At 40.9% G+C, this 144,179-nt stretch overlaps 1 protein-coding gene across 1 annotated transcript; it reads left to right on the forward strand.

Annotated features, from left to right (window-relative positions):
• On the forward strand, positions 5,083 to 103,826 carry SHQ1 (SHQ1, H/ACA ribonucleoprotein assembly factor). The gene is made up of 11 exons (XM_005695727.2): positions 5,083 to 5,339; positions 9,749 to 9,813; positions 12,803 to 12,925; positions 13,901 to 14,061; positions 20,654 to 20,766; positions 27,737 to 27,864; positions 38,423 to 38,577; positions 40,943 to 40,996; positions 43,425 to 43,548; positions 61,482 to 61,602; positions 102,915 to 103,826. Exons 1-11 carry the CDS (start codon positions 5,197 to 5,199, stop codon positions 103,465 to 103,467), a joined length of 1,740 nt encoding a protein of 579 aa, XP_005695784.2. The 5' UTR covers positions 5,083 to 5,196; the 3' UTR covers positions 103,468 to 103,826.

Below are 144,179 nucleotides of genomic sequence, written 5' to 3' on the forward strand. Positions count from 1 at the left end.
TCATTACTTTGTTCACTTCTTAAGAATTAACAATAACAGTGATAAATAAGGAAGGTACAGTTTTGGTAAAATATTCTTGCAAAAAAAAAAAAATTAAATACTAGATATAATGCCATGTTGGGTGGAAATAATGAAAAAATAAGATATGATACCATCTTTGTTTAAATTCTTTCTGTACTTTTTATGAATAGGAAGATACTTTTAATGAATTTTATGAATACACTGAAAGTCATAAAGATGTATGCCAAAATAATAACAGTGGTTAAAGTGTAGTTTGCAAGTTCTGTATAAGATCCCACCATTTCCCAAAAATGGCTCAGAGAATGAACTAGAGTTATAAACAGCTTACACAGGAAGCTATTTCCAACATAGATTAAAACTCTGTTCTTCATTAACATTGTCTTACTTGCCTAAGCGCCTGCCACCTTCTGGAAGCAACGGGGACTTCATCATTAAAAGATTTCTAATAGTAGAATTTTGTAATATAGCTGGAACTGGGATTGTTTTTAGAAAATATTTTTAAATTAACATTTAATTTTGAATCATGTGGATCACAATCAAGTTATTAGACTAGAAGAGGTGATAATTTAATTCAATCAGAGATGGCAGGTTATATGCATGCTTGTGCATGCTAGGTTGCTTAGGTCTTGTCCAACTCTTTGTGACCCTATGGATTGTAGCTGGCAAGGTTCCTCTGTTCAAGGGATTCTTCAGGCAAGAATACTGGAGTGGGTTGCCATGCCCTCCTCTAAGGGATCTTCCCGACCCAGGGGGTCAAACCCAGGTCTCCTGCATTGCAGGCAGATTCTTTACCATCTGAGCCATCAGGGAAGCCCAAGAATAGTGGAATGGGTAGCCTATCCATTCTCCAGGGGAACTTCCTGACCCAGGAATCAAACTAGCATCTCCTGCATTACAGGCAGATTCTTTACCAGCTGAGCTACCTGGGAAACCCACCAAACTGATCACAGGAAAAAGCTATTTTTAAAATAGTGAAAGGCCATCCAAAAATAAGGCTTAAAATAATGGAAAAACAAACCAACCCCTGGCAACTTTGAATGCTCAAAAGAGACGAAAATTTTCATTCTTGTTTTTTTCCCTCCAAAGCAGAGTTAACATGAAATGTTGAAATGATGTCTTTATTTTCAAGCATTGTTAGAAATAAGAATTCAACTGGATCTTTGAACCAATATTGATATGCCTAAAAAAGTACCCAAGAAAAACAATAAACTAGTGTTGCAGATATTCATTTATAGTGTGATAATGCTCCCCAAGCATTAGACACATAATGTAACAGGGTACTTAGAAATATATATAGAAATATAAAAATCTCTGCAAGAGTGGCTAGAGGGGTTACTCTTGATGAAGCAGAAGAAATAACCAAAGTTAGACAGCAGTCAAGGGAATTTTTCTGTAATATTCCGTTTTTTTTGAAAAGAGAATGAACTTTTCACTTGTGTAATTAACCATTAATTAGAAATCCAAATAGAGTGAACTATAACTTGCAAATAAAGTCATAAATCCCTGTTTTATTATATGTATCAATCAGTATTTTGTGATATAGCAAATGCAATATATATTTTGAATATATATATAACAGCAGCAATGTACCTTATGGTCTGTTTATCTGTATTGCAACAATTTGTCTGTGTGTGTTGCCAAACAAAGAGTAAAATATCCAAGAAGTGCATAGCTCTACTGTGTAAAGTGCTTTCAAATAGACTTTCCTCAGGTGTAGCTTCAGCCTCAGTTAATTCTTTGGCATTAATAATTTAAAAACATTAATGCCTGTGACCTCTAGGAATGAGGTGCTATGGCAGATGTAAAGATTCTTTTTAGAAAAGCTAATTTGGAATGAGCCAGCCAAAGGCCAATCTCAAGGGATTTTTTGGAGGGCTACACTAATTCCATGTTGGCATCAGTTCATTTCTGTTCAGTTCAGTTCAGTCGCTCAGTCGTGTCCGACTCTCTGCGACTCCATGAATCGCAGCACACCAGGCCTCCCTGTCCACCACTTCCCCCCAGAGTTCACTCAGACTCACGTCCATTGAGTCCGTGATGCCATCCAGCCATCTTATCCTCTGTTGTCCCCTTCTCCTCCTGCCCCCATTCCCTCCCAGCATCACAGTTTTTTCCAATGAGTCAACTCTTCACATGAGGTGGCCAAAGTACTGGAGCTTCAGCTTTAGCATCATTCCTTCCAAAGGAATCCCAAGGTTGATCTCCTTCAGAATGGACAGGTTGGATCTCCTTGCAGTCCAATGGACTCTCAAGAGTCTTCTCCAACACCACAGTTCAAAAGCATTAATTCTTCGGCACTCAGCCTTCTTCACAGTCCAACTCTCACATCCACACATGACCACAGGAAAAACCATAGCCTTGACTAGATGGACCTTAGTCGGCAAAGTAATGTCTCTGCTTTTGAATATACTATGTAGGTTGGTCATAACTTTTCTTCCAAGGAGTAAGCGTCTTTTAATTTCATGGCTGCAGTCACCATCTGCAGTGATTTTGGAGCCCCCCAAAATAAAGTCTGACACTGTTTCCACTGTTTCCCCATCTATTTCCCATGAAGTGATGGGACCAGATCCCATGATCTTCATTTTCTGAATGTTGAGCTTTAAGCCAACTTTTTCGCTCTCCTCTTTCACTTTCATCAAGAGGCTTTTTAGCTCCTCTACATAGAGCACCTGTTATTTGTAGGGCTAAATATGGTCTAAAGCAGGAAGACTTGTGCTCACAATGCGAAACAAGCTGGGTAGGAGGTAGTATATTGGGAGCCAACTCTATAGCATTTTAGAGCTTGAGCTCAGGAATCAGACTCACTTGGGTTTCAATTCTCATTGCACCAATCACTAACTGTAATCTTGTGCACACTATGGGGATATGTAATCTCCAGTTCACAGAGCTGTCAGAATGGAAAAATGAGATCATTATAAAGGATATGGTGCAGTGCTGGCACATAGTGAGTATTCAATCAATTCAATTAATCCCTCTGCTCCCCAAGGAACGGATGAATGGGCAGAGTACTTTTTAAATTGTTTAACATAAACCTCTTGTCTTTATTAAAACTCTCAGATTTAAGAACGCATTTGAGTCAGTTCTAATGAAGTGGATGAAACTGGAGCCTATTATACAGAGTGAGGTAAGCCAGAAACAGAAACACCAATACAGTATATGAACACCTATATATATGGAATTTAGAAAGACGGTAACAGTGACCCTATATGCGAGACAGCAAAAGAGACACAGATGTAAAGAACAGACTTTTGGACTATGTGGGAGAAGGTGAGGGTGAGATGATGGCATTGAATAGTATTGAAACATGTATACTACCATATGTAAAGTAGATGACCAGTGCAAATTGGATGTATGAAGCTGGGCACCCAAAGCTGGTGCTCTGGGACAACCCAGAGGGATGGGGTGGGGAGGGAAGAGGGAGGGGGGTTCAGGATGGTGGGACACATGTACACTCAGGGCTGATTCATGTCAGTGTATGGCAAAACCCACCACAACACTGTAAAGTAATTAGCCTCCAATTAAAACAAACAAACGAAAAAACTCCCAGATTTAAGCAGATTGACTTTTATTTTGAATTTTAAATTTTATATATTCCTATTGATATGCTGAGTCCTAATTCATTTTCAAGACTCATAAAAAGTTGGAGGTTGAAAAGGTTTTTAGGTTATCTGATCCACTGTCTCCGGAGATGACTTTCACTTGTCTTTCACTGATATTTAAAATCAGGAAATGAAAACATTTCTTGGACTATTCTAGTAACTGGTGGAATAACCGGAAATAAAATGAGAGAGAAGGAAGGCCAAGGGAATATGCAGGGGAGGAGAGAGCCTAGTGGGAGAGGCATTGGGAGAGTATGGCCAGAATAAAAAGGAGAAATAAAAGGAAGAGAAATAAAAAAGACAGAAAAGAGGACCTCGAATAAGTGTAAGGAGAAAAGTGAGAAAAGGAAAGAGAAGAAAGTACAGAGGCATTGCTATTCGTCATTGTAGACACTAATATGATTTAAGTCAGATGTTATGGATTTTGGTAACTGTAAAATGCATGATTGTAAGACATATTGCTTAACATTTGTGAGTCGTGTTCTTCGGCGTTCCTGGTGTAGATTAAACGAGATGAGTGGAATGGACGTTCACTAAACGAGCAAATTCTGTTCAATTAATGAGTTAGGAAGAGGAGAGAAAGTGGCAGAAACGGACAGAGGGAGAGAGGCATGGAGGGAAAGAGGAGATAGAAATCGGTAGAAAATGAAGGAGGAGAGGGAGAAAGGGGTTATTGACAAAGCAAGTGAGAACTAAGGAAAACCACAGTAACGGTGTTTCTGTGGTTTCTGCGGTGACTGCTCCAACACACTCAGCCTCGACAACTTGCCGGGAACCTTGTCAGAGCTTCACAAGCACAAATGCATGCTATCTTCACACCGTCTCTACAAGGCTAGGGTTCTAACCTTATTTTATGGACGAGATATCTGAAGCATAGAGAGGTTCTGTAGCTTTCTCAAAGTCCTACTTCTGGGTATTGGAAAGAAAGAATTTAAACGCAGGTTTCACTGCTTGCAAAGCCAATGCTGTTAAAATCATCTCTGCTGCTGCTGCTGCTAAGTCGCTTCAGTCGTGTCCGACTCTGCGACCCCAGAGACGGCAGCCCACCAGGCTCCCCCGTCCCTGGGATTCTCCAGGCAAGAACACTGGCATGGGTTGCCATTTCCTTCTCCAATGCATGAAGATGAAAAGTGAAAGTAAAGTCACTCAGTCCTGTCCGACTCTGAGCGACCCCACGGACTGCAGCCTACCAGGCTCCTCCGTCCATGGGATTTTCCAGGCAAGAGTACTGGAGTGGGGTGCCATTGCCTTCTCCTAATAACCTTCAAAGAAGCTTAGTGGCTCTAAGGTGGATTCTTGCCCGAGTTCTTGCAAGTTATGCCCTGGGTTCAATTTCTGCGCACAAAGCCTCACTCCTCTGGTCCCTTCTCGATCTCCTAGCGCACAGCGTCTCGTCTCCATGGAAACCGGCGCGAGGCGGGATTTCCTCTTGCACGCACGCGCACTTCCGCCTAGAGCCGGAAGCACCGTGTCTAACAGCGGGTACCAGCGCGTGGGGACTTCTTGGAGAGTTTCAGTGGCAGGCCCGCGGCGGCTGCGAGAGTGGTCGACTTGGGTGCGCGATTTCGGCGTGGTGATGCTGACCCCGGCGTTCGATCTTAGCCAGGACCCCGACTTCCTGACTGTTGCCATCCGCGTGCCTTACGCCCGGGTCTCTGAGTTCGATGTCTATTTCGAGGGGGTCGATTTCAAATTCTACGCCAAGCCTTACTTTCTCAGGCGAGTTCTGGGTGTTTGGCTCTGAGAAGAGCATGTTTTGGGGATTCATTTATTCATTCATTAGATAACTGCTTATTCGAGGGAGGATGAAAGAACGGAGGAGGACTTTTCGGCATCTCGACTGCCTTTTCCCGAGGTACCAGCAGCAGGTGCCGAGGAAGTGAACTCTTTCAGGCGTGCGCTCTGAATGCTGCAGCTTATTGTTCCTTATATTTTCTTACATCCCCGCCTGGAGGAGATTCCGGAGCCACTTTGGAACGCAGTTTGGGACCATAATCGCCTTTCCTGGTTTTGTCCTGTCGCCCTAGTTCTTGTCCCTTTTCCTGTTTTGCTTTCCCTCTGCGTTAGTTCTCCTTGTCCCGAGACAGCTCGCGCTGCCTTCCCTACTGACCTGTCGATTTGACTTTTTCAGTCCACGTCCTTTTCCTCTACCTCCTGGCTGACGCTTTCTGTTCCCTGAAATTTTCGCCTTTCTTGGTCCGGCTGATGCCAAAGTCTCCTTCACCTCTTCGTTGTTTGGTTCTTCTCTGTTTGATTTTACCCCTTCATTGTCGTCGTCATCCCGCCAGCCTCAGGGAGGGACCTTCAGCTCTTGTTTGTTTGCATTTTCCTCCCTGCAGAACCGTTACATCGGTGGTAACAGCTGACCTCTTCTCCCTCTCTGTGTGGTGGGCAAGCAGTGCGTTTAAGTGAAGGATTAAGTGCTTGTGTGCAATATCTCATTTAACCTGGATAGCGATCCTTGGAGATCAGTTCAGTTCAGTTCAGTCACTCAGCTGTGTCCGACTCTTTGCGACCCCATGAATCCTAGCACTCCAGGCTTCTGTCCATCACCAACTCCCGGAGTTCACTCAAACTCATGTCCATCCAGTCGGTGATGCCATCCAGCCATCTCATCTGCTGTCGTCCCCTTGTCCTCCTGCCCCCAATCCCTCCCAGCATCAGAGTCTTTTCCAATGAGTCAACTCTTCGCATGAGGTGGCCAAAGTATTGGAGTTTCAGCTTTAGCATCAGTCCTTCTAATAAACCACCCAGGACTGATTTCCTTTAGAATGGACTCATTGGATCTTGCAGTCCAAGGGACTCTCAAGAGTCTTCTCCAACACCACAGTTCAAAAGCATCAATTCTTCGGCGCTCACCTTTCTTCACCGTCCAACTCTCACATCCATCCATGACCATAGGAAAAACCATACCCTTGACTAGACGGACCTCTGTTGGCAAAGTAATGTCTCTGCTTTTGAATATGCTATCTAGATTGGTCATAACTTTCCTTCCAAGGAGTAAGCATCTTTTAATTTCATGGCTGCAGTCACCATCTGCAGTGATTTTGGAGCCCCCCAAAATAAAGTCTGACACTGTTTCCACTGTTTCCCCATCTATTTCCCATGAAGTGATGGGGCCAATTGCCGTGATCTTAGTTTTTGACTTCCCTGGTGGTCCAGTGGTTAAGAATCCTTGGAGATAGGCATTATTTAGAAGACACTGCCATATTATTCTTTCTCAACATTGTCAATACATTCTTTTCTCCTTTCTACCGAGTGAAAATCCAGTCTCCTCATCTTTCTCCTTCAAGTGTAGTTCCAGCCTACCCTTCCTGCCCAAGTACATTTCCAGCGCAGACATTCTTCTTGAGTTAAGCTATTAAGTACTTGGCCTGAACTTGTTCTGCTCAGGTATCCCTTTGGCCTTAACTTAATCCACCTACTTGAATATGTTGTATAAAGAGTGTCTGAATTTATACAAAGCGACCAGGGAAAGCCTGTTTGAAGAGGTGATATTAAAGCCAAAACATGAAGAATGGGAAGATGATGTTAGCAAACAATTATTGACATGTTACTCCTAGTTAGTGCTTTATGTGGGTTTCCCTGGTGCCTCAGAGGTTAAAGCGTCTGCCTGGAATGCAGGAGACCTGGGTTCGATCCCTGGGTTGGGGAAGATCCCCTGGAGAAGGAAATGGCTACTCACTCCAGTACTTTTGCCTGGAGAATCCCATGGAGGGAGGAGCTTGGTAGGCTACAGTCCATGGGGTCCCAAAGAGTTGGACACGACTGAGCGACTTCACTTCACTTAGTGCTTCATGTGACTCACTTGATTTTAGGACAGTCTTACAAAGTAGGTTTTGGTATATACTCATGTTGCAGATAAGGGCTCAGAGGCTCAGAGAAAAGATCTTAAATGAGATAGGATGATAAAATTAAGTAATTACAATGAAAGAAATATTTCAAAATAAAAGTCACTTGCTTAATTAAGTTTGGGAGGTTTGGTGAAGACCCAGTTAGCAGCTACATGTGAAGCAGTTTATAGAGTACTTTTTATACAAATGTATCCATTCCTTGAGTAGCAGAGGCTTGGGGGTTGGGCGCATGTGAGTGTCAGCACACTTATAGTTCTGTGACTTTGGCAAGTTATTCAGTCTCCGTAAGTTTCCTAGTCTGTTAAGTGGGACTAATATTAGTGGTTTTAAAGAGTTGATGTGAGGTTTGAGATAATGCATGTATAATCCTTATTACTGTGCCTGATAATTAACTACGCATTCAATAAATGGTAGGTATTATTATTTATTAAGGGATCATATTGTTGCAATTATCTGCTGCCAATAACCAATCAAACCTGTGTAAAATAACAATTCTTTAACTCCCTCTGTTGGTTTTTGTGCCTTGGTTTGGTAAGAGCTTGGCTGAACTGTTCTGGCTTAAGGTCTTTAGTTTAGTCATGTGTGGCTGGACCTGGGACAGGAAGGGCTAATGCAGCTGGAGACTTACAGGGCAGGTGAAGAAGGGAATCTCTTTTCATGTGGTCTCAGGACCTCCCTGTGTGGTCTCACATGTGATTCCTGCAGGGAGCTGCATCCCTACCATGACAGCTGAAATTTATAAGAGTAAATATTTCCGGGAGCAAGACAGAATCCATATCATCTTTTATAACCTAACCTCAGAAATCACAGTGTCACTTCTGCTGTATTGTTTTGGGTAAACAATTCTAGAAGCCCACTCAGTTTTAAGGGGAGGGGACATAGATTGCATTATTGGGAGGAATGATATGAGATAGGTCATCTTTGGAAATGCAGTTTGCTACAGTATACCAGAGATGAATAAAACCTTACCCCTCTCCTTGAGGAACTGAGTGTCTAGCAGGGAAGACAGATCTGTTTGCAGATACTGTTTCGCCATCATGCATTAAGAATTTAACTCTGTACTTATAAAGAGTTTAGGAGAAGGGAGATGATAACAATGGTTTACATTTTCCGAATGGTTGCCTATTGTACTAGCCACTAAGCTTATTGTATTATCCTTTCTTTCTCACAGTAACCCTCAGATAGATTCTATTATTTTTTACTTTTTATAAATGAGGAATATGAACTTTGAAGTTAATTAACTTGTGGTACAAAGAAAGTTACAGAGCTAGTAAATGGCACAACTTGGACTTAATTTAGACTCTGAAGGTAAAGTTCATATTTGTATCCATTGCATAACAAATTTATTCATAACTGAATTTTTATACTAGGTTTAGAAGGGATTTTTGTTTCGAAAATGTGTTATAGCTTCAGGAAACATTAAGATCAAAGGTAAGTAGGGATAAAGCCCTGTACCTTTTGGGGTCTGCCAAGATGGATGATGATGATAATGGTGATGGTGTTAGAATAGGGAATAAGGAGGAGGGGGGTTTGGGAGGAAAGTAGGTTCATATTTTAAGTCTGGAGTGGAATGGATCTGGCCTCATATATAGTACAGGTGAATTTAAATTGTCTGGCCAGTATCAAGCAGCCATGGAAGCTTTTGTAATAGAAAAGTGACAGATTTCTATTTTAGAAAAATTCTTTTGGGGACTCAGTTAGAGCATTGATTGACCCAGAGTAAAACTGGGAACAGGGAAATCAGTTCATATTCTTTAGCAGGAAAGAGGGGGAAATCCCTATACAGTAATAATGAGATTTACAAAAACACTTTTGCTTTCTGCCTTTTTTTTTTTTTTAAAGTAGTAACTTACCCAATATAAACAATTGGTTTTGTTGGTTCTTTATTCTTTCTCATATTTTTGTTTCTTTTCTTTTTGGAAGCCAATTAGTATACTTTTATTGAGCCCATCCTGTGTCAGTCATCAGGTATATAAATAACTCATATTAGGAAGGGAAAGTACTATAACAGTAGTGATAGCTAGTATTTATTGTGGCTTTTCTTTTTTAAGTGTTTTATCAGTGACTAGTGCCTATTCAAACAGAAAAATGAGTCATCTCTGATTCCTATTTTCTTCGCTAGAGAAGAAATATAAGTTATTTAGTTTATAAAATTCAAGTGCCGAGGAATATCTTTTTAAATGGTTGATAGATTTCAGTGCTTGATGCTTACTATCATGCTTTATGATGCTGTGTAATTTAAGGACTTCATGAGACCTTTTATTACATCTGCAGGTTAACCCTTCCTGGAAGAATTGTAGAAAATGGAAATGAGCAGGGGTCCTATGATGCAGATAAAGGTATTGCCCTTGGAATTTTCTGTTCGTTTTTTTTCTTTGAATTCTTCATGTTGGTGTAGCTCCATAATAATCTCAGGTTATGGCGCCCTTTAGGTGAATGGCGAGTGCAGTCTGTCCCTGCCACTCTTTATTCTTTCTTAATGTCCAGTGCCTGTTATTCATGGAGTTCTTAACAGTTACACTTTTCCCAGCCCTTTAAATTATACTTCACATTGTTCTTTAAAGTTTAATTAGTTAAATACTCTGGCTCTGTTTTCTGAAGGTTTTATTTCCTACTTATCCCTACATTCTGTAAGTGTTTAAAAGTTAAAGTTAGGTTGTGGGAGGTGACTGATAAGAAAAGAAGTGGATGATTTTTGTAAGCTGTGAGTCAAATGTTTCTAAGACAGTGTTTTTTAGAATTTTAAAAATTTATTTTTTGTTTAAGTATAATTGATTTACAGTGTTGTTAGTTTCAGATATACGGCAAAGTGATTCAGAGGTATATGTATTCTTTTTTTCCATTACTATTTTCAGTCTTAAAATATAATTATGTGTAGGTGAGAGAGAAACTGTCCATACAGGACTTTAAAAGACCGATTGAATTTTCTTCTCTTAATTGATAAGCCCTTCATTTCAGCTCATCTTGAAACCATTTATTTTCCTTCTGTAAAAGTCACTGGATTTTCCTTTGTCAGTGAATCTGGAATAAGAATACCTTGTGTACTGTTATGTGATTTATTCAGTGAATATTGACCTCAATGAACTAGGGTAATGGAGGAAAGGTGGAATGAAAGAGTTAAATGACAAAGTTCTAACCCATAACACAGTATAACTGATGCGATGAAGTACAATGAAACTGCCTTTCTAGGTAGTAAATCTGCTTTTAATTGCAGATAAGCTGCATACTGAAGCATAGTTATTAAACCTTGAAAGTAAATGGGGTTTTAGGAACGTTAAATATGTGGAAATATTTGGATTTAGTTGTGTTTGATATATTAGAATATGGCTAAGTACACTGAAAGAGGTAAACTGTTTTAAAATGTAAGAGTAGTGAATAATGTTGGAGAAGGCAATGGCAGCCCACTCCAGTACTCTTGCCTGGAAAATCCCATGGACAGAGGAGCCTGGTGGGCTGCAGTCCATGGGGTCACGAAGAGTTGGACATGGCTGAGTGACTTTATTTTCACTTTTCACTTTTATGCATTGGAGAAGGAAATGGCAACCCACTCCAGTGTTCTTGCCTGGAGAATCCCAGGGACGGGGGAGCCTGGTGGGCTGCCGTCTGTGGGGTTGCACAGAGTCGGACACGACTGAAGTGACTTAGCAGCAGCAGCAGCAGCAGCAGCAGTAGTGAATAATGTAATCTGTTTATAGGGGAACCTAGATGAAAGTGATAAACACTGTTAAGGGAAAAAAAGAAGTACATAGATGGAATTTGGGTTTGCATTAGACAGGCTTTAGGGATATAGCTCTTACGATATCAAAGAACTTTATCAAGCCATCATTGCCTTATTTAAGATTTTGTGTATATTTGAAATGGCTGCTATTCTTCATTGGATTCGATTCAGTTCAGTTGCTCAGTCGTGTCTGACTCTTTGTGACTCCATGGACTACAGCACACCAGGCCTCCCTGTCCATCACCAACTCCCAGAGTTTACCCAAACTCATGTCCATTGAGTCAGTGATGCCATCCAACCATCTCATCCTCTGTCCCCTTCTCCTCCCACCTTCAATCTTTCCTAGCATCAGGGTCTTATCAGATGAGTCATTTCTTCGCATCAAGTGGCCGAAGTATTGGAGTTTCAGCTTCAGCATCAGTCCTTCCAATGAATATTCAGAACCGATTTCCTTTAGGATGGACTGGTTGGATCTCCTTGCAGTCCAAGGGACTCTCAAGAATCTTCTCCAACACCATAGTTCAAAAGCATCAATACTTCAGTACTCAGCTTTCTTTATAGTCCAACTCTCACATCCATATAGGACTACTGGAAAAACCATAGCTTTGACTAGATGGACCTTTGTTGGCAAAGTAATGTCTCTGCTTTCATATGCTATCTAGGTTGGTCATAACTTTTCTTCCAAGGAGTAAGCATCTTTTAATTTCATGGCTGCAGTCACCATCTGCAGTGATTTTGCAGCCCCCCAAAATAAAGTCTGTCACTGTTTCCACTGTTTCCCCATCTATTTCCCATGAAGTGATGGGATCAGATGCCATGGTCTTAGTTTTCTGAATGTTGAGCTTTAAGCCAACTTTTTCACTCTCCTCTTTCACTTTCATCAAGAGGCTCTTTAGTTCTTCTTTGCTTTCTGCCATATCGGTGGTGTCATCTGCATATCTGAGGTTATTGATATTTCTCCTGGCAATCCTGATTCCAGCTTGTGTTCCTTCCAGCCCAGCATTTCTCATGATGTACTCTGCATAGAAGTTAAATAAGCAAGGTGACAATATACCTTGACGTACTCCTTTTCCTATTTGGAACCAGTCTGTTGTTACATGTCCAGTTCTAACTGTTGCTTCCTGACCTGCATATAGGGTTGTTAGGAGGCAGGTCAGGTGGTCTGGTATTCCTGTCTCTTTAAGAATTTTTCAGTTTGTTGTTCTTCACTGGACTAGATATCTTGATTTCACCTCCTCCCCACCGAGGCTAGAAATAAATCTTATGAGGAGCTATAGTTGACTCTAAGCTATTGCCTTCTCAGGCCATTGTGTTTTTGACCTGAACTTTTAATGTTATCAGTAGGTGAATATGATATTGGGTTAGATTTAAGCATTGTGCAGCTTCAACAGATTAATTCTCATAGAGGGGACAGCTGAATCAGTGATTCTGAAAAACCTTGTTTGAGCCTTTCCCTATCTTGATTTTTATTTACTAACTATGTAATAAGGGCATAATTTTGGAGCTCTATGAAATAAAATTATAATTCTGAGATGTCTATTTCTTAGGTATGTTTATGAAGTGTTTGAGTATTTTAATTTAGCTAAGCATAGAACCCATTTATCTTTAAGGAATTTTTACCATTCGGTTGCCCAAAGAAACTCCTGGCCAACATTTTGAAGGGCTGAACATGTTAACTGCTCTGCTGGCACCAAGAAAATCCAGGACTGCAAAACCACTTGTGGAAGAGATAGGTATGTTTATTGCAGTTGGGAGAAAATGCAGGTAAATGAATATTTGGAATGCTGTGTGTTTCTCAGGGAAAAGGGATTAGCACATAGGAATTAGGAGAAAATACTTCAGATGACAAGATGAGGAGATCAGGCAACACCATATGAAAATAGTTCATTTGTTGACATTTAATTTAAGACATAAAGAACTCTGTTAAACCAGTAGGTCAGTCATTTTTTGGGACCAATTGAGGCCGCGTCTCTGTGTTTGGCAAAATATTGGCCTCTTGAGCTAAAATCAGAAGCCTGCAATTCAGTGTAAGCAGAAAGCAAACACCACCCAGGTCAAAGAGTGGATCATCTCCCACGCCCTGGAATCTTACCCTGGTTACTTCTCGCTCCTGACTCTCCGAGGTAACCACTACCTTCAGTGTTACCTGTTTTTGAATTAGATCAATATATATATATAATCCATTACAGTAATGATCTTTGTTGTCTAGCTTCTTTCACTTAACATTTTTGAGATTTATCCATGTATAGCTGGGGTCTGTTTGTTTTTATTGTGTTATTATTTATATATCCTAGATTGATGGAACTTTGGCTTGGTTCCTTTTTTTTTTTTGTCTAATAAGAATAGTGAGGTGAAGGCTGGGCAAAATAGGTGAATGGGATTAAGACATACAGACTTCCAATTTTATAATAAGGAAACCACAGGGATGTAATATACAGCATAAGGAATCAGGTCAATAGTACTGTAATTACTTTATATGGGGACAGATGGTGATCAATTTGTAATGTTTGCCAATATCAAATTATTATGTAGTACACCCAGATTGGACCTAGTATGATACATTAACATATTTCAAAAAAAAAAAAAAGAGAATAGCAGGAGTATTCTTTTGGGGTACGTGGACAGACACTTTTTCCCTGTACTTTTTCTTCCCCAAGTTGTACCTAGGAAATCTGGTGCTTTAATGAACTAGTACTTTACATATTTAGGCGCTTCTGAGGTTTCTGAGGAAGGAGTGGAAGATGACGATGATGAGTTTGATTGGGAAATTGAACAGTCCCCCTATGAAGAGGTACCAGAAAGTGCCTTGAATCCGAACTGCCGCTACGGGTTTGGAAACTTGCGCTCAGGAGTGTTTCAGCGGCTGCAGGTATGTTTTTCTAAAAGACCTTGGTATATACCAAGGGTTTGACTATTTGAATAGTTTAATTTCAGTTCTGCTCATACCTGGAGGTTTTTTTATGAAGACAGTAGGAGATGTTGTATTTAGAGCGCAAACCACAACTCCTTGAGTGTGATCGTTACACAGATAGTCACTCTCTTCCGTGTCACTGTCTGTGTGGCCCAGTCTCATTGTGCTTACACATGAAAGATGTCCTGGTACTTTCTTTTTTCTCCACTTCAGTTGTTATTTTAGACATGAAGTTTCCAAAATACAGAACAGAACCCCTCTCTCCTCATACTTCCTGAAAAGCTGCATGTTTTATGCTTCTAAGAAATGGAAATTGTTTACTTGTGGCATGATGTCTCTTCTGTTTGATATGTAAATGAAGCAGAATATTCTTGATGAGAAGAGGTTTCTGTCTTTGGATCAAATTGTTTAGTGTTTAGTGTACTGTAGGCACTTTCTGTATTTACTCTTCGTGGGGTTTGAGTGGAATCTTTTGTTAAAATCTGCTCTTTGGTAAGTTAGGCTGAAAAAGGAATGACATCACTCTCTTCCTCAGACAATGTAGGAAATTCTATTTCATGAATGAAATGGAAATTTTGGATTATTTTCTACTTTAGTTGTATTATAGAAAGCAATATAGTTGATGTCTCACTTAAAAATTTATTTTTTTATTTACTTATTGAACTTTTTGGTCTAGTTTTACTTTTTTTTTTTAATAGAATGTCACATGATTGGAACCATGCAACATGTAAACATGTAGCCTTTTCAGACTGGCTTCTTTTTTAGTAATATGTGTTTAAGTTTCCTTCATGTCTTTTCATGACTTGATAGCTCATTTCTTTCTTTTTTTTTTTTTCCTCTGACTGGAATAGAGCCTCAGCCCTTAGCAGTAAAAGTGCAGAGCCCTAACCACTGGACTGCCAGGGAGTCCCCTTAATTTTTTTTAATGAAAGAAACATGTGATGAACAGTTTTTTATTTTAATCTCATTCCTTCTGGGTAGCGGATGTTAGACCTGCTTAGCATGTGGTTTATTACAGTGAGACATATTTGAGTATGCTAAGGAAAGGTAAAGGATCTATGTGTTGGTCCTACTTGTACCTCTGTTTAAATTTGGAATTCAGGCCAGTTATTTGACCACAAATAAATTCTGTCTCCTCTTTGTAAAACGGCAATAAATTTGCTCAGCTACTTTATAAGGCTGTTTAGAAAATTTACGGAGATGCTACATTTGAAAACTCTTGAAAAAAAGATAAGATTAGCATGCTTGAAAGAATTCTGCCCTTAAGAAATTTAAAATGCTCTCAAAACTTCTTAAAGGGAACAAAATTGGGATTTACTTAAGAGCAAAAAATACTAATGAGATATTTCATTCAAACGCCTTATATGTTTTTCTGCTGAGTTATGGTTTCTCCATATTCTTTCTCCCTAACCAAATTTCCTGGTTATCTCTCAGGTAGTAAGAATAGAGTCAAGTTTTTTCTACAGCAGAAACTACAGTAAATGGACCTCAGTTGTTTGGCAGAGAGTCGTCTGTGGTTAATCTTTTGGAGATTACCTGTCTAAATCTATAAATGAATGAGAGAAGACTCCTGCAGGCTAAGGACAGATTGTACATTCAGTCTGAAAGTGCTTGTTGATGCCAAGGAACGTGGTTTCTTCATTACTGCCGCTGTAGAGGGAAGAGCCTCTCAAGGGGTTTCTGCCGCATTGCTGAGAAGATGCAGGACTGCCATGATGTGAGCCCAGGCCAAGTCCCTGGGAGGTCAGAAATTCTTGTATCTGTTGAAAATATTCACTAAGTTAGTAATTTAGGTTGAGTTAAGGGAAAAGTTATTAAACAATATTCTTTTTATCTTTGAATGTCTTGTCTAATGCCCTGAATCTCTATAGATTCCTGTCTCCCAGCTTAAAAAAAACATAAGTGCATCATCCTCACATTTTTGAAGCCTTCCTGTAGCTCTTCCTGACTGCATCCCTCTGAACCTTGCTATTATAAACAATTTGAATGCCTCTTGTCTTCAACAGAGGGAAAAACAAAATGCATTTGAGAAAATTCTAAAGGATAATGTAAATAGCAATACTATTAACAGTGCAGGTGTGTTACCCCACATGTACAATGTAGGGATCACAAAAAGTTCTGAAACTAAAAGTTCTTTGTATTGAGTTTGATGACATGACCTGATCAGAGCTGATGAGTTTTTCATTAATTAAAAGAAAAAATCCTGCTTAGCGTGCTTATTCAAAGATTTTGCAGTAGAAATAGCAATGAATTTAAATACGGTGTGCTGCCCCAGACTTCTTAGAGGGGATTAAGTAACACATGGATTGTAGGTACACCATTACTTTTCTAAACTCTTTTAAGAGTGAATCCTGAAGCTCACCCTCTCTGGGGAACTTGGGTAGACTGTGGACCTCAGTGACAGCTAATGGACAGTATCTGGACCTCCAGTGACAGCTAGCAGCTGCTATGTGTGTCCCTGAGAGGCACTGGGCTGGGCTCCACGTCACCATTCTGTTGTGGCCTCATCACTATCGTACGTGCATATTCTACCACTGGACAAACCAATGTGTAGTTTTTAAATATTGTGTTTTCTCATATGAATTAAATGTGAGGTTTGCGGTGTCCTTCATGACAGTTTGGAAATGTCAGAACTTTTGAAAATCATGTGTGAATCAAGATGCCAGTAATTAAAGGATGCTGTCTTCGGGGTATTAAGGTACATGTGTTTTATGTGATTGTGCCACAAAAATCTTCCATAACTTGTATTACTTGCAGAGTTCAATTGCATTTATAAGTGTTCTGTTTGTGAGATTCATGTCATGCGATGAAAAACTGAGCAATCATGTAAGATTAACGTGTAAGACCTTTTTTATGGATTGTAAATAAATTCTTTTTATTTTTAGAAATATTATTTAAAAAATTTTTTAAATTGCAGTATAGTTGATTTATGATATTGTGTTAGTTTCAGGTGTACAGCAAAGTGATTCAATTATACATGCATACATACATATATGGGTGTATATGTATGTATATTTCAGATACTTTCCCGTTATAGGTTATTAGAAAATGTTGACTATAATTCCCTATGCTATACAGTAGGTCTTTGTTGATTATCTATATTTTACATGTGGTAGTGTGTATATGTCAGTACCAAACTCTTACTTAGTTTATGTCCACCCCACGTGATCCCCAAGACCTTTTTCTACTAGTAAACGAGCTGGAGGAAACTGAGACCATTATTGCATAAAAAAAAACCTTTGAGAACATATTTTCTATTTTAAATGATGTGCTTAAGAAACCACCATTTACAGTTCCTCTGGTTCTGCCTTTGGATGAGAAAATATCCATAAAATTTTGTTGACTCATATTTTATTAACATTTTTACAGTCTCTTTCCACCCACCCTCCATTAAATGAAATACAGCTTAATTTTTCTCTGATGATAAAAGCAATATATATTCATTATAAAGATACAATATAAGAAAGAAAGTAAAACATCATCCATAATTCCAGTACCCAGGTATCTTCTCGGAATTGAATTATTTAACCCTTTATTGGGGGATAGTGTAAGTCTTTCATGTTTATTTCCCACCAGCCATTTACACAGGGTTTGCTTGTGACTTCTGTATTTTATACTAATACTAAGAAGGAAATAAAATTATTTTTGCTGAAACAAATTCTCTGTCACCACCCTGCCCCCATACACACGTGTGCACGCTCACCCACACCGCGCCACCCCCCCACCGCCAGCCCCAGCCCGCCAACACACACACTCTTTCCTTTTTGAAATTTCTGCCAGCCACAGGGCGCCTTTGGAAAACTGCCCTGGCAGTTCCAAGTCAGGGCTTCTAACGAGGCTTCTGGCGTCAGTGGCTGCCAGCAGCAACAATCCTCGAGTCTCTGGACTCCCACCCAGAGGCTCCCGGGACCACTGCTGCCAGCAGCCGCAGGATGCTGGCCTGCCAGCCCTTTCCTTCTCTCAGCTACACTGGGGACCTGAAGCTGTTGTTTCCAGGAGACCTACTGGCCTGATGGGCACACAGTTCTTCATTTTCTCTCTGGAGAGTCTCTGCCTTCACTCTGCTGAAACTCACATTAGCCTTGTTTAGATCCCACATGACCTTTTCTAGGCGCTGCCCATCTTTAAATAGTTTTCCCAGTGCTGACCTTAGCAGTACTTTCAAAATGAAAGAAAAACAAGAATCATTTTCGCCTTGTTGTAGTGTGTCATTTCTCGTCCTCTTCTCTTCCTTTCTCTTGTTTGACAGATGCCTTAGATTTCACTGCTCCAAGCTAACTTCACTTTTTAGTTTGTTCCAGTTTCACACTCCCCGCCCCCCACCATGCTGCCCAAGGCCTGCCTCACTGCCCCTCCTGTCTCTGTGTTTGAGGAGGTGATGTCAGGCAGGTGAGGAAGCAGAGGAGAGAGAAAGAGTCCAGGTTGTCCTGCTCAGGGAAGAGATATTTCTGAAAAATTAAACTAGAACTCTGAAAGTGTTTTCCCCTGGAAGCCTTGCTGCACGCTTGTAAACTCCGTATTGCGAGTGCTCTATTTCCAGTTTATTTTGAATTGAGTAAATTTGTGGGCTGCCCAGAGAATCTAACTATGATTTATAATCATGTATCTTTAGGAAAATTCACTCTGAGCCTCCCAAAAGTAAATTGTGAAAGAACTCTTGGAATGTAGATTTTTCCAAGTTTGGGGATCTGTTTTTTCCCCAGAAGGTTTGTGCTCTGAAGTATTCAGATATTCTGGATGTGGCTTCCAAAAATGAAAGAGCCCCTGGGCCCCTTCATTTTACTAGGATATGCTTACATTAAGTGTTGGTGATGTTTTGTTGTTCAGTTGCTAAGCTGTGTCTGACTCTTTGCAACCCCGTGGACTGCAGCAGGCCAGACTTCCCTGTCCTTTACCGTCTTCCGGAGTGTGCTCAGATTTCATGTCGGTTGAGTCAGTGATACTATCTAACCATCTCATCCTCTGCCACCCTTTTTTCCTTTTGCCTTCAGTCTTGGCCAACATCAGGGGCTTTCCCAATGAGTTGACTCTTCACATCAGGTGGCCAGGCGCTCAGCCTTCTTTATGGTCCAGCTCTCACATCTGTACATGACTACTGGAAAAACCATAGCTGATGTTGCTTTAGCTCAATGGATTGTGGTAGGGCTGAGAGGTGTTTTTTTTTTTTTTTTTTTTTTTTAATTGTAGGAATTCTGATGGTGTGGAGAGTTCTGTATCTTAGTCTCTCCCTGGCAGATTCCATATGCTGCTGCTGCTAAGTCGCTTCTGTCGTGTCTGACTCTGTGCGACCCCAAAGACGGCTGCCCACCAGGCTCCGCTGTCCCTGGGATTCTCCAGGCAAGAATGCTGGAGTGGGTTGCCATTTCCTTCTCCAATGCATGAAAGTGAAAAGTGAAAGGGAAGTCGCTCAGTCATGTCCGACTCTTCGAGACCCCATGGACTGCAGCCCACCAGGCTCCTTCGTCCATGGGATTTTCCAGGCAAGAGTACTGGAGTGGGGTGCCATTGCCTTCTCCGGGCAGATTCTGTATAGCTGATTTCATTGTAGTGATTTTGCTGTGCCACAGCTGTTGGCTTTAAGCCTGGGCATCAGTCACCAACCAATCATTCTATTTACAAGTCTTTTAACAGTTTGCCTTCACAAACCTCTACCAAGTTATTTCCCTTGATTTCTTTTCAACTAATAGTCTTCAAGCTGCTTCCAGTTTGCTTACTTACCCCTTGCAGTTGGTGGTGAGAATGGGGAGATTGAAGAAAGAAAAAAGAGCTTTAGAAATATTTTGTATTGTATGAGGTTTTTTCCCTTCATAATTCTAGTCAAAAGGAAAAAGACCATATGGAATGTAGGTGGTTTTACTAATACAGGTGTTTTTTGTAGAGCTGGACTTAGGAAACATGCGGTAATGTTGAATATTACTTTGGATTAGATTTTTAAATTTTCAAGTGGAAATTATGTCTATTAAAATTGTCCTTAAAAATTCTTGTTAGGGATGAAAAGGGGCAAGGAAATAAGGACAGAGCCCAGAGTTGGCTTGGCCTTGGGGGCCTGACTAAAAAGACTGCATTTCTCTTCAAGGGGAGTATCTACAGGGACATGAAAATTGTCTAAGTTTTGGTTTGCTGATGTGGAACCCCTGGCAGCAGCAGCTCCATCTTGGGTCTAGAAATTTATTTCAACTTGCCCTTTCATAATTTTTAAATCTCTGGGAGTAAATGGGGGAATAAATGGAGAATTAAATGTTCCTGTTTGCTTGCAGAGGTTTATTCTGTTCTGGTTTTCATGTTAAATTTTATAGCTTTAATCCATGTTAGTCAGTTTGTTTGTTGTAAGGATTAAATGAAATAATTGATGTGAAAGCTTCTAACAGGGCCTGGCAAATAGTAGATGTTTAACAAACATTTGCTGGATTTGAATTTAAATGTCACAGGTGGTGTAATGACTTACCGATCAATTAGATTGTTCTTGTGTTTGGGCATTTTGTACAAAATTAGATATCTCATGGCTCAAATAGGAGACAGCAATTATTCTTTCTTTCCTGGGTGTTCTTAGGATGAATTGAGTGATGTTATCGATATTAAGGATCCAGATTTCACCTCTGCTGCTGAACGAAGGCAGAAACGCCTGGCTGCTGAGCTGGCCAAGTTTGATCCTGATCACTATCTGTAAGTATTGAGTTTTATTTTTTAAGGTTTAAATAATTTACTTGAGATTGAGTATTAAAAAAAAATTTGAGTGCCTTTTTGACCATGTTGGGCATGTGCTTTTTGGACTCCAGAAATGAGTGATAGCTCACAACCTTAATTGACATTTAAATTAACCTACAGCTGTAGGTTACCTCGGTGATCTTTGTAAGGTGCTACTTTTCATTACCTTATTTCAGCACACCACAGAATTCTTTTAATGTACTTCTTTGAGTTTTTTGCTCTCCAGGCTTTAAAATAGAACACTGCATTCCTGAGAATACATACCATTCTTTTCAGAAGACTCTGTTGTGATTAATGGTATATATGAATAAAAACACATTTCAGTTTCTTTAAGAATTTGAATCTACATGTACTGCATTTCTTGGCTGATCTAGGGGTGGGTTTTCCCAACACTTTTATCCACTAGCACCTGTAATCGAGGATCCATTTCAAATGAACAAATAACTGTTTATTGGGATAGGATATAAATACAGTCTAACTTTACGTTTTGCTTTATTTCCCACCTGCATCAGTTGTGTCTTGAGCTATCATGTGTCTCTGTCAGGCTTATATTTGTTGAAGGAACAAAACTAAGGGGTGGGTAAATAATCACATGCCTTGGAAAGACTGTGATGTGTTTCATTGATCATGAATAGCAGCACTTCTTGCAAGAAGTGATTGTCCCCAGGCCTCTGTGAATACTTGACAGCTTTCTTAGGATGTCAGTAGTGTTTTGATATAGACCTCAGGTAATATTCTTCCCGTACTCTGGGCCGGCAGTTTCTAAACTGTTACGTATGCAGCTATTCCCTTGTATAGTGCTCTCAGCTTATCGAGTTCTCTTGTGTGATTATTTCAGTTTTCACAGCAGTAAGGAAGAGGGGGTTAAGGGACTCACCCAAGGTCACACCACTGCTAAGTGACTCATCTGGGACTTGAAAAGAGTCTTTCCATTTGTCATTTTGTATTTCCTTTTCATGTACACTACTTCAGTTTAACTGCTATTGCTCTTGTGATTAACATTCTATCTCCTGTGACTCAGTGGGAGACTAATTGGAATGGCAGAAATATATCTTGTGATGTGCAAATGGGTTGAGTGATATGTGATGATGAATGGTGGAACTCTTCGACATCCTCGGGGAAGCTGTGTAAGAGTAGGGTGGGTTATATTTTGGAGGACATCTGAGAGATTCAACTCCGTTTACATTGCCATTTCTAATTACCTTTATCTCTCCAATTGTGATTTTAAATGTCCACTGAAGAATAATTTGAAGAAACCCATTTAAAATCATGCTGAATATTTAAATTGGAAATTTCATTGTCAGCGAATTTTCCTGGGCAGCATGAAAACAGATTGAGCTTTACAAGACAGAAATTTTGAGTGGGAGGGAGCTTAATTAGCAGAACTGCCTATCTCTTCTCTTCTAAAACTTCAAGAATAGTGATATGGCCTGAGAGAGTTAGGAAATTGGAATTTATAGTTAGCGGTGTGATATTAGAAGCAGCCCTTATTTTTCTCTATCTTCTGTGTTTTTATCCAGAAGCACATTTTCTTGAATAGTATGCATGAAATGTTTTTTGCATTACTCCAGGAAGGGTTCTTTTTACATGAGCGGTTTAAATTCAGTTTCGGGCAACTTGGAGGGCGAGAGTCAGGAGGTAAAGATTCTTTGTGACTTTTCTGGTAGGAGTGGTGGTGGCGGTATAGTCACTAAGTCGTGTCCAACTCTTTGTGACCCCTTGGACTATAGCCAGCCAGGCTCCTCTGTCCATGAGATTCTCCAGGCAAGAATACTGGAGTGGGTTGCTATTTCCTTCTCCAGGGGATCTTCCTGACAGAGGAATCAAACCCACATCTCTTACATTACAGGCAGACTCTTCACCAACTGAGCTATAACGGAAGCTGGTAGGAATAAGACCAGTTACTTGTCATTTTTGTTTTACTCTTTATTTATATTAGCTGACTGACTCGCCCAAATGTGTTGAATTAAGTGAAGTGCAAGTAAAATTCTTTTAAATTTTCAGTTAAAAATCACTGCTTATTTTGTCATTCTTAATGGTTAATACAGTGGAAGGAAAGGTTTATTTTACATCCTTACCTACTATGAAGACAATACACGACATGTATTGTATTAAAATTTATGTGTATATAATGTGATATACATGCATAATACATAGTAGATTTTACATTAGCATAATGCATGGTGTTTTCAAGCTGTTTGACTTGCTCTCACAAGTCATGATGTCTCTTCATGTTGTCAGGTTTTTCAGTAGCTTGCTGCTGCTATTGCTGCTGCTAAGTCGCTTCAGTCCTGTCTGACTCTGTGCAACCCCATAGACGGCAGCCCACTGGGCTCCCCTGTCCCTGGGATTCTCCAGGCAAGAAGACTGGAGTGGGTTGCCATTTCCTTCTCCCATGCGTGAACATGAAAAGTGAAAGTGAAGTCACTCAGTCGTGTCTGACTCTTAGCGACCCCATGAACTGTAGCCCACCAGGCTCCTCCGTCCATGGGATTTTCCAGGAAAGAGTACTGGAGTGGGGTGCCATTGCCTTCTCCATTGCAGTAGCTTAAGGAAAAGTAATTTAAATTTCACCCTAAGGCAGAACACAGTGAGGTAAATTGACTATATACAAAATTTTATACATTCCAAAGGCGCATGTAAATGACTTCAGGTTATTATTGTTTTAAAAATCCTTTCTTGTAAAATCTGGGTGCCAGTGTGTGATATTTTCCCCCATAAGTTTTGCATCCCAGCAGAATGCTGAGCATGTAAAGTTGATCCATTATACTTTTTGATTATCCATTTCTTGCCATTTTAAATTTCTTTTGGTATTATTTTTACAGTAAAGTATGTTGAAGGAATTTTGAAACATTCATTAATAGTCCTTCCTTTTTTGCTTATTATAATTTCCATATTTCTCTAGTGAGCCTGGTTTTTGTTTTTTTTTTTCCTTCCCAGGCAAGGTTTTTTTTTAATTGTTGGCATATATTTTACTTTAACCAGTTCATAAAGTCTCGCTTATTTCCTTATTGGAGAAAATAAAAGGATTTTTAGTTAACATTCAAAATAACTACTAGATAAGAAAAGGGACAACAATGATTGTATAGCATTTGAAGTACCTTTTTTGGGACCAAGAGAAGACCTTTTATTTATTTATTTATTTTTAAAAATTGAGGTGTGGTTGATTTATAATATTATATTAGTTTCAAGTGTACAACATAGTGATTCACAATTTTTATAGATTATACTTGGTTTAAAGTTATTATAAAATGTTGACTCTATCCCCTGTACTGTACAATATGTCCTTATAGCTTGTTTATTTTATATATGGTAGTTTATAACTCTTAATCTGGGGAGTCATGTAAAATTGTAATGTTCAGCACTATACATTTGGTAAAGAAGACGATAGAATGATCAAACTCCTGGATTTATTGAGGAGATCTCAAAATGACAAGTAGTAATTAGAAGCCTGAAAAGAAAGGTTCACCTCCTTCCCAGTGTGGTTCTTTATTCAAAATAGCAACTTTTGGAAAAAACACTGGAATAAAATGTCACTTATTCATTCTTTCATGTATATACTTACTTGTTCTACCAATATTTGTTTGAGTGACTTCCATGTCAGGCAGTGTTGCAGACAGCAAGCAGAGAGTGGTGCATACATGGTAGCTGCACTCATGGGGCTTACACTCCAGTGGAGAGATGAAAAGTATTTTTATTGTGATAAGTGCTATGAAGAAAAGCCAGGTGAAGGGTTTAGAGAGCGACTGGGCTATTTCCACATGTTTAAAATCGAACGCATCATTTTACCAGTAAAATATTCCTGAGTTTTCTGCTTGATAGGATGCCCTTTATTTCATCCCAGTCACCCAGGCTGAGGGACTGCCCTGGTGGCTCAGATGGTAAAGCGTCTGCCCGCAATGCGGGAGACTTGGGTTCGATCCCTGGGTCGGGAAGATCCCCTGGAGAAGGAAATGGCAACCCACTCCAGTACTCTTGCCTGGAAAATTCCATGGACAGAGGAACCTTGTAGGCTACAGTCCATGGGGTTGCAAAGAGTCGGACACGACTGAGCGACTTCACTCACTCACTCACCCAGGTTGAAAACCTGGGATTCACGTTGGACTTTGTTCTTTATTCTACACTTCCAGTCAATCCTGAAATTGTACCATTTATCTCTTTCTGCTTTGCTTCACTCCATCTCTTCCTGACCCTCATCTGTGTCTGGCTTGTTGCAGCTGTCCCCTAACTGCCCAGCTGGCATTTCTCATTCCAGCCCTGCTCTTCTGCAGATCCATCAACCATAAAACCATCAGTGCAGTGTCTACTGAGGGTGAAAATATGCTTAAGGCCTTACTGGGCTCTCCTTTGCCTAAAGCATAAACTCGTAACTCCTTAGCGTGTATAGAAAGTTTTCTGTTATCTGGATGCCACCTGCCTCTGTGGCATCCATTTTGCCACCCCCTGCCCACATTTCATATGATGACAGTAATGAATGTTTGCATCTCCCCACCTGTACCACACTGCTTCTCACACATTTTTCACCCCTAATTTCCCTTTGCCAGCTGATGTTTCCTCTTTTCCTGCTTTCCCTGCATAACTTTGACTTATCCTGTAAGGCTGGGCTCAATTGTCACCCCCTGGCAGCCTCGCATCCAGCTTGGCATAGGAAGTGCTCATGTTTTATAGCTCATCTTGTTTTTACTGCATTGTTTTGTAACATTCTGTGTTTTTGTCTGTTGTTCCCATTGAATTGTGGTGCCCTGAAGGACAGGGCAAGAATCTTACTGGTCTTCTCTCTTATGCCACACAGAGAGGGCACTCAGTGAATGCCCATTGAACTCATGGCATTTTAAAACTTGAAAATACTTTATTCTGGAACATAGAGCATCAGTCGACCTTAGATATTGGGCATCACAAGGAATGAACCATCACTGTTTAGATGAGAGACTGTACTAGTGAGATTTTACTCAAAACATTTTTGAATTTTTTGAGGGGTGTGCATGAAGGTGGCAGAGATACTCTTTTACAAGAGGGTTTTCCCCTATTATTTTTCTTCCTAGGGGAAAAAACAGCATCTTTTCAGATGGGCTCTTCTATCCTTGACTTAAACGTCCTTGGTGCTCCAGCTTTCAACACCCTTTCCTCTCACGTGGCCACTTCACCCTGGGTGTTCTGTCCTTTTCTTTCGCCTCAGTAATTGTGTGAATGCTCAGGACTTCTGTGTGTCTCTCTTGAGCACAGGTTTGCATACGTGACTGCCTGGGGGACAAGGATACCTTAAATAACTCGTCCCAAAGCAGAAGCCGTTCCCTCTCCAGTCGAGTCTGTTAGCATCCTGTGTTGCTGTCTCTGCGGAGGGCACTGTGGTCCACCTAACTGTCCAGGCCAGAATCCTGGGCAACAGCCTGATCCTGAGAGGAGCTGGCACTGCGAATTGCTCCTTCAAGATAATTGCTGTTCAGTTTTGTCCAATATGTGCTTTATTTCCTCACTCATAAAAATGGAATGTTTATATTGGTTAATAGCTTGGATTTCAGACTGAGACTTAAAGGGGTCCAAATCCTGGCCCCACTTCTCACTGGTTCTTTGACCTTAACCCTGAAACACAACTTTTCCAGCCCTCAGTTTCCACTCGTGTAAAAGGGGAGTATTGATAGCACCTGTTGCCTGTTGAAGTGGTGTGGGTATTCAAGGAAATAATGAATGAAAAGCACTTAGTGCAGTGCTTGCCACATCCAAAGAACTCAGTAAGTTATCTGTGATCTTTCTAATTTTAAAAAGATTTCAGTAACTCAATTGAAAGTCTTTAAAGTCTATTAAAATCTTTAAAGTATTGAAACTATGAGCTAGAAAATCCAGTGTATCAAAACCACCAGTGTCTTGAGGTTCTAGTTACCTGAAATATCAATGAATTTTCCACCATAAGTTGTACTTTTTGTCATTCTTTTCCAATTTCCAACTTTGAATATAAGACAGTATTTGTGCTGTGTGTGCTATGGTGAGTTGCGTCCGTTGTGTCCAGTGCTTTGGGACCTATGGACTGTAGCCCCCCAGGCTCCTCTGTCCATGGGATTCTCCAGGCAAGAATACTGGAGTGGGGTGCCATGCCCTCCTCCAGGGGATCTTCCCAACCCAGGGATCAAACCAGCATTTCTTCTGTTTCTTGCATTTGCAGGTGGTTCTTTACCACTAGTGCCGCCTGGGAAGCTGTAAGACAGCATCGTTTCTGAATAAGTGTCTTCAAAGAGTTTACTTTGAATGTAGCAGTTATTTTTCTAGTTAAAACTGAGAAAATAAAGTACAGGAAAAGTAATTTTCTGTTCTCTATGAAAGTTCCTTTTATCTTTTGCAATAGTTTTGACTTAGGGTCTATAAATATTAGCATAGCTAAATGAAATAGATTGCGTCTTGGAAGGAAACATGAGTGCACATAATAAAAAATGAGATGTGTGTGTGTATGTGAGAGAGAGACCTCTGTGATTATATGGTATCCCAAATATTCTCATGTGTTTATTTTTGTTGTTGTTGGTGGAGTTAAAATACAATTTATTATAACCTTATGAAAATTTGTAATATTTGCCAACTTTGCACAAGGCCTAGTCTTCATGAGTATTGTGTGTTCAGATTAGCTTCATCCCATATAACTGCGGTATAGGACAGAACTTTAGAGGGGACTGGTCTTCTCTGTACTTTCTTGTTAAAAAGATCACAAATGTCAAATATCCCTTTAGTCTGAGGCTTTCTTTTCATTTTTGATGATTAGTAACCACAGTGAAAGTAATAGCAGCGCTCAGGCTTGCCTTGAAATGTGCTTTGAATTAGTCTGTATTTCTAGTACAAATATGATGAATTAAGGTAAAATTTTAAACAGTGAAAACCAGCCCGATTATTTGTAACAAGCCCCTTCATATATATATATTTTTTTTTTTAATTTTTTTTTTTCCAGAGCTGACTTTATGGAAGATGAGGCAGTTAAACAGGTTTTGGAATATAATCCTTGGTGGACTGATTTATATTCAGAAATGATGACCTCTTTGGAAAAGGGTCAGGAGGAAGAAAATTTTGCTGCGTTAGGTAAGAAACTCAAAATAAGACTCATTTATGCACTGCCTTTCTTAAATACACAATTGTAATTGTCACATGGAGTGAAGGTATTATTTTGATTTGCTAATTTTGGAAATAGGAGCTTCACCCGTGACTGGGAAGTGCCACACAGTAGTTATACATATTTGTCTCAGAAAATTCTTTCTGGAATATGTTTTACTTTTGAATCATTGGGGTTCTAAAATTTCTTAATTGTTAAAATATTTTTATCAAATTTAGGGACATAAACATACAGGACATGTGTAGTTGTTGAATAATCTGCTTGTGGGATCTGAATGTTCCTCTGTGGTAAATGCGTTTGAGTATTAGTAAGATGATGCTGTGAAAGTGCTGCACTCAATATGCCAGCAAATTTGGAAAACCCAGCAGTGGCCACATGACTGGAAAAGGTCAGTTTTCATACCAATCCCAAAGAAAGGCAATGCCAAAGCATGCTCAAACTACCGCACAATTGCACTCATCTCACATGCTAGTAAAGTAATGCTCAAAATTCTCCAAGCCAGGCTTCAGCAATGCGTGAACCGTGGACTTCCTGATGTTCAAGCTGGTTTTCGAAAAGGCAGAGGAACCAGAGATCAAATTGCTAACATCCACTGGATCATGGAAAAAGCAAGAGAGTTCCAGAAAAACATCTATTTCTGCTTTATTGACTATGCCAAAGCCTTTGACTGTGTGGATCACAATAAACTGGAAAATTCTGAAAGATATGGGAATACCAGAGCACCTGACCTGCCTCTTGAGAAATCTGTATGCAGGTCAGGAAGCAATAGTTAGAACTGGACATGGAACAACAGACTGGTTCCAAATAGGAAAAGGAGTACGTCAAGGCTGTATATTGTCACCCTGCTTATTTAACTTATATGAAGAGTACATCATGAGACACGCTGGACTGGAAGAAACACAAGCTGGAATCAAGATTGCCGGGAGAAATATCAATAACCTCAGATATGCAGATGACACCACCCTTATGGCAGAAAGTGAAGAGGAACTAAAAAGCCTCTTGATGAAAGTGAAAGTGGAGAGTGAAAAAGTTGGCCTAAAGCTCAACATTCAGAAAACGAAGATCATGGCATCCGGTCCCATCACTTCATGGGAAATAGATGGGGAAACAGTGGAAACAGTGTCAGACTTTATTTTGGGGGGCTCCAAAATCACTGCAGATGGTGACTGCAACCATGAAATTAAAAGATGCTTACTCCTGGGAAGAAAAGTTATGACCAACCTAGATAGCATATTCAAAAGCAGAGACATTACTTTGCCGACTAAGGTCTGTCTAGTCAAGGCTATGGTTTTTCCAGTAGTCATGTATGGATGTGAGAGTTGGACTGTGAAGAAAGCTGAGCACCGAAGAATTGATGCTTTTGAACTGTGGTGTTAGAGAAGACTCTTGAGAGTCCCTTGGACTGCAAGGAGATCCAACCAGTCCATTCTGAAGGAGATCAACCCTGGGATTTCTTTGGAAGGAATGATGCTAAAGCTGAAGCTCCAGTACTTTGGCCACCTCATGCGAAGAGTTGACTCATTGGAAAAGACTTTGATGCTGGGAGGGATTGTGGGCAGGAGGAGAAGGGGACAACAGAGGATGAGATGGCTGGATGGCATTACTGACTCGATGGACGTGAGTCTGAGTGAACTCCGGGAGTTTGTGATGGACAGGGAGGCCTGGCATGCTGCGATTCATGGGGTTGCAAAGAGTCAGACACGACTGAGCAACTGAACTAAACTGAACTGAACTGAACGGTGAGAAAAGACCAAGTTTTCCACCCCTTTGTCTGTTGGATGAATTTGATAAGTTCTCCCCAGTTTTTTCACAAGTGGTTTCATGTGGAAGCAGGGCTAGTTATCTTCCTTTCTCTATCTTACAGAGAGCAATTTTTACCAAATAAGGCTGAGCTAGGGGGTTTTATGAGCCACAAGAGACGATTGTGCCATGCTTAACATTAAGCCAAATATTATACGCAGAGTTGTAGTTTTAGACAGGCATTTTATTAATGGGCTTCCCAAGTGATGCAGTGGTAAAAAATCTGTCTGCTGGTGCAGGAGACACAAGAAATATGGGCTCAGTCCCTGGGTTGGGTAGATTCCCTGGAGTAAGAAATGGCAACCCACTCTGGTAGTCTTGCCTGGAGAATGCCATGGACAGAGGATCCTGGAGGCCTATGGTCCACGGGGTCACAAAACAGTTTGACATGACTGAGCACTCACTCACACACACACACACATTTTATTAACACCTTTTCTAAGTGGGAGGTTGGTGTGTTAAGTCTGTGAATTAGAATTATAACAGTTTCACATAGATCAAGAATAGTGGGCTAGTGTTTTCTGTTATACTGATTTGGCTTTTAATTACATATTAAAAATACCATGCCTAGACTTGTGTTGCGATGATCACTTTGCAGTATATGCAGATGTTGAATTTTAGTGCTGTATACTTGAAAATTATATAATAAAAATACATGTATTAAAAAATCCATCCTATGCATTATTTGAGAGTGAACAATCTTACTTCCAAAAAAAAAAAAATTCAGTGTTTAAATGAAAGGAACACACACACACTTGCATGAAATGGAATATAGAATCTCCTCACTCCAAATTCCTTTTCCTGAAAATAATCACTGTTAACAGTTTGGGGTATTTTAAGCACATATACCCACATCTAAGCATTTGCTTTTAGAAGTTTACACACATAGATTCATATACACTCTCTTCTCACTTTGCTTTCTTTATAATATATGTTGTACATCTTCCATCAATGCTTACAGTTCTACCTGAAGCTTTTAATACCTGCCTAGTGTTCCGTGTGTTTTTGTGTCATAACTGATGACTGTTTGGGTGGTTGACTACTTGTGGACATTTGGGGTGTTTACATGTCTGCAGTGACCTTCTTTGACCACTGATTCTGAAGAAACTGTTGCTTCACAGTGTTTTGATCCTCTGCATAGAAATGCAGTAGCTTGCTATTTGTTCTATTTCTAGAGCCTCGAAAGAACCTATCATATAATGGATACTCAACAAATATTTGTAGAATCAAATAAATATTGCAGTAAATATTTTTGTAGTTAGGTTTCATTAAATTTAGGTGGTCTCTAACAGATTGAAAAATTGTCACTATAATTTTTTGGAGTTGAGTCTCCCGTGCAATGGAAACTTATTTGTAAATAATGATTCTTGTTCCACTGTTTTCAGCAAATCCTTGGTTTTATATTTGAGTTTAAGAATCGTTCAGAGACTTCCCGTATCATGTAGGGGAATTTTCAGGCATGGGATTGCTAACACGATTTATACATCATATGGACCTGCTCAGAAAGTTTGTTCAGGCTTAAATCATCAGTGCTTTCTATTGGTTTGAGTCAGCTCCCCAGTTTTGGTGTGGTTTCTTACTGAAGCAGTCTGGGAAGGAATTGGTGGTTGTGTAGTTTTCTGTCCACAAGGGTGAGCTAGCTGCCTTAAAAATCGAGATGGTATTTACCTTTAATTTAAATTTTAACTTGCTCTGCTTTAATCAGTTGTAGTGTATTCTAGGTCCTATTTTCTGTCTCAGCTGTTCTCTATGTATAATTTTAACAGAAGGGTAAGCCAGTTGGTGCCTTTAACCACTGTCCCTTCTGAGTCTCTGTGGTGTGTAATCCAGACTGGTGCTTCAGACACGTTCCCAGCCCATTAAACTGTTACAGTGATTTATGCTCAGAATCACTTTTGAAAACAACAAGGGCATGTGATAAAGGTAGAGGAACTTGAATTCTGTGTTGTACAGATGGTACCTCTTGTAAATGTGCTAAGTAATGGTTATGTCTATGAAAGTCGCTCAGTCGTGTCCAACTTTTTGCCACCCCGTGGACTATACAGTCCATGGAATTCTCCAGGCCAGAATACTAGAGTGGGTAGCCTTTCCTTTCTCCAGGGGATCTTCCCGACCCAGGAATTGAACTGGGGTCTCCTGCATTGCAGGTGGATTCTTTACCAACTGAGCTATCAGGGAAGCTTGGTTATGCCTAGGATATAAGGTAAATAGGGGTTCAGGGTTTAATGCCCTGCTCCTCCACAGGCTGGCTTTGTGACTTTGCAACTACTCTCAGATGCTGTGCAAATCCTGTATCTGCCTCACAGAATTGTCGTGAGGATTGAACTAGACCATTTACTTAAAATCTTAGCATATTATGTGTTAGAAATTATCAGTACAGAGTAAGTCAATGGCAGGAGAGCCAGGAATTGACTGGCTTCCTTTTGAAATGACAGTTTTTGTACATTTACATGGCTTAAAGGGCAAGTTCTTTGTTAACATGATTCTTCTTTCAGTTTTTTTTTTCTTGTTCAATTTTTTGAGACACTCAGGATTGGAGGCACACATTGAAATGTGTCGAACCAGGCTCAAATACGAGAGAAAAGAAATAAACCAAAAAATGAACTCTGAAGTTCTCAGCTCATTCAGGCAACATGCTGCTGCTGTAATTTCCCCCTTTCTCCTCTTCCTCTTATCTCCTCTTTGCTCCCAGGCCTTCTTCCTCTCTGTCATTGCAGGGGGACATTTCCAGCAGACACAACAGTGCAGGTGAGGGGTGCGTCTTGGATTCCTCCTCCTCTTATAGCATTAAGGATTGTCTTGATTTCCAGATAAGCCTTAGGTGATAAACTTTGTCCCCTGTCTTTGCCTCGGTTATGACTTTTGTCATATTCATCGTCACTCTGAGTTATAACACGGAGACTTTCCCTGCCGTCTTCAATTCTATAATGATCCAGATCTTCCTCCCCAAAGGCTTGTAAATGGAAGTGTTAAATGCAGTGCTCCCACTGAGCTCTGGTTTCACGAGGATGAACTTACCACATTTCCCATGTTGTGTCTCAGCGGTTAATCTCAGCCCAAGAATCTTGGCACGTGATTGCTTGTTATGACACCATGTAACACTCATAGTCGGTGAACTTCCTAGCAGGGACATCCTGTTTGGCACCAGTGTTTGCGGAGCTAAACTGTCAGCATCAGCCCTGAAAGCTGCAACACTGTGGGGCTGCCCATTTGAGCCAAGGGTTTGAGTGCAGTACATTTTCTTCTGATTCCCTTGATCTGTTTCCAGAAAGTATACAATGGAATAGGTTTGCATTTCTCTCAGAGGAGCCAGATCATGTATGATTTGTTGACCCACAGAGGACAAGGATGTTTGGGAAGAGAATTAGGCAGCAAAGAAGATTTAAAAGTAATAAAAATAGATGATGTTTGAAGTGAAATAACAAAGTTACTTTCCACGTTGGTGGGAGCCACTTGGCGGTCTTCAAATGTATTGATGGAGTTTCTTATCTTGGGAGGTGACCTTCGGCCATTTGCTTCCATGTTAAGGCACCAGTTTCTTCCCTGAATAGAGCCCGAAATAGGCTTTTGTTTGACTGTCGATTATTTGTTGTTGTGTGCTCAGTTGCTGAGTCTTATCTGACTCTTCGCGATCCCCTGAACTGTAGCCCAGCAGGTTCCGCTGTCCACAGGATTTCCCAGGCAAGAATACTTGAGCGGGTTGCAATTTCCTCCTCCAGGGGTTCTGCCCAATCCAGGGTTTGAGCCTGCATCCCCTGAATCTCCTGCATTGGCAGGCAGATTCTTTACCATTGAGCCACCTAGGAAACCCTGTAGATTGTTTACAGAAGTATAATTAACCAAAATGGTATGAGCTGGATAGCAAAGCTGCTATGTTGTGTAGCTAAAGTCGCATGAATGCTTGACAAATGTTAACTGTGGTGGCAAGCATCCAGGTATTATTGGTACTGTGTCTGTAGTTACTTGTGGTGCTTCTCCTTGGCTAGACCTGACTGTGTGCAAATCTCCCCAAGTTTCTCTTTGGGTGATATGATTTATAGCTCTAATGTGAAAGGCCTGGGGGAGCTCAGACTTTTGGTTTCTCTACTGATTTCCCGGTTTGTTGTTATTGTAATTTATTGTCTCTGGTTTCTTTGCTTGAAGTTCAGAATTTAAATATTTCTGTGTATTATTAATGAACTACTTAGGCCGAACTGGAACTCAAACCACCCAGGCAAAGGTGGTTGTGTTGTAAGGGAAGGTTAGGGGCACCCAGCATTCAGGAATTTGAAAGAGTACAGTCAAGTCAGCCTTGTGTATACAGTCACAGAAAATTATCTGTGATGTATGGAAAGACTCATCTGTGGGCCATGTAACATCAGAGCGCACAGTTCCCAACTCAGCCTGTACAAATCATTGAATACATACAGGTGTGATGACTTAGGAGTAAGGAATAAATGTGTGTGTGAATGATCTGATATGTTGTTCACTGGTTCTGGGCACGCTTACCTTGTGATTCAGAATTCCATGGAAGCAGAAGTCTTTCTTAGCCAGCTAGGGTCTAAAGGCTTTTCTCTAGTGAGATACTATTGTCATGATCACCTGGCACTTTCCTATTAGCTAAACTAATGAATGTCTCCAAAACTGGAATATCTTCTCAGGTGTTCTTGCTGAGTAATAGGGGTCTTCAAATGCTTTGTCAGATATGTGTTCTTCATGCAGTGAAGAAATGTTCCTTTTTATAGTTTCCTCACATCAGACCGCTTTAAGTGAATGGAGAGCTTCTCTTTAATTGAAAAATCTTCATATGAGCCCTGTAATGGGACAGTCAACCCCCAGTTGATCTGTCACATGAATTCCTTTTTTAGAAGTCAATCTTTTTTGTTTTTTTAGAAGTCAGTCTTTAAAGAGTGCTTCTCCTAACTGTGTTATACTCACCTGTATTATTAAACTTTAAAATATACACATGTCTTTTTATTGCTGGCCAGCAAATTAAATATGTTCATATAGTTACTTGTTTATATAAACAATGCTTGTACAAACACATTAAAATTTTTTTAAAACATAGACTGTTTAACATGGCTGAAAAAAATAGTGTATGTCATATCCTGTCCTTTTTTTTTTAGTACTAACGGTATTTTAGTAAGTAAAGGAATATTGCTTCTAGTAATTTCATGTAAGGGTATTTAAGACTTTTTTTTCCCAAGAGAACAGACTGCAAAAACTGCTGGAAGGTAACCTTACAGCAAAAAGAAGCCATGTTAAACTTAAGGCTCCTAAGATTATAGACATGAAAATGATATGTGAAAAGGGACCATTATGAGGGAGTAATCATATTCTTTTCCTTCGGGCTTTTGCCCAGTTGTAATGAACAGAAGGGCAGTCTTTTGTTGAGCAGAGACAGAAAGGCTGGGACTTAACTAGCTATCAAGAGAGTGACTTGGGAATATTAAAAAGGTGGTTTAATAATTTTTGGTTTCTGAGAAGGTGTCAAAAACACGTGGCTTTTATTAACTCTCCACTAAGAAGAGGCTTCCTGAGTTAAAACTGAGCTTATACCCTCCCAGCTAGTGGCCAAGTTTCCTGCCTTTCTTTGCCCCGGATGTGTTTGTAAGTCCTCGATGATAGTAAGTGAGTGAAAGTGCTGTGTGCACTTTCTGGATCAATTCCTTAGAACTTTGACATTGGTTGGAAAATTTTAACCTGAAACAGCATCTTATACCATAGATGAAAGTGGAGATGCTGATACTCAGCCGTTCTGGACTGTTCACTCCAAGTAGTAGTGTGAGAGAGAAACTTCTGTTTTACTGAAGCCACTGTATTTTGGGTCTATCTGTATGTACATTTTATATGCATATATGCGCATGTGTGCTAAGTTGCTTCCGCCCTGTCCAGCTCTTTGTGAGCCTATGACCATGGGATTCTCCAGGCAAGAATACTGGAGTGGGTTGCTATGCCCTCCTCCAGGGGATCTTACGACCAGGAATCAGATCCACGTCTCTTGTGTCTCCTGCATTGGTAGGGGGTTCTTTACCACTAGCACCACCTGAGAAGTCCTTGGTAAGGTAACTGATATATAAAAAGAGATAGTGTCTCTCTCTTCTGTTGATAATTTATTGGGAATGGGAAAAATATTGTATTTGCAGGTGACAAAAACCTAAAGTGCTTGGAAGTAGTATTTAGCAAGAAAAGCAGCAGATCTATTTGATAAAGTTGGTAGTTCAATACAGTAGAAAAGATGGCTTACTGAGCAGACTGTGCTGGCACAATTAACTCCTCATCTGTAATTAACCAAAATCAGAAAATACAAAAAAGTAATTTTCAGATAGATTATAGAGACTCCATGGACAATTCAGGAGTTGGAGAAACCTTATTGAAGGCTATAAATTCACAATCTGGTAAAAAAAAAAAAAAGACATATTGGACTACACACAGACATAAATAATTCAATGACCTAAGATCCTCTAAACAGAGTCAGTACAGAGGCAGTAGATTTGGAGAGATGACTAGGGTTTGAATCCATAATAGAGAAGTTCTTAAATATTTGACAAGCCATCCAGAAAAACACTGGGCAAAACTTATGGGTAATTTATAGGAGAGCAAATCTAAGTTGCCAAACAAATCTATGAAATAATGTTCAGAGTTTAGCAGCTAGAGAAATACTAACTGAAGTAACAGTGACATGTCACTGTATTAGTTTCCTCTTATTGAATTCCAAGTTATCACAGATCAGGAACAGAGTTCTGATTTGGCTGTTTTCATGGGTCAGGAGACAGGTATGGAGACCCTGATACTCACCTGTCCCGGACTGTTCACTCCGAGTAGTAGTGTGAAAGAGAAACTTGTCTTACTGAAGCCAGTGTATTTTGGGTCGGTCTGTTACAGCAGTTTAGTCTGTCCTGACCTGCATATAATGGACAATTCTGAAACCTGGGAAAAAGGCTTCAAAGTTATTTTGGCGTTACTTTGATATTCACTGGCTCTGGAAGCTAAATGTTCCTCATGACTGAGTTGAACAACTTTTAAAATGAATTTGAAAGTGGTCTTCTTATGGGGCATGGAAGGAAAATGAAGAATTAATTTGTAAGGGAAGAGACTGATGACACTGACTTAGAGGTAATAATATATCTAGATATTTAACGGTATATCTAGATGCTTAGAAGCTGAGGCGGGGTCCTCTGCTCAGGGTCTTGGAAGGCTGGAGACAAATATGGCCATCTTTTCATTTTCAAAAAATAGGTGTTTACAGCTGTATTCCTTTCTGAAGCTCAGAGTTCTTTTCTAAGCTCACATGATGGTTGGCAGAACTTGATTCCTGCGACTATAGAACTGAGACCCCCATGTTCTTGCTGGCTTTCAGCCGGGGCATCACTCTCAGATATTAGAGGATCCCACAGGTCTGTGCCACGTGGCCCCCTCATGACATGACGTCTTATTTCTTCACGATTGGCGATTGGTGGGAGAGTCTCTGCCAATATCAGAACATAGTCATAATAATCGTAGCAGTAACTGTCCTATTGCTGTTGCCATATTCTTTTGAATAGAAGCAAGTCACAATTCCTGCCCACACTCAAGTGATGTCTTATTGGGGGTCATTTTAGAATTTTTCATACCACAGTCCTTTCATATCCATATCCGAAAATGGTTTTTGAAAAAGCATTTATGACTGGGAACAAGCAAGAGATATGCTTAAGCAAGGGAACTTCTGTCCATGACCATTACAAAGGAGAGATGTAGCCCTTAAATAAAGTATCTCTTAAAAAGAGATAAATTTTTTGACCCAGTAAGTCTACTGCTGGGGATCTGTTTTATGGAAATAAGGCCTCCAGTATCCAGTGACATCTGATATGACATTTACTGCAGCAGAAGCAGAGTGAATGCCCATCAGTAGGGGGAGTGGTTGGACAGAGCATACTACACCATGGAATATTCTACTCCTTCACAAAATTAGCTAAGTACCAAGTGACTTGGGGAGATTTCCTGGAGGTGTCATTGAGTTAGACTGGCTAGATGGAAAAAAAATAATCTGATTCTCTCGGGAGGAAAATGTATCAACTCCCTTGTATGCATGTTTGTGTGTCCTTATGGTTGTAAAGAAAAATATGAAGTGATATATACTAGATTTTTTTTAACATGGAAAAAGTTATTGATGAGGATAAAGGGTGCCAAGCAGAAGAAGAAAAGGAAATATCCTCTTCCAACCAGTCTAGTATGTGTGGTATAATCATATTTGCATATTTATGTAAAACTTTGTATAAATGATATTTGAAAAATACTATATGCCCTTAAAATTGACTAATACATGGGAATACTTCCATTTCTTTGTATAGAACTTTCAAAGTGAATAATATTTACAGAGTGTTCCACATGTTTTCTGTTATCAAAACATAATTATCTTATTTTTAAAGTCAATAACTCTGTCATTTAACTGTCTTGAGTACAGAACTGTGTAGCAAAAAAAAGAAAAAACAAAACAAAACAACAGAGCCAGTGTGTGGGAGGGGTCTGGAAATAAGAAATAGATATTGTTTAGACATTTTTTCTTTTTTTTTTTTTAGCCCTACTAGAATTTGAACAAATACATAGCTGTTAAAAAAATTGTGAAGTCTAATTAAAAAGTTGTTTCCATGTCCAGAGTATAATTTTTCAGTTTCTATAATTAAAGTTCTAATTTTGACAAATCGGTCTGCAGTGGGGGTTTTACCAAACAGAATGGAACATCTAAGTTTTAAATGCATTTTCTTCTAGTGTCTTTTTCTGAAGAAGAGAAATATCAGCTGCGAAAATTTGTTAATAAATCTTACCTGCTGGACAAGAGAGCCCATCGTCAGGTGTACTACAGTTTGATTGATATCCTTCTGGCATATTGCTATGAGACCCGTGTCACAGAAGGAGAGAGGAATGTAAGTGCATGTGTGTCTGTGGATGTTGGCATAGACTGTCGTACAGAGTAAACTGTATTAAGGTCATGAGTGAGACCAGTCGTGTTTATTTAGGGACACTCCAAACTGAGGTGCACAGGAGTGTTGGTGATGGGTGCCAGCATAAAAGCATAATGCTTTTTAAAGATTTATTCATTTATTTATTTTTGATTGTGCTGGGTCTTCATTGCTGCGCAAGCTTTTCTCTAGTTGTGGCAAGCAGGGGCTACGCTCTAGTTGAGGTATGCAGCCTTTTCATTGGAGTGACCTCTTGTTTCGAAGCACGGGTTCCAAGGTGCATGGGCTCAGTAGTTGCGCCGTGCGGGCTCTAGAGCACAGGCTCAGTAGTTGTGGCACATGGGCTGACTTGCTCAAGGCATGTGGGATCTTCCCAGACCAGGGATCAAACCTGTGTCCCCTGCATTGGCAGGTGGATTCTTACGTGCTAAGCCACCATGGAAGCCCCAGCATAATGCTTTTATTTGGTCTTTTTTTCCTTCTCTCTTGGCATTAGTTTCACTCAGTAGCAGAGTGGGGAAGTAAAGCTGAAGGTAGGGAAGAAGGATATCCTAGGCTCTCATCTCTTTTAGGAGATGAAGTGACCAAATGAGACAGCTGTTGCCACATGGCACCTGACATTGGAAAGCGGTAAACTTTACCATTTTTAGTCTTTCTCTGAGCTGTCTATTAACAGATGTAAGGTATAGTATTTTGTACAAAAAGGAATGTGAGCGTTTATCTGCAGGTGTCCCTCAATTTAAATAGTATTTGTACTTCTGAAAAATTGTATGTAAATCACATTTTAAAAACCTGAATTTTATCTTTTTGCTATTCAGTGAAATCCTATTGCAAAAGTAAATCTTTTTGTAAAGTAAGGATGATCTTACTTTTTAAAATGATCTTTAAAAAAATATATACAATTATATTGTATCTCTTCTTATACCGCATTCAATTCTGTAAATAAAGAGCTGAATTTCTTTCTCACCTATATCACTGATCGTATATATATGTTTTTAAAAAAGGCTGGAAAGCCAGAAAAAAAATCTTTCCAGTTAATGTGTCCCTGTATCTATTGATAATAATTATTGCTCAAGGGGTAATACTTGAGGTGTGCATATGCTTCCCTGTTATTTATTTATTTATTAAATTAAAAAATTCTTTAAATTGGCATAAAGTTGATTTACAATATTTCAGGTTTACAATGTAGTGATTCAGTATTTTTATATATTTTACTCCTTTCAAAGTTATTATAAAATATTGGCTATATTTCCTTGTGCTGTACACTGTATTCTTGTATCTTAATTATTTTGTACATAGTAGTTCATCTCCTACCCCTATCATATCCCTCCCCCCTCCTTCTTTTTAAATTACACAAATAATTCATATTATTGTAAAGGAATATACAGGAAGAAAATAATTAAAATTTCCTGTCATCTCAGCTATCAAAGGTAGCCATTGTTACAAGGAAATATTTCTCTTTTTGGCCTCTTTCATTGCACACATGTATTTATATTGGGTTGTAATGTATATACTATTATTTAACCTGCTTTTCTCACCTACTTAACATCATAGCATTAGCATTATATTGGGATAAGGATTTGATATATGTCAAGTTTTTTTGCTGTTGGGATTCTGAAAATTCAAAGGTGACTTTGAGATTTGTATTTGACTCCAAAATGAATATTAATTAGTGTATTAAGTGCATACTATAACTGAAAATGGATTTTGTTCCACTAATCTTTTTAGAATACCATAGTCAGAGAAAATGTTTTCTTTGACAGAAAAAATAGCTCCATATTGCTTGAGAAAGATGAGTGAGAGTGTTTAGTTATGCTCATAAAATTTTGCGTTTTTCATTCTTAGATTCACATATTTGAAATCACGAAGTCTTGTAACTTCAAGGTCTTCTCTAGAATGTACTTATTCTTGCAGACCTTCTCTGAAAAGCTAGCTTCTTCAGCAGCTTTTTAAATGGTGCAGAGAGTACTTCAACATTATCTTTGAGTCTTTTGGTAGATTATTTATGAAATATTTGGGAGGTAAGTAACCTAGTTGAGAAGGACAGAAATTGAGCATGCGTTGCTTTTCTTTAGTTTCAAAGCCCTTGCGTACGTGCTCTTGTGTTCTGGTACTCTTATCAGTGCAAAAGCTTTACTTTATAAAATTCTGAAGAAAGTGGAGACTTGGCCTTTGATCACCTTGGCATCAGTACAGCCATAGACACTTCTTAGGTTTTACACGTGTCAATACTATTCATATACTAGTTGAATAAGTGGATATAATTGTTTTCTTTCTAAATGACTTTACCTCTCATATGACACTATCCTTTTCTTCATAACGAATAAAGGTTGAATCTGCATGGAATATCAGAAAATTGAGTCCAACACTGTGCTGGTTTGAGGTACGATTTTCAGTTGCAGTTGTTTAGATTTTGTTTCTTCAGAGTTATATTTTGTTGTTATTAGTTTATTTGTGGTAATTTAAGCAATTCTTTGACTTTTTTGCAAATTAATTAATTTTAATTGGAGGCTAATTACTTTACAATATTGTAGCGGTTTTTGCCATACATTGACATTAATCAGCCACGGGTGTACATTTGTCCCCCATCCTGAACCTCCCTCCCCATCCCATCCCTTAGGGCCATCCCAGTGGACCGGCCCTGAGTGCCCCCTCTCATGCATCGAACCTGGACTGAAAAGTGGTAACTTTATTGTACTAGTTTTTTTTTCCCCATATTTTAAAATAAAATTCTGGTTTTATCTGTTACTCTTACTCTAATCATAGTACATAAATAAGGCCAGGTGTAGGGTATCTTTGAAGTTTGAAGGAGTGATGGGGACATTGTCTGTTGTGGGAAGATGCTGGGTCAAGTTTGAGGCCTGTATATAAATTGGCATGTATTGGGGCTCAGAGCTCAAAGACAGGCAGCAAACTTAGGTGATAATACTGTTAACTGTCACTTACCACCAGAGACTGTGCTAAGCCTTATATATATATTACTTCACCTATTCCTTGCAGTAAGTCTGTGAGATAAGTATTACTGGTGTTTTATAGATGAAGAAATATATGTCATATAGCTTAAATAATTTATCCTAGGTTCTACAATTAGTATGTTTAGATCTCATAACTCTTCTAATATAGTCATAATTGTTTTTGTGTCTGTTTTCTAAAAAGCACTTGTGCGTATTTCACCAAAAATGGCAAAGGATAGTGTCTTTAAATTTACTAGTTTCGAACATGCTGTTGTCCATCAAAACAGAAGCTTTAAAAAAGTGTTTATTTAAAACAATTGATAACTGCATCGTCTATTAAGGCAACTAGTTTTGTTTCTGTTTTTTTTTTTTTTTTTCTTCCCCAGTTTAAATCCTAAATAGTGTACATTTTCCATTGGAAAATCAAAGTTGTTTCATGGCATCATTTTGTTCAAATAATAGATGAGGCCTATATGTAAGTTGGCATGTATTGGCATACATCTTCCCATAACAGACATTGTCCCCAAACTTCCAAAATACCCTACATCTGTTCAGATGATAGCTAAGATAAAAACAGGGACTGAAACACTTCACTTTAGCAGAGAATCTTGCTACTCCAAGAATGTCCATGAACCAACTGCCTGACCAGTATCCTCTGCTGGGAGCTTGTTGAAAAGACAGAATCCCAGAGCAGACCCTCTGAGTCAGACTCTGTAGCAAGATCTCCAGGAATTCATATGCATATTTAAGATGGAAAAGTGCTTTTCTCTGGACTCCTCTTGGGTTCTGTGTATTTCCACAATCAGCATGTAATGGATAAATTGGCTTTTGTAATACTCACAGTAATTATTCCAATATTGAAAAGAAAGTAGTTGGTGACTAGATCATTTCATAGTTTAGTTATTAAAATCTGCATGAAAAAATTCATCTATTTATGATTTTCTTTTGACATTTTTTATTGTTTTTTAAATAACTTACTATTGCCATACATGTAACCAGCTCTGTCAAACTTTTATAACTATTTAGTTTTCACCAGAAGTTTTTAGAAGTTCACCATTGTTTTTATATTATATCAACTATTCTTTGTTGAGTACTTAGTATTCTTAATCAGATCACTCATTTATTAAAGGTGAATATACATGGAAATGTTGTATACTCCTTTAATTTTATATGTTAAGTTTTATTTGCAGGTTAACATTTTTATACATTTTAAATCAAAACCCAATTAAAAAACAATTTTGTAGAAAATGTGTTTTCAGTAAGTTTTACGTTGCTGATGGCACCAGTTTGATACCGTTCAAGATAAAGCCTTTTTACAGAAATGGGTAGTTTTCTCTTTGATAAGTGAAAGTAAATTACTGAAGTAAATGCCGTGTATTACTCATGCCCAAAGCAGAAAAACAAAGAGAGAGAGGAAAGAGGGGAACTGTGAACACATTGCACTAAAGAGTTCTGTATTTTTCATCTGTATTATCTCGAATGGTCCTAAAGGACAAAAACATGAAGCTTGCATCATTTAGAAATGCATTCTATGTGCGTCTGTATTTTGTTAGTACCATGTGTTTTACATTCATAGTGGTAATTCTTAAAAGACTTTAAAAACTTTCCTGCTATGAATGTGGTTTTTAAGGAGCACTTGTGATATGTTGATAAAGTATGAGGAATTACAAAGACCGAGATAAAAATTTTATTGTAAGTTTACAGAAAGAGTCTCACTGCATGGCACTGTGTTTATCTTCCACTTGGCTTCATGTTGACTCAGACTTGGTTTTTAATTGAGAATAGTTTTACATTTTGTTGTGTGCTTTTGTTTTGTGTAATACGGAAATGATTATTCATGTAAATGATACTTCACAGACTTGGACTAATGTTCATGAAATCCTGGTGTCTTTTGGAAGAAGAGTTTTGTGTTATCCACTGTACCGCCATTTTAAGCTGGTGATGAAAGCCTACAGAGACACTATAAAGATATTGCAGCTAGGTAAGATGTTATTATGCTTGCAAATTTGAGAGTGTAAAGTTAAATGTTTTTAGTCTGTGAGGATGTAGTCATTGATTTTTGCTTTTCTTCCTTTACAAAAATAAGTAATGAAAATCATCCAATCCAAACACTCTTCCTCTCAGGTGTTATATAAAGTAATTGTCTCTCTATATAGGTATATAATCATACAGACAGGTATGGTGCTCTTTTCAGAGAGGAGTGGGGAGGGTAAATACAGACAGTGTTCCAAAACATCTTGTATTTAGTAGATTGTATCATTCAGTATTTCTGTATCATACAGATGCCTGTAATTTTCTAGGCATTATTTTAGGGTTGTGAGTAAAATAATAAATAAGTTCCCTGCTCGTGTGAAGTTTACAGTTTTGCCAAGGTGACTGATGGTAAATAAGTAAGCAGTTCCAGCGCTGAGTGAAAAGTTCTCTGTTGGAGGCAGGACAGTCCTAGGAGGGGCACAGAACCTGGATTTGGCAGATCAGGAAAGGTTTTCTAGAGAAAGTTCAGCTACTCTGGTTAGTTGATTATTGCTAAATGAAACCCCACAAGACAAATGTTTGCTATTTTTAAGGATGTGGAAAATTCTAAGCTCTGAAACAAATTCCGAAGTGCCTATAACAGCATCACTGGATAAGTATATAATTTCCAAGGTAATTACTTTTTTAAGGAGACAACATCCATTTGTATGTATTAGTTCTGGCACATTTTTATTAAAACTCACTTGGTATACTTTATGGTCATTTCTTATAATTTTTTTTAGGGAATCTCATCATTTCTTTGTCTTTAGATAACAGTGCTTCTGGAGGTTTAGTTTTCAGACTTGAGGTTAAGAAGGAGAAAGGAAGAAATTGTGTTCTTTTATATCATTAGGCTTAATGGGAATAATCACATCTGTAATGTTTTCTCCCTCTTAGGATTTATCTCGGTTTTTCTTTGACTTCTGTGTGACCCATAGTTTTCCCGCCCTGGGGGGAAAAGTCATGTTTGAAGTAGATTCTTTTAAAATAGATAATAATCGTAAAAACGAATCACAGTTAAATGACAGATCTCTTTTAGTTCATCCTATTGGTTTAGGCTAGCAGTATTTTATTTTAAAGGATTGTTGATTATAGAACAGAAGAGCTATTGCCTTTGAGGAATCTGTCTTCTTTAACAAGGGGAAACAGACTGCTTTTTTTGAGGGGGGGGATATTCTTTCTTTTTACCTTCTAAGATACTTTTTTAAAGATATTTTTGGTGTGGACTGTTTGTAAAGTCTTTGTGAAAATTGTTACAATATTGCTTTTGTTTTATGTTTTGGTCTTTTGGCCCTGAGGCATGTGGGATCCTAGCTCCCTGCCCAGGGATCAAATCCATACTCCCTTCATTGGAAGGCGAGTGTTAACCACTGGACCTCCAGGCAAGTCCCCAAGATATTTTTTTTGAACTGCAAAAATTATCTGGAAAAGTCAATCTACTATAAATGACTGATTGTTGAATTTGAGTACATGTCACAGTTAATTTCTTGTTTAAGTCATGCTAGATTATCTACACATTATTCATAGATTTAAACAGTGAGAATGCAGTTGTGATTTTCTTGTTATATCATGGCTTTGAGATGGAAGACTTGCAAAACCCCCATGTGCGTGTGCACTTGCACGGATGAGCATGCATGAGCATGCGCGTGCACACACACACACACACACACACACACACACACACACACCCTCTTGCTATTTTATTCTGCTAAATAATCTAGTTCTCTGGGTTTTTATTTGAAAAGTAATCAGTTGTGTGATTCATAACCAAAAATAAATTTGATTGCCTTGACTTACACTGTAGTCAGTTCCTCAGTTTTAGTAGGTTGGAATTGAACATTTAGACTTAAGTTTAGACTATAAGTTTCTATTATAGACAATAGATTATTATCTATCTACAAAAAAAGGCTTATCAGCTGTGTTGTGATAGCAACAGAAAACCTGAGGTAGCCTGCTGAAAATGATCCCAACCCTGTATGATCCGTGCACAGTATGTTCTGTGGCTTGTTTGGGTTGTGGCTAGTTAGTGCTGAAACAGAGAGCTAGGTTGTCTAGAGTTCATGCCCTAAACCATGGGGATGGCAAGCTCTGGATGAGGGTTGACACCTTTGTTCATACAGGTGGGTGACACCAGGATGCCATTAATACCATTGAAAAGTCTCAGTTGTTCAGACACCTTATAGTTTAAGTGCAGGTATCGCTGGTTTGGCATTTAACGTTTTCCAAGAATGAATTCATGCCTACTTATAAGCAAAAAAGCCATCACACTTTTATTCTGAAGGTCAGTGTTGTGCTTTCATAGTTGAAAGTAATAAATAACTCTTTCCCCAGGAGAAATGCAAATCTTATGTGAAGGCTGGTATCAGAATCTACAGATTGACTGAGAGCTAAGTTTTTAAAGAGCCATGAATTTGCTTTACCTGACTTCACAGAGGCCTTACAAAATTCTTTTCTGGGCCTTTGGCTGTTTTCAATTTTACATTCTCTCTGCTATACCTTCCCCACCCCTGGAAGACTCACTGTTGCTGTACGTATAACTCAAATTCTTGTAAGAGAAGAAAACCTACTTTGTCCTTTCAAGTGTTATTTTAGTGCTTAACGTCGGGCCTTGCATGTGGAATTCCTCTGTCTGAATCTATAATCTTGGGGCACATGATCATCCCATGTTTTCCCCCTCTGTTCCTGTATCTTTAGCAATTTTTACTTCTTCCTCCATTCTTTTGAGAAGAGTAGGAAGAATCCTTCATTGAAGTTTCACTTAGCTGCTATTAGTCACTGAAAATCAATGATAAAAATGAATTAAAAGAGAGTGATTTTCTAGTATGTCTTAAGAAGTTTTATTGTTTTTATAAATGACCTAGTTGAGTACTTGATTATATACATTGTTTATACAACTTACTGTTTATTCTACTATCTGTGTTTCATTCATCTTTCTAAAGGCATTCTTTATTCTTCTTCCACATTCTTGTATGGTTATTGAGCATATAATGTAACTGTTAGATTGAAAGCACTAAACATCAAGGGGTAAAAGGGAAAAAACTTAATTTTTTCTCCCTGTTCCCACTTCAAGCCCTTTCTGTGAAGTGTTTCTTTTATTGCTTATGGATGGAATATATATCCTATAAATATCACATCACACACATATATCCTATATGATAAATATTCTATAACTTTTTATATTGCTTTAGATTATAAGAGAAGTCTCATTTCAGTACTTAAAATGTTCCCTTTGAACTTGATTAAAAATATAAATCTTGCCTTCCCCGGCTTGGGCCTGCCTCAGGTTGGGAAGCCAGCAGTGGGGAGGGGCCCCTTCCCCTGCTGCGGGAGCCTTGCTTGCTTCCAGAGCTACTCTCTACTCAGCCACAGGCTGCTCCTTCCTGCTTCTCCATGGGGCCTTTTATCAGTTTTGGGTCAGACAATAGTCTTTGTGCCCCACAATTTCCAGGACAGGTATCTTATGCTCTCCAAGGTGCCCCCTTAGAAATCCCCTTTCAGGAGAGCACCTTTTTCCCTTCCTCATGAATGATGGTAGAAATCCCATAGCACCCCAACCGTCTTATCCGAAGAGATTTTCTGGACCATGATACCCTTAAATTCCTGGAGGTGAATATTGGTCCAGAGGTGACATACCAAGTTTTTGGCTAGTGTCTTACGAGTTGAGCACAGAGGGTTAAGCGTCCCTTCTTAAAATATGAAATACTTGATATCTATTTTGTCCTTTGTGAGCCACACTGGAAATGAGTCACAGAGAGTCCTAGCTAGCACAGTAATTGTTCTAGCCACAGCACCTTGGTGACTCCTTTCTGTGTGCCAGTGCGAGGCTCAGTTCTTCATTACATCCACACTGTCTTCCTGAGAAGTTGGGTGTCAGTCTCCATCTCACAGATAGAAGACAGTCTCAGGGAAGTTCAGTTCAGTTTCCCAGGCTCACTCAGCTAGGAGTTGGTGGAGCCTAGATTGGATGCTGGGTCTGCCTGACCCTTAAGTCTGTGCCCTTTGAAGTGTTGAAATAGTTAATAGTAAAGGAAATTTTATGAAACTGGGATTGACTTTACAATAATCCACAGTGGGTTGGCGGAAAGTGGGAGGGTATAGAGGAGACAAGGCTGGCCATAAGTTGGTCCTTGCTGAAGCTGGGTAATGAGTACTTGGGGGTTCTCCACCCTGGTTTTTCTCTTTGTACATGTTGTGATCTTCCTTTATAAAAAGTTATTTTTTAAAAAGAATCTGGAGTCTTAACCCCTATATGTCTGTGTTTTCAATTTAAATTTATTCACCATTTTTTAGAAAACATAGTACTCTTTGTTCAGACCATTATATAAAATTTTTGACTAGTGAAAATGCATGTTTGAAGTTATTATTTCAGGTTCTGTTTTGTTTTTAGGTCTAACAAGAAACCTACCCTTCTGTGAACATTTGAGATCTGATGTCTGGTAGTTCTGTGGGCAGACTATAACCTAAGAAATAGCCTTCTGGCGATTAGTTATTGTTACCAAGTAAAAGCTGGCATTATTTCATGTAATTAATAGCCCTTACATATTAGTCTTACTGGGCTAATCACTTTTTCAGAAATGACTGAAATGACAGCTTTACTAACCTCTTCTGTGAATAGATATAATAGCACAATCCATGTGAAAGAAAAGAGCCCTAGTAAATGGCTTAGGGCTGATCTTCTCCTTTAAGGCAAATGGTTGTTTAAGAAACAGAACTATGGCAAGTGTATTATGTGAGCTCTGAGACCTCATGCAACCTGGAAGATGAGTTTGTTTTTAGCATTTCATTTCTCTTTAGTCCAGTATCCAAATGCTTCTTTTTTAAAATAATTAATTAATTAATTAGACTGTGCAGCATTGTAGTATGTGGGATCTTGTTCCCCAAGCAGGACTTGAACCCAGGTCCCCTACATTGGGAGCTCGAGGTCTTAGCCACTGGGCTACCAGAGAGATCCCAGCTTCTTTTTATTGAATTTTAAAAATTATCCTAACTTGGAAACTAGAAGATGAAATCACTAGTTTTCAATGTTTACAGTTATCTGTACTTAATTTTTGTGGCTTCTCAATTATGGACATTTAAAAGAACTATTAGACCTTTTAATTGTTCTTTCTTATGGGCCTTATATGAAATGATTTTGAGGGTTATTCAAAAAGTATTTGTTGAGCACTTGCTATGCGAAGGTGCTGAGCTGGGTCTGGAGATCTTGGAGTAAGCAGGTGGGACATGACTTGCACTGGGAGAACTTAAAATTCTATTGGGGTCCTAGAATAACACAGCTATCAGGTTTTTAAAAAATTACATTTTGTAATAAGTAGTTCAAAGGAGAAATACAGTGGATGATAATATAAAGCCAGGAAAACTGGCTGAGCTTTAAGTCACGTATAACATGTCATTTCCTGCAGAAGAGCTTCTGCCTTGTTTGACTTCTGATTCTCGGCTCCTCCTCAGTTTCCTGTTGCTCTAAAGTACTTGTTCATTGGTTAGTGTGTTCATCTGTTAAGTTATTCATTCAGTAGGTATTTTGTCAGTACCTACTATACAGCTATTTATTATGTACAAAGTGCCCATATGAAGCACAGCAGAAAGCTGAATTAGGTTCACGGACTGTATTTGGGGAACATCTGCATGAATAAGGGAGCTGAGATGTCCATCACAAACATTAAAGACAGAGTAGACAGTGGTAAGCACCTTACAGGAAATGCTGACTGAGTGGTTTCAAAACAGGGAGAGGTGATGTTTCGTTAGGGATCAGAGAAAGCTTCATTCAGGACTAGAGATTTGAATTGGGACTTGAAGGACCGGTAGTATTGCATAGCAGGGTGGAGGGAAGTATTCTAAATATTGTGAGTGAGGGGCATGAGACAGTTTATAGATGAGCATCCGTTTCATCAGTGCAACTTGGGAATTGATAGGCTCTCTGACCCTGTGATTTGCCCTTGTTGTTCCATTGCTAAGTCGTGTCCGACTGTTTGCGACCCCATGGACTTTAGCACACCAGGTTTCTCTGTTCTTCAGTTACCCTACAGCCTCTAAAATTAGTTGACAGTTTTGCTTGAGTCAACTGGTCTTCAGAATTGATTTCTCTGCTTCCCTAATATGATCACTTAATCTCCTGCTCTCCAGTCAGGAGACGATATTTCTTTCTGTTTCTCTCTTCATTCTAAATTGTTCTTGAACTTTTCCTTTCTTAGTCAATTCCCTGTCACAGTTAAAACATTTTGAAGAATGGAACAACTGTAGCGCTTTCAGTCAATTTCAGTAGCATGGAATTCAGACCAGATATTTGAAGCTGTGTTGGTATCTGCTTTTGCTGACTGCTGCCTTACATGCCAACCAGCCTAAGAAAGGAGGGACTCTGGAGCCCTGGAGAGTGTGACCTGCAGCTGAAATGCGTGAAGGAGAGTGTAGGATTCCGCTGGGAAGTCCCCGTGTGCCGATCTTCTGCCTTGCTCTCCTGGGATTCTTCAACAAGGCAGAGCAGACTTCTTTTACTTCCATCGCTTCCTCAGAGCCTAAATCTGTGTTCCCAATCTTAAATTGGCACATTCTTACTGCCTATCTATATTATTTATCCTCACAGCATTTTGGGGTTTATACATACACTTTTGTATGGAAGGGTATTGTATATGAGCATGAACATTAAAGGGAAGAAAATAAAATTCTGATCAACTCCACGGACACATATTTCCTCTAAGTATCTTATTAATCATTAAACATTGTTAATCACTGAAATTTTTTTAGATTGCTTGCCTGGAAATTGCTAGATTACGTTTGTGTAAAGCATTCTTTGTTCTCTTAAAATATTCTCTGCTAAGTCGCTTCAGTTGTGTCTGACTCTGTGTGACCCCATAGATGGCAGCCACCAGGCTCCTCTGTCCCTGGGATTCTCCAGGCAAGAATACTGGAGTGGGTTGCCATTTCCTAATCCGAGAATATTCTTTAGGGGGCAGCATTTCCTGTATGGTTTACAAATAACAAATTGCTTTTAATTGCCATAACTGATTAAGATCTTATGGTTATTCTGCTCCCTCCAAGAAATCACTTAAAGTATCTTATGGGTGGGTAATAGCTCAAGATACACTGCTGATCTTTTAAGTATTTAAATTTAAATCTACATGGTATTTACATTTAAATCTACATGGTATTTCCTATACTATTTATATAAGATTTTTTGTTAATTTCTACAGTTTCTGATCTGATAAAGGTAGAAAAATGTATATATTTAAGACAAATTTGGGAGAACAAAGAGAAAATATTTTATTTACCCTGAAGAGTGAAAGTCCTGTGGCATGGTAATATTGAGACCTAGATGAAGTATGTGCTGTGCTGTGCTTAGTCATTCAGTTTTGTCTGACACTTTGTGACCTCATGGACTATAGTCCCCCAGGCTCCTCTGTCCATCGGATTCTCCAGGAGAAAATACTGGAGTGGGTTGCCATGTCCTCCTCCAGGGTATCTTCCCAACTCAGGCATCAAACCCAGGTCTCCCTCATTGCAGGCGGATTCTTTACTGTCTGAGCCACCAGGGAAGCCCAGATGAAGTATACTGAATAATAAATACTTGTATGTTATCTGGAAATCATGGAAGAATTATATTTTTGCAATTAGGGTTCCTTTAAATAGAAATTAATACTGAAAAATAACAAGCAAGCAGATATTTATTCAACAGACACAAATCAAGTCCCTTCTCTGTGCAAGACATTAAAAGAGAATCAGGAAAGAATTATGAGGATATATATGACTTGGCTTTGGCTCTTGAGTTTATCGTGTAACAGGAATGATAAGACAAAAATACAAAATATAAGTATTTACAATATACAAAGGAGAAAAAGTCCCTTAAGATAATATCTTAACATCTTCAACTGTTGAAAAAATTCAAAACAAAAATAGCATTTCATGACACACATAAATTATATGAACTTCAAATTTTAGTGCCCATAAATGAAGCTTTATTGGAACATAGTCGTCCTCTTTCACTGGGGTGTTGTTTATGGCTGCTTTTGTGATATAATGGCAGAGTTGAGTAGCTGCAACAGATCATGTGGCCTGCAAAGCAAAATATTTACTCTCTGGCTCTTTAGAGAAAAAATTTGCCTCCCCTTGCTATAAGTACATATGAAGTTGACCCTTGAACAAACTTGACTTTGAATATGGGCAGGTCCTTTTATGGGCTTCCTTGGTGGCTCAGACAGTAAAGAATCTGTCTGCAGTGTGGAAGACCCAGGTTTGAACCCTGGGTTGGAAAGATCCCCTGAAGAAGGGAATGGCTACCCACTCCAGTTTTCTTTCCTGGAGAAGTCCATGGACGGAGGAGCTTGGTGGGCTACAGTCCTTGGGGTTGCAAACAGTCAGACGCGACTGAGCAACTGATGCTTTCAGGTCCTCTTACAGGTGAATTTTTTTCTTCAGTAGAAAATACTGTAGCGCCCCACTGTCCATGGTTGGTTGAATCTGTGGATGGGCGAAACTGTAGATACGAAGGCCAGATTAACCCTGTCATTGTTCAAAGATCAGCTGTATTTGGGGTTGGAGGAGAGCCCTTTCCAAGTGAGCCAAGGTCTTTGGCTGCCTTCCATCCTAAATAGTGGCCAGTGTTGATGGGCATCCTGTCATGTTTCTCTCCCCCTATAGGATGAGATGGACACATTCTTCCTGCAATGCAGGAACAGCAGGAGACACAGGTTCGATTCCTGGGTTGGGAAGACGCCCTGGAGGACAACATGGCAACCCACTCCAGTATTCTTGCTTGGAAATCTCATGGACAGAGAACCCTGGCAGGCTATGTCCATGGGATCTCAAAGAGTCAGACACGACTGAAGCAACTTAGCAAGCTCATGTTCAGCTGCAGTGACGCCTTGTACCAGGTGTCTGTTCCTTCCATCACACTTTAGGTTCAGTCTCATCCCAGTGTAGGTTCCAAGATGAGGTGTAGGGAGGAGGTAGAGGTCCTGTATTCTCTAAATGACTATGACCAGAAACCTTAGAAAATCCAAACACAACAAAACCCAGATGCCTTACCTCTCTTTCTGCTTAATTTTCTAATGTCACCAAAAGGGACTTGTAAATCTGGTCAGACCGGGTTTGTTCTTCCCATTTACACGCCATTTGAGAAATCCGGTTGTCTTTCTTCCTGTGTGTTTCTTCTCCCTGACTGCATGTCCAGTCCCAGTTTTCCCAATTTGAAACTAAGCTAATTACACACACAAAAAAAAGTCAGAACTTTTCATACTAATATCTACTGGGAAAAATGAAGTATAATATTAATTAAAGTAGCAATACAAAGAGTTTATTTTAAATTGAGCTACCAGGCATTGAGATCCATGCCATATTCATGACAGAATAGTTGAAATGCAATTTTATCTGCATAATTAAGAAGTTTTAGATGCTTATGGATTTTTTAAAAAATTCAGATCTAGATTGCAGCTGTTCTTTTTTTTTTTTTTTTAATTTTAAAATCTTTAATTCTTACATGCGTTCCCAAACATGAACCCCCCTCCCACCTCCCTCCCCATAACATCTCTCTGGGTCATCCGTTCTAAGAGCTTTTTTTCCAAGCATGTTCAGCTTCTTGACCTGTCTACTTTTATACTTACTGTGTGGATTTTTTTTTTTAATGTTTTACCTTGAACTTGGATGCCTCACTCTTAACTGTCTAAAGAAATGGAAATTAGTCATGCTGCCATTATGTAATTTTGATGACATCCGGCCATGTATTTCTACATTGACACAACTGCTGGCTTTGACAGGTGACTTAAAGAGGAGGATAGAGTGAATGTCAAGGCTGTCCTTTCAAACCAGTGAATCTAGAAGAGATTGTTAGAGCAGAAAAGGCAAAAAGCAGCCTTGGGTTAAATTCTTTATTTGAACTTCAGATGGTGTGGTGGTACAAGAAAGTTGGCACAGCTACATCCTTTTCTTGTTGGGAATAGAAATGAAAAGGGAAGGTAAACATGTTGTGTACCACACATCTGTCAGGACACCTTGACTTTTGGGTACAGATCACAAAGGTGTTATAATTAGTACAAGTTAACTGAGCAATCTGACCAAGTGGTTTTAAACTTAAATTTTGTGTACTCTGGGTTACATTAGTAAGCTGCCTTTACTGAACAGGATCCTACCATTTGCCAGACATTGTTTTAGACCCTGGAAGACAAATGGAAAGCTGTGTTCTTTCCCATCAAGAGGTTTGCCACAGAAGGTGATAAATAGTGACACTATGTGTTATGTAGTGGCTGGGACGCAGACATACCTATGCTCATCATGGCTGTTGTTTCCTAGCTGTGTTCTTGGCTAACACCTTCAGCTGAGCCTCAGTTTCCTCTTTTATGAAATGAGCAAGAAAGCACCAAACTAGTAGGGTTAAATGATGCAGTATATAGAGAGTACTTGGTGGGTAGCTATTAATTAACAGACAGTGTGACAGGCATTTTGAAAGAACCCAAACTAGCTTGGGTGGAGGAGGGTAGGGTTGGGCAGTTAGTTGGCAGCCAGTTCCTAAGGAAGCATGGCCCATGTTGAGACTTGATGGAAAATTAGATTTGGGTTGAGGTTTGTGCTTTCTAGGCAAAGGGAACATTTACAAAGTATATGTTTGCTTTGTGCTGATTTCATTTGTGGCTATACAGATAATATGTGTAATTTTAATAACAAAAAGGCATCTAAAAATTGATCTAAGGCTATCAATTTGTACTTGAAATAACAACTGTCATTGCTTCCAATATGTGTTTCTTTATTGCAACTCAAAAGTGTAAGAGCTTAAACGGCATCTGAAGAAGTTAAGGATAAAATACTAAATAGACTGAGAAGCTTTCATAAAGTTAAACTAACTCATGTTTGTGTTGTTAGGGACTTTATGCTACTTTCTAACAGGCCTGCTATTGAAGCAAATTCCCACACTTTGATTCTCTTCATTTTGATTACTTTGATATAGTTCTTCTGTCATCCCTTTTTATGGCCCAGTGATCTCTGAAAATCAATGTTAAAGATAATTCATAAATTATCCCTCCTCATAATATGGTCTCATCAAAATCCCAGAATTCTAGCCAGGCATCTACTGAGTTACTCATTTTAAGATGATAGCCATGCTGGGTTTTATTTTGAGATGCTCTTACAAATGAAGGCCAACCAGTGCTTTCCTTCAGATGTTTTGAATCACCATTTCTTTCTCCTTTACTCTTTTTGGCTTCTTGTTATGTATGGTTCAAAACTTTAAAGGACAGAACTATACCCAGAAAATCACAGTCATATCATAGCTATAATGTGCCAAGAGTTGAAAAGAAATTCTGCTCTTACTGTATAGAGTTAGCAATTTATATTATTTTTTCTATGCTGGCTTTTAGCCAGTAACAATATCCACTATTCTTCTAATCTCCTAGAGATGGGAGCCATTTCTTAAGAGCCTTCAACCATGAGCTGGCCTGTCACTGAATGATTATGGTCAAACCTGGTCAGCTAATAGGAGGATCTCAGATAGCCAATGGATTCTAATTTAGAACAGTTCAATCTTGTCTCTGGTTTAAGATGTGTTAACCTGAGATGCCACATCTGTCCAGAACAGGAAAGCATATTGTTCTTAGTTTACATTCCCGTTAAAGGAAAGCTGGAGAATGCATAGCCAGAGACTGTGTTAAATACTGTTTCCTGCCCACCTGATTGTTACCATCATGCGTTTGTTGATGGTGGTGTTGTGTTTCTCTGTCGTCATTAGATAGTCCTTTTCCCAGAAGTGAAACGTGCATGGAACTTGTCCATTTATGTGCCATATTTCTAGTTTTGAAGTCCCTTCACTGATTTAAAACTCTTAGAGAAATCTTGGTGTCAAAAGTCTTTCCTCCATGGAAAGAGTTGGCTTCACTGAGGACCAGGCGAGCATAGAGAATCCCTGCTCTTCGGAGAGGTCTGTTAGTGTATCACTGCAATGAAATTAGTTACTGTGGTTACTATGCAAGGTACCTGCTTTTTCGTGCTCCAGGCCAGGCAGTGAACTGGTGGAAAATGGTCACTCATCTGCAGTGCCTTGCAGCAGAAATGATTCTTTTGGATTTAGGTCTGAACAATTTTTTAGCTCCATGTGTTGTATAACTAGCCCATGACTAGCTACAGCCCCACAGAAGGCAGGTACATTGAGTCCCCTTCTAGCCACTGGTCGTGTGACAGTCTGAAGATGGACCAGCTTTTTCCTTTGCTCATAGCTCTTGGATAAGTGTTTGGCAACTTGAGAGAAAAAGCAGTCAGTGTAAGAGATGTGAAAAAGAGAAGAAAAAAAAGTGCATGCTTCCCAAGCTTCTTGGCTATGATGCTGCAGTCACCTATGGCGATTTAGTAGGAATACATGGGATCAAATATGTCCTTGGAGTAACAGTATACATTGTTGGGGGCAGGATGGTTTTAATGTACTTTTGGTTCTAGAGTGGCAGCTGCCAGTAGCCTAGTTGGCTTTTAGCTTATTTGTCACATAGCACACTGCAAAAATAGTTTGAATAAGACTTACAATGAAAACATAAACTTTGAAAGAATGCCTAAAACTGCCTCACATGTGATTTTCTAGAATCACCTGATCTAAATGTTGCTTGTCTATTGTTCAAAAATACAAGGTAAAGAAGACTGAAATAGGAATTAAAAAATTTTAACATTCTTTGTCAATATTTCAAAGGGTAGCTCTGTAGTCAGGAATATCTGAATTTTGGTAAATTACTAAATGTTTATTGTGGAGAATTTTGAAAATAGGGGAAAGTTATTTCTGTGTCCATGGAGATGCCATGATAGCCTTGAGCAGTGGGAGAAGTTCAAGTTGTCACGGTGTCCCTCAGTGGGTTCTGCTTCAAGAGAATATCCAGGGCTCTGTTGCCTTTAAGAATACTGCTGCATGTAAAACAGCAAATAATCTTAAGCTGTAAAAAAAACTCAAACTTACAAGATCAGTGAAGTTGCATCCATATATGAGGTACATCGATATATGAGGTAGTTTTTTAATGTCCTAGTAATGCCTAATGTGATTGGCCTGCGAATCTCTGTAGAATTTGCTCTTATTGCAATAAGATTGTACATAGTTATGAACTATAAAATTAAAGTAAGTATGAACTATATTTTTAAAAAAATAGGGGAAAGTTTAAAGAAAAATAAACAACTGTAATCCCATGTGTGAAACAATGCCCGACACACATCAGACTCCCACATATTTGTTCAATGACTATAGAAATATGAGTGTGTTCATGCTTAAGATTTTTTCCCATGTATATTTGTCTTTTTTTTTTTAAAAAAAAAGAAAGAAAATAGAGATCAGAACATAAGTACAGTGTAACTTCACTTTAAATTTTAAAAGTTAATTTCTTTGGTCATTGCTATCATTATTGTTATTATTTTGTGATAACTGGAAGATTTGAACTTGCCTGTGACCCCTAGCAAGGGGCAACCTCACTTTAGGCATGTCTGTTAAATGAAACTAGGAAATTTCTTTTAAAAAAATTATTTAATTTGCTTTATCCAGTGATTCGTGAATCAGCATCCCATCTAGTAAGTGGAAGAGAGCTCCTATAATTTCATTAGGTAATGGTTGCAATGAATTCCCATTAAACATGTGACCTTAATTCCACACTCTTTTTCAGAAAAATCTCTGGTGTGTAGGGTCTTTTATCACTACTGCCCACAGTTACCTTTAGGTCTTGTCCCCACAGTCCTGCCTGATCACCTTCATATTCTCTTCCTTTTCACAGTCTCACTTCTGCCAGACTCATCTGTTTACTCCCCGTTTCCCTGCTAGAACTATCGCTCCATCTAAATGGTCTCTTTCTGTTGTTCCCCTAACCCACCCCATTTTAAGTCTCTGCTCCTTTATATGCCACCCTGCAAGCTGGCATACCTACCCCTTTTCTTCACTCACTGAATTATTTTCTATGAGAAAGAAGAAAGTGTTAGTTGCTCAGTTGTGTCTGACTGCGATCCTGTGGACTGTAGCCCGTCAGGCTCCTCTGTCCATGGAATTCTCCAGGCAAGAATACTGGAGTGCGTTACCATTCCCTTCTCCAGGGGATCTTCCTGTCCCAGGGATTAAACCTGGGTCTCCTGCACTGCAGGCAGATTCTTTACCATCTGAGGCAACCTAGCTCCAAATCCTGCATTTTCTATTAACTCTCTTGTATTAGTAGGGCATATCATATTGAGAGGCAGTATTCTGGGGCATCATGCCGTAGAGGAGCTTATGTAAGCTTCAAGTGAATGTTTTTTTGGTTGACTTTGAAACCTTTAAGTTAGTAGTTGTCATAAAACTCCGTGTCCCCATCCCGACCCCCCGAACAAGAGAGGGAGGGAAAGTAAGAACTTGGCATATGCTTGCCCTGACAATTTTTTTCTCTGTTGCAATTTAAACTGTTTCCCAAAATTCTCATAGTTTCATTAGTTATCCCTTGATTTTTTCCTGTTTGAATAACATGGCTAACTTGGTTTCATCAGTTCTGTGAGTTATGATTTGGCTCCTTCCTCCTGTATTCAAACTTAGCCTTCAAGGTTACCTACTTTGTAATTAAAATAGGTCTGTGGTGGTGGGGAGATGGAGATCCACACTCCTTATTAGATACAGTAACCCTGGGCCACTTTGATAAGACACAAAGACCTTGGCTTAACCAAATGTAGTTTTAGGCCTTCTAAGTATTTATTTCTCTTAACCCATTGAGCAGTGAAGTGTTTGTTGACATTCTTTCCCTTTGCATATAAGGAAGCCACATAAATCATGAACACTTTTGAAAAAGACGTGGTCTCTGTTTTGAATTTAGTACCCCCTTAACTATTGAATAATAAAAATGTGATATAACCAAATGGGCCAAGAACGCATGGGTAGCAGAGCACAGTGGGTAGCTTCTGGAGTCAGTATGATCAGAATTTAGATCCTCCACTCAAGGGCACTGTATCTTACGGTCCTTGAGCCTCAGTTTCTCTTTCTTTGAAATGAGCAAGGGAGGTTATGGGGAGAATCAACTGTGTTTTCTTTCCACTTCTCTCCTTTGCAGGGTTGAGTCAATAACTTGATACCTGGGGAAGTCAGTCCAGGCCTCCTGAAGGAGGAAGACTTGAACTGAGCTGTGAAGGCAGGCTAGGATTCTACTAGGTGGAGTGAAAAAGTAAAGGCTTTCCAGATGTGGGGAATCAATCAAGCCACAGACTGGTCCATAGAGCCTTGCAAGCAAGTGCAGGGAACCACTTGAAAACAGTGCATCAAAATGTATGAGAGGGCTTGACAGGAGAGAGTCTGCAACCTGAGGGATGCAGAAGAATTTATAATCTAGGATGAGTGAGGATGGGTTGTTGGGAAGTAGTGGAGGAAGGGTAGCTCTGAAAGGCACTTCCAGAGAAAAATCATCCGGGCTTGGTGTGTGAGGCTAGGTGATTGGCGAAATTGCAAGGGTTTAAGCAGGTGATTGGTGGCTGGTGGTAAAGAACCTGCCTGCCAATGCAGGAGATGCAGGTTTAATCCCTGGGGGAAGATCCCTTGGAGAAGGAATGGTAACCCACGCCAGTATTCTTCCCTGGGAAATCCCATGGTCAGAGGAGCCTGGTGGGCTACAGTCCATGGGGTCACAAAAGAGTTGGATATGACTTAGCAACTAAACAACAACAAAGCAGGCGATTACTGTGTCATTCATTCATCATTAAAACACTTAAATAAAAAATCTGCTGCTATGGGGTTCTGTTCTAGGTACTGAGGATTAACCACTGAAAAAAATAGAAGTCCCTGCTGTCTCGAAGCTTAGTTTCTAGGGTTAATTGTGCTAAAAATTTAGTGGCTGCAATTTTGGCATCTTGAAGTGTTATTAGGTAGGTCATGATGCTTTTATCATGTCTAAAAGTCAGGTGGGAAATGTCAGTGAAAGCACATCCAGTGTTTTCACGAAATCAGTAGACAATATTTTCATGTTTTAGGACTAAAGAATAAAGCAATTAAACTGAAAATGCTGTATTTCACAGATCAAAGGAAATTTAGTAATTTGCCTTATAGTTGATAAATTTCAGGGACTATCTTGAAGTTTGGAACACCTAGAGAGTTGTTGTTGAGTTGTGAAAGGTTCCTTTTGTAGGTTTGGGTTTGGGTTAAAATTAGGTTCATTTAACAATCAGGATTTAGAAAAGGCAGAGGAACCAGAGATCAAATTGCCAACATCCGTTGGATCATGGAAAAAGCAAGAGAGTTCCAGAAAAACATCTATTTCTGCTTTATTGACTATGCCAAAGCCTTTGACTGTGTGGATCACAACAAACTGTGGACAATTCTGAAAGAGATGGGAATACCAGACCACCTGACCTGCTTCCTGAGAAATCTGTATGCAGGTCAAGAAGCAACAGTGAGAACCAGATGTGGAACAACAGACTGGTTCCAAACAGGAAAAGGAGTACGTCAAGGTTGTATATTGTCACCCTGCTTATTTAACTTATATGCAGAGTACATCATGAGAAATGCTGGGCTGGATGAAGCACAAGCTGGAATCAAGATTGCTGGGAGAAATATCAAAAACCTCAGATATGCAGATGACATAACCCTGATGGCAGAAAGCAAAGAAGAACTAAAGAGCCTCTGATGAAAGTGAAAGAGGAGAGTGAAAAAGTTGGCTTAAAACTCAACATTCAGAAAGCTAAGATCATGGCATCGGGTCCCATCACTTCATGGCAAATAGATGGGGAAACAGTGGAAACAGTGTCAGACTTTTATTTTTTGGAACTCCAAAACCACTGCAGATGGTTGCTGCAGCCATGAAATTAAACGACAATTGCTCCTTGGAAGAAAAGTTATGACCAACCTAGACAGCATATTAAAAAGCAGAGACATTACTTTGTCAACAAAGGTCCGTCTAGTCAAAGCTGTGGTTTTTCCTGTAGTCATGTATGGCTGTGAGAGTTGGACTATAAAGAAAGCTGAGCACCGAAGAACTGATGCTTTTGAACTGTGGTGTTGGAGAAGACTCTTGAGAGTCCCTTGGACAGCAAGGAGATCCAGCCAGTCCATTCTAAAGGAAATCGGTCCTGAATGTTCATTGGAAGAACTGATGCTGAAGCTGAAACTCCAATACTTTGGCCACCTGATGCGAAGAACTGACTCATTTGAAAAGACCCTGATGCTGGGAAAGATAGAGGGCAGGAGGAGAAGGGGATGACAGAGGATAAGCTGGCTGGATGGTATCACCGACTCAATGGACATGAGTTTGATTAAACTCCTGGAGTTGATGATGGCCAGCGAGGCCTGGCGTGCTGCGGTTCATGGGGTCGCAAAGAGCTGGACACGACTGAGCGACTGAACTGAATGGAACTGAACAAACAGGAAGAAGTAATTAAGTTGGACAAGACTTCGATACTTGATACCTTTTTACCAAGTGATTTTGTCAGTTTGTTTTTGAAGTAGAGTTATGATATTTTATATTTTTCAGTCTGAGTTTTCTTCAGTTCTTTAAGGTGGAAAATTTTAAGTTTGTTCTAGGTAATTCCTTGACAAACAATATTGATTTAAGAAATAGAGACATTTGAAAATATAATTTTCCATGGTATTTTGAAAGCTTGAATTAGAGAAACATTATCTAATTAAAGCTATAATACATTTAAATATTCATTTACTTATGATAACTTCTCTCCTTGTTATTTAATGTATCTTGTCATATCTTACAGTGTTTTTATGGTAACCGTAATTAATCGACTATAACAGTAGAGTATAAAGACTTTTCTATAACTCTTCAGGAAAGAAATAAAGAGGTTTGGAGTTAATGATATTGATATGATATCCTGCAATAAAAGAATATGAAAAATATTTAAAAATGATTAAAACTCTGAGCTGCTATACATGTGTTACTCCTCAGTATGTGAATTTCTGTTAAAAAAATCACATCTTTTTTCTTGAGGATAATTTTATTTTTTTCAATTTCCTTTTAGGGAAAGGTGCAGTTTTAAAGTGTCTACTGGACATTCACAAAATTTTTCAGGAAAATGACCCAGCTTATATTCTAAATGATCTCTACATCTCAGACTACTGTGTGTGGATTCAGAAAGCCAAGTAAGTTTTGAGTTATGTATGCTACATACTCCCATTTCTGGAACACTGAAGAAAGCAAAATAACCTGGAGGATTAGTTTTAATGGGGGAGAAGCCTGTACACCTACCAAATACTTGAGAAGTACTGGATCAACATGGGGTACTTGGTGAAGTTGCTTAGAGAGGAGGTGCAGATGACAGAAAGGTGAAGTTTTCTAGAAAAAATTAGTAATAGCTTGGAAAATAAATGTTAAACAGTTGTGACTATTCATTGTTACACTGTTGACTGTTCCCAATGAAACTGCAAGACTGGTCTATCTGAACCTGTATCTGTAGTTTATTTATAGGGGAGTGTGAATGTGTGTGTGCTAGCAAATGTGTAACATGACAGGATAGAGACCTAATCAGATCTAATGAAAATAACTGTGCCCTCTTTGGTTAATCACTGGCGAATGGAATCCTTTATTCAGAGTATAAGAACAACTTTCAGAGCCTAATTAAGTGTATCTAAGGGTCTGAACACTAAGAAATGAGCTCCTTGAACTTGGTATGTAGAAAAACATTTTTTAATTGTTTACCACAGTCTCACTCAAGGAAGCTTATCAAGTTTAAAAATGCAATGAATTTTCATTTTGTTAAGAATGTTCTATAGACCTAATTCTTATCAGACATGCCCCAAATATCCATTTTAGTAGTAGGAGACTGTTAATTGAGAACATACAAAAAGAGCCTTTGGTTGGAATAATTCTTAGGTGTATAGAAAATAATGGCATAATATCATTTGTGACTTAGAAGATAAATGATAATATTTTTACTATTACTGTGAATGGTAAATGAATGCGTTAGGATGGCTTTTAATGCCTGTTTTGAACAAGCCATTATATAGAATTTATTTTTGATTTCTGTTCATGGGGAAGCAATTATATTGCAGAGTGATGTAAGAAAAAAACTTGAGGATGTACCTGTTATAAGCAAAATGCTTAGGGACTGCTCAAGATAATGCCTAATAGCGTACAGCAGGTGGTGTCAGCATTCGAAGTAGAAATCTAGATTTCACCAGATGGAAAATTGCATCTTTAACCCCTGAGGTCATAATGGTATGTCATCACTTCATTTGAGCCTTCTGCTAATTGAGCTTATCAAATACCCTGCTGCCATTTCCCGTTGTTTTCATAATAAAATTAAATTGAAATAGTCTATTTGTGAGGGTTTAGGTTTTGCTTTTTTCTTTCAGGGTGAGGATTTTATAAGCATGTAATGAGCATTGAAGTTTATGCTAGGATCCCATTTCTGAGAGTGCCTCCTTGCTCTGTTTGTGGCATTCTTTATTGACTAGAGAGATCTTATTTCATTGAAGTAGAAGAGTGTAATGCCCTCAAGTTGATGTGGGAATTAATAGGACTTTCTTTGGCTTTAAAAGTTTTTCCCTTTGTTTTAAGTTGCAGGAAATCAAATAACATTCTTAGGCTCCTTGTCATTGTTATGGTGACAGTAATTTTTAAAAAGATGTTAATGTATAGGGAGCAGATTAGAAGAGAGAAACCAACAGGAACTCTTGAAGTTGCTTTGGAAAAGAAATTTTCAACTTTACCATTTGACTGTAACGTCCCTTTCTCTAAGTAGACTGTGTTGTTTTCACTTTGTGTGTTATGTTTTAACTATTTTCCCCTCCCCCTTGAAATAAGAGAACTGAATTTTAATTAAATTTTCTAATTTCATTCTTAATTTTTCAAACAGCATAATTGCGCTCTCTAGTTTCATCTTAATTATGAACTTTGAATTAGTAATACTATGGTGAATGTCCATAATTTTCCTAACTAATTTCTTACTTAATTTTTCACTTTCTATCTCATTTCTTTTCCAAACAATTTGTGAGTGAAATCTAGTGCCTTATTTTTATGTATTAAAATAGTTCTGCATTTTCCATAGTCTTTAGTTGATATTTTTTATTTTTAATAATGACTATATAAAATTTTATTTGAAGTACCAGACAAGTGCTACATTCTGACTAGCATTCCATTTTTACAGTCAGACATTTACTTTGGCAAAAACTTACTGGAATATGGGCAGCAAAGTCTTTCTTATGGTGAATTAATGAAGTTAGGACAACAGTTACCATGAGGTTTTGCTTCAGTGCTTCATAGTTAGTTTTCCTTGTGACATTTGTGTCCTGTAGAGCACACTTGCAGGTCTTAAAAACTGAAGCTCGTGTGTTTTTATTTCGAGCTATAGACTCTGCACATCACTTTTCTAAAAAATGCTTCATGCTATCCTTCATCGTAAGCTTCATTGGAAGTTTCGAGTGTGGTGGCTCCTACAGCAGACACACTCTGGGTAGCAGCATGCAAAGGTGGTTTGCTTGAGGTCATATATCTTATGAGAGAGATGTCTATGATAATCTCAGGTCTTCTGGCTCCAGGTTGCATGTTTTCCCAGATATACCACCTAGACAAGCAGTTGTCTCTGTCCATGATATGGTGTGGGGTGGAGAGTGAAGAGGGAACCTTTCCTTTAGAGGGCTTTTCCTTTAGGAAGAGGGATTAAGAATTTACCTGTCTTCCTCAGGGATGTTCCCATAGCACTTGGCTTAGAGATCACTTGGGCACACAATGTGTCTGCCTCTCATTGTAGTAATTTAGGTGCATATCTCTTTCTTCCTCTAAAATTTTAAAATCCATGTGAATAAGCACCTCTCAGTGCCCATTACAGTCCCTTGTGAGCACAGTAAATTTCAGTTGAATTGAATGGTACCTCATAGAGCCAGTTGAAGGAACACTTCTTTTTTTTTTCCCCCTCAACCGAACTGTAAATCAGCTCTAACCTATGTTTATTGAAATTTTTAGCTACATTTTAGCTATATAAGATTTCGCCTTTCCCCTGATTTCCTTCTAGTGGGCTGTGCTCACCAGTAGCACTGGTAGTTCTGACCTACTGAAAGTTTAGCATTTTACACTCTTTAGTATAAGCTGGCGGAGAAGGCAATGGCACCCCACTCCAGTACTCTTGCCTGGAAAATCCCATGGATGGAGGAGCCTGGTAGGCTGCAGTCCATGGGGTCGCTAAGGGTCGGACACGACTGAGCGACTTCACTTTCACTTTTCACTTTCATGCATTGGAGAAGGAAATGGCAACCCACTCTAGTGTTCTTGCCTGGAGAATCCCAGGGACAGGGGAGCCTGGTGGGCTGCTGTCTATGGGGTCGCACAGAGTCGGACACAACTGAAGTGACTTAGCAACAGCAGCAGCAGTATAAGCTGGAGTGGAAAAGCTTACACTGTAAAATATGTTCCAGCCCTGCCTCTCATTGACAATAAGACTTTAGTAAGTCACTCCATTACTTCATCTAATGCATTCAGTGTTAGTATTTTAATGCATGGTGTATTTTAAAATGACACAGGATAAAATATGATGTTGTTTTTCTGTGTCAAAGATTTTGGATTTTTTTTTTTTAAGTAGTTAAAATCTAAAGTCCACTAAACTTCACTATAAGTCAGAGCTTGTCCGTGCAGATTCTATATCCTCGTTTTCTCTGGTATAGTTTTTTAAGGTAGGTGGTTGTAGGGGAGAAAAGAAAATATATGTCTCTGAAACACTGAACATTGAACCGATAAGTGGTTTACTCTCATTAATGTTCTTTGTGCGTTTGTTTTTTTCACTGCTTTTTTTTTTTGCATTGTTCCCACTCGCCATGAAATGAAATCTTATTTTGCAGCCCCTTGGACACTAATGTGCAAAGTTTGTAGAGGTAAACAACTCCATTGCTAGAGAATTTTATTTGATAAATCCTGGACCTCAGATTCTGTAGTAGAGCATGTTCTGCTCTGCAGAAGCTCTTAGCACGCCTGGTGGTTGCTGCGTGCCTTTCATTGGTCAGCTTCCACAGTGGGCCCCTCCCCCAAGCGAATGACTGTCCAAGAGCGACGGTTAGTGGTCCTGCTCAGCCATTGGTCAGTTTTGCATTGGGCCCCTCCCACAATGAATAATTGTCATAGAGCAACCGTTAGTGAGCCATTTGGCCAACCGTCAGCGGAGCTGTGGTCCTGAGGTGGAGAGTGAGGTAAGAGGTGGATCCCGGCTTTCTCCCGGTGCCCTCTAGCTCACCTGGCCTTGGGCCAGCGCATGAGCTGGGTGGTCCAGGAAACAAGGAAACAAGCCCTCGCCAAGGCAGCCCACTGGCTGGGCCCGCTTTGAGGTGGGGTGAATCTCTTCTGTTTCCCTGCCTCTGTGCCCTGACGGCCGCAGCCGTCTGCCTGGCATGCACTCTGCTGGCCCCGCCTCCGCCGTTCCAACTTCCTGAGGAACCTGAGGGTCAGTTGGGTCTTAGGTGCCTCCCTCCATGATGACAGCAGGGCAGCGTCTGGGGACCTGACTCTGGGGAAGCTGCCAGCTGAGACCTGCTTCCTTAGCCAAGACCTGGGCGCTGGCGGGAGGACCAGGCCGAGTGGTATGTGAGAGTTTTGGGGCAGAGTAACTGGCCCTGCGGAAACCTCTCCTCTCAAGTCAGGACCTGGACCTCAGAGGGTGAAAGCTGTGCCCTGGGACCTTGCTCTTTCTTGTCAGAACAGAGAATAACATTTGTTTATTTTAGTGTAGATATATAGGAACATCATTGACATGACCTCAAGAACAAAGAATCTGGTACCAAAAAATTTGCAGCAGCTAATCACTCTCTTCCCTCACCTTTTCTATGACGAAAGCTTTTGGAGAGTTTGGGGGTTTTAAGGCAGGAGCCACCCATCTCCTTGCAAGGCTGTCAGTAAACTTTATCTGTTCCAAACTCTGATGTTTTGGCATTGTTTGGCCTCACTGTGTATCAGACACACAGACTGGCGTTTCGGTAACATTTCCTCAATTGTGAATAAACTCAAGCTATTTCTGCACTAAAATCTTAAAATTTTAGAAAACTTAAAACCTTATCATTGCTTCATACTGCTTTGGTTGCTTCTTCTGTGTATGTGTTTTGGTAGGGAAAAGAATTATGTTCCTGAGAAGAGTGTAGATCTCCTCCTTCTGGCTTTCTCTTGTTCCTGGTTTATCTGCCAAAAGCCATGAGAGTGGTGGTAACTGATGCAGAGGTAAAACATCAGCATTGGATGTAAAAGTGGAATTATTTATTTTTTTAATCACTAACTATCGAGCCCTACCATGTGCTAGAAAGAACTGAGGTGATGGAGCCACTGTGGTGAACAAGAGACATGCCACCTTGCAGCTGACCTTCTAGCAGAAAACACAGATATAAGGGAATATTATTTTGTAGCCAAATAGCAGCGGCAGTGGGAATGTATGGGTGCTGTGGAACTACCTAGAAGGCCACATGCCTAGTCTTAGGAAACCGCTTCTAGAAGGAAGAGTTGAAGGTGAGAGCTGAAAGGTCAGTAGGGGATGGTCAGATGCAGATGGGGAAGCAGGCATGGAGAGTATTTCAGACAATAGGGACAAAAGAATATGGACCTTTTAAAGAGCTTGAAAGCTCAGGTTGGTTGACTCTTGGTACAGGAATGAGAGGAAAGAAATAAGGCTGATTCTTATAGAGCCTTGGCCACATGAAGATGTTTGAAATTTATCCTGGAAGAGTGTGGAGAATCTAAAGAGTTTAAGTGCTGGGGTATGTATGTGAGTGACATGGTGAGATTTAGATTCTGGGAGGGTCCATCAGGTCATACTGTGGGAAATGAACTGGCATAGGGGCAGAGCTCAGATTCAAGCTGGAAAGGCTGGTTTCAGAAGAAAAGGTGATGGAAGCAAAAGGCAGCTGTAGCCTGAGTGAGGCCAGTGAGAGTGGGGCAGGAGACGAGTGGTCAGGGGTAGATGAGAGAGGACCAAGTAAGAATTGGATCTCAGGCAACAATGAGAAGTGGGGGAGTCAAAGATGAGATCTGAATTTTGACTTGGCCAGTAAACCAGGTGGTTGGAGGTGCATTTGCTGAAATTAAATCGTATTGGAGAAGGGTATAGGATGGAGGAGAAGGGAGGTAAGAAGAGTTCAGTTTTTAAAATGTTGATTTGAGATCTCTAAGGAATATCCTTGAAAAAAGAGTCAGGAACATTTGGATCACAGCTGGAAAAGATGTATGGAGAAGAGTTGGACAAAGAAAGGATATGAATTAATAGCAAAACATAAAAAATGGTATCTGATTGCACAGCGCTGTTTCACATATGAGTATAATAATAATCAGGAGTGGGTGCATTCCAGGCTGGGCAAACAGCATCATGCAGAGGAATAGACAAGTCAAACATGTAAGCAACATGGAGAATAGATTTCCTGTTGTAGCTCTGGTCATTGAAGGGGAAGAATGGATGTGAGGCGTTTTTGCTTTTGGATCACAAGTTTTATCTGTCCTTTAGTGTCCCTTTATTATTGAATGAGAGAGTCTGCAGTTAGCCTGGGGTCCCGGCGTTTTAGTAACAGGGCCAGAGATGAAACTCTGATTTCTCCCTTCAGTGTCTGGAGACTACAACAGTATTTTTATGTAGAAATCGCTTGGTTACAAACAAGAAACCCACTCAGACTTTTATAGTAAAAGTGGGGACGTTATCAGAAGGCTTTCAGTTATCTTCTGGGACCCAGATGCTGGGAGTGCAGTTGAATCCCTGAGCTCAAGGCACAAAGTACGACAGTTGGCTGACTTTCTGGTGACCTGTGTCCCTCATGTTGCTTCTTTCTGTAAGTCCTTGCTGCTCTTCTTCCTTGATGCATGAGAAGGAGAATGGCTTTTCCACTGCTCTGAGTTTCCACTTGCCTAGTTTCAGTAGGGATGGACTAGAGTCCCTTGCTTATGATTCCAAGGGAGGGGCACATGGTTGATCCAGTGTGGGTCAGTGTTTGTTTCTGGTCTAGTTGCCTTGATGACAGTGGGCATGTGCCCCCTAAAGTGGTATACACATAGTCCCAGGGCCCACTTTGTCACTAGTGAGTGGCCTTTCTCAGAGCAGGGTGCGGTGCATGTGTGGCATGCAGACCTCCAAAGAGGACTGATGTAATTTCATGACACTTATCTGAGTCATAGCTGAGGGAGAGCCCTGCTGCCCATGTCACTGATGATCACAATAAAAATACAGTGCTGTGGCTGATTTCAGAGACCTGTTTAATTCAGGTGTAACCAAATGATAATCAGGCACTCTAGGTGGTTTCACTTCTTCAGGGGAAGTTACTTCTCTGACAAATGGTACAATGTTAAGTGTTACATTAGCTGCTAATGATTAGCATGTAGAAATTTCAAGAAACAATTGTGCAGAATTTCAAGCAAGTTAAATCTCCCTTGATTTGAAATCATTCTTGGTAAGGTGCTTATTCTGGCCTGTCAAGTTGCTCTTCAGTTTTACTGTTTATTTTTAATTAAATCCACAAATTCATCCTGGATGGGAGTGGGTTTTATCTCTGTAAGAAAAGATTAGTACATGCCAATCTCCATTCACTTATAGCCCTTCAGTGAGGTTTCATATAGAAAGGATTTACTTAATGGTTCTTCACCTTATCACCAGTAGTTCAGCAATGCCCACTGGGGACCGCTGCTCTTCATTAGACTTCTCTAACAAGAAATGTGCCAGTGAGTCATGGGATTATGAATGTTCCTAAAGATTTCAGGTCAAAATAACCCTTTGTAAAGATACAAATGCTCCCTGTAACTATATACATTGAGAAAACTTGTCAAAGAATCCTGTATCTGAATGTTCCAAGGTTCGTGGAGCTTTTTGTTGTTGCTTTTGCTTGTTTTTTAAAATTTGTAGTATCCTTTTTTTTTAAGTAGCCTTTTTTATTTTGGAATAGTTTTAGATTTACAGAAAAATTATGAATATGGTTTAGAGAATTCCCAGATGTCCCAGACTCAGTTTCCCCTATAACTAACTTTTTATATCCGTATGGTCATTTGTCACAAAGAACCATTATTGATACATTATTGTTAGCTAAAGCCCATAGATTTATTTAGATTTTCCTACTTCTTAACTAACATCCTTTTCCTATTTCAGGATATCACATTTTGTTTTGTTTTTTACTAAGAACGGGGACTCAGATCAGTTAAGCTCTGTTTCTTGCATGTTTTGTTTTTTCAAGAGCTTAAATGTTATCAAAAGGCAAAATATTATTGAGATATGTTAAGATTTACTTGAGGGGCTTAATACATACAAACATTCTAATCCAGACCTTGGGAAAAAAATAGTTCGGCAGGTGGGAGAATTTTTAGAAATTTGAAGACATAATTCATTTATTATTTTTACTTCTACCTGTACTGTAGGTATTGTGATTTTGCTAGATTAATAAAAATAGAACAGATTTGTAAAAATAAAGTAAGACATTATATTTTCTTACTGATTTTCTAAAGGTGGAGGATTTAGTGGAAAAAGTGTGAATACAAGTTCTTGTTAAAAAAGAAACTTGCAGGGGTGACTTGGCAGCTCCCAGACCGGAAAGTGCCTGCATTTATTGCTACATGGAGGTTTGTGTGTGTCACGCCCATTCAAGAGCTACAGCTGGGTGGCTGTGTTTGTTTTTTGTCTCTGTCCTTACTCGTTTCATTTCTGGATACTTGGCTTCAGACTTCTCAAATCCTTGGTTTTGGCTTGCTGGAGCCCTGGCTTTTCATGGAGTATAATTAGCTACTGTGTGAGCAAATTGGTATTTTCCTTCACCTCCCTTGCTCTAATGTACTTTTTGCATGTCAAAGGTCTTGGAAAGATTCTCAGTGGAGAAGATCTGCAGGATCAAGTGAGTTCAGGTGGGGATTGATGTAGTCAGCCTTTGTAAACCAGTATTTTCTGCTTCAGATAGAATTTTCCCTGTGCTCGGATGGTCTTCATGTCTCATTCAGAGAAGAGGCTTACATTGATTAATGTGGTGTATGTGTGGTTATCGTACTTAGAAAGTGCTCTGTTTAAGAAGAGCTTTGTCAAGAGCGTCCTTTGAATAGAGTCACAAGAAAGCTTTTTTAAAAAAACTGACAACTTCAAGTACAGTTTCCTTTTTCTTCTGCTAAATATGATTGAAACCCAATCCTTGTTATAACATAATTATCTCAACCTAAGCCAGCAGGGAGTTGCTGTCTTAATGTAAGGGGTGTGAAGTCCCCTAAATAAATAGAGGATTAATTACATTCACAGCATGTTGTGAAGGTGATGAGATTGATTGTGATCATTTGACTGGTCCCATTTCCTGCTCTGACTACTTTCCTGAATAAATAGAAGCTGGGAAAATTATAAATAGAGCTTTAGAGAGTATTGTGCCTGGGATGGGAAATGATGTTGGAAAAGGGCCTCTGAAGTTTATTCCTCTATTGTGAGTGATGTATAACATTTATTGTAGATAATTTTATCATTGATTATTTGCTGTTCTCAGTTTAAACAGTCCAGGAAATAGTGTTTATCTTGTAAAATATAGATATTAATAGAGCATTGAAAGAATTTGACAGATTCTTTTTTAAACGGATGGGTTTCAGCAAATTCCTGGTCCATTTCTAGACGTTTTCACTTAGTGTGGCCTTTTAGAAGGTTTACACTAAGGGAAGTGTCAGCTTTTCCATGCTTGTATTGTCATTTCCTCATAGAAGCTTCTGCTTTTGTTAAAATGATGTAGTATTTTCATGAAGAGTACTGTTTTCTATTTTTATGTTATATTTATCTCTTTTTTGTGCATAGTTTTCTAATACTGTAAAATTGTGGTTACAATTTAGATGTTTATTTTCCAAATCTATTGCAGTCACCTCCAGAGTGAGGTGATCTTAGGCCATGGAGAGCATAAAATAGTCTTTTTAGCATGCAGGAAAACTGTATAGATCTGTGTTTATTAAGAAAAATATTAAGCTTCACTAATATTTAATATATGGATCAGAAGCAAAAATTATGTTTTGTGGGTACCAGACTTTTTAAAATAATGGTCTGAAGTTTAGAGGAACAACCATCCTTGTTTCCAAAGGAAAGCAGTATATTTATTCTCAGCCTGAATTATGGCTGGGAAGGGGTTGTTTTGCCTAAGAAACTGGAGTTGAGGTTCAGGGACTCCAGTCAGGCTCTGCCAATTGCTTGAACTTAGTTGAAGACATAGAAACTCAACTTTTGGAGCGTGAGATTCATGCTAGCTATGAAATGGTCCCTTCCTGCCTTAGTTGTATGTCCTGCTTGCTTAGTGGAGAGAGAGAAGCCCGACTCGGACGGCAGGGCCTTTGTCTCAATGGTAGCACATATTTCTTGGACACTTTGGACTACAGAGGCTTTGTCTTTTGCTTTTGAGCTTCTTATTGTATGAAAGAGTAAAAAGATGACTATCATTGTGAGGCAAAATGATTGAAATTTGAAATGGATGATTATATAGATCTGGGAGTGGGATGAGATAGAGGTTCTTTCTCAAGATGTATGATTCTGTGAAGAATCATTTTGTTATTTCATTGTTAATTACTGATTTGAAAAAATAATTATTGAGCATCTGCTCAACCAGAAGTTAAGAGAAGTGGTGAATTTTAACATTCTAGGATTTCACCTAGAATGTAGTAGGTCCACTACTTGCAGAGGCCTTGTGGCAGGAGGGAATTTTATATGTGTTCAAGAAACTGAAGGAACCAGAATGTCTGAAACCTAAAAGGTGTATGTATGTGTGGATGGATCAGGATGTGGCTGGTGATTCAGGCAGGGCCCAGACTGTAGAGTAGCTTCTATGTAATGTTAAGAATCTTTATCTTAAGTGCAATGGGAAGCTGGAAAAAGGTCGTAGGTACATGATGGGAGATCACTAGGGTAATAGTGTGAATTGCATGTTGTACCAGCTAGAAAAGTTCTTGTAAAGAATGAATGTGACCTGACGAGGAAATTAGGATTTAGAAACTAAAATGAATTTGAGAAGAAAGGGAAAAGACATCATGGAAGATTATGCCTGAGTTTATGGCTTGCACAGCTGAAGAAGTGATGAGAACACATTTGGGAAAAATAATTCTCAGGCTGTTGACTTTGGTTAGAAAAATTCCTCTGTTTATAGAACTTAGCTTCTTTTGGGGTGGTCTGCTAAAACTAATGGTTAATTTTCTTTCTTTGCCTCTGTGGATTTTTTTTCTTTAATGGAACTATTGGGTTCAGTTATCTAGCTTATTTGCTTTTTTTTGTATGTTTATAAAGTTTATTTTTTAAAAATATTTTCTTATGAAATATTACAATAATATAAGATGTATGTGTATACTTTAAGAATAATAAAAAAAGTGAACATGCGTATATTTACCACCAATCCTAAGAAGTAGAGCATTACCAGTTTCCTAGAGGCACCCTATGGGAGAAGTCCCAGTCATATTTCTCTCCTCCCTTTGCTAACCACAATTATGAATTTTGTGTTAATCATTACCTTGCTTTCCCTTATGGTTTTGCCATTGTATTTATCCCAAGTTTAGTTTTAGTTTCACTTGCTTCTGAACTGTATGTAAATGGAATCATATATGTGTTCTTCCTTTACTTGCAATTATCACATAATGTTTTCTCTTTTTTATAAAAAAATTTATCCATGATGATGCATGTAGAAAATGAAAGTGTTAGTCACTCAGTCGTGTCTGACTTTTTACAACCCCATGGACTTTAGCTCCCCAGGCTCCTCTGTCCATGGAATTCTCCAGGCAAGAATACTGGGTTGCTGTTCCCTTCTCCAGGGGATCTTCCTGACCCAGGAATCGAACCTGGGTCCTCCTACATTGCAGGCAGATTCTTTACTGTCTGATCCACCAGGGAAGCCACCAGGGAAGATGGTGCATATAGGTATAGTTTATTTTCCTGCTGTGTGAATCAACTGCAGTTTGTTTATCTATTGTAATGTGTGTTGTATTGTTAATGAATGGTTCCCATTTGGGGTTATGAGAAAAATCCTGCTCTGAACATATTTGTTCATGCTTCATGGTGCACTTGTGCAACTTTTTGAGTAAACCCTTTTACTCTGGAGTGGAATTGCTGGGATTTAGGGGATGGCTATAAGCCAGTTAGACTTTACTGGGTAATGCCAAACTATTTTCCAAAGTGGCTGTACCAATTTATTTCAACTTATTCCCTAGCTCATCCTTCTTACCAATACTTGCATTGTTCAGATTTTAAAATTTGACATTCTATAAGGCTTCCCTGGTGGATCAGAGGTTAGAGCATCTGCCTCCAATGCGGGAGACCTGGGTTCGATCCCTGGGTTGGGAAGATCCCCTGGAGAAGGAAATGGCAATCCACTCCAGTATACTTGCCTGGAGAATCCCATGGATGGAGAAGCCTAGTAGGTTACCGTCCACGGGGTCGCAAAGAATCGGACATGACTGAGTGACTTCACCTTCACCTTCAAGGCTGTGAAAGAGTTTCTTTTGTAATTTTTATTTTCTTGGTAACAAGTGTTATCTGAGCATCCTTTCATGTATTTATTAGCCATTCATGTCCCTTCTTTTGTGAAATATCTGTCGTATTGGCCTTATTTTCATTAAGCCTATCTTTTTCCTTTTGATTTTTAGATTTCTCTGATAGTCTAGATACTAGTCCTTTATTGATTAAATATGTTGCAAACATTTCCCCCTATTTTGTAGTTTATCTTCCAGTCTCCTTGTAGTGTCTATATAAACAGAAGTTTTTAATTTTAATGTTGTAGGATTTATCAATATATTCCTTTTGGGGTATGCGTTTTGTTTCTTGTTTAAGAAAGGTTTTTGATTTGCTTGTCATAAAGATAGTCTCATATAGTATCTTCTAAAATTTTTATTCCCTTGGGTTTAGCATCTAAGTCTTTAGTCCACTTGGAACTGATTTTTGTATGTTTTATGAGGTAGGGGATCCGGTTTCATTTTTTCCCCATATGGATAACCTTATTCCGGCTTCATTTATTAAATAGTCCATCCTTTCCCCATGCATCCGACAGTGCTCACTCTGTCATACATCAAGTTCACATATATACACGGGTCTGCCTCTGGGTTGTCTCTTCAGTTTCACTGATTTACTTGTCTATCATGTGCCAATGCCATGCTTTCTTAATTACTGCAGCTTTGTATCTTAGAATCAGCTTGTCAAATTCCATGAATAACACTTTGACTGGAATTGCTTTGAATCTATTTATTAGTTTGGGGAGACTAAAACATTTCATCTCTTTGCAATAACATGGTGTGACTCTCTTAAGTTTTCTTAGATGTCTTTAAATAAAATTGTATAATAATACACCATAAAGACTTTAGACATGTTTTGCTAGATTTACTGCTTTATTTTTTGCTTTGCTATTATAAATGATATTTTTTAAAAAATTTAATTTTCAAACTTCTTGTTTGAAATATGCAGAAATATAATTCATTTTTTAATACTGGTTTTTGTATCCAGCTACCTTGTTAAACTCTATTATCAACTTACATACAGTCTCTCCCCAGTTTTGATATAGGCAATGATAGCAATGCAAATAATAGCAGTTAGATTTCCTCTTTTCCAATCTTTATATCTTTTATTTCTTTTTGTCTTCTTTTTCATCGTATTAGACTGACTAGACCCTCCAGTAAAATACTGAATAGATGCAGTGGTAAAGTACTTCTTATCTTGTTCTTTATCTTTTAGAAAAAACTTTCAGCAGTTCACCATTAAATTGGTGTTTGCTGCAGGCTTCTGTAGATAGCCCTGTATCATGTTAAGAAAGGTTCCCGTTATTCATAGGTTTTGCTAAGAGTTACAATCGCAAATGGTCATCAAATTTTATCACATATTTTCCTCATCTTTTGGGATGATCTTAAGGATTTTCTTCTTTAATCTGCTACTAGACTATTCAGCTATGACCTAAATCAAATCCCTTATGATTATACAGTGGAAGTGAGAAATAGATTTAAGGGACTAGATCTGATAGAGTGAGTGCCTGATGAACTATGGATGGAGGTTTGTGACATTGTATAGGAAACAGGAATTAAGACCATCGCCAAAAAAAAAGAAATACAAAAAAGCAAAATGGCTGTCTGAGGAGGCCTTACAAATAGCTGTGAAAAGAAGGGACGTGAAAAGCAAAGGAGGAAAGAATGATATACCCATGTGAATGTAGAGTTCCAAAGAATAGCAAGGAGAGATAAGAAAGCCTTCCTCAGTGATCAATGCAAAGAAATAGAGGAAAACAATAGAATGAGAAAGACTAGAGATCTCTTCAAGCAAATTAGAGTTACCAAGGGAACATTTCATGCAAAGATGGGCTCGATAAAGGACAGAAATGGTATGGACCTAACAGAAGCAGAAGATATTAAGAAGAGGTGGCAAGAATACAAAGAAGAACTGTACAAAAAAGATCTTCACGACCCAGATAATCATGATGGTGTGATCACTCACCTAAAGCCAGACATCCTGGAACTTGAAATCAAGTGGGCCTTAGGAAGCATCACTATGAAAAAGATAGTGGAGGTGGTGGAATTCTGGTTGAGCTATTTCAAATCCTAAAAGATGATGCTGTGAAAGTGCCGTACTTAATATGCCAGCAAATTTGGAAAACCCAGTAGTGGCCACAGGACTGGAAAAGGTCAGTTTTCATTCCAATCCCAAAGAAAGGCAATGCCAAAGAATGCTCAAACTACTGCACAATTGCACTCATCTCACACGCTAGTAAAGTAATGCTCAAAATTCTCCAAGCCAGGCTTCAGCAATACGTGAACTGTGAACTTCCAGATGTTCAAGCTGGATTTAGAAAAGGCAGATGAACCAGAGATCAAATTGCCAGCATCTGCTGGATCGTGGAAAAAGCAAGAGAGTTCCAGAAAAACATCTATCTCTGCTTTATTGACTATGCCAAAGCCTTTGACTGTGTGGATCACAATAAACTGGAAAATTCTAAAAGAGATGGGAGTACCAGACCACCTGACCTGCCTCTTGAGAAACCTATATGCAGGTCAGGAAGCAACAGTTAGAACTGAACATGGAACAACAGACTGGTTCCAAATAGGAAAAGGAGTACATCAAAGCTGTATATTGTCATCGTGCTGATTTAACTTATATGCAGAGTACATCATGAGAAACGCTGGGCTGGTGGAAGCACAAGCTGGAATCAAGATTGCCGGGAGAAATATCAATAACCTCAGATATGCAGATGACACCACCCTTATGGCAGAAAGCAAAGAACTAAAAAGCCTCTTGATGAAAGTGGAAGAGGAGAGTGAAAACGTTGGCTAAAGGTCAACATTCAGAAAACGAAGATCATGGCGTCTGGTCCCATCACTTCATGGGGAATAGATGGGGAAATAGTAGAAACAGTGACAGACTTTATTTTTTGGGGCTCCAAAATCACTGCAGATGGTCACTGCAGCCATGAAATTAAAAGATGCTTACTCCTTGGAAGGAAAGTTATGACCAACCTAGACAGCATATTGAAAAGCAGAGACATTACCTTGTCAGCAAAGGTCCATCTAGTCAAGGCTATGGTTTTTCCAGTAGTCATGTATGGATGTGAGAGTTGGACTATAAAGAAAACCGAGGGCCAAAGAATTGATGCTTTTGAACTGTGGTGTTGGAGAAGACTCTTGAGAGTCCCTTGGACTACAAGGAGATCCAACCAATCCATCCTAAAGGAGATCAGTCCTGGGTGTTCATTGGAAGGACTGATGTTGAAGCTGAAACTCTTTTTTGGCCACCTGATGCGAAGAGCTGACTCATTTGAAAAGACCCTGATGCTGGGAAAGATTGAGGGCAGGAGGAGAAGGGGACAACAGAGGATGAGATGGCTGGATGGCATCACCGACTCAATGGACATGAGTTTGAGTGAACTCCGGGAGTTGGTGATGGACAGGGAGGCCTGGCATGCTGTGGTTCATGGAGTCACAAAGAGTTGGACACAACTGAGTGAACTGAACTGAATGAATGACATTTTTAAAAATTTCTAACTTAAATTGGGCCTTGCATTCCTTAGATAAGTGTATTTTGGTTAAGATGCATTATTTAAATAGTGATGCTGAGTTTGGTTTTCTAACTCTGTGTGTGCGTGTTGTGTGTGATTTCTAGTCCCCTGCATGAACCACTTGGCATGTCTAGGGACTGACTGATGGAAGTGGACTGATTCCACTTAGAAGCACCTTAGATTGTTTGAAAGTTCTTCATTGAATTGGATGAAATCTACTCTTTTCTTATTAGTTTTAAATCTGACCTATACAGAATAAGTTCATTTTCTCTTTAAGTATGTTTTTATTTATCCAGAGGATTGCTATTGCATCCCTTCCAAATCTTCTAGATTAGGCTCTTCTGCCTTTAAATGATTCTTACAGGTCCCAAATTTCTACTACTTTGCCCTTCTTGGTCTCTTTTTAAAAAACAAACTGTACTTTGTCACTACCTCTTCTCTTCCTTTTTTGGGTCAATATCTTTTCAGAGCATCCTCCAAGATAAATATAATCCTCTAGTTTTGGCCAGAAAGTAGAGAAGAGCTGTCGCTCTCATTTTTTATCACCATTCTTGTATTCATAAAATCTAGGAGCCCATTTACTTACAGTTGGAAACCTCAACACGCTACTTACTCTTCGTTTACCATTAACCCTAACCCTTAGGATTGTTTCTCAGACATTGTTGTTTAATTAATTAGAATTTCTCTTGTATCAGCTATGAAGAACTTTGTTTCCTTGATTTTTACCTTACTGGATTTGGTTTTGTTCTGTCTACCTGCTTTAAATCTTTCTGGAGCTATAAGCTGTCATCCCAGATATTTCCTGATCTTTTCTGGATATTTTTACTTGTGTAACACTCTTTGCAAACTTGACTCCTGAAATCCAATAAGTAACCATTAATGGAGCTCTGTTAGTGTGTGAAGCATGAGATGTGACACTGGGGAACTAAAGAGGAATTACTAAGGCTTCTAACCTTAATGAATTAGAATGAACATTCTGTGTTTTCATCTAAGACAGTGAATACATATTGAATGAAGAAGCCTGACATCAAAACTTTTTATTCTCCCACTAGGTTACTTCCTTCAGATGGAAGTTAATCTGTGATGTCAAATGTGAGTCCAGTCAGCTTTATAACCATACATCCCATGTTCTCTATTTTCATCCATAAAGAAGCCATGGGAGACTGTCATATGCCTTCTTAAAACCCAGGCACAGTCTTTGCCCAGGCCACTTCAAGGGATGGCATCTGTTTTCGTGAACTGACACCAACTCCTGAGGATACCACTTTATCTCCTAATGCTCCACAGTTCATGGATTTTGAGTTCACTGTCTGTGATTTCACCACTTTTCTTCTTCACCTTCTGAAAGTTAGGCAAGATGCATTTCCCTCTTTCCTGTCTTCTCTGGGGCTATGGAGAGCTAGAAATATTGTTGATTCCTTTTCAGGTTTTTTCTGTGGTCAGCAAAATGCCTTTTCTGTTAGTATTAATCTATGTGAGTTTTTGCCTTCCATAATGATATTTATAATTTTATAGTATTTCCTAAGCATTTTTCTTTTTTCCTCATTATTTTCATTTTATAGGACAGATAGCCCTTGGTCAAACTAACAGAGAAGCAAATTGCTCTTCTTGGAACTTCTGAAATATAGTTTGGCTCAAACCAAGCCCTGATCACTCTGTCCTCTTAAACGATTGTCTGCAAAGTGAAATCCTGCTTTTGATTTGAAAAGGTTGTGGTCAGAAAGATGTCCCTTGCCATTAGAAATATAAAGAAGCCATTGAATATCGTCCTTAAGAGTATGGGAGCCAGTTGGCTGGGTTCAGATCTGCGTAGCCAGGACAAGTCATTTAACCTTTCTGTGGCTCAGCTATCCATAAAATAGGTAAAATTAAGAAAGTGGATGAGCTGACACATTCAGTATGCTTAGAGAATGTTAGCGAAAAATAAGTAGTCAATAGTTTGCAAACAAGAAAGTTCCTCCTTTGATGCAATGCTTGCTTAACAATGATATTGGCTGAATCAGACTATTAGTCCATGATAATAAGAGCTTACTGTGGCTCAGCTGGTAAAGAACCTTCCTGCAATGCAGGAGACCTGGGTTCAATCCCTGGGTTAGCAAGATCCCCTGGAGAAGGGAAAGGCTACCTACTCCAGTATTCTGGCCTAGAGAATACCATGGCCTGTATAGTCCATGTGGTTGCAAAGAGTTGGACACAACTGAGTGACTTTCACTACTACATGCCAGGCATTGTGCTAAGTGCTTTATATCTATTTATGTATTTTTTTAATCATCTCTTAATCTCACAGGTTTTATATGATTTGGGTTATGTCCCCATTTTATTGTGGCCCCAGGTTATAGGTATGGGAACTGAAGCTCAAAGAGATGAAGAAACCCATGCCTGCTTGTCTTCAGAACCTAAGCTCTTAACCACCTTGCTGTGGTCAGTCAATCCCTGTTGTCTTCCAGATCGTTAACCCTCTCTCTCCATGAACACTGTGTACTCCATCTCCATTGATGGATTTCCAGTGTGGTTTCTATTATTGAGAATTTAGTCTTCTTGGGGAGATAAGATATGCAAATGGAAGAATTAGAGGATTGTTGAGTGAATCCCTGCCTCGTTGCCAGTGATACAGTCGTAAGAAAGATATTGACTCAGAGAAGAGGGAACTTGAAGTGGTCTACAGGGCTGAGTGGAGTAGGAGGGTCTTAACCTGGGAGTAAAGATGGGTGGGATCTAACCAGGCACAGAGAGAAAGGAGGGAGGTGTACAAGGCAAATCCCCACTGTTAAAACCGTTGTGCTGGGAATGAGACAAGTAGCAAACTGGTTGCCCCAGTGTAGCGGGGACGTGTTGGGGTATTGAGAGTAGGTTGGAGCAGTGGGAAGATGCATCTAAGTTTGCAGAATGTAAGGGTTGCAAGCAGGCAGCCATTGGGTCACTGTTGGTACTCAGTTTTGTAAAACTTCTAATTGGTTGTCAGCACTTAAAAATTGGTAGATTTTATGTCAAAGTCTGGATTTATAGCTGCTCCTGAACTAATGGAAGTTCTGGCAGTTGCTGAGCCCAGATTCCCACATGGTGACAGTTGGCTGGAGCTGAGGCCAGCTGTCTCCATCATGCGGGACAAGTGTCTTCATTCTGCCACAGACCCCCTCCACTTCCCTGTGACTCCATCTGCCTAGCTGGTGAGGGCAGCAGAGTTTGTGACCTTGGCCTCATGGATACGGGCTCTGAGAATGGCTCAGAGGACCTTGTCCTTTCTTCCTGCCCAACTGCAAGCTCTATGTGAGCAGGAGCCAGCTTTGCTTATGCACTACTGCACTGCTCAGGCTGGAAATTTGTCCCACACATCTCATGGCACCAGTTACCACTTTATAGTGGGCTCAGTTTTGGAAGCTAAATACAGATGAGGCACACACCAGTAAACCTAGTGGCTCATTTTAAATCCACTTAAAAAGGCAAACTGTAGATGACCCTTAAGCAGCAAAAAGGTCACTTATGAAGTTGAGAATGGTCATGGTGTGTGTCAAGGAAAGAGCTGCTGGTTGTTCGTTGCTCTGTTTCCAACACTACTCCTGGACACAGGTAGACATGCTCTTATTTGCTTCTTTGGACACAAACTAAACAATAGAAGTAGAAAATGCTTCAGGAGGACTTCGGGCACGTACTTATTTGCTTCACTCAGCAGGACAGCAGCATGACAGAGATCACAGTCAGAGCTCCTGGCTTGACGTGGTTTCCCCAAAACCTGTAAAACCCTTGTTGCTTTTCACTAGGGATGTGATCTTTCCTCCTGGCTGCTGATGGCAGCTTTCCACCACGGTAGTTTAGTCTGGCTTCTGGTTTTGTTTTTGTCTTTCTTTCCCTTTCTTCCACACTTGGTATTCCTCAGGGTTCTGTCTGCACGCACCTTGCCATGGGAAGCCCCGGGAAAGAAGAAAGTCCAGCCGCCTCTACCCTCAGGCTCGGCTCCAGAAAATCAAAGCCAAGCAGAGGCAGCCCTTCTCTGCCTGCAGCAGGGTCAGCGATTTGTGTAATGTTTTCCCTGTCAGCTTATCTCTGCCGATTTCTTATGTTTTTGAGCAAGAGGAGGAAGCTCCACGGCTGCCTTTTTAAGCAGGTGGGAGCTCAGCTGCGATCAAAGCCCAGCCTTGCACTCCCTGCTGACAGCCAACCCTGCTTTTTTGTCAAGGGCTCCTGGTGGGGCTGGATTCATCTCGTTGGAGTGAGGTGGCTCCAGGAAAAAACCCACTCGGTTGCCCCGACAAAGAATGAAAGGAGAAAAGCACTTACATCTCTCATGCCACGCGGGAAGTGTTTTGATAACATCGTTTGAATCAAACCATAATTAGGCTTTTGCATCTAGTTCTTGTAGGAACATGAAATGCTGTTCAGCCAGCAGGTTTGTTTCTCACAGCCGTCTAACTGGGGGTTTCACTTGTGCTGTGTATGCCTGTATTTAGTCAAATGATATCTTGGATCCACTTTTTCATTCTTATTTTTAGTAATCAGTAATTTTTGTAGATAGTAATTTGGGTCTGATTGGACATCTTGGCAACTCTTCAGTTCTAATTATAGCGGAGTTTTTGCCTGTATGTCTTGATGCTAAAGTGAACATAGGATTTTAAAGAGATGTCCAACAAACTAGTTGAGTCCTAGTTTTTGAAAGTCATGGTTACTACCCTAAAATAGAGAACCAAGTGTAATTGTATCCTAGAAGACTTGATTTGCATAAATGTTTGGTCAAGAATTGCATCCCCCAACATAGGAAAGATTCTTCAGTAGTTCTTCTGGCCAGTGCAGTCTTCCAGCATCTTGTTTCACATGGGTAATAGGCCTTTGAGTACCCAGCTGATGTCACTGCTTCCTGGGAGCCAGCACACAGCAGGTGTGTGTATGTTAGAAGCCCAGGCTACCCCCAGATTTTCCCTCTAGTATCAGGCACGCGTTGCCCTGTGGGCCGTGGTAAAGTGTGGAGAGTCTTAAGTGTGAAGAGTCCCGGCTTAGCCTGCAGGGCTGAAGAAAGAATCACATGGGCTCATGCATGTGAACACAGCTTGAAAAGCCTCCAGTCTGTTGCTCGTCTTGAATATTCATGCTCCAAGTTGAGGTAGCCCAGTGGTCTTAGCTTTGTCTAGGCCTCATCTTTGTCACAGAAAATTAGAGTTTTAGATTTTAATTATGTGGTCCAATTTTATACTGATAGCCTTCCAAGGCTATTTTAGCACAAATTAATTAAAATACAATTTAATATTCAACTCCTCAGGCACACTGGACACTTCAAGTGCTCAGTTGGCGCGTGTGTCTTATGGGTAGCATGTTGGACAGTACAGATCTAGAATATTTGCATCATTTTATAAAGCTCCCCTAGGCGACCCTGGGCTCAATAGGTTCCTTCCAACTTGCAGTTGTGTAGACCTCAACAGAGTAGCTTGCTCAGTCCTTAGGAGAATTTTTTTTAAAAGGAGAATTAATTGTGCCTCTAATGTCCCATCCTCCACTTATACCAGCTACGTGGATCTGCTGTAATCTTTGCCCTCGTTTCCCTCATGGCTGAGCATGAGGTCTTCCTATGTCATCTTTCATAGTTTCTTAGCAGAGAAAATTTAACTGTAGAAGGATACATTCTTGAGCCTTCAAGTAATTTTATATAGCTTATATTTATCACATGAAATACTGTAAAATTCTGGCAGGATTTTTCTCCTCTTCCCAAACCTCTGGGTCTTCCTTTTTAGAAACAAAGTAACATGTTGTCATGTCCCATGAACATGGGCCCACACAGGTAGGCTATCAGGCTCAGATGAAGGCAGGCAGGAGAAGCAGTTGTCTAAGCATGGATACATGATCTGTATATCTGGAGATTAGACAACCACATGGGAATTGATATCCATATGGCTCTTAGGACTGGAAACAGGGAGTCAGTTTGAGTGCTATACTCTGTGGGCTGGAGGGTCAAGCTGGGAAGAAATGGATTAGTATAAAGAAAGAGTAATGCCAGGTCCCACACTTCAGGCTGTTCAGCGTATTTGGTCTTTTTGTCACCTTTCAGTGAGGTCTTTTCTAAACACTTATAAAAATTGAACTTCCTCTGTCCTTAGCACTCCTAGGCCACTTTTTAGCTGTTTTCCTCATAGCACGTACACCATGTGGCACATTTATTGTCTGTCTTTTCTTGCAGAGCATAAGCTCCATGAACATGAGGATCTTTATGTGTTTTGCTCAGTCCTTGGGCACATAGTACTTTCAGTAAATGTTTATTGAATGAATGAATGAAAAAATTTACCTGCTACATTGTTTCATTGAGACCTGTAGGTAGAAGTTACTTGTAGGAGGGTCCAGGTGAAGTAATGGGTGGAGGTTGGGGGAGGCAGGCAAGGGATTGGGGCTATCTGGACAGCAGAGGGGTCAGGGCAGACTTTGGGAGCCTGACCTTGGTAGAGGTCCCTGTGGAGGTTGAAGATTCTGTACAAGATAGCAGCTGACTTTAGCTTTGTAGAATCAGGGCTGAGAGATAAGGTGTTTCTGAGATTGAGCCTCAGGATTAAGCTGGCATAGAAGAAAGGCCATAGGGAGAACCTTGAGCCAAAGGGCCATTAGAGAAGGGCTCCTTGCACCTTTGACCTGGAGCCATGGTTGCTGAGTGGCTGCAGGCTGAAGATTTCAGGTTTATGCTCCAGGTAAGAGAGGGCTAGGACAAAGTCAGGCCACCCTTTCCAGAACCTGTAAAGGGAAAGCAAATGCTTCACCCTCAAGAACTGACCCAGGAGTCAGGGAGAGCCTCATGCTGCCCCACCCTTCCAGGTGTTTGATCAGATTGAGTCAGCGATGTTGAAGCCATAAAGTGTAAGGTGGTCATAATCTTCATTCTGATGAAAATGATGGTCACAGCTATTTGACTCAGTGCTTCTGAGACGTTATTGAGCAAACAGGTCCCCTGGGAGCTTGTTAAAATGCAGATTGTGATTCAAGGGTCTAGGGCAGGCCCTGGGATTTTGTAATTCTAACAAGTTCTGGGGTAATACTGCTGCTGCTGGTCCATACTTTAAGTAGCAAGGGACTATACTTTAAGTAGCAAGGCTTTATTAAAGAGAGAAGCTAAATATGTCATTGATATCAATTGCTCTTATTAAAACTGTTTTAAAATTCCCCTTAGAAGGGCTGGGAGCTGCCACTTGAGAATGTTCTGATAGGCAAATGCTTTTCACTTTAGTTGAAGTAATTTTTGAGAGAATATAAATAAGCATTCAGAAAATCAGCCTTCCCCAATTTTGATTTTCTGTAGATGAATGCTTGTCAGTACTGTTGTCCAGTCTGGCTTTCAAATCCAAGACTTCCCAAATCAGTCACTGAGTACTCCAAGCCTGAGTTGAGTGGACTTTTATGTCCGTTCCCTTCGTGCAAGAGGTGGTTGTGCCCAGCAGGCTGTAGTGTGGTATGCTGAGCCACTGACCAAGGTGGTCTTGACATGGGCCTGGATCAGGGTTAGGAGAAATCTGTTCTTGTGGTACAGAGGAGTTGGTGGCACCTGACTCACACTGAAGGCTCTCCATGCGTTTATCATTATTGCTGTCTGGAAGACTTAAGAGAGAGAAGTAGGAAAGATGAAACCATGAGCATTTTGGAATTTGTCTTCTGAAAGTCAAGATGTCTTATAAATAGACCCTCTTCCATGCATCTCTCCATTCTCTCCATACCAAGATAGAATGTTTAGTCCTGTGGAATGCAATCAGCCTGTCCCATGGTCTGAGGATGGAGCCATGGACCTAATGGTGCTCTTCTCCTTGTTCTGTGCTGCCACTGTTCCCATGTTGCTTAAAGCTTCTTCCCATTTTTCTCCCCTGGACAGCTTCTCATAGTCCTTGAGACCATTTCAGTTTAGATGACCTTTTCTGTAAGAGCAAACCTTGTCTACTGTCTTCGCTTTGTCACCACTATTCCAAACCTGAAATGGTTGCCCCTTCTTCTGGTCTCATGGCCAATACCTGGTTACAGTCACCTTTCATCACTTACAGCAGGCATGTTATATGAAGTTGTTGTAGACACTCAATTAGCAAACTTGCAACCATTGAAATACAGGCTTAGTTTCTTGTGAGCCTCTGGTCACAACATTTTCATCAACCAATCAGCGCATATCCTTGTCTTATTAGTGTTTCTGCTTAAAGACACTTTATTTCATACATACCAATATTATAGATTCATTCACAGTGAACTCATGGCCAACAGCACCATAACTCATGCCTGAACAAAGCTTATCTAAGAACAAGTGTTTTTATATGTGTTCATAAGACACATTCTAGACTTTGGGCAGTAGATAACAGTTCAACACTGGACTTGGAGGCCATGATGTACAGGAAAATTGTCAACAAAAGCCCCCAGATGCAAAAACCATGGCACTAAATTGACCGTGAAGAAGGACCATATTTACAGTATGAAAACTGAAACAAGAAGGCAGAGCTGTATCCAGTCATCCCTCAGAATATGTGTGTTGGGTATTGAAGATGCCCACTGCTCTCTGTGCAGCCACGAATGACTACATAATGCTGAGGAGTATTGATCTTGAGGCTACAGAAAACTGCGACAGGTAGTCAGATTTACCAATACGGAATTTGTGAATAATAAAGCCTGTAAATATTGGTATACAGACTTACACAGAAGGGGCAGAAAAGAAGAAGTAACTATTGCTTCTCTCCAAGAATCTGATATTTAAAAATTTAAGATAAGCATTGAAGTAGTCAATGGTAAGTCAACTTTCATCTTACCCTCATTTTAAGGCATAAAATGGTTTTCCTGTGGAATTATATGTGGGAACAGACTGTCTCTTCAATGCCTGGGGCACCCCAGGCTGATCCTTCCCATAGATGTCCTTCACTCTAGTAGGATGTCTTCTTCCTTGCCAAGTCCAGACTAAGATGATATGATCCTCAGAGCAAAGACTGTGTTTTATATTCACCATTACATCCACCAAACCTGGCAACATAGCAGATGGTCAATAAGTATTTGTCAGAAGACTGACTTTGGACCTGGGCACTTGAACTGAAAAGCTGCAGCTCAGTTTACTTGATCCTGGTCCTTGTCCACCACCTTTTAATCTCAGTTCCTCAGCTCTGAAACCTGCAAAGTTCTGAAATCAGAAGTATTTTCAGGGCAATGGACAGCAAAACCTGACTGACCTAAATTCATCAGGTGACCTGAGGCTATTTATAATATTTATTCAACTTGGAGTGCCTAACCATACATCTTGCATAGAAATATTAATCTGTTTGATTACAGATTGCTGCTGGTGATGTTAAGTAATGTGTAGTATAATATTACAGATCCAGAACACCTGTCTGATATGTAAAACAAACTGGAATTTTGGAACTCATCTAGGTCCAAGAGTTTCAGATGATGTCTCATTCACTTTTAGTATGATTTAGGGATTTTCTGTAGAAATTTTATTTAAGAAGCAAATTTACTTAGAAACAAATTAGAGACCTAAATGATTATGGCCTCTGGAAGATGAGGAGATGGTTAAGTGATATAATCTGATAGTTTACCTCCTGCAGGAACAATGTATAGAGTAAAGTCCCAGGGTAAGTTTGAAGAGTGGTGAGAATAGTTCTTTATGTTAATTGAAAGCTTAAATCATAAAAAGCGAAGGAGTTGATTAATCTTAAGACTTTATCATAAATATTAAAAATGTGAGTCTTTTATTAAAAAAAGAGATTCCTTGAATTTCAGGACATATTTGAAAGACTGATCATAATGTCCAAATCAACTATCATTTCACAGAAAAATATATTTGTAAAATATTCAGTTCAGTTCAGTTGCTCAGTCATGTCCAACTCTTTGCAACCCTATGAACTACAGCATGCCAGGCCTCCCTGTCCATCACCAATTCCCGGAGTTTACCCAAACTCATGTCCATTGAATCGGTGATGCCATCCAACCATCTCATCCTCTGTCGTCCCCTTCTCCTCTGGCCCTCAATCTTTCCCAGCATCAAAGTCTTTTCCAATGAGTCAGTTCTTTGCATCAGGTGGCCAAAGTGTTGGAGTTTCAGCTTCAACATCAGTCCTTCCAATGAACACCCAGGACTGATCTCCTTTAGGATGGACTGGTTGGATCTCCTTGCAGTCCAAGGGACTCTCAAGAGTCTTCTCCAACACCACAGTTCAAAAGCATCAATTCTTCAGCACTCAGTTTTCTTTATAGTCCAACTCTCACAGCCATACATGACTACTGGAAAAACCATAGCCTTGACTAGATGGACCTTTGTTGACAAAGTATGTCTCTGCTTTTTAATATGCTATCTAGGTTGGTCATAACTTTCCTTCCAAGGAGTAAGCATCTTTTAATTTCATGGCTGCAGTCACCATCTGCAGTGATTTTGGAGCCCTCAAAAATAAAGTCAGCCACTATTTCCACAGTTTCCCCATCTACTTGCCATGAAGTAACGGGACTGGATGCCATGATCTTCGTTTTCTGAATGTTGAGCTTTAAGCCAACTTTTTCACTCTCCTCTTTCACTTTCATCAAGAGGCTCTTTAGTTCTTCTTCACTTTCTGCCATAAGGGTGGTGTCATCTGCATATCTGAGGTTATTGATATTTCTCCCGCAATCTTGATTTCAGCTTGTGCTTCCTCCAACCCAGCATTTCTCATGATGTACTCTGCATATAAGTTAAATAAGCAGGGTGACAATATACAGCCTTGACGCACTCCTTTTCCTATTTGGAACCAGTCTGTTGTTCCATGTCCAGGTCTAACTGTTGCTTCCTGACCTGCATACAGGTTTCTCAAGAGGCAGGTCAGGTGGTCTGGTATCTCTTCATAATTTTCCACAGTTTATTGTGATCCACACAGTCAAAGGCTTTGGCGTAGTCAATAAAGCAGAAATAGATGTTTTTCTGGAACTCTCTTGCTTTTTTGATGATCCAGTGGATGTTGTTGTAAAACATACTCTTCTGTTAAAAAAAAAAAATTCATAGCAAAAGAACCACAGTATCAGAGGTCTGCCAAAAAAAGTTTTTCCCATCTGCTTCTCTTCTACTAGTAATAATAAAGAAAATTATTATAATGAAGCACCTGGAAACTGAATCTGGTTGTCTTTTCTCCTTCTCTAGGGGAAGAGTTGTTTGTTTGTTTTTTTATCCCTGTATAAATTTTAATTGGAATTGAAAATATAGTCTGGAGTCTTACAAACCTTGGGCTTCCCTTATGGCTCAGACAGTAAAGAATATACCTGCAGTGTGAGAGACCCAGGTTCAATCCCTGGATAAGAAAGAGCCCCTGAAGAAGAGAATGGCTACCCACTCCAGTATTCTTGCCTAGAGAATTCCATGGACAGAGGAGCCTGGCAGGCTATAGTCCATGGGTTTAACATGACATGAGTAAAACATGACTGAGCAGCTAACACTTATAAACCTTTTTACTCATTTAAAAACAAAACTATCTGGGGACTTCCCTGGTGGTTCAGTGGCTAAGACTTCTCACTCCCAATGCAGGAGGCCTGGGTTAGATCCCTAGTCAGGGAGCTAGATCCCACATGCCACAACTAAGAGTTTGCATGCTGTAACTAAAGATCACAGTGCTAAAACTGAGACCCAGTGCAGCCAAATAAATAAATAAATGTTTTAGAAAGCAAGCTTCAGTCTGTACTACACAAATTTGATAAAATTGCTCACTTTGTGGAAAATATTCATACAAGTGATAGATTCCTGCTGGCTAGTTTTCAGAGTTTTAATGGGAAAGATGAAATTTTTTTTAATTAAACCTTTTATTTTGTATTGGAGTATAGTTGATTTACAGTGTTGTGATTGTGTTAGGTGGACAGCAGAGGGACTCAGCCATACTTATACATATATCCATTCTTCCCCAAACTCCCTTCCATAGAGGCTGAAGGCTTGAAAACAGTATTAAAAAGAAAAATAATACACATTCTTATTTTATTCTTACTTGGGCAAGTACTAAGGTTGGTCTGTAGATCAAATGTCTTATTGGGGCTCTGAGTGCATGCCTTTAAAAATGGTATTTGAAATGACCCACAGACAGTGCTTTAACCAATATCATAGGAATCACCTCCATTGCAGTGAACTATGTACTTCTGCAAAGAACAGCTTTCTGTGGAGAGTATGCTTGTTGAAAGAAATGACTAATGGATCTTTCTCTAGGCTTATTTTGAGATTCTCTTTGTGTTTGGTAAAACGTGCCAGGCCCTTTTAAAAAGTAGTTTGAGATGAGTAGCATTGTATTAGAAATCTTGTTGTTTGCCCCAAGGAAACCAGAGCCATCCCTGTGACCCTCTGCACCCTTCTCTCTCTGGCTCTGCCCCCTTTACCTGAACAAATGTTCAGAAGCCTGAGGCTTCTTTTCCAGAACTTGTTTTTGTTAAGTAAGTCGAGATGATAAATATACAAATAATGAATTTTAAAACACCTGTGTAAGTATCACCCAAGTCAAGAACCACCCAGAAGTCCCTTGTACCTTCTCACATTGTGTTACCACCCATTGGTTTTTGCCTGCTTTGAAACTTTGTATAACTGAAATAATACAGTGTGTACTCTTTTGCATGTGGCTTCATCTATTTAGAGTTATTTTGGTGAGAAGTCTAATTCAGTATCAGTTTTTAAAGGTCTCTCTGGGGGCTCCTGTAGCAAAATTTCTTGGTTATACCCGTTATGACCTCATCTTGACTTCATGGCATTTGTGAAGACCCTGACCCTGATGCTTGGAAAGATTGACGGCAGGAGGAGAAGGAGACGACAGAGGATGAGATGGTTGGATGGTTGGATGGCATCACCGACTCAATGGACATGAGTTTGTGTAAGCTCCGGGAGTTGGTGATGGACAGGGAGGCCTGGCATGCTGCAGTTTATGGGGTCGCAAAGAGTCTGAAACGACTGAGCGACTGAACTGAACTGTTTCCTCAACTGAGGAAAACCCAATGCATCGTATTTAAGAAGCTGAGTTCTAAATGCTGTAGCTCCTGGGTCTGGCTTCCCCACAGAGGGAGATAAGTTATAGAGCTGTCTTTATCATGTCAGCAGGCTGTACCAATTGGCATTCTGTGGAATCATTCTGTGTAAGAATGAGTACAGGAAGGTCCTGCAGGTCTGCCCCTGGAGGTGGCCACTTAGCATAATGACTGGCCCTCTGTGAGGAGGTCTGTTCTGTAACTATGTCTGATCATGTTGGAAAGCAGAGGTTCCCAACTTTCTCTAGAGAGCATGTTAACTGGTTCAAAGTATGTGGGAAGAGGCAGAGAGCTTATGTGATATGTCAGACATTTAGTAATTCCAGAAAACCCATACCAGGGAGCAGGCAGTGCATGGTTGTCATTCATTTGGTAGTACAAGATTGTTATTAAGAAAACGCAGAATAGTTCTTTTTTAACTGATTCATTCCATTGCAGGATGCATTGGAGAAAACATTTCATTGACCATCATACTTGCGAGCGGATAAATATTCTGAGTTTTCAAAGTTTCTTGACTTCCTTCATAATTTGGAGAGTTGTGTGCTGCATCGGGTGTGTGGTGAACACTCCGGCACTCGAGTATTTTCCTGTTTCAGTACTGTGAAAACAACGCAGTGCACAAACTTTGTGTTTTGTAACCAGGGAAAATCTTAGCATTGAGAACAAGTTTACAAAGAAATAAACACATTAAATCACTTGTCCCAGTCTTTCTTCCTCAGAGGATGCCAGGAAGTTTGGGAACAGTCATTTTCCTTCTGCTTTCAAGATGGGAAAGTGAAGACAAAAAGGACATGTTTGAAAACGCAGCCAGAACTTGCGCTTCTGTAGACCTCAAGACTGTCTTAGAATGCCAAGTTCACTGTTGTGCAAGAAATTGGAGGACAAGGGGTAGAGCATCCCAGCTGGTGGTCTGCAGCCCCACTGGTGGCTTTCAGGAGAAATGGAAATAATGGCCCCCTCAGCCGTCAGGATGGCAGGTGGGATAGGAGCCAGCCTGGACAGTTACTTTTGTGCCATGCCAGACGGAGACTGTTTTCTGTGTCCCAGGGCATGAAACAGCTTGGAAAGCGTTGCTTTAAATAGACTCTGCAAGACTGTCTGAGGGGCAGTTCAGCTTAGAACTGAATGCGTAGGAGCCAGCCTAGGAAGACTTGGGGGAAGAATGTTCCAGAAAGAGGGAGCATTTGCAAAGGCCTTGAAGAAGGAATGTACCATTGTGTCCCTGGGACAGAGAGAGGGTGATGAGTGGAGCTCCAGAGCACAATGATGTGGAAACAAATGGTAGGCAGCCCCCCTGAGAGGCAGACGGGCCCAGAGGGCTGCGTCTGGGGCCTTGTCTTCACTGGGGAAGTTTAGATTTTATCCTGAGTGTTCGGGAACCCATTGCAGGTTTTAAACAGAGGAACATCATGACCATAATGTAGAAGTGTAAAAGCATGGCGTTTTATACTCAGAAACCAGAAACAGACTGACCCTTCACTGCGTTTCATTATGTGAAGGAAACTTTTCTACGTCTTGCTGCTCTTGATATTCTTGGTGGTATCATTTATTTCATTTGTAAAATCAGGAATTTGTATGAGGTTCCTTCTAAATTCTTCTTGGCTCTAAAGATCTTGATCCCTGTATACACCTCTGTATTAGTTCCCTTGGGCTGTAATAACAAATGATTGAACACTGGATAGCTTAAAAGAGCAGAAATTTATTCCCTCACAGTTTTGGAGGCCAGAGGTCTAAAGTCAGTGTCTGAGCAGGGTTGGTTCTTTGTACAGGCTTGAGAGAGAGTTGGCCCATGCCTCTCTGTGGCTTCTAACTACCAGCCTTGACACTCCTTGCTTGGCTGTAGACACAGCACTGCAGTCTCTGGCACCATTATCAGTGGTCTTCTCTGTATCCTTGTGTCTTACTTATTATAAATGAAACAAAGATGAAATTTTTTTGATAATAAGTATAATTCACAAAGAAGATAGACATCACACACCATTAGTGTGTCCTTGTGTCTTTATATGATGTTCTTGTAAGGACACCAGTCCCTACTAAGTGATTGGATTTAGGGCTCACCCTAACACAGTATGACCTCATCTTGACTTTATGACATTTGTAAAGACCCTGTGTCCCCAACTGAGGTCATACTGACAGGTTCTGGGGATGAGGACTTGAACATATCTTTGTGGGGGGTACATTTCAACCAGAACACCTTCTTTCTGCTACCAGCTTCTTAGTGCCTTCTCCCTTTAGTTTATTGACCTCTACTTAGTTTAGTGGAATCCAGATAGCCATGTCATCTGAACAGTTAGTAGGTCAAAATACTGTACCTCTGTGGTTGAACAGTATGGTCTGCCCTTTTCACATAGATGAAAGGTGGAAATACTGGCAGAATTGTACAAGTCTGGCATACCCCCAGATGTCTTGCTTCATGGGATACTTTTAGAGAAAAAAATAAATGGAAGAGATGTGTTTCCACCTTGGACCTATAGTCCCCATTTTCCCATATCCTTTTCTACCCTACAGAAGTCTTTTGTTGTTGTTCTTTGTTTTACTCAACCAGTTGTTTGGGTTCACTGATAGGATTATATATTTATTTCCTGCCTTGTACCAGAAATTATTTGAAGCATCTTTCTTGTGTGCATAAACAGATGAGCTGATTAGGGTTGGGGTAAAAGAAGCAGAGGGGAGGTAAAGACCTAAATGGAAGTGGAGAGGTGAGAAGGAGCCACTGGATTGTCCCATGATGCAGGTGGATCACGGATTGGAACTTCACAACTGCTGGTGTAGAAAGGGAGACATTTTGACTTGGCATAGTTCCAAGAGTTTCATGGGGCCAGTTTTGAAACTGGCTCTGAATTCTAGCTTTGGGGATTACAATGAAGCACATTTCCCTAACACAGTTCTGCTGGGGTGCAGGGGGTGCATAGAGGGAAATGTGGCAAATTTATGACACTTAACATTTCCGTCTCTACTATTTGATTCAGTCTGGCATAAATGCAGAATGGTTTCAAGGACAGGATGCAGTGCATTTCTCTCAAACTATGGACATTGCGTCCTTCTTAATCTATTTGTCACCCTCATTGTCTGCTTCTTAGGTGGATGCTGCCACCTAAGTGGTGAAGCGAACGATAGCTTCTCTGGATTTGGATAAACCTTCATTTACCTACTTCATTTACCTATTAACTGTCCTTAAATAAGTATAATTGCCATATCAGTTTTTTTAATATAAACTCTTTTACTTTGCTCTAAAAATGTGTGTGTGTGGAGGGTGTTTGTATATCTAGTATACCACATATATGTCGTGAGGTGGTCATTCTTTCTGAATAGCTGTAATTAGAGTTTCCACACTTTGAAAATTACAAAGAGAACTGGTGATAGTCAGCACACAAAAATACACACTACTGATCAAACCATTTAATAAATTTAGTCCCCATTCTAGTATATCACTCTCCTTCCTAGCATCTCCCCTGCTCATCCTGCCAGTATTTTTTTTCTTTAACCTCTTGATTATGGTTGATATTATATAGTACAGATAAACTGCAGATTGAGGAAAAGGACAAGGATTTCACAAAGGCAGAAGAAGTAATATAGAAGCTGGATTTGAACCACACATAGAACTGCTGACAGTGAGGCTTGGATGTGTGGGATTATTAACAACTGAAGCAGAAAATTCTACAATAATAGTTACAAGTTGAAAGTCTTTATTTTGACTATTAAAGCATTGATTTGAGTATCACATGATTGAGAGGCCCTTGAACTCATGGTGCCATCATAATTATTTCTAAAAACTATCTTATGATTCTGCTCTAAAAGACAACCTGAAATGTCATACATTACTATAATAGAACTTTCTTAGAATAGTTACAAATGCAATTAATATTTGGTTCATTCTTTGTTTATTTTGAGAGTTAGTGCCTAGTTGTAATTATAACCTACGTCTGAATATTGTTAAATATTTTCTAAACTTATTTGTGTAGTTTGTCATTTTGTCTCAAGGTGAAATCTTCACCTTTTAAAAATCACTTTTTACTGTTAAATTTTGACTTCTATTTTATGTTGATCAACTTTAAGTGTTCTTTTTTCTTCATCTTAATTATCTTCCATTAATGAGCATCTCCACTCTCTTTCAAAAGTCACGTCCTCCCCAAACCTAAGAAGGTGACCTTATTTGGAAATAGGGTTGTTGCAGATGTAGTTAGTTGTTAAGAGGAGATCATGCTGGAGTAGGATGGCCCTTCGATCCAATATGACTTTTTCTTCTTATAAGGAGAAAAAGAGTCACAGAGATGCATCCAGAAGGAAGACAGCCTTGTGAGGAAACAGACACACAGAATGCCATGTGGTGACAGAGCATAGCATGATGCATCTGCAAGCCAAGGAACGCCAAGGATTCCTGGCAACACCAGAGGCTAAGGGAAAGGCATGGAACAGATTGTTCCATTGGAGCTCCCAGAAGGAATCAACCCTGTCAGCATCTTGATTTTGGATCTCTAGCCTCTAGAACTGTGCAAGGATAAATTTCTGTTGCCTTAAGCCACCACATTGTGATGGTTTGTTATGGCAGCCCTAGGAAATTAATACAGATTTTCATACTGTGAGTGGGGTGTTACTGTAACTGATACCTGAAATTGTGGGAGTGGCTTTAGAGTTAGGTCATCAGGAGAAGGCAGTGGCACCCCACTCCAGTACTCTTGCCTGGAAAATCCCATGGACAGAGGAGCCTGGAAGGCTGCAGTCCATGGGGTTGCTGAGGGTTGGACACAACTGAGCGACTTCACTTTCACTTTTCACTTTCATGCATTGGAGAGGGAAATGGCAACCTACTCCTGTGTTCTTGCCTGGAGAATCCCAGGGACGGGGGAGCCTGGTGGGCTGCCGTCTATGGGGTCGCACAGAGTCAGACATGACTGAAGTGACTTAACAGAGGCTGGAAGAGTTTGGGAATGTGTGCATAATGGAAGAATCTTAGATTACTTAAAGAGATAACATAGTAGAAATATGGACATTAAAGGTGAATCTTGTGAAAGTTTAGAAAGAAGTGAGGAGAGCTACAGAGAAAGCTTCTGTAGTCTTAGAAAAAATTTACATATCATCTCCTGTAGAATGGTGCTAGAAACAGGAATGTGAAAGGTACTTCTAGTGAGATCTCAGATGGAAAAGAACTTGTTATTGCAAACTGGAGGAACAGTGACCCTTGTTGCCAAGGTGGAGAACTTGGTTGTGTTGTGCCGGCCAGCCATTCAATGTGGAGAGTAGAACTTTGGTATTTAGCTGAAGAGATTTCCACAGGGTTAAAGATGCAGCCTGTTTTCTCCTTGTTAACTAGAGTAGAATGAGAGAAGGCAAAGAGAAATTGAGGAAGAAATTGTTGAGTATAAAGGGGTCAGCACTTGATGATTTGGAAACTTCCCAGCCTGTCCACACTTCCCCAGTGCTCAGTGGGTAAAGAATCTGCCTGCAGTGCAGGAGACACAGGCGATGCAGATTCGATCCCTGGGTCAGATACCCTAGAGGAGGAAATGGCATCCCATTCCAGTATTCTTGCCTAGAAAATGCCATGGACAGAGGAGACTGGCAGGCTGCAGTCCACGGGGTTGCAAAGAGTTGGAAAGGACTGAGCATGCACTCATCATCATCATGAGCCTGTTCACCTAACAGTGCTCTGGAATTGGGGCCACAGGTATGGGTGGACAGCCTTTGGCTAAAGAGATTAAGCATGTGAATTTTGGATCCACTCAGCCATCTGGCACAAGTCAGGAATGGAGGTGGGCTCATCCAGGAAGGACATATGGAGAGAATTCTCTTGTCTAATGGTGTGCATCCCCTTGACTTTCACAGAAGACTGACAAGGTTTTTGAGAATGTTATAGCAGCAGAGAAACAACCAGCCTGGACTGAGAAGGGCAGAGATGGGAGGAAATGAAGGGAGAATGGGTCTGAGGGCAGCACCAGGAATTCAGAGGCCAGAGTAGGTGGAGCTTCCACCCTAGTGGGTGGGCCCAGAGGACAGAGCATCAAGCCACAGAGGATTATTCTCAGGCTTCAAAACTAATGGAATTTGGCCTACTGCACTGTGAATTTGCTTTAGATTGGTTAACTTTTTTTATCCATTTAATTTTTTCCCTTCTGAAATAGAAATTTTTGTTTTTTACACTTGTACAACCATTGTATTTTGGAAACAGATAACTTGTTCTTTAATCACAGATCTGTGGACAGAGAGGAATGTTACCTCAGGATAGAATATACCCAGAGTTCCACCTAAACCTGTTTGAGATGAGAGTTAGATGAAAGTTTGGACCTAAAATTGATGTTGGAATGGATTGAGACTTTGGGAGTATTGAGATGAGTAAATATATATTGCATGTGGGACAGACATGAATTGGGGGTGAGGCAGAGGCTAAAAGACAGACTGCATCGTTGGATAGTGCCTCCCCTTAGTTCATATCTTCTCACAGAACCCTAGAACATGACTTTGGAAATAGGGTTCTTGTACATGTAATTAATTGTTAAGATAAGGTCATATTGGTGTAGGGTGGGCCCTTGATCCAGTATGACTGGCATTCCTAGGAGAAGAGACACATCCAGACAGAAGACAGCCTTGTGAAGAAACACACCAAGAGAACGCCAGGTGGTGACAGAAGCAGAGCTCAGGGTGATATATCTGCAAGCCAAGGGTTCCTGGCAACACCAGAAGCTATGAGAAAGGCACGGAGCACATTCTCCCCTCAGAGCCCTCAGAAGGAGGCAACCCGCTGATGCCTGCATTATGGACTTCTGGCCTCTAGAGCTATGAGAGGATAAGTTTCTGTTGTTTTAAGCCAGCCAGTAATAGTTTGTTATGATGGTTACTAGTAACTAATAGAGGGAGTTTTGGGGAAAATTGATCTAATGACCCATGGATTAGGTATTGTTTTTCATAATGCAGACCCAGAGAAGGGTATTAAGTCAAGTTGAAAGTAGGATGAAAAAATAGTTCATTGGCCCATACTCAGTGAGGCCTAAATAACTCTTATCTTGCAGTGTTTTCTGTATTAAATTGGTATTTTCTTGTTCGAAAAGGTCAGTTGTTTCTGTTAATGACTGAGCTGGTGATGCTTTTCATTCTTACAGAGTCAGGGCAGGCAGTAAGTTCTATGTTCACTGTGCATGAACTGGTATTTGTCTTTCACGCCTGTTTTTAGAGATGAGTTTCACCAGCAACTTCTACCTAAAGCTAATGCGTTACCTTTTATTTAGATCAGGTTGCATAAATGTATATTAGGCGGGGGAGTTTGAAGTTTCGAACTGGTTCTTTTCAGCAGAGAGGAATTATGATTATATGTCATTGTCATCATTGTCTTTTAAAAAGAATGTTGATATATGGTTTGTTCCCAGAAAGAGTCTGAGGGTGTGTGTGTGTGTCTGTGTGTGTATGTGTCCTTTGAAATTAAAAGCCAAGTCACTGTATTCATCATCTAGTATGAAGTGTGTCTGGAGTGGCCTCGCTGGAGTCCTGTCCTGCATTATCGGTTGCTGGCTCTAGTGTCAGTATGTCATGGCTGGCAGGCTAGCAGGTTTTGGCAGAGGAAATGAAACCTAGTCAGTTACTATGAGATTTATAGTAGACCTGCTATTGCAGGAAGTGGTGAAAAGTTGATTGATGGTTTGAGACAAAATTCTACAGCAAGAAACAGGATGTATGCTTTCTATTTATACCCAGTTTTCTTTTGCCTACATTTCAGGGCTCCTTTTGCACTTTGTTTTGGCGGTTTCATAAGGTTACAGTTCCCTTTTTGCCCCCCTAAAATCAGTCACCAAATATAAAATAGTTGAGGAAATTTTATATCAGCTTAGCCACAGTAAAGGCGTACACCCTTAGCTGTTACTATTACTCTTCATTGGTAGTTGGATTTACTGTAGCTTGTCAGTCTTTAATTTAAAAAAACTTCTCCAATAGGAAATTATTTCACATATATAAACAGAATGGAAGGTTTTTTTTTTCTTTTTAAAGTTAATATGGCAGGATTACATTTGCAAAAATTTTCTGAGAAAAACCTGCATTGAGTATAATTTTATTAAAATATGACATTAGTATGATCTCTCATGTGTCTTTTAGATGCTGAATCTCTTCACTCCATAATTAATATATCTTAACAGATAGGTGGAGAAGGCAATGGCACTCCACTCCAGTACTCTTGCCTGGAAAATCCCATGGACAGAGGAGCCTAGTAGGCTGCAATCCATAGGGTCGCTAAGGGTCGGACACGACTGAACGATTTCCCTTTCACTTTTCACTTTCAGGCATTGGAGAAGGAAATGGCAACCCACTCCAGTGTTTTTGCCTAGAGAATCCCAGGAACGGGGGAGCCTGGTGGGCTGCCGTCTATGGGGTCGCACAGAGTCGGACACAACTGAAGTGACTTAGCAGCAGCAGCAACAGATAGGTATTCTTCACATAGATGTAAAATATACTCTATAAGTACAACTAGTAATTCAACATATGTGTCGGTTGAGTATATCCACATGTACCTGGTTTTTGTAAGCACTCTGGCTAACTAATAATGTCATTTGACAAGGCTTTTTGACATGACCTAGCCTGGTCTGTTTTGAGTGTGACAGTGAAAAGCCACTAACTGCGTTAAATGAGGTGCTTTCTGAAATGGAAAGGCCATTACAGTTAGATTCTAGAATTTACAAGGAGTGGCAGACTTAGAACCAACTCCAATTGTGCCAATGTTTGAAAAGAACAAAAAGGTTACTCTTTCGTGGCTCGGTTTTTTTCTCCAAAGGAATAATTTCCTTTTCTGTGAACAGTGACTGCAAAATTATCTGTGTCAAATAATTGAACAGAAACAAACCCAACTTTCATTCCTGAGATTAGTTGGGTCATATTCTATACCAATGATATTTTGAAATTTTAATTAGTTTTTTTTCTTTCTAGCATTCTTTGAGAGTTCAAAGTGCTTATTCTGTTAAGTTTCTATCTGAAGTTTAATATAAATTTGAGAAACTAGATAGCTTGAGGTAGTAAAAGTGGGATAATAAGAAATAAAGATGAATCAGAGTGGTAAGGAACAGAAAAAAAAACTACATATGATCCATTTTTTAATACATTATATAATGGATCATTTTAAACATAATATTGTGCTAAAAGTGAGAAATGAACTTTTCCCTATAGGATAGGAATTTACCTCAGCTGGTAACAGGCAAAGATCACTTGGCTCATCTTTGCCACTTTCCTGCCTGTTAGAGTTGACCAAGGTCCCAGTGTTGTGAGGGATGCTTTCCGAAAAGAGCCCAAATTACAGGTGAGGAACTTTAGAATTCCAAATTTAAGTAGCTATAAGTGACAGACGTAATATTTTTATAGTAGACAATAATAATAATAAAAATCCAAATAGTTTTAGCTTGAGTAGATATATCTGTGGTATTCACTAATACCCACATTTTTTCCTCAGATCCTGCAGTCTTTGTAGGTAAAGCTTAGATGTATACTTTAAGACTGCTGAGCTAAAAAGAGACCTGTCACAGTTTCTGTGGAGAATTCTGGGCCTTATGCAAGTGAGAACTTGCTCATTGGGAAGGTGTTGAGTGGCATCAAATTGGGAAGAAATCATGGGAACCTTTTCAGAGCCCTCAGAGTATTCCTGAGAGGCCCTGTGGTGGAGGAGAGAGAGCACTAGAGCTCAGAAGTGTGGGCTTCTGCTCCTGACTGGCCCCCCTGCTCAGCGGGGCAAACTTTAGCTCGTCTCTCAATTCCTCCAAACTTCTATTTTGCCATCTGCCATGTGGGGATGAAAATGAAGCTGATTCACAGGATTGTCATAGGAGCAATTACAACAATGTTTGTGGAACGTCATCCTTCATATATTGTCAAAAGTGTTTGTTATGTCTGTTAAAAATGTGAGATGTGTGGTCACTGAAGTGTAAAGGCTTTTATTTAAAATTTTTATTTTGGATATTATAATTTAATAAGAAGCATTCTCTTCTTTCCCAAGTTCATGGCTTTTTATCTCTTAAGGCTGTGTGTCATTACCCAGAGAGGACCTTTTTTTTAGTGAGAAAGATGACAGTGAACTAATCCTTAGGCTGGCAGAGCCTTGTGGCAGAGAGGTTTAAAACTGGTCCACTAGCTCTGACCAAGATCCTTGGCAACTGATAGCCAAAGCTTCAAAATATATTATGTATATCATCCACAACTGTCTTGGACATGATGTAGATTGTATTACAAACATCTTATTTTATCACTGTGCTTTTAAAGATGTCTCAAATCCACCAGAGCTTACCCAGAGAGTTACAGCCCTTTGGTAGATCATCTACTAACTCCAGTGAATCTCACCCAAGCTTTCCTTTCAACCGCAGGCCATCTTTCCTTTTCTAAGCTCCGTCAATTCCAGCACCAAAACACAGGGTTTTCCTCGTTTAAGAGAAAGTTGCACATCCACAACAGCGATTGTCCTTGTCCCACCCAGCCTTGGACACTGACTGCAGTGGAGCTTATACTCTCCAGACCTGGAGAAAGTACCCCAGGAGGAAGCACCCCTGTGGAATCTTTTGTTATGCTAAATATTTTGAGACAAAGGGCTCTCAGGTATATCCAGGCACTTAGATGAAAATCCCTATCCATCACTCTATTGAAATGAAGCCTGTAGTCTCCAGTATTATGGGGTGGACTGCACTTTGGATGAATGAACTTATCCTGTGAACTCAACTCATTCAGTTTGTCTCAAGCCACTCAATTCATCTTTGGAGCCAGAGAAATACAGGAGCCATGTCAGCACGCTTAACCGTTTTCACTCACTGCTACTGTTTTTCACTTGTCACACCAGATTTTCCTGTACGAAACAGCAAAGACATCTTTTTTGGAAAACTGCAGTATGCTTTACATTGCTTCAAAAACAAAACAACTAAAATGCATCTAAGTTAATGGAAAAGTTTTATCTGTTCAGTATAGTGTTTATCCGGAGGAGGCAATGGCACCCCACTCCAGTACTCTTGCCTGGAAAATCCTATGGACGGAGGAGCCTGGTGGACTGCAGTCCATGGGGTCTCGAAGAGTTAGACACGACTGAGTGACTTCACTTTCACTTTTCACTTTCATGCATTGGAGAAGGAAATGGCAAACCCACTCCAGTGTTCTTGCCTGGAGAATCCCAGGGACAGGGGAGCCTGGTGGGCTGCCGTCTATGGGGTCACACAGAGTCAGACACGACTGAAGTGACTTAGTAGTAGTAGTACTAGTATAGTGTTTATCATGTAATGTTATAAATTTAGCAAAAATATCCTCTGAAATAGCATGAGATGGTTTTCAGTTAAAAAGCACTCTGTTGCTCTTTTATACTGCTTTTCTTTTCTTTTTCAGTTAAGAATTTTGAATAGGTATTCCATTCCCATAAGTTTAAAAATAAACCATATGCATGAAAATTCTCCCTTTCACTATCATCCTTCATCTTTCCAGCTCCTGCAGTGCCCCCTCTACATAAATATTAGTGTTTTCTGTAGCTCTCCAGAGTTCATGGTTAAGTGTACAAGCAACTTCAAATATGTTTTTGCTTCTTTACTTTTTGTGTGTGTTTAACATAAAAAGCAGCATATACATACAGAAAGCCTTTTGTCATTGTTAAACAGTAAATCTGGGTTAGTCCCTGGAGAGCCTCCTACATTACGTCACGGTTGACTATTCCTTCCTGTGGCTGTTCCACAACTGATCTAACCAGTGCCATGTTGGTGGACATTTGGGTATTTCTTATTTTGGAGTATTAGAAACAATGCTGCAGTAAATATTACCTTGGACCTGTGTCCTATAGCATATGTGTTTAATTTCCAGATGTGGTTTTGCTGGGTCAAGGGTATGTACATTTTCAATTTTAAAAGTTATTGCCAAGTTCTCCTGCATCGGGATTATAACTGTTTACTCTCTCACCAGCAGTGAATGAAAGCGCCTTTCGTCCACAGCCTTGCTGGCAGCGTTACCAAATGTTTGGATTTTTGCCAATCTGATAAATGAAAATATATCTCAGCATGACTTTAATTTGTATTTCTTTTATTTGACTGAAGTTGTTGAACACCTTTTCAAATATTTTCAGAGTCATTTCTATTTCTTTTTGTGAGAATTGTCTGCTTGTATCTTTTGCCCATTTTCCTCATGGATTGTTATCTCTCCTTTTAAGAACTCTATTAGGGGAATTAGGCCTTGTTTAATGATATGAATCACAAATACTTTTCTCAATTTTGCATTAGCCTTTTGACTTTTCTTCTTCTTCTTATTTTTTTACCCTTCAGAAATTGTCTTATTTTTATTAGTTGAATTTATCAGTCTTAGCCTTTCTTTTGTGGCTTCTAGATTTTGATCATAGGAAGGCCTTCCTCATTCTGGGGTCATAAAGGAAATCTCCTTCATTTCCTTGTAATACTTGTTTCCTTTCTTCCGTTTGTATCTTTGATCTGTTTGGGGGTTCATCCTCTGTGCTGTGTGAAGTATGGATCCAACTTTATTTTGTCATCTCTTTGGATCCAACTTTATTTTGTCATCTCTTTAAGCTGTGGACTCTGTTATCCCCAGACCAGTTAATAGTCCTAATAATTGTTCTTAAAATGGTTTTCAAGGTCCAAAAAGTTGGCAGCTCTTGCTGAAGCCTTAAAGAAAGCATCCCTAACCAAGGCCCAGCTGGGGTTAGAACTGGAGGAGCTGGAGGCAGCAGCATTTCTGGTCCAGGAGGAAGAAACCACATCAAAAGCAGGGGTCCATTCCACTTCCAGGCAGCAGACACCTGCCTCCAGCTCTGAGACGAGTGGTTCAGAGGAATCAGAGAGCAGTGCATCACCTGAGACTGAGGAGTCAGACTCGGAGCAAGAGGAGCCCGGAGGCGGTGAATCTGAGACAGAGCATTCCTTGTTCGGTCCCTTTGTTGAAGAAAGCAGCATGGCCCTGCTTCTTAACGATGGTGGGATGTGTAGAAGCACCACTTTCCTGGGGTCTGATGATGGTCGAGAACAGCCGCTGGCCTCCCCCCAGGCTTCCAGAGCATCTGGGCCTCTGATCCAGGAGCTTGGAGAACAACTGGAGACTTCGGTTCAGATTTCCGAGCCCAAAGACTCTGCTGCTGGACAGCAGCGGAGTGTGCTGGAGAGAGAAAGCCGGCAGACACCTGAGGATTGACTCTTGAGTGGTCTCATTTGTTACTGAGAATTATGTCAGATTTGGTTTTATTGACTGAATTAAAATTCTTCATTTTCACTTAGTACTTTTCCTTGGTATATACAACATTATTTGTGAGCTAATATTGACACCAGTTGGTTTTCTTGTACCTTTAAGAACAAAGTTCTAAAGCAAACTGTAATTAATATTATCAGGCTTATTTCATGCAGTATTATTATTTTGAGATTCATCAATGTAGCATGTATCTAGGATTTGTTGTTTTTTTTCCATATCTGAGTAGTATTTCATTGAATGGACATTTGGGTTGTTTCCAGCTTTTGGTTGTTCCAAATAAAGCTGTTATGAACATTTGTGTGCAAGTCTTTGTGTGGACATATGCTTTTATTTCTCTTAGGTAAATATCTGGGAGTGGAATGATGGAGCCGTATGGTAGGTGTATGTTTAACAGTGTAAGAAACTGCCAAACTGTTTTCCAAAGTGACTGTACCATTTTACACACCCACCAGCAGCCTGTGAGAGCTCTGCTTCTTTCTCATTCTTGTCACCACTTGGTATCATCACTTGGTGTGGTCAATTTTTAACATTTTAATAAGTGTGAAGTGGTATCTCATTGTGATTTTATTTTGCATTTTTAGACTACTTGTGTTGAGCATCTTTTCACATGTGTGTTTGTCATCCACATATCTTTGGTGAAGTGTCTGTTCAAATCTCTTGCCAGTTATTTTTGACCTGCGTTGCTTTTCTTATTTCTGAGTTTGCAGAATTCTTTATAAATTCTAAATACAAATCCTTAGATGAGTCATCCTTGCATGCCTGATAATCTTTGATTGCATAAACATTGTGAGTTTTACCTCATTGGGTGCTGGATATATGTATTCTCATAAGTATTCTTTAGCTTTGTTTTGGGATGCAGTTGTTTGGAAATAGTTTTGATCCTTGTGGGTCTTGCTTTTTTAATTTGTTACATAGGTCTGAAACAGTGCTCCATCTAGGACAATTTCCCAGTCCTAAGGAAAGATTTTCCCATGCCCCAGGGATTATGTGTTTTCCAGTCCGGCTGATGAAAATAGACACCTGTGTGAATACTGGTCCTTCTAATCCTTTCACATGGCTCTTTCCCAGCCTCCCTGACAGGCTTTCCTCAGTGAGTAGTTGACCCTCTCCTGGTATCTGGTGTTCTCCACAGCTCTCACCTTTCCCATACTCTGTCTTATAGACTCTGGCCCCCCAAGTCCCCAGCTCTGTCTCCTGAACTCCAGAGTCCATTGGGTTCTCTCTGGGTTGCCCCTCCCTGTGCAGCCTGGACAATCATCTGGGACAGTAGGTGAGGCCCTCTTACCCTCCTAGGGTTTGGTTTCCATTCCTCAGGATCACTGTCTTTCATTGCCTGATGTCTGGTACCTTAAAAACCCATTGCTTCATGTATTATTTCTTGTTTTCTTTTTTGATTATATCAGAAGTGGGGAGGTTAAACCTAGTCCCTGTTACTCCATCTTGATTAGAAACATAAACTTCCATTAATATTTTATATGTGAATTTTCTCACTTGAGTGTAAGCTCCTTGGGAATGATGTCTGTGTCGTGTCTTGTTACCACTGAATCATCAGCCCATATTCTCAGTGCACCATAAATATTTGTTGAGTGAATGAACAAATGAAATAAACCAATTTACTTTGGGGAGGAAATGAAATGAAATCTGATATATACTAATCTCAGTAGCATTTTTATTTCAGGAAAGGGTATGATCCCTTTTATTCTACTTCTCTGTAGGTTGCGAGTATTTGTATTTCCACTGTAAATTCCAGTTTATATTAACAGGATAGTTGGGGTGACTGTGCCATTTGACACGCACGTTAACTCCTAAACACTGTAACAGCTTTGTTAGAATATGTTCAAGACTTTTCTCAGGCTCCCGGAGAGCTTCAAAATCCCTATGACCATTGAAAATGCATTTCTCCTCAGTAGCACATGACCTGAGGCCAGTTTGAAAATGCATTATCTGTTATTCCTCTCATTTACTACTACTAATGTCAAGTTGAGCAAATCTACTCTTGTCTAAAAATTTAAAGCTGTGGAAATTTCTCTTTCCATCAACTTCTGCCCTTACTTAGGAATCTAAAGAGGATCTACTTTGGTGAGACTCACCTTGGGTGGAAAAATCTGTGACTCCCTTATTCAGAGGAGGGGCAAATGTGATCCTTCCTGGATATCCTCAAAGCATTCTTGTCACCTACAAGTCTTATGCATTGGAAAGACAAAGAGAGTGAGCATTTAAATTTTAGATTCCATGTCTGCAGTGTTTCTTTTACCCTGTCTTTGTTTGTTGAGGGTTAAAACTTTATTATATTACCCTGTCTTTAAGATGAGTTAAGAGCACTATACCATGTCTATAACACAAAACACAGCCAAAGGTGCTGCTTTTAATATATATATTTTTAACTAGATAATTGGCAGGCAACTCGAGGGATCTCTTATACCATATGCATTCCCAAGAACCCTGGGTGATGGTGAAAAAAAAGTTAGGGAAAGCACAAAGAGGGGGATTTAGCAGCTGACTAGCTGCAGCTTAGTGGCAAGAACCACGGTGACAGGGCTGAGGAGATGAGGCACTGAGTCCCAGAGACACAGTTCGAGTGTGAGCAGCCTGCTGGGGGTACGCCAACCTCGAAACCTCTCTCTTCCTCTTGGAAAGTGAAAGTGAAGACACTTAGTCGTGGCCAACTCTTTGCGACCATGGACTGTAGCCTGCACCAGGCTTCTCCATCCATGGGATTTTCCAGGCAAGACTATTGGAGTGGGTTGCCATTTCCTCCACCAGGGGATCTTCCCAACCCAGGGAATCAAACCCAGGTCTCCCACATTGCAGGCAGAGACACTTTACCCTCTGAGCCACCGGGGAAGCCTCTTGGTAATGGGAATACAACTACTTTTCTTGCTCACCTTACAGGATGAGGAGACTGTATATTCAAAACACTTTATAAACTAGAAAGTATTAAACCAGGACAAGGGTTTATTATTATTATCACACTTCTCAGAGCTGCACAGGGCTCTTTTCAGCTACCTGACAACAAGCCTCTGGGGGAGCCAGCACTTGGAAAGTGAGAGCCCTCTTAATCGCTTCTGAGGTATGCTCGTGGTAAAAGTCTGCACGGTTCAGCAGATTAGATAGAAATATTAATTGTATCAGTGAATCACAGCACTGCCTCATCCGGTTGGAATTATTGACCTATTTTTCTATGTTCTGTCTCTTCTCCCATTATCCTTGAAGAACAATGTGGGGCCTTGCTGTGGGCATGATCGGTTTTAGGTGCCAGGGACTATGCTGATATCATCTTTCACTGGCATGGGATTAATTTACAAATGAGACAGGGCTGCTCCCTACCACATTCTAAATTGGTTGAACAGCTGGGGGGTGGTTTTCACACCTGCTAGTGAAAAATCCATTTTGGATGCATGGATCAAATTCTATTACCAAAAATTGGGCATAGGAGAGAAAGGGTCAAGTTTTCTCAGCCGTAAGACTTTATAAAATTCTAAATTAGAGGGGGCTCCTAGATATCTCTCTTGTTATAAGGGGATTTTTATTTTCTATCTTGTGACTAGAAATTGACCCATATAGTCAATGGTGACAAAAGAGATACCTCTAAAAGAAATGGAAATGAATGAAAGACAATAATAGAAAGGAAACTCTTGGCAGCTTTATAGTTGTCACGCTATCAGAAATATTCCAACTCTTCAGAATGTGTTAATTATAAAATCTTTGAAGATGCAGACATCCTCTTGTATAAAATGATCTGTCATGTAATGTCACTGCCTGTCAGGTAGATTGAAGTTAAAGCGTCATAAACACAAATCTCTGTGACTGTTTGGTCAGGCGTCTCTATGAAAGCAAATCAAAGATTGCAAATGTTTCCTTAACATCATTCCATCTAAATCCCTGACAGTTTTTTTTTAGTGATCGGCTGCTGCCTTTCCCGCCCATTTTCTGAGTGTGTTATATATAGTTTCAATCCATACCAAATGAAGGAAGCATTGATTAGACTTGATTTAAGGCAGCAAGTGATAAATGCTGCTGGAAATTGATTCATGCCTCTCCAGTGACTGGGGCACAGACATCCACAGTTGACACAACTCTTGTCTCAAGGCTGGAGAAAACAAACAGGGAAACACATGTCAAACAGATAAATGACTTGGCTGTTGTGAGCTCTCTGTGAAAGCCATTTGTTTCCTAGATAAGGAAGACTTCTCTCCAAAGTCATGAAAAGATAAGCTGGAGGAAAAGGATGAATGTGAAAGCAGATGCTTGAGCACTTGAAAAAAAAACAGAAAGGATGTACCTCCTGGAAGAGTCTGGCTATGTGTATCCACTTTCCTTTCCCTTTAAACGTACTGGATGCAGCAGTTTGGCCATGTGAACCTCAGTCCTAGCTAGGATCACATGCTGAAGGCTCTGCCTCTGGTATTTTATGTATTCAAAGTGATAGGATGTTACCTCTTAAGTTCTTCCAGGGCGACCTTACCCAACTGCTCTTGCTGGAGTGAACATTCAGAAGCAGCAGCAGCAGGAACAGCCGAGCAACTTAAGAGCCCTGCCTATAGTCCATCTGGCCTGGAGCTCCAACAGTTTGACCACCAGCCTAGAGATGCCTGGAAAAGAAGAGCCGTGTTGCAACCCAGAGGCTCCCATGGAGCCTTGCCCACTGTACAGTTCACTGTCTTTATGTTTCTGTACATGCTGTGTTTTCCCACCTCCACCTGTTTGCTTGCATAATGCTTTCTCTTTTCCCTGTGACTTTGCCCAGATTTGCATTTCACCCATCCTTCAAGGCCCCATGCAAATGCCACCTCTTTCAGGAGGTCACCCTTCATTCTTCCTGGCTGGAAATAATTTTACTCCTCTGAACTCCTGCTGAAGCAGGGCCAACCATGCTGGAAGAGCCTGGAATCCAAGTAAAGCCAAAGGAATTGGAGCAGGGAAGAGGGGTTTCTACCAGGCTGTACTCAGAAACAGTGGGTTCTAGAGCTCTGTATTCAGACTTGTGTAAAATTAAGATGAGAAAAAAGCAAGAAAACTATGATGGTGTAGGGAGAAACTGGACATGGAACAACAGACTGGTTCCAAATAGGAAAAGGAGTACGTCAAGGCTGTATATTGTCACCCTGCTTATTTAACTTATATGCAGAGTACATCATGAGAAATGCTGGGTTGGAGGAAGCACAAGCTGAAATCAAGATGGCCGGGAGAAATATCAATAACCTCAGATATGCAGATGACAGCACCCTTATGGCAGAAAGTGAAGAGGAACTAAAGCGCCTCTTGCTGAAAGTGAAAGAGGAGAGTGAAAAAGTTGGCTTAAAGCTCAACATTCAGAAAATGAAGACCATGGCATCTGGTCCCATCACTTCATGGCAAATAGATGGGGAAACAGTGGGAACAGTGGCTGTTATTTTTTGGGGCTCCAAAATCACTGCAGATGGTGATTGCAGCCAAAAAATTAAAAGATGCTTACTCCTTGGAAGGAAAGTTATGACCAACCTAGATAGCATATTGAAAAGCAGAGATATTACTTTGTCAACAAAGGTCCATCTAGTCAAGGCTATGGTTTTTCCAGTAGTCATGTATGGATGTTAGAGTTGGACTATAAAGAAAGCTGAGCACAGAAGAATTGATGTTTTTGAACTGTGGTGTTGGAGAAGACTCTTGAGAGTCCCTTGGACTACAAGGAGATCCAACCAGTCCATCCTAAAGGAGATCAGTCCTGGGTGTTCATTGGAAGGACTGATGCTGAAGCTGAAACTCCAGTACTTTGGCCACCTGATGTGAAGAGCTGACTCATTTGAAAAGACCCTGATGCTGGGAAAGATTGAGGGCAGGAGGAGAAGGGGACAACAGAAGATGAGATGGCTGGATGGCATCATTGACTTAATGGACGTGAGTTTGGGTAAACTCCAGGAGTTGGTGATGGACAGGGGCCTGGCGTGCTGTGGTTCATGGGGTCGCAAAGAGTTGGACATGACTGAGCGACTGAACTGAACTGAATCCTCACCCGATGTCATTGGATTACTCTGATTGGATCAGTTTAGGGAAACCCTGAATCATTCATGGTTGCCCAATGAAGTGTGCTAGCTGACTTCGTCTCAGCCAAATGGCCAGCCCTGGAGCAGGAGAGTCAGGGGGGATGGGGGTGGGGGGTGGTGTCAGCTCAGCTCACACCAGTTCTCTCCCTCCAAGGAGACCCTTCAGGGGAGTATGGTGAGCTGACAGCTTCAGGCTGACACCTTCACCTCCTGGTCAAGCACTGTTCACAAACGTGCCACAATTGTCCCAGGTTGTTCCCAGATGCTAGCACTGGGCCACTGCTGCCCAGTGTGGGCATAGGCAGTTTTTGCTCTGGACTCGCCTTCATAGCTCTGAGGCCTTTTTAGGCTACGGACCCTCTGGGACCCTCCACCAAATCTTCCTCTCCTTTCTTTCATGTGTGTCAGTCCCCTTTCTGCTTGAGGCCCTCTGCACCTGCTCCTGTTTCCTCTCTTTATCCTTCATGGAGGATGCGCTTGTAATTATCTCTTGGCTCCTGCTTCCCCACAGGACCCAAATGACACACTGGTTTTGAGTGAGCCTCTGATTTCACAAAAAGAGCTCAGCTCAAATATACTGTACCCTACAGTGCCTGTAGGGTAGAGACTACCTCCCTTACTATACAGAAGAGGAGACCAGGGCTCCAGACTGAGTGAATTGCCTAATGTCCCCCAGGCAGCAAGGGACAGCCTTGGATTCCAAATTGTATCTTTCCCTCTCTGCATCCAGGGCTCTTTACAACCTTAGATGCTGTCCCCATGGAGCCTGGTGAGGTGGCCTGAGTCACTGAAGGTCACCTGGCTCCTTGTGGGAGGAGAGAGTGAGTCTCAGCCTGTGTCCACTCCAGAGGGATTTTCTTGACTCTTTCACACCCGATGGGGAGGGGGGTATGACTCGCGCTGTCGGTAGAGATCGTCACTGTCTGTCTACCCTGTGAGCTGCGGGACCCACTGCCCCGCGGAGCTTGGGAACTTGACAGGTGAGCCATCAAGGCGCCGGTCATCTTTTGCGCATAACTCATCCTGGCACGGTGTTTTAAAAGACAAAGTAAATTCAGATGTTGCTGAGGAGGGCCGGAGTTCAAAGCGATGCAGCAGGCGGGCAGCCCGCTACCCTGGAGGCGCTCGCGTGGCCCTTGCCCCCTCCGGGTTGGGCGCGGGTGTGAGCGCGGAGGATCGGGCATCGGCGTGCAGCACATCAATGAGGACGCCTGTCCTCCGTGACGCGAGCCCACCCCCTCTAATCCGCCGCATTGTCCATTGACGTGTCTAATTATGTGTCTTACAACCGCAGAACTCCCCCCAGAGCAGCGAGGCCCTTCTGGCGGAATGAAGAGGATGATCGCTCCATCTGTTCCTCCGGCGCCAACGGGAGGCGGACGAGGGGGCGCGGGCTGGGGTTGTGCGACTACGCGTGCGCACCGGCGAGGGCCAGGCGGCAGGGCGCGGCCGAGCGCAGGTGCCTGGAGAAAGGGGATCCCAGCGGCAGGTGCAGATGCCAAACTAGCGGTGGCTGAGTGTATGTTTAATTACAGTCGACGGAGGGGGCTGTTTTAGTTAAGAATTATAGGAGACAGGTTCAGATGGAGCTCTGAGCGGAGCTCGAGAAGTAGCAGACTGGAAGCTGCCGTGGAGAGGAGACATCTGCTTCTTTAATTGGGGGTGGCGCGCCCAGAATTTCTTGATATGTAAAATAATCACCTGGAACCCCAGGAGGCTTTAATAGAGAACTCAGAGCGCCTACTCTCACCCCCATTCTGACTAAACTGTTTGGCACGAAGCTGATCCTTAAATCACAAGCATATTTCATTCTCCTCCCAATAACATTTTTTCTGTGTGTGTGGAGTGCTGACTCAAGGGGCCCATGGAAGTATTGCCTGGAGCAAAAGGCACAGAGAAGAGGATCAGAAGTAGTCTGTCTTTGGAACCAAAGACTAATATGAGCTTTACAGTTGGCAAAGCGCTTTCTTGTCCGTTGCCTGGTTTTTAACAGGGGCAGGCAGGAGTGGGCCCATTTCAAAGCTGGAGCTCAGGCTTTCGAGGGAAGCCCTTAGCAGCAAGAACCGAGGAAGCAGGCAGTGGAGAAGAAAGGATGAACAGGAGCTGATTAAGGAGACGGAGGTTGGAGTGAAAAAGCATGTCCCAGGTGGATGGATATGATGGCTGAAGGAACCAGAGTGCTTTAATGGTGGGGACAGAGAAGGGGGCAGGTTAGCCGCCTCGCTAGATTGGGAAGCAACCCATAAAAATCACGTCTACTTGTGGGCCCAGACTCAGCTTTGTGGCACAGAAAGAAAGGGCAGGGGGCAGGGAGGGGAGGTAGAAAACCTAGTATACACAATAACTGAAAATCAATTGAATATTGTAGTCCCTGGTGCATTTCATTGTAAGAGCTCAGCAAATACTGTAAGTCATCTCCCTTCCTCTTTTTCTCACTGTTTGATCATCGTCTCTGCCTACCACCAAATGAAGAGTCACCTTTCCTTTCCAAATTTCCCTGACTCTCAATCTCTGCCCCCACCATTTCTTTCCTTTCTCCCTTCTTCTCCCTCTGTGGCTGTGATTTTGATCCTACAGTATCCTCTTCCCTTCAATATAAATTCAGCTTACTTGTGCCTCCTTCCCTCTTGAATGGTTTATGACAGGAATCCACAAACTAGACCTCAAACAGGCCAAATCCATCCCATCACTTATTTCTGTGTGGCCCATAAACTGAGATTTTTTTTTTTTAAGTATGCTTTTAAATGATTAAAAAGAACTTGTAGAAATTTTTTTTTCTTGTTGTATGTTACATCTTATTGTATGTTTTTCTGCATGTCATAGCCTTGAATTTGCCTCTTGGCCTGCAAAGCCTAGACTATTTTACCATTTGGCCCTTTTCAGGAAAAGTTTGCTGACCCCTGGTTTAGGAGAAGTGGGATATGGATACTTATCCAGTAGCAGTTTAGGTGCCTGGCTTGGGGCTTCTGGGTTTTCCAGGCCCACCTGGGGTAGACTCAGAGGAAAACTGGAGTGGGGGTGGGGGGAGGCTGTTGTGTGCCAGTCTGGGAGGGCAATCAAGCGGAGAGGGATGAAGGCTGCTTTCAGAGACAAACCATTGGTAGTTGTCACATGGGTCTGCCATGGTCATACTTGTTTTTCTAGGATGGAGAGTGACTTAGAACTATTTGATCATTCCTGGGTTTAGGAATGGTGGCATTCTGCTTCAAGGTTCTCTTTCCAAAAGCAATGGCCCTTTTGTGATCCTTTTTGGAGGGCCCATCCCATCTTTGTTGAGCATTTTTTAAAGCTTCTACAAAGCATCTTTCCATAACCAACTGAACTCCTGGGCAATAGCGGGCATGCCTTTTGGTCTGTCTGGCATCTTTCTGGGGAAACCATCCCTCTTCCCCTCTCTGATAATAGTGTTCTGTTCCTGTCTGTCTGAAGGGCTGACACTACACTCTGGAAACCCATGGCAGTAAATCAAGTCACAGTAAAATGAGGTATGGCTGTAATAAGCATGGAGCCCATGATGCTGAATTCTGAGTGGAGTCACCTAGATAGCCACCACTCGTGGCTGCCCCATGACAGCCATTCTGGCCAGGATTCACTGGAATCGTTGCATCCAGCACAGATTTGTCTTTAGGATGGAGTGGTCAGATACACATCTGACAGTTTATAATTTCTCTTAGGCTTTCCTAAAGCTGTGACAATCAGAGTCAAAAGGTTGCAGTGTTTGAACACCTAATGAATTTATAATGATTACTGCCGTATGTTCTTCTATAGGCCTGACTTAGTACACTTTCATTTTTAGTATTAAAGTTTCTGTGACTTAGTTTTTATTCATTTATTAGGAGTGATTTACTAGGTGTATTATAATTTTCTCCCTAGGTGAGATTGTTTATATCAAATATGAAAATACTATTAATAATAATAACAGTTCACATTTATTGAATGCTTACCCAGCACCAAGCTCTGAACAGAGGGCTTTACAAGTCTGATCTCGTATAATCATCAGTACAGTCCAGGGAGATGGGTGCCATCAATCCCATTTTACAGATGAGAAAAATGAGTCCCTTACACAAGCATACAGTTGTTAAATATTGGCATTAGCAACTAAACTTGGTTTTATTTTACAGGAAGACAGCATATGGGTTAGAGAAATGGAGAGGCTTCATGAAGGACACACATTACCTGTTTTGAAGATGATCAAGATTTACTGCCCATTAGCTCTGTGACCTTGAGCATCTTACCAAACTTCCTTGGGCCTTGATTTTGTCATTTCTAGAGTAGTGCTGATAATTTCAAATGAGATATAAAGCTCCTGGCACATCATTAGGGCAACAGTTGAAGCTCAATCCCTTTTACTTTTTCTTTCACCAGAGGAGACTGGATCATTCTGGTTTCCAGAGAGTCCACAGCTCCCTAAGTCATTTTGTTGATGCTGTATTCCCTGCACCAGAACTTGAATGCATGTTTTTTAGAGTGAGTTGTCTTTCTGTGAGTCTGCGATTCTGTCACATGTGACTAGCAGTGGCTTTCCAAGGGCTGGTTGGGACCAGGAGACAGAGGAGGGTCAGGAGCAAAGCTTTGCAAAGAGGAGAAAGATCCACTTTCATTTCACTCAACAGCCCTCTAAGAGCCAGGCCTAGTAGACTGAAATGTTGAACTCATCCCTGGCTGCCCAGTCTGGGAAAGCAGCTTGGGAGGCGCTGGAGATGCTGGATGCATGTCCTAAAGCAATCAGTGGATGCAGCTCCATCCCCGCCTCTCTCTTCCTTCTCCCAGGCTTGTCCTGGCCTTTGCCTGGGAGCCCCTACCCATCTGCACAGCAGCCAGGCTCAGAAAGAATCCTTCTTTGATGCCAAGTATCAACCCGGCTCTCTGAGGGTGTGAATTATTCATTGACAAAACCCAGCACCCATCTGTCTCCAGTCAGCACTGCTCACACCTTTCTGTGCCCAACACTGCCCAGGGCACCCCCAGCCCTGGCCTGCCTCTGGCTTCCTCAGAGTGAAGATGAGCCTCCCTGAGCCTTTTGTCTTAATTGGAGGGATGATGGGGTGAACAAGAGGCTCTAAAGTGTGTATTTGAAATCAATTTTCTCCTTGAAGCGGCATGAAAACAAAAGGTTGAGGGATGCCCGCTGTGAGGGGATTGCCCTGGTGCCACCTCAGCTCCAGCCCTGCTAATGACCTGTGGCTAACTGCCTCCTCACACATTTGCTCTGAAGAGGTTGGCAGAACAGTGTGTGTGGTAGGATGGGGAGGACGTGGCTTTCTAGTCTCAGCAGTCTCACAGGGCACAGACTCCAAGAACCAGGAATAGAAGATGGGGGCCCTGATTACTTGCACATTGGTGGCAGCTGTCCTGGGAGGGCTGGTGAACCCCACAGGCTCCTGGGGGAAAGACAGTAAGATTTGAGAGATTTGAGATAGAGGTTCAGTTGTCTGTGAACCCAACCAACTTCCAGAAACCTCTGAAGGTAAGAGGTATGGCAGCAAATCTGTAGGATAAGGGGCCAAGGAAGGCATATATATATATATATACACACATATGGGTTGCCGGTCGTGAATTTTCTTAATTCTAAGGGGCAAAATGGCCCTTTTCCTATGTTGAAATAATAAGGCAGGATTTATTTGTCCACATCTTTCGTGACCAGTGACTGAAGGTCTCCAGGGGGGTAAAATATAGGCTTCCTCAGGAGGGTATACTCTAGTAAAGAGTTCCCCAAGAACAAATAGCAGCTGTGACTTTTGCCTCATAGCAGAGTATTTAAAGATGTTTCTTTTCTTATACTTACTCTTACTTTTAGAACCTCACCCTATATTATATGTTGCATCAAGTATTTATACTAAAACCATATCATATGTACTTATATAGTACAGATAATACACATTATGTAATACATTTATATACCACACATATAATACACCTATAACATATGTATATATATATATATATTTATTTTTATGTATTATATATATTTTAAAGAAATTTTAGAGGTTTGCTTTTGAACTTATGAGGCTATGAATAGTAACTTATTTAATTTGCTATTGGCTCTACTTTCTAAGCAATCATCATGCATACTCAAGAGTTCTTGCAAAGCAGGGTACCACACAAATTTTCTTCGTATGTAATAAAATCTTTATGAAAACTAAACTTGACAATGAACAAAATAGATCTAATGTTTGCAAGGTCCATATAGTCAAAGCTATGGTATTTCCATAGTCATGAATGAATGTGAGAATTGTACCATAAACAAGGTTGAGTGCTGAAGAGTTGATGCTTTCAAACTGCGGTGCTGGAGAAGACTCTTGAGAGTCCCTTGTACGGCAAGGAGATCAAACCAGTCAATCCTAAAGGAAATGAACCCTGAATGTTCACTGGAAGGACTGATGCTGAAGCTCTAATACTTTGGTCACCTGATGCAAAGAGCTGACTCATTGGAAAAGACCCTAATTCTGGGAAAGATTGAGGGCAGGAAGAGAAGGGGGTGACAGAGGATGAGATGGTTGGATGGCATCACTGATTCAATGAATATGAATTTAAGCAAATTCTGGGAGATAGTAAAGGATAGGAAAGCCTGGCGTGCTGCAGTCCATGGGGTCGCAAAGAGTTGGACATGACTGAAAGACTGAACTGAACTGAACTGAATGTAAATGTTGAATTAAACACTTATTAATTCTGATTTTGCATATCTTTCTTTAAATATTTTAAGCCAGTTCCTTTTATTTTTTCGTGATCCCTGACATGTTTATGAGACCTGGAAGGTGACGTGTGTGTGTGCATGTGTGTTGTGTGTGCATGCGTGTATGTATGTTCCTAAGGGATAAAACAAGATTGCCTGGCCAGGGGTCGGTCTATGGGGAGCCCAGAAGAGGTGCTGCCAGGATGTCCAGGCTTCCAGAGTCTTATTTCTGCAGCTCTTACTGGCTCTTTCCCTTGATTGAAACAATAAGCTTGACAGGGTTTGTGCTAGGTAAGGAAGCCCAGGACTCATGGTCACTCAGCACCTCCAGGTGAGGAAAACCTCAGATGGTGCCAAAGCTAGGAGGACTTGCTAAGAAATCCAGTGACACATAAAAGTCAAGAAATAAAGTGGGAAGGCAGGTGCTCGCCCCTGGCACTGGGTCTCTTGGTGGGCATGTGTTCATGTATCACTTCACCCAGCAGAGAAGTACTGGAAAAGTTGTTTTCATGCTAGGCTGAAGCAGAGGGAAGAACAGATTGGGACGGGAGCTTTGTCACCATCATCTGATTGGTAGCCTCCTTTCATTAACATTTTGTAGCCTGGCGCTAACAGTGGTGAACGTTCAAAACTAACACGAGGTTGACCCAGTTCTGAGTATCAACAGATACTGGAGACATATGCACATGGGTCCCAGTCCCATCTCAACCACTTGGTGAGCCCTGCTGGCTATTTGGAGAGAGGGGTGCAGGAGGAGTGAGGAGAGACCAGCACTGGAAGGGCACCTTCTGGCCACCAGGCGCTGCACCCGCAATTTGCCTCCTAACTTTATGCCTCAAGCAATTGTGTGTCCTTTCTCAGCTGAGGCAGTGGAAGCTACAGAGTGTAAAAATGATGAACCCAAAGTGACACAGTTAGGACGTGGCAGTGGTGAGATTTGAATTCAGAGAATTTACACTCAAACCCTGCGCTGTTTTTTTCATACTCTGCTCATGCCCTAAATTCAAAGGGATGTTCAGGCTCTCAAGAGTATGTTGGTGGAATTTTTGATATGCCTCAAAAATAGAAGAGTTGTCCCTTCCAGTAAATTGTTCCTTCCCTGAAGCCAAGAAGAGAGAAGTACCTGCTGCAGTGCCTCTGTGTCGGGCAAAGATACCCAGCAGAGGGATAGGTGGGGGCTGAAATCCAACCTGCATGTCACCTGCCAGTCATACCCTGGTGTTGGGCTTCATCAGACTGGAGAGTGCTGTTTGTAAGTCCTGTGCCCCTGGGACCACATCCTCTCAGACAGGTGCTTCTTAATAAATTGAACAAAGACACTGCCTTAGTTTGGGTTTTCCCGGAAGCAGACCCAGAGATCAGTATTGCAGGAAAGGTCTTTGGTCTTGAAGACGATCCCAAGAAGCACTAGTAGGAAGTAGGGGCGTAAGACAGGAAAGGGGGGAACCAGAATTGTCCAGGTATGTATCAAGGTGGGTATTGTTGCGGACAGCCAGAGCCCAGGCTTGCTGAGGAGCGTTGGGCAACAGCAGAGAACAGCGCCCTGAAGTCATTCCAGTGCCTCACTGGCCATCACTAAGCGCTGCTTTCAAGGGCTGTTCCTCTTGCCCTGCCCACAGGCTATGCTCTCAGGAAGGCAGATAGTCCTCCTGAGAGGTCACAGTTGTTCCTGCTGAGCTGCCCTGGGCAGGGTGTGGTCAGCGTCCACCTAGGCACCCTCTACGTGAGCCTCTCACTGTGTCCGGAACTACTGTTCTGCCAGATCCAAGCAATCCAAACTATTGTCCCCCTAACTTCATTCATCAACTGCAGTATAAATATAGGCACTTACCCGTGATGTTGTCCTCACACAGTCTAAATAAGAATTGTTTCTGGAAAAAAGGCCCATGACTGCTAAAACATCATCATGACATAAAGGCTCCCAAATTTATAATCAAGTCTGGGCTCTGTTCCTGGCTCTGATGTGCCCTTTCTTCATTTTCTGCCTCTTTCCCTTCCTCCCCTCCACATTCGGAAGCCAATAAGGAAATCCAGGTTTCCTGGCTTCCTGCCTTCCTGTTTTTATCCCACAGACCTCCGGAGGAGTTGGCAGGATCGGGAGTGACTGCACGAAACTCAGGAGTGGGGCTTGCGGGGCGAGGGGGGTGGTCATCTTGAAGCTGTGTGTGTCGTTTTCCCTGACATTGTTTATTTAATGGGGGTGGTGGCCAGTGGAAACTTGGAGGAGGTTCAACTAACCCTTGGCATCACCCCCAACAAAGCTGAATCCTTGCCTCTGCTGAGTCCCCAAACCTCAGAACATGCTGAGCCTCCCAACACTCTCCCTGAACCACCTGAGGCTGTGATTTTGCTTGTTTTCAGGCTAAATCTCCAACTGCAGAAGAGCTAAAGCAGGAATTTGGCAGAAGTGTAAATAGTTTTCAAATCAGAAGCTCCCAAATGCAAAATTGTGCCTACTTTGGTTTCTGTTTTCTCCAGCATGGTTGCTGTCATCCCCTGGAGGGTTTGGATCCTACTTTCTGATTCCCCTTGACAATTTTTTTTGCCCAGCACAGACACAGCTCCTAAGGAGGGGACGACCCAACCCTGTTGCTTCATTTGGCACCACCAATCTAATGAGGTGTAAATCCCACAGATGCTGCTCGGGGCGGCCGGCATAGTAATTTATATCAATTGGTGTGATTAGAGGAAGCCCTCAATCATCCCGCGGTGTCTCATTGCAATCTGTCATAGTCCTAATCAGACGCACTTCACCCTGGCTTTGTGCTGGGTTGAATATGCGCTTTCCTGGGCCATGCTCAAGAGCCCGAATATTAGAGAAAGGGACTCAAGGAGGTAGAATGTGACCCATGATCACTTCCCAGGAATGAGAATGGTTCCTCCCTTTCACCCAGGAGGGCACTGGCCAAGAGCTCACAGATGTGGGCTCAAACCCAAACTCCTTGGTTCTGAGTCCTGGCGCTGCCCCTGATAGGCTGGTTTCCTTAGACAAGTGACTCCATCTCTGGTGTCTCCACTGTTCATCTGTAAGATGGGGTGATAATAATGCTACAGTCCTCATATCATTGTTGGAAGGATTAAATGAATTAATATTTGCTTGGAAACATACCTGACACAAGTAAGTAAATTCTCTTATATTTTTCTGTCCATTCCAAAAGGGCTCTGAGAAGTCCTCCAATGAAGATACACAAAGACCAGTAAAATGAAGATACACAAAGACAAGTAAAATGAAGACTGAGGAATTCAAGAACCACATAAGGAAAGGGGTAAGAAGAGAGGATTGTCATATCTTGTATTAAGGAAGGCTCTTTGGGCTGCAAGGAACATTTATGCATCCAATGACTGTCTGCTGAGCTCCTACCAGGTACCAGGCAGTGCGCTCATCATTGGGTTTACAGCAGTGACCTCATGGAGCTCACATTTGAATATTACTTATACGAAGTCCAAGAAAACAAGCAAATAAATAAGATTATTTCAGAGTGACAAAGATGTGAAGTAAGTAAACAGGATAGAGAGAAAGGGCCGGGTGGGATGGAGGGCAAATATATGTTGGGTGATCAGGAAAGGTCTCTCTGAGAAGGTGACAGGACAAGAAAGAACCAGCCACATGACACTCTGGGACAAAAATTCTCCATACAGAGGGAGCAGCATGTACAAAGGCCCTGAGGTATGTGGGAGCTTGAAGAGTTTGAAGAACAGTAAAAAGAAGATGATTGTGGCTGGAACAAAACGAGGGAAGGAGAGCAGTTTGTATTGGTTGGATGAGGTCAGATCCTGTGAGGTCTTATCCAGTATAATAAAGTGTTCAACTATTATTTTCAGAACTTCAGGCCCTTGAAGAGAAATGGCATAGTCTCCTTTACCATTTTAAAACATTTAGAAACCCAACTCAACGAAGCTTTAACAAAAGGAGGGATTTCTTAAAAGACTGTGGGAATATGTCAGAGAAATTACAAGCAAAAATAAAGTTGGGTTTGAGTAGAGCTGGGGGTTCTTCACCCCCATGTTGGGTCTTCTCTGTATTCTCTCTATCTCAGTCCACATGGAGCCAACAGCTCCTCTATTATATAAACTTGACTTCCACAATCCAGCATCTCAAGGGTAATGTATCTCTCAGTTCCAGCATGCCTCATCTAAGGACTCAGGGGCTGTCTTGAGCCAGGAGTCCATTCCTGGATCCATCATCTTTGGCCAGAGTGGGTCAGGAACACATTTGATATCCTGGTTGCTTCTGAGTAAGGGTGGGGGAGGTCTGGGCAGGAGGAATAATTCTCCAAAAGAAAGTGAGGATGTAGGGCAGAGTGAGCAAAGTGTCCAAGCTTCCAGAAAAAAGAAACCAAAGAATGTAGCAGGAAGCAAGCTCAGAATTTAACACTGAGTTTCCTGGTAATCAAAGCTCAAAAAGAAACGTGAGTGGGTTTCAGAGTTTTTCATCTGCTAATAAAACAAGGCAAAGCAGATTATTAGGAAAGAAAAGCTTTCCTCAACTAAAGTTAAGCAGACATTCTTGGGAGGTTTTCCTCCCAAGAGGAAGGGGAACTGAGAGATACAGTGGAGGATTCATCAGCAACTATTTAAATTTCTCAGATGATTTAGTTTTTCTAAATGTGTGGAGATTCCCTCTGGGTGGTTTCTGAAAGTAGAGGGGACATCACAGAGTCCCAGAGTGAGGTGGGCAGGATATATTGATGGGGAGCCAGCGTGATGTGTTTCTTTCTGATGACCTCATTGGTTCTTGGAGACTTCTGCACGAGGCTTGAAAACGCAAATGCTCTCATACCAGGGAGACACGTGTGACATGGGCTGGGTGCCTACACCAAGGTTGGCGGCAGTTGGTGATTCAGCTCAGTCAGCAAAGAGACTGCAGGAAATTGCTGCTCCTCAGCTCCTGCCAAGTGTGGCCTCTTGGGCCTAATGATTTTCCAAGAGGAACCGGACATTCTGGATCCTAAACCTTGAATGTTGACAACTAATTGAAATCTGTTTGAAAACGTTCCATGAGCCAAGCAAAATGGGGATGAGGGGTGAAGGCAGTTATAGCCAGGGAGGGTAGGGGGAGGAGCTGCAGGCTCTGTGTCTGTCTGTCTGACCAGTTAGCTCGCCTCATGTGAGCTTCCTGAAATATGGAAGGATTAGCCTGGCTTTTGGACAGAACTGGGCACAAGACCCCTGGGTGTGGAGCCTCGTGATCCTATGGAGAGAGACCACCCTCCTGCACTTGCCTTGCTCCAGGCTCTGTGCTAGGCCCCAGGTATCCGGTGATGAGTGAAACAGACCCACTATTGTTCTCAAGGGGGTTGTATTCCAGTCAAGGAGCCAGACTTTCAACAACGAACGTACAACAACGCAGCTAACCAGAGTTGTAGAGGTGCCGGATGGAGGCCAACAGAAGGCTGCCTTAGGTGTTCATAGTGGGTGTGACCTAGTCCAGGGGGTTAGTTAAGTTCCCTTGAGGCCATGACTTCAGCTGGGAAATGTGAGCATAGGAGAAGGGAAGCAGGAGGGTTGTCTTCCAGACAAAGGAAGCTGCCACAGGGCCCAGAGAGGGGAAGGAGGAGCCAATCTTAGGAGGGCAGCAGTATTGGATGGGGCTGGAGCTGGGGAATTAGCTGATGTTGTCAGCCATGTTGAAAACTTAGAACTCTTACAAAGAACGATCCAAAACTTAGAAAGAGAGCTAAAAGGAAGACCATAGATTCTTCTGATGTCAGACTATAGCATCATTACCAAACCCACCCAAACAATGACTTAATTCTCTGAGATTGTACCTTTGTTTGATTTTGCTCTTTACTGTTTGGGCCTGATCTCTATGAAGTTGTATGTACTTTTGTAGAGAGCTGTCCTGCTGCAGAGAACCAAGTGTTTTCTGTCTGGTAGAGAAGATGGCCCCTAAGGATATCGCTTTATAGTCCTGAAGGACTTTAGTCAGTTTTGTTTCTAACTTAAAAAATGAACAAGTAGGGAATTCCCTGGTGGTTCAGTGGTTAGAACTCCATGCTTTCACTGTTGTGGGCCTGGGTTTGATCCCTGCTTGGGGGGAACTAAGATCCCACAAGTCACGCAGTGTAGCCAAAGAAAAAGGAAGACAGTAAATAACAGTTAACTTCCTTACATCTTTTCTGAGGGGCAGTGTAAACCCCTGTCATCAAATGCTTTTAGGTCTATCATACCACTGGTTCTCTCATTAATGAGTTAAATAAACATCCAACATGTTTTTATTCTATATCAATAAGAGTTGGGTTTTCAGAAATCACTATCTCAAAGATATATCTGCATCCCCATGGTCACTGAAGCATTATTCACAGCAGCCAAGACATGGAAACAACTCAGTATCTAATGACAAATGAAAGGTTAAAGAAAACATGGTGTACATATAGAGTACATAAATAGAATAGTGTTCAATCATAAGAGGCTTTCCTGGTGGCTCAGTGGTGAAGAATCCACTTGCCAATGCAGGAGATGCAAGTTCGATCCCTGGGTTGGGAAGATCCCCTGGAGAAGGAAATGGCAACCCACTCCAGTTATTCTTGCCTGGGAAATCCCATGGACAAAGGAGCCTGGTGGGCTATATATAGTCCATGGGGTCACAGTGAGTCAGATATGACTTAGTGACTAAACAATAATTCAATCATAAAGGAGGAGGAAATGCTGCCTTTTGTGAGAGCATGGATTAACCTTAAGGGTGTTACAGAGAAAAGACAAACACCATATGATCTCATTTCTTTGTGGAACCAAAAAAAGAAAAAAAAAAGTAGAAAAGATACAGGAAAGAGATTGGTCGTTGCTAGAGATGGTGTGTGGGGAGTGGGCAGAATGAGTGTAGGGATCAAAAGGTATAAACTTCCAGTTATAAAATAAATAAGTTTTAGAGAGGTAACGTACAGCATGGTGACTATAGTTGACAATACTGTTGTATATTTGAAAGTCACTGATAGTAGATCTTAAACATCTCATCGCAAGAAAAAAAAATTGTAGCTATGTGAAGTGCCATATGTTAACTAGACTTACTGTGGTGATCATTTCATAATATATACACATATCAAATCATTATGTTATACACCTTAAAGTTATGTAATGTTATATGTCAATTATATCTCAATGTAACTGGGGAAAAAAAGAGATGGGTTTTATCTTCTTAATATGATTTTTTGACAGAACTTTCTCCTAAGCATGATGAGAAACTGTGGAAGGTTTTAAGCTGACAACTGCCATGATCAAATTTGCCAGTGGACCATTGTTAATATTCTGAGCATAAGAAAACCAGGTTTCTACTTTACTCATCAAATGTGGGGCCTTCCATCTTGGGACAAATAGCCAGTTTGGTTGAGAACCAATCTGCTGTTGTTATCATCAAGTGTGGTTTATTATAGGGTCTTTGTATAAACATAGACTCTAATCATGGTAGTGTCCATTTTGTTAAGATTGAAAGCAGTGGCTAATAATTTATTGTAATGGGATCTAAACTAATGCGCTCCACTTACAATGAAAATGTTTGAGAAAGCTCTGTTTCCTCCTGGGTCTCCCCAGGAGGCCCAGCTCTGGCAGAAGTGGCACCATGCAGCCACCAGGCAGATTGCTCATCAACTCTGTCAAGTGTCAGAAGATTGGGCCATCTTTTTAAAGTGTTGTTGAAAAAAAAAAAGAGGGAGAGGGGAAAATACCAGCATCTATTTCCATAAATTATTGAATATGAATTTAACATCATCTCATTGGAGAAGTGCTGATATTGCACGTGCTAATTGGTGAGTCACGGAAGCAGTGGTGGGACTGCAGAGAGCAGAACAGTTGTTCTGAAGCCCATGGTGGGCAAAGTGAGGGGCCCTGGACATAGGGGCAGCCACGCTGATCCAAATGGGTCTCAGCCAAGAAGGGCACCTGGAATTATGCTAGAACGTTACTCTGTTAGCTCCTTTAACCCTCAAAGCACTCTTGGGGACCCTTGTCACCTTTCCTCAGGTAGGAAACTAAGTCTTTGAGAGGTTGAATGACCTCCCAGAGGTCACATGGCTAATAGGTGGCTGAGGTGACTTTTCAGCGTAGGTGTTTCGATTTTGGCGTGCCAAGGTGCCTTCCTGTGAATTTCAAACATTCTTCACTTCGATTGTCATTCTCTCAGTGCTTATACTCCGGCAAAATCATTCCACCTGATATGATAGAAAAACACGACCATCCCCAACCCCACTTGCTAGAATTAATACTCAGCTTTAGGCACCTGATAGATTATTGAATTGGGAAACTATAATTCCTCCCTCACCCGCTTCCTGCCTGAGTTCTTTCGTTTTTCTCATCAGTATGCATTCTTCAAGTATTTGCTCAAACATCATCTATTCACTAAAACCCCCTTGTGGCTATTTTACTTTAAATTGCGAACTGTGAGCCCTGAATGCTCTTATCTGTCACCTTATTCTGTTTTCTTTTTTTTTCCATAGTGCTTGTCATCTTCTCACATATCTATATAATATAATATATAACATATATAATTTATTTGTATTGTCTTTGTTATTGGTTATGTCTTCCCTAAATAGAATTTAAAATCTTGAGAAGACAAGAATTGTTGTTTGCTGGTGTTTCATGTGCTGTGAACAATGCCTGGAATATAGTAGATGCTTAAGAAATATTTGTTTCATGAATGGATGACCAATAATCCATTATATGGCCTTTTGTAGTGTAATGAAAACCAACAAGGAAAGCACCCTAAGCCTACTGTGCACACGCATATTCTCAGTGTTTGCAGTATTCTCTCCTTTAATTCTCATAACATTGCAACTGCTATTATCACCATTTTACAGGTGAGGAAACTATGCCCCAGAAAAGTAGAATAGGTTGCCAAAGGTTATACTTTTAAAGCTACTTTGAAAATGAATTTTAGTAAGGTATGAATTTCCTATAAGGTATGGATTTCCTATAAGGTATGAATTTCCAATGTATTATTGACAAGTGGATACATGTAACTATCACCCAACTGAGACATGGAACCTCTCTGTCATCCCCAACAATTCCCTTTGTGCTACTTTGCAGACAATATCCTTCATCCTTCATCCTCTGGTAATCCCTAATTTGTTTTCTGTCCTTATACTTTTGCCTTTTCTAGAACATCTTACATAATGGCAACATATAGCAAGTACTCATTTATGCCCAACTCTTTGGCTCAGCATAATAATTGGAGGTTCTTCCATGTTGCTCTGTGTATCAACAGTTCATTTCTTTTTCAGTACTGGGAGGTGTCCTATTATATGAGTGGAACATGATTTCTTTATCCACTTGTCTGTTGGTAGACATTTGCATTGTTTCTGGGTTGTGTCTGTTAGAGATAAAGACACTGTGAACATTCATGTACAAGTTTGGTATGTGTATCTGTTGTTATTTCTCCTGGGTAGATGCCTAGGAGTGGACTTGCTGTATTGTATAACCATTCTGTGTTTAACTTTAGAAGAAATGTGCAAACGCTTTTTCAGAGCGTTTGTACCATTTTGCATTCCCACCGGCAGCATACGAGAGTTCCAACTGTCTCACATTCTCTCCAACCTTTAGTATGGTCAGTCTTTTTAACTTTCAGCTTTGAAGTGGATGCCAGCCCTACTTCCTCAAGGATTAACTTTTCATTTCCCAAACAAATAGTGATATTGATCATTTTTCATGTGCTTATTGGCCAATAATATATCCTCTTTGGTGAAGTATTTATTCATATATTTTGCTCACTTTTAATCAGATTGTTTATCTTATTGTTACTGAGATTAAGTGATACTTTATGCATTTGTTCATTTACACATTGTGCACACATTTACACAATGTAATATGATCTGCCTCCACTCCCTAGTATGTGTCCTGTCTTTTCATCTCCTTAATGGTGTCTCAGTCCCATTTTGGAACCATTTTTGATCCAAGGTTTGTCTGCCCTTCATTCCTTCACACTTTCCCAAGTAAGATCCATATTGAGGAGTATGACCCTCAAAGAGTATGAAAATAATCATGAAAAATAACCAGAATACCCAGCGGAAAAACACAATCCCTGCCTGTGCTTGTTCAGTGAGTTCAGAAACGAATTACCCCAATGGGAGGCTGAGGAAAGTGGAGAGAGAGTTAATCACTAACCTAGACTCAGTGTTATTTTAATCAAGTATCATAAGAACAATGAAAGTATGCACCTCCTAGGATTTATGGCTTATTGTTTATATGGCATGGAAAGAATTTCAGAAACAAATATAAATGATGGAATCTCAGAGTCTTTTCCCATCTTACTGGCTTATCATTCTTTAACCCAATGGGATGAGGGGGCTGCGGTTAGGTGGAGGCAGCAAACTGGGGTGGGGGTGGGTGGTCAGGGGGCCTCAGTGTGTTTTCTGGAACAGGTGCTCTGCTCCATGACCCCAACCTTCTCACATGGGAAAGATTTGATGCAGTAGTGCGCTGGTGAATGTTTAATACTCACTAAATGCTTCTCCAAAAAAAATTACATATGTGTGGATACGTGTGTATGTGTATGTATATAAATATGTATTTGCATATGTACCATGTGTTCATTATACAGTTTATTAATATTTCTGATGTGTAGTATTTAATTGAAAATAATAAAACATAGAGTACCCTATTATACGTTCCACAAAGTCAACTGATTTTCACAAAATGTTTTTGTTGATTTTTGCCCAACTCTCCTATCAGTGTCCAACCAACAGTTGCAACTGACAAATGGTTGTAGTTCTGACATGAATATTGGTTGATATTTTTGTTTATGTTAAAGAGGAAGATGACAGTGAAAGAACAAAGACATATGTCAGGATATTATGCATTCATCAATGGCATGCGTGATTTCTTTGTTGAAATGGATAACAATGTTTGAATACTTGAAGAACAGTTCCTTGATTTTTGTGCTACTCACAGTGTAACAACTGTATATATGATGCATCTAATTACTGACATTTTTCCAGTACCCTCTTAAATCTAGATATCAACAAAACAATAGATGATGGTTTGATGTGCAAACAATAGATGATGGTTTGATGTGCAGTTGGCCAACATCTGTGGTGTAAAGACTCCTACCTTCCTATTTTAAGCTACCCAAGTGATGTCAGTGAAACTGGATTTAGGAAGAGTTGGGTGGTTGTACACCCTTATATGGTGTACCCACTCTACAGATACAGGAGATATAAATAACCTCAGAAACACACATAATAGTAAAATGTAGTAAAATGGTTAGGAAGAGGTGGTTTGAGTACTTATGACCTTTATTTTTAATATAAGTTATTTGCTAGAAGTTTATATAATTTAACTTTTTATTATGACTGTTTAATAACCAGCTTGGAAAATTCCTAAAAATTTTAAGGTCAGCTCTTGGGAGGGTATGAGCAGGTTGCAGCACAGCAGTGGTTTGATGAGATCCAACCCACTATCCACAGCCAGATGAGATGTCCATGAAGGGCCACAGCACTTCAGACCTTCCTTCCTTTGTTACTGTCCCTCCCAGTCAGGCCTGCTTCCTCTCTGAGAGGAGCAGGTGCAGAGCAGTATATTAGTTTACTTGGGGTGTTGTAACAAATACCACAGATAGAGTGGCTTAAACAACAGATATTTATTTCTCACAGTTCTGGATGCCAGAAGTTCAAGATCAAGGCACCATCAGTATTGTTCTGGTGAGGCCTCTCCTCCTGGCTTGTAGATGGCCACCTTCTTGCTGTGTCCTCACATGGCCTTTTTTTGGTGTCTTTTCCTCCTCTTGTAAGGGCACCAGTCCTATTAATTAGATGAGTGCTCCATCCTTATGACCGAATCACCTCCATAAAGGCCTATCTCCAAATGCAGTCACACTGGGGGTAGGAAATCAAGAGATGGGTTTGGGAGGGCCACTGCTTAGTCCATAACAAGTGATGTGGTGTTTCTGCTCTGCTGCAGGAAAGAAAGAGCAGCAGACAGTTGTCGAGGCAATACCTGATACCAGAGATAGGAGTAGGGGTCCTTTCCTGTGATCTCAAGAGTGTGATCAGGGCCAGAGGCTGGCCAGTTGGTGAGAGGAGAGGGGGCAGGGAAAGAGTATAAAGACAGATTTTGAAGGGTTGAGAGCCCAAGCCCAAGGTGGGGATGAGACTGTGCCCTTGGCTCTCATGTCACTGCCATGATTAGGACCCTTGCCATTAGCGCAGTGTAACCCTGAATGGGCAGTGGAGCACAGGAGACAAGGCCATGGGCATAGAGTCAAGCTTTCTGGGCTGCAAGTCCCACCTGACCACTTACCGGCTGGGTTACCTTAGGCAAGTTACTGACCCTCTGTGCATCCGTCTTCCAGTCTATAGACTACAAATAATTTTAGTACCTTCCTCAAGGGTTGCTGTGAAGATTCAACGAAAGAACATATATTTGTACTTATATTTAGTGCCTGGCTCATAGTAAGTGATCTGTCAGTGTTATCTATTGCAGCTGCATTTACAATCTGTTTCCCTTTCTCAAGCGTGTGTCTTTGAGAAGATGGATCCTGTGTCTCCTCTGTCTTTGAACCCTCACCCTTATTACCATATTTGGTACTTACTAGACGTCCAGTGGAGAAGGCAATGGCACCCCACTCCAGTACTCTTGCCTGGAAAATCCCAAGGACGGAGGCTGGTGGGCTGCAGTCCATGGAGTTGCTAAGAATCGGACGCAACTGAGCAACTTCACTTTCACTTTTCACTTTCATGCATTGGAGAAGGAAATGGCAACCCACTCCAGTGTTCTTGCCTGGAGAATCCCAGGGACAGCGGAGCCTGATGGGCTGCCATCTATGGGGTCGCACAGAGTCGGGCACGACTGAAGCGACTTAGCAGCAGCAGCACCAGACGTCCAGTAAGTGAGCTGAATTACAGATAAATACCAAAGTGTATTGGTAACAGCCAAGGAGATAAGAAATAGCCAAGGAAACAAGGAAACTCATTCATACATGGAATCATCCAATTATTAAATCATTTGTTCATTTAACAAATAATTTTTAGCAGTATGATCGAAAAATAACTCACATTGTATACAATTCACTCATTTAATGTGTATAATTCAGTGGTTTTTAGTGTATTCATAGTTGTGAGACCATCACCATAATCAATTTTGCCGTGAAAAGACACACCATACCCATTACCAGTCATTCTCCATTTCCCCCTAAACCTCCCAGCCCTAGGAAATCACTGGTCTACTTTCTGTCTCCAAAGATTTGCCTATTCTGGGCATTTCATTTATGTAGTATCACCTCATATGTGTTTTCTTGTGATTGGTTTCTTTCACTTAGCCTAATGTTTTCAAGGCCCATCCATGTCAAGACATGTGTTGGTACAAATAATTAAAAACTTTTTCTACATCTGCTGAGTTCTATGAGATAAACCAGACAGAGAACCTGCCATGAAAATCATATAGTCTAGAAAATACATGTTCATATAAAGAGCTGCACGCTATTGTTTTAGCAACTAAGGGCAACCCTAGACTAAGTATTTAACATTACCTTGTGTATTCCTCTTACCTTCTCAATGAGATAGGTGTTACTGTTTACCCATTTCACAGAAAAGAAAACTGAGACTCAGAAAGATTTGCTCGAAGTCCTCACAAATAATCAAGCTATGACTGAGGCACTTGTTTCCCACAACCTGGCTGTGCTGTCTCCTTTCTAGCAAACAAACGCTCACAAGAATATCCCCCAGATCTACAGAAAACTTGGCCCATCGTAACTGCACTATTGCCTGTGTTCACAGATTGATCCATGGACCAAGCGTCAGGTTTAATTTATGAAAAATACCAAAAAAAAAGGAAGATGCTGGCTCTGCCTGCTTTTCTAGCCTGCCTGTGGGAACAGGGCCCGGGTGGACAGAATTAGCTTGATTTATGTCTCATTTCCCAGGATCGATATTTGGCAGTCTCTTCCTGTCTTTATGTGGCTGGTTGGGAATTTAAAACGAACGTGTGTGATGCAGTGAATCCAACAGCAGAACCTGGCATGCCTTTGGAGCTGACCTCCTTCTGGAATAAGTTGACATCATGATCAGGGGCCCAGGAAGCAAGTGTCCAAGTGTGTGTTTAAAGACTGATTTTGATCAGGGAAGAAGCTCCAACTTTTGAATCTCAGCTTTGGGGATCCTCTAAGGCCAAACTAACAGTGATTCATTCCACTGTGCAGACATTGGAGAGTGTCTCAAGGTCAGACCATCCCCTGGAGAGGACAGCAGCCTGACAAGGTCATGACCAGGAGATATTTACCTTGTGATTCAGTTATCACAGGCCTCACATGGGCTCAGACACTGCCTGTTGCAGCGGTGCTGGGAGGCTGACATCAGCCAGTAAAGCAAATGGATGAGGTGGGATGTAAAGTGCTGTTATTTTCTGAATGCCTGCTGTACCCTCAGCCCTTTGAAACTTTGCTTCTGACCTTCACAGCGCATCTGTCCTCATGACATTCACTTTCCAAATGAGGAAACTGAGGCATGAGAGGTGAAGTGAGCTGCATGAGCTCCAGAAGGAGTAGGTGGTGGAGCTGGGGTTTTTAACTCAGGTTGATCTGGCTCCCAAGTCAATGCCAAGTGATTCACTGACAACAAGAAATGGAAATGTCCAGCAGATGAGCACCTCGTAGCTCCCTGCGAGGAAGAAATACAGCTGGAGGTTGCAAACCATGTACGCTAGTTTGTACTAATCTTCCTTGTAGTGTTGTTTTGTTTGGCCTGAAAAGTATTTCTTTAAAAATGTTTGAATTTATTACCAACTCTTAAAAATAGGGAGTTTTCATATAGAATGCAGATTTCTGGCTTCTCCTGGGAAACCAGAAGATCTGGATCTGGGAATGGTCAGTTGGAGTGAAGGATGACTGCCCTTTCTAGAAGGAACAGGAACCCTCTGGAGGGCCACAGCCCCATCCAGCTGGAGGTCTGCTCTTTGAAGAATTAGATGATGCCACAGCTGCAGAGGGAGGCTGGACCCAGCCCGGGAGGTTCTTGGACCCCCGTGTGGAAGGGTACCAACCCGTCAGAACTTCCTCAGTATACTAGTTTGCTAGGGCTGCTGTAACCAAGTATCACACTCTGGGTAGCTTAAACAACAGAAATTTATTTCCTCACTTTTAGAGGCTAAAAGACCAAGGTCAAGGTGTCAGCAGAGCTGGTGTCTTCTGAGGCCTCTGCTTGGCTTGCAGATGGCTGTTCTGCTCCCTATGTTTTCATTCTTCAGTGCATCTCTGTCCTAATCTCCCCTTCTTACAACTATACCAGCCATATTGGATTAGGACCCACACTAATAACCTCATTTTAACTTGATGACCTCATTAAAGACCAAATATAGTCATATACTGAGGTACTTGGGGTTAGGACTTCAATATGTGATTTTGGGAGGGGCCACAATTCAGTTCATAATGATCAGATATTGATTATCTCCCCATAGGGACAGACCCAGTTTTATAGTCTGAAGCTTATACAATGTTGGAAGGCTTCTTGATAAAGAATATATATATATACATACATATCACATACATGTATCCATTCTCCCCCAAACTCCCCTCTCATCCAGGCTGCCCCATAACATTGAGTAGAGTTCCCTGTACTACACAGTAGTCCTTGTTGGTTATCCATTTTAAATATAGCAATGTGTACATGTCAATCCCAAACTCGCTAACTATCCTTTCTCCTAAAGAAATTATGAGATAAAATTACTATTACTATTGTAGGCAGAAAAATAAGAATATTAAGTAGCAATGACATGATTTAGTCTACTTACAAATGAACATTGCTGCCTTGAAGGTGTCAACTTCCCATAAACGATTTCTATACACTCTTAATAAAAACACCAATAGAAAAAAAAGGAATATGCAACTGTGAATGTAGAATTCAGTGCAGGGAGCAGAGCTGTTGCTGCCCCACTCATGGCCCACAGGCCCTGGCATTCAGTGTGAGAACCCCCAGGTGTCTCCAGGGGCCTTTGCCCACCAACAGTGCTGGGGAAATAACTCCTACCACAACACTCAGGAGCCCTTGGCCAGTGACTGCCTCGCCCCTCTGGAGGGACGTCAGTGAGGTGTATGTTCTATCCTCGGCGTCAACCATGTCTTTATTTCCTGTATTGCTCAGTAGCAATACAGGAGGCCTTGCTGACCCACTGTGGGGGAATGCCCACATCCTAGGGTTAGCTAAGTCTTAGAGATAGCAAATCTGCACCATCCATGTATCCTTCACATTCAAACCAACCTATCCAAGCACCTTCTTTGTGTATCAGGCTCTCACACTTCGAGTCATCATCCCCTTTCCCTAATTACCCCAGGGCCAGGTACCAGCCAACTAAGAATAGCCCTGTACCCAGAACCCATGGAAATTAGTCAAGTTAGCCAATCACAAATGTACTTAACCTGCCTCAACCATTCCGTTGTAAGAGACCTCAATAAAGTCTCTTCATGGCACCTCCTCCCTCTGCCTCCTGGTGCTTCTCCATGTGGCTCCCAATGTACTGTGTTCCCTCCTCTTGGGAACTGTGAGTAAGAAGCTATCTTTTCAATGGCAGTCGCCTCCTGATCTGTTGGCCTTGTCTTAGCTAAATAATAATAAAACCCGTATTTTAAAACATTCTGTTCCCCAAAGGCCCCCATGGGATTACGTTCCAGACACCCACAGTGGGAGCTGGCTTGATAATGCAGCCTTTGTTGGCTGACTGCCTTTCCTGGTCTCATTTCCCCACATGCCTGCCAATACGCCTCCCAGATAAACCAACCGTATTCCCATTCTTGTCCCAAGGGCTGCTTCCAGGGGAACCAAATTAAGTCAGCACAGAAGTGAATATTTATTTTAAATACAGTGAGAAAATAAAAGTGGAGGCAATGGCCTTAACTGATGGCCACTGAAGGATATTACTCTGGCAAGTTTTATAAAACCACATGACCTCATGAACACAGGGCTCTTGAAAGGGGCCCAAGGCAGGTGAGGGCCTTGATGCTCAGACTTCATTAGTTCTTGATAAGTGAACTCCTGAGTAGAGTGTAGGCTCCATAAGTGCTGGGACCATGGCGGACACGGGGCAGGTGCTCTGTACGTGATAGTTTAATGAACGCATAGCCTTACAGAGCAGACTTGGTGTACTCACCTCTCTCCTGGATGGCGCTTGGTGACCATCCTTTCAGTCCCCACTTTTTCAATTCTTAAAAAATTATTTATTTTTTGGCTATGCTGGGTCTTTGTCTTTGCATAGACTTTCTCTAGTTGCGGTGAGTGGGGGCTACTCTTCATTGCAGGGCGCAGACTTCTCATCGCGGTGGCTTCCCTTGTTGTGGAGCACAAGCTCTAAGCACACAGGCTTCAGGAGCTGGGGTACATGGGCTTTTGGTTGCTCTGTGGCGTGTGGACTCTTCCTCGGCCAGAGACTGAACCTGCGTCCCCAGCACTGGCAGGCAGATTCTTTTCTGCTGTACCACCAGGCAAGTCCTCAGTCCTCTTTTTGAAAGTGTCTACTGATAGCAGTCAAGCTTCCTTCAAACGGACACAATTATTTTCTTTAAATTTACTAATATCTTTGTTCTTACAAACCTGGAAGACAGACTGTCTCTTGAAAACCACTTTGCAGTTTGCTGATCTGATCCATTGTGTGCTGATTGTATGGTTTAACTCCAAGATGACAATTCTGTCTTCCTTATTTCTGAGTTCTTCAGTGGGGCAGGATGGGTAAGTGGGACACCTTGGCCCCCTCACAAAGAGCAGTGTATCATATTGACTCATGTATCATGTGGAGCTGTACAGACCAGTTGGAGGCTCCTTAGCTCCTTAGCAGAGTGATTTGGGGCAAGTTACTTAAGACTCACCAAGCCTCAGTTTTCTTATCTATAGAATGGGGCAATGATGATACCAGCTTCCAGATGAGCAGGAAGATTCCTTGAGATAATGCATGCAAACCCTTTGCATGATGTCTGGTCCATGGTCAGAACTCAGTAAAGGGAGGCTGTTTATGGGAAATGTAATACTAAACCCAAAGACAGTTGACCCATGAGGCCTGTCCACAGGCCTGGGCCAGCAATGAGTTGTTTTCCAAGTGACATTTTACCAGTCTCTGGGAGCTCGTGAAGCAGTCAGCGGATGCTGTAACATGAACAAGGCGTCATAAATGATGTACTTTGTTTCCTGTTGGGGTGGATTCTTGGTGACTCTATCAGAGCATCAGGCATCTTCTGACTGAACAATGGGGCTTCCTGAGGGAAACAGCCCTCCTGTGGTCAGTCTAGCAAGAATAAATTGCTGGAATACTGTTTGCTATTGACAGCTTCTGGTAACACAGGAGTAGCTGAGTGGATGATCTGTAGGAATAGAGAGGCTGAGAAAGATCAAGGGCATGCAAGAAAGTGCAACAGTGAGCTCTAGGCAAGCTTAACACAATGGGGGTGTGGTCTATAGGAAACAAAATTTACAGAGATGAGAAATATGTGTGAAATACCAAAACAAAAGAAGGAGAAAGCAAAGCAAATTAGGGGAGAATATAAGGAAGAAGAAAGGAGCGAAAGAAGTCAGAAATATAGGAAAATGGCACATGAATCCATAAGGTTCCATCCTAAGGACAGCCAAAACCTGGAATTGAGTAAGTAACAATAAAGAAGTATACAGACCACTATTTCCCATTCCTATCTCTAATCAATCACAGTCCTCTTTCAAATGAACTCAAATATAGCCTCAGAATCCTTCTCAGTCAGAGATCCAGGTATAATCCGTTAGAGCTGGTGTTTGCATTGAAACTCTCTTCCTGTCTGAGTTATAAGCTCTTGCCACACATTATGCAGAAGGCTTAGATCAGAAGAGTAGACAGGCACAAGAGGACCCAAAAGCAGTAAGAAGGGATACTAAGACTGGCACATTCCTGTTTTAGAGACCCTTCATAGTCTCAGACAGAAGCCCTGCCTCGCCCTGTTGTACATATCAGACAGTCCTATTTCTCTGACAGTAAAGTTGAGGGATAAAGCTGCCAGACTGAAACCAGTCTGTTCTAGATATTCCCAACAATGCCAGAAAATAGTGGGAGCGCAATTAAAAAAAAAAAGAAGTTGAAAGAATTGAACAAGGAACGCTCAGGGTGGTAAATACAGGAAAAATAAATATTCATACACCCCTTGAAGGAGTGATACACCCTTCCTGGAGGGTGCTATGGTGCTATATATAATCTTAAAAATGCACAGAACTTTTGACCTGGAAATTCTATTTTTAGGAATTTATCCTTAGAGAAAAGAACTTGGAAGTGCACAGTAGTTTATTTTCAAGACTGTTCATTTCAGTGTTGTTTTTAAGATTGTAAAAATGTTGGAAGCAACCTAAATGTCCAATAGTTGCGGATCAGTTAAATGAATTGTGATGTATTCAGATGGAAGACTATATAGCTATTTAATATGATGAGATCTAGGAATGTTTAATGACATGACTATACCTCTGATATGTGACTAGTGTATAGAGCAAGTTATATATCATAAATATAGTCACATGTCATTAAACAGTGTTACAGTCCATGGGGTTGTAAAGAATTGGACACGATTTAGCAAATTAACAACAAATTTAGATAATAGGTGGTGATTATTTTTTCTTTCTACTTCTATATAGTCCAAACATTTCCCACAATAAGCAAATTACTTTTATAATAATTTACATGTTTTTGAGTGACTGACAGAGACATGTATACTTGGTCATTTTATACCAACTCACACATATATCCACATGTTATATGTGATACTTTAGATATATGAACTCTTTGGGTTACTTAAATATAATGATATTAAAATAGTTGACATTTAAAACACATGAACACTTAGTATTTAAGTGCCAGGGACTGTTACACTCTTTTCATATTTTCTTCCTTTAACCTCACAGCAAGGCTGGGAGGCAGGCTCTGTTGGTCTCTTCATTTCAGATATGAGGCAGCTGGGGCTTGGGCATGAGTTGCCCAAGGCCCCCTGGGTGCTGAGGTATGGGGTGGAACTCAGAGGCAGGAAGGCTGTCTCCAGAATCCACACTTTTAACCGCTTTGCTCCATTGCCTCCAACAACAGAAAATCTTAGCCAGAAACATTTGAAATTCTGAGATTGGACCAGCAGGTATTAAGATATCACATTGGCAGTAATTTTGAGAGCCCCAGATTAAAGTAGGTTTACATTTTTGTGTTTGTGTGTGAGTTCTTGTCGGGAAAAAAAAAATGAGGGAATTAAAGTGTCTTGAGAAGATTCCTTTTTATAATTAAGCCTTCCTTGCCTGCTTTCTGTTAGCCACACTGACACATTATAGCAATAAACAGTGCAGGAAAGGCAGCAGCCCCTGTGTTATGTCAGGGCATGAAGGATGAGAAATCTCGTGCAGAAAGTTGTTTAGTTCCATTGGTGGTTTTCTGGGTGCTCCATGTACACCCTCAAAACTGCTCCTGCACTGTCACTCCTCTGGGATAACTATATATTTTTTGGTCCCTGAATGGCATGTGTCATTTCAATATCTATCTCCACAGAGCATTTTTGAGGAAATTGAGTCTGAAAGGGGGAGAGATGGAGGAAAATCTTCTCTGCCATCACAGCTAATCCCTATAATCACTCTTCTCCCTTTGAACAAACCAGAGCTGATGCTCAGGGAAGGAAACTGTTGAGAGATCCTGTTCTGGAAACTGGGGCTTCTTTAAACAAGGGTGAAGGATCAAAGGATACCCTTAACTCTTACATGTAGGGTGATATTTGGGACCTGGCAGAAGTATGGCTGCAGACTGGCCAGGGCAAAGGGCTCATGGACAAGGAAGGAAGTGTGACGGATGGAAGGAACACTGACTCACTAGCCATGTGACATTTGACAAGACACTATACTTCTATGAATGGCAGTTTCATCTGTAAATTGAGAGAAATGTTGGGTTCCTAAATTAGAGATACCAAGGGAACATTTCATGCAAAGATGGGCTCAATAAAGGACAGAAATGGTAGAGACCTAACAGAAGCAGATGATATTAAGAAGAGATGGCAAGAATACACAGAAGAACTGTACAAAAAAGATCTTCACGACCCAGATAATCATGATGGTGTGATCATCCACTTCAGTTCAGTTCAGTTCAGTCGCTCAGTCGTGTCCGACTCTATGCAACCCCATGAATCGCAGCACGCCAGGCCTCCCTGTCCATCATCACTTACCTAGAGCCAAACATCCTGGAATGCGAAGTCAAGTGGGCCTTAGAAAGCATCACTACAAACAAAGCTAGTGGAGCTGATGGAATGCTGGTTGAGCTATTTCAAATCCTAAAAGATGATGCTGTGAAAGTGCTACACTCAATATGCCAGCAGATTTGGAAAACCCAGCAGTGGCCACAGGACTGGAAAAGGTCAGTTTTCATACCAATCCCAAAGAAAGGCAATACCAAAGAATGCTCAGACTACCACACAATTGCACTCATCTTACACGCTAGTAAAGTAATGCTCAAAATTCTCCAAGCCAGGCTTCAGCAATATGTGAACTGTGAACTTCCAGTTGTTCAAGCTGGTTTTCGAAAAAGGCAGAGGAACCAGAGATCAAATTGCCAACATCCGCTGGATCATGGAAAAAGCAAGAGACTTCCAGAAAAACATCTATTTCTGCCTTATTGACTATGCCAAAGCCTTTGACTGTGTGGATCACAATCAACTGTGGAAAATTCTGAAAGAGATGGGAATACCAGACCACCTGACCTGCCATGCAGGTCAGGAAGCAACAGTTAGAATTGGACAAGGAAGAACAGACTGGTTCCAAATAGGAAAAGGAGTACATCAAGGCTGTATATTGTCACCCTGCTTATTTAACTTCTATGCAGAGTACATCAAGAGAAATGCTGGGCTGGAAGAAGCACAAGCTGGAATCAAGATTGCCAGGAGAAATATCAATAACCTCAGATATACAGATGACACCACCCTTATGGCAGAAAGTAAAGAGGAACTAAAAAGCCTCTTGATGAAAGAGGAGAGTGAAAAAGTTGGCTTAAAGCTCAACATTCAGAAAATGAAGATCATGGCATCCGGTCCCATCACTTCATGGGAAATAGATGGGGAAACACTGGAAACAGTGCCAAACTTTATTTTTTGGGGCTCCAAAGTCATTGCAGATGGTGATCGCAGCCATGAAATTAAAAGATGCTTACTCCTTGGAAGGAAAGTTATGACCAACCTAGTAGTGAGTAGTAGTAGTAGTGAAAATCACTCAGTCGTGTTCTGACTCTTGTGACCCCATGGACTGTAGCCTGCCAGATTCCTCTGTTCATGGGATTCTCCAGGCAAGAATACTGGAGTGGGTTGCCATTTCCTTCTCCAGGGGATCTTTCTAACCCAGGAATCGAACCCATGTCTCCTGCATTGCAGGCATATTCTTTACTGACTGAGCTAGGAGGGAAGCCCTGACCAACCTAGACAGTATATTAAAAAGCAGAGACATTACTTTGCCAACAAAGGTCCATCTAGTCAAGGCTATGGTTTTTCCAGTAGTCATGTATGGATGTGAGAGATAGACTATAAAGAAAGCTGAGCACAGAAGAATTGATGCTTTTGAACTGTGGTGTTGGAGAAGACTCTTGAGAGTCCCTTGGACTGCAAGGAGATCCAACCAGTCCATCCTAAAGGAGATCAGTCCTGGGTTTCATTGGAAGGACTGATGTTGAAGCTGAAACTCCAATCCTTTGGCCACCTGATGTGAAGAGCTGACTCATTTGAAAAGACTGTGATGCTGGGAGGGATTGAGGGCAGGAGGAGAAGGGGACAACAGAGGACGAGGTGGTTAGATGGCATCACTGACTCAATGGACATGAATTTGTGTAAACTCTGGGAGTTGGTGATGGACAGGGAGGCCTGGCTGTGATTCATGGGGTCCCAAAGAGTCAGATACAACTGAGCAACTGAACTGAACTAGGTTTCATCTCTTCCCCTCCTCTTTCCCCTCCCGTCCCCCACTTCCTTTCTCCCTCCCCCCGCCTCTTCCTCCTCTGCAAGCTTCTATCCCTTACTTTAAATGAAGATGGTTGTCCCTATCTGGCAGAATCTTAGTGAAGATTAAACGAAGTGACTTCTTCCTTTCTCCTTCCTCCTCCTCCACTTCCACTTCTCCTTCCACTTCTCCCCCTCCTCCTCCTCCTTCTTCTCCTTCTCCTCCTCCTTCTTCTTACCCCCAACTTTGCCAATCTTTTATGACTAAGTAAACCAGAATATGTAAATGTGTCAAAATACCTGGCACAGAGGAGAAAGTCAACAATAACCAGTAAGGCAGTGTAAGTTCATGGTTATGGCTGGGGACTCTGGACTCCAACAAAGACAAAATGTGGTGACTCCAGATGGCTGCAGATTCTTTGGCACTCCTCTAGAGGTGAAGTCTGTGTCCCCTCTGCTGGGTCTGGCTGGGCTCTCTGATTGCCCTGGAGTCATGCTCTCCCAAGTCACAGGCAGCTTCCATTGACTCCCTCAGAACTCTGCGAGCCCTGAGCTGCCTTGTCAAAGTGCAGTTACCACAAGCCAGCTGTGTGGTAGTTACCACAAAATAGCTGTGGCGAGATCATACCTATTCCCTCGAGGTGACAGTCCCAGCTGAGCAGCCCAGCCTCCTGGCCAAGGCACCAGTCACACAAGAGCCCTCCTGATGAGCCCCTTCCAAGCTGAATACCACCGGGTGACCCCAGTCAACATCACAAGGAATGGTTGGTTGTCGTTTTAAGCTGTCAAATGTTGGGGGGATTTACTACACGCAGTATATCACTGGAGCACCAGGGTTTGAGGCCCTCCTTGACCACTTACTAACCAGCTGTTTGATCTTTATTACCTCTGCAAGCTTCTATCCCTTACTTTAAATGAGGATGGTTGTCCCTATCTGGCAGAATCTTAGTGAAGATTAAACGAAGTGACTCTGGCAAAGTGTTTAGGGCAGTGCCTAGAACATAGTAAGTGCTCCAAAATGCTATTACTAGTATGATTCCATTCCCAGATTTTGCTGGCAAGATAATAAAAAGGTAGAAAAGGAAGAAAGCTCTCTCAGACCCTGTGTTTTTGAGGGAAACAGGTCCTGAGCAGCTGCCTGCTTTTCCCAATGAATAGAATTGTCTTAATCATACTTAATCCTGTTCTCAGGAGGGCATTTAAAATTGGAACAGTCATTTATTTGACTTCCTCTGAAAGAGTTGCCCTAATGAAGCCATGTAGTTTGCAAGGGAATTAAGAGACTCTTCATCATCCTGAGGTCACTCTTCTCTGCCGTATGATGTGTTAGCACACATAGATAGGGTTGTTGGCACAGCCATCTTCTTGTTTTCCTTCTGCCCTGTGCTCCATCAACTTTCCTTTGAGGGGAACAGCCTCTAGTCACCATCTGGTTACAGGTGGCTACCTGGGACATTTGCCTTGGTCTGAAGCCTGGGACCTCACCGCCCCGTGGCTGTGCCTACTTCCCATAGCCGAGGCTCCTGGATCAACTCACAGCTTGCTTTGGCTTCCTTTTACTGCTGGCTCTAAATCTGAGAGACCAAAGGTGTAACATCAAGTTATTTTGCCTGATATATGAAACCATGTGGTTTCAGAGAAGTTGGGAGCTTGATATGTGGGAGTCTGGGAGTGAGGTGGTGGCAACAAGCAAAATACTATAGGAAAAACACTGTGAGCATTGGGGCCATTCATTTAATCAATATCCTGTGAGCATGACAAGTGCTGCCAGGCACCAGGCTAGACATTGTTCTAGAAATTTGTGGGTCTGATGCTCAGGTCCTCCAACCAAAGTTTATCTGACCCCAGCACAATGGCTAGGACAAAAGTGAGAGGCAATCCCAAATATTTAATGTGTATTTATTCATTTATATTTTTGGCTACACCACCCAGCATGTGGGATCTTAGTTCCCCAACCAGGGATCGAACCCATACCCCTGTATTGGAAAGCATGGAGTCTTAACCACTGGACCACCAAGGAAGTCCTGCAATCCCAAATCTTAATGAGGCAATAAAGCAACTAGAACCCTTCTACGCCATTGGTGGGTATGTGGATGAGTTCAAGCACTTAGGAAAGCATACTCTACCAGAGTTAAACCTTTCACTCTGAAGTACATGCTGACAGAAGTAAACCTCTGTGCACCAGAAGACACCTTCAAGAATGGCCATGACCTCACCATTTGTAAGAGCCACCAGCAGGCAATAACCCAAAAGCTTGTCAGTTTGGAAATCCACACCGTGGATTATTACCCTGGAATGAGGATGAACAGACTAGTACCACACAGAGCAACACGGGTGAACCTCACTGCCGGGACGTTGTAGGAAATTTTGGGCAAGAATGACTATTGACTGCACAATTCCATTTTTGTGCATTTTAGAATGAGCACAATTAGGTTATGGTATAAATCAGAGTAGAGGTTGCCCTTGGGGATTAGTAGGTGGGAAGACCAAGAGGGGGTTCCTGGGGGGGCTAGTAATGATGTTCTGCTTTTTGTTCCAGATTCTGGTTACATGAAAGTGTTCACTTCATGAAATCCATCCCCCTGGTTACTTATAATGTGTATATTTTTCTAATGATGATTTAATAAAATATTGGAAACTCATTAGCCAACCTGATCAAATTGTTTTGCCTCTTTCAGCTTGGTTTCCTTATCTATAAAACAATGGATAATACAGCCTTCATCTTCAGAGCTATTGTTATACTGAGATTTAGTGGATGTGAGCAATATAGTGAAAATCCTTAAAACTCATTAGGTGCTTCATAAATGATGGCTATGATTCTTCTTGTTATTTTTGTTACTAATAATTTTTCTTAGGTTTAGATTTCTTTGAATGTCTAATTGAAAAAAAATCTGGGGAAAATGTCATCATTCTTCAGGTGAGAAGGAAATTAAAAAAACAAAAGAGCCCTAACAAAGGCCTTTCCATGCATTGATATTATTTTGTGATAGGTGTCAATTCACCACAGAAGATGAGAAATAGCTCCCTGTTTTAAACATGCTTCTTTTTTGTCTATGATCCTCAAAACCCTTTTCCTAAATGCACTCTAAGTGTGAAACTTTGGAGAGGGAATGTCAAAGCACCTTGAAGAAACTCCGCCCCCCAACCCCCTGCCCCCTACCCTGCCCTGTCCTTTTTCCACACATTTTTGAGAACGTGACTTACAGCAGATTTTTCAGTTCCTCAGGAGCCAAAAAAATGTTGTGATAAAGTTGATACTTCTGGGCCTGCATTTTCCCTCGGTGTCATGGGACCATGGGTCATGAAAGGGTTTAGTGGTGCAGGCCATGCTCTACTGTGGTCTAAACGCGATCTTCAGCCCCTGGAGAAACACCCCAGGCTTGGCTGCTGGGAGCAAGTCTACAACTTTCACATTCTGGATATTACATTTCATCAACTTACAAAGTATAATCCTGGAATTAGCTATTGGCGGCTGGAAACAGCCCCAGCTGGTCACAGCTGGGAGAGGAGAAGGGCCTTGGAGGGAGGCCTGTGTTCTGGGGAGCTGTGATACCCAGAGAAGCGTCTGTGCTGGTCCCCAGTCCTCACTGTGAAGGGATGGTGCTGGTTCCAGACCTTTCCCTTGCCCACTAGATACATGCCAGGTTGAGGACCAGGTTCTAGGATAGAGGTGCCTTAATGTTTCACTGATACACTTTGGCAGTCATGACTCCGAGGTCCAGGCAAGTCTAATGTGATTTAATCACAGTGAGAAATGCCTCTTTGCCCTCGGGGACACCAACCGTCTTACTCTTCCTTAGAGAGATACGACTCTGGAGGCCTCACCTCTACAGCCTTGAGAATCTGCTATGCCGGCTCTAGGCTCTCCCTTCCAACACAAAAGGAAGGCACATGAACCCAGCACATACCCAGCTGTGTTTGGAGGGTTGGCAGGAAACCAGGATTCTTATGTTTTGTGGGTGATGTGTTGTTTCTGGAGGCAATTTGATAATATCAATTAAGTCTTTAAAAAGTGTAGCCCTTCTGTTCTTAGAAACTTACCCTAAGGAGTTTTGACTAAAGTGTAAAAGCTATTTAGTGATATTTTAGTCCATTAAGTATTTGGTAAGTGCCTGGTAAGTGACCAAGACTTAACCGGTGCCCGGTGCCCTGCTAAGACCTCACATGTGTGATCTCAGAGACTGCTCAGGGTGAGCCCCTGAGATGCCACCATCACTGTTCCCACTTGATAGCTGTGACACCAAGACCTATCGAGGTTCATTGGCTGCCCAAAGTCACAGAGCTGATTGGCAGTGGAGCCAGGTTTGACTTGAGAGTTTCAGCATCCCAGGTGAGGCCGACATTGATCTAGACATGTTCACTGTTACTGAAGGAAAAGTACTTGGATACCTGCAACTCAAATATCCCTGTGTGGTTGATCATTTGTCCAGCCAGAAAGGAAATAACCTAAATGTCTGACAGTTAGGATTTGGCTGTTTGTATTATGTCCGTACTTAGGAATACTGAGCAGCATTGAAATGAATGTTATGTGACCATGCTTATACAGCAAGAGGTTCCCATCACATTATTAAAGGCAAAAGAATGTCATAGTTAAAGAAAAAAATTTTTTTTTCTGTGCTTGTATGTGTGGGGTCATAGAAACAACACATTACTAGTTGGTTTCTCTGGACTCTGGGATTCCCTGGTAGCTCAGCTGCTGGAGAATCCGCCTGCAATGCAGGAGACCCCAGTTCGATTTCTGGGTCAGGAAGATCCACTGGTAAAGGGATAGGCTACCTACTCCAGTATTCTTGGGCTTCCCTGGTGGCTAGGCTGGTAAAGAATCTGCCTGCAATGCGGGAGACCTGCGTTCAGTCCCTGGGTTGGGAAGATCCCCTGGAGAAAGGAACAGCTACCTACCTACCCACCCCAGTATTCTGGCCTGGAGAATTCCATAGACTGTATAGTCCATGGGGTCTTAAAAAGTCGGACATGACTGAGTGACTCTTATACTTTTCTCTGGGTTCTGGGATTCTTTAGGTTTTTTTTTTTTTTTTTTTCTTTCCATCTTTCTGATTTTGAAGGATAATTAACATATCTTACATGTCTAAGTGGAATAACAAGGAGT

This window comes from Capra hircus, chromosome 22, assembly GCF_001704415.2.
Source record: "Capra hircus breed San Clemente chromosome 22, ASM170441v1, whole genome shotgun sequence".
NCBI lineage: Eukaryota > Metazoa > Chordata > Mammalia > Artiodactyla > Bovidae > Capra > Capra hircus.

Bases quoted from the DNA above. Each gene is read 5' to 3' on its own strand.
- SHQ1 (XM_005695727.2), top strand. From the start codon at position 5,197: ATGCTGACCCCGGCGTTCGATCTTAGCCAGGACCCCGACTTCCTGACT. The intron at 38,578-40,942 runs GTAAGTGCATGT...TAACGAATAAAG, and splicing joins TCACAGAAGGAGAGAGGAAT to GTTGAATCTGCATGGAATAT. The intron at 61,603-102,914 runs GTAAGTTTTGAG...ATGGTTTTCAAG, and splicing joins GTGTGGATTCAGAAAGCCAA to GTCCAAAAAGTTGGCAGCTC.